Below are 124,947 nucleotides of genomic sequence, written 5' to 3'. Positions count from 1 at the left end.
TGTTGTCACTTAACAGTGCATCGCTACACGGCCCTCTCTCTGTGTAGGCTGTTCTTCTGAGACAGCTTTTGATGTTTACACTGTCCTTCTAGGTGGGACCGTGGTTGGACTCTCGCTGTGATTTCTCCTGTGGGGCAGACTTAATGGGGTAGACCCTGTGGGGCAGGCTCTGGACAGATGTCGCCTGACTGTCCCTCCAGGAGGGCCACATCAACCCCACGCCCACCTGCTGGCTGTGGGAGAAGAGAAGCCTGAGCTTGGCAAGGCCAGGGCTGATTTCGTATTTCAAAGGCTTCAAAGGTAGGTTGTCACTTTAATTTGCGTTTGATTGCGTCACTGATTTTTTTTTTTTCTCCCCCAGGAATTTTCAGTTGTTCGTGTTGCTTCTTCTGTTACTTGCTGCCTTGTCTCTAGTCTGGCTTATTTTTTATTTAGGGTCTTTCTCCTGGCCTGGGATGGAGCCAGCCAGAGCCAGCCAGGCATGGCGGTTTTGCGCCTGGTGTAGTTTGGGGGTGTTGAAGGCCATGGGCTCACCTTTTACTCCCTGCAGTTTCTCTTGTGGCAGTGTCCTCTTTCACAATGGCCCTAGGGTTGCTCTGCGGAGTGGAGGTGGCCCATATTTGGATGTGAAGGGGACAAGTGGCTGGGGGCGGGAGAGATACGAGTTGGCTGTCCTCCCCTATCACCTGCTCAGGAAACCTCACCCAGGCCAGAGAGCCACCTTCCCACTCCTCTTTCAGGCTAGAAACATTGTCTGATTCTAAATGTTTTTTCTCTTTGGCTCCAAGCAAAATTCTGCTTCCTTTGACCTTCAGGAAAATTTCCCTGCAAACTATATTTAAGTCTCCAAAGAAGAAAAACAAAATCCCCTCCACACAGTAACCCACAGGAAGCAGGCAGAGACTTTCCCAGCCGGTGCTGCCCGGAGAGAGGCCCTGGTAGGGTGAGAGGGGCTGAGCCTGGGAGGCTGGGGTCCGATGACCTGCTGGGGGGGACCCACCAGGGCTGGTGGTATGACAAGGGGGTAAGGTGAGGTCCTCCACATCCGACCCCAGGGCACTCACTGTGGGGTCACTCTCTGCACCCCAACATGCCTTCCCATCTCTACCCTGTCCCAGATGTGGGGCCTTGTCCCAAAAAGTTGTGCCTATGGCCACAGGGACGCTAGGCCCAGGAGTCCTGGTGAGGGCTGGGGTGGGCTGAGGGGGGCAGGCGAGGGCACAATGGGCCGGCTGAACCCTCTCACGGGGGCCAGTTGGTTACGGCTGAAAAAGCAGAGACCTCTCCTGCGGGGAGGCATCGGGCACACAATGCCCCTGTCGTCTCATGTTTTCTGCTGTCCCTTCCTGCTGTCTGCTGTCCCTAGGGCCACTGTGGAAATCGGGTGCTGAGGGCCCTTCCAGGCTGGCTGTCTTTGTCGCTATTCTGTGCGTCCCTTTGCGGAGACAATAGGGGATACCTTCCTTTCGACCATCTGGACAAGGAGGGTGACAGCTCTCGGCTGATGGTGGTCATGGTCAGACCCTCGTCCACCTGGGCACATGAGGGCTCTCTGGGGAAGAATGGGGGCCGCTCCCTGTCCCTGCACTGGCTCTTTGGAGACCAGCATCCTTCTGCCCAGTGGCATCCTGCACTGTGACTGCTGTCCACTTCTGTGTGGGGGAACCGGGTCCCCCTCAATGCCAGGTGACTGTGGACATGCAGGAATCAAGCAGCTATCAAGGGGCTCAGGGGCGAGAGGTACACAGCCACCCAGCATCTGGGTGACCATTGGAAGAGGAACTCTGGGCCCATAGCTCAGTTCAGGGCCATCCCCTCAGAGCTGTGTGGTGCAAAACTATGGAAGCAACAGCATTCCGCCGAGCCGAGGATGGCGTGGGAAGGAAAAAAGGGCAGACACAACTTTTGTGACTATTGCAGAGAAAGACTCACTGACAGCCAGGGGATACAGTCTATGTTTTTAATACATACGAAGCCTGCTGTTCCCGTCAGCCAGTTCTGGAAATTCCCAGGGTTTTTTCATTTTTTAAGCAGAGCCACAGTGGGCATTAAGAGCGTGGTGGGCTCTCCCTCCCGAGACCTCTTGGGAGGCCTGGAGTGTGGTGACCACAGGTAACCAGCATTTCAGCTTTTCAGCTTCTCGTGCTGGCCTGGGCTTTGCTGCTAGAAACCTGTAATGGTCTCACCTGGAGCCCAGACCCATGAATAAAACACGAGGCCCGAGCTTGCACTTCCTCTCTCACCTCCAATGCGTCATTGGTGCCAAGTCAAGGGCGGCACCCGGCGACCCTCAGTGGTTTTCGTGCCGTCTGCTCTTTGCCTCTCCAGTCGGTTTTGCCTCTCATGCATCTAACCTGATGGGGCTGACATATGCATTAGGGACCCAGGGCTCCGAGCCCCACTGAGTGCCAGGTGGTCCCCTTCCTCAGGGCTGGCATCCAGGATCCTGTCCCATACCCCTGAAGTTTGTTTTTAATCCTGGGGAAATTCATGTAACAAATGTAATCATTTAGAAGTGAACAATTCAGTGGCATTTAGTATATCTACAGGGTTGTGCAACTCCTACCTCTACCTAGTTTAAGAACATTCCATCACCCCGAAAAGAAGCCTGTCCCCATTAGCAGTAACTCCCACCCCACTCCCAGTCCCCAACACCCATGAACCCACTTCCGGTCTCTGTGGTTGTGCCTGCTCTGGACATTTCACTGAATGGAACCACAGACCATGGGGTTGTGACCAGTTAGTTGCTCAGCATAAGCAGGGCCCACATACTTCATGGCACATACTTATCCTGCAAGTTGTTTGTGGTTTATCTGATATTCATGTCCCACTGGCCATCCTGGACAGGACTGGTGGCCTACACGCTCACAGGGTCAGGCCTGTGCTCACCTTGGGTCCCCTCCTGGGAGGTGTCTGTGTCTTTTTTTTTTGACCCGCCCTCCCACCCCCCGGTTTTTAAGCCGTTGTTTCTCAGTCTAATTGGAGGGTGCAGCTCCCTGGCCCATGCTGGTATTATGAGCCTTGCGCTCCCCCCGGCTGAGCCACCGGGCCACACCCATGTCTGTGTCTTCAGTGACTCTGGATCATGAACCTGCACCTGGGTTGTTTCGGCTGCAGGAGACTGTCCTGTTAGCGGCATGGGTCACTCTCGCTGTCCTGGACTGTCCATGGGTGTCATGAGCGGGACATAGCTATCAAAGGAGCAGTCCCACACACGTTTGTGTCTTTCCACAAGATCAGACTTTATCAGAATAAAGCCATGGATCCAGTCCTACTGACTCGGTTTGCCACAGGCATTAACCAAGGCTCCAGCCAGAGGGTAGTCTCCAATAGTGGCGGTAGAGCGGTTTCACATAAGAGGGTCGTACAGGTGTGCAAGCAATAGAGTTAGGCAAGGCAAACAGAAACAGTCTTACACAAGAAGGATGAGAGAGTCTGGTGTTCAGCGAGAGTCCCTAGGGTGCTGGAGTGCACAGCCTGGGGCTACTACCCCCACTGTCACTGCAGGGGTTATGGAGGGCAGCAAGGGGCGCTTCTGATTCTAGGAGACCAGATGCACAGAGCAGCCCCGGGCTCAGTGCACGTCCCATCAGAAAGTGACCACTCGGCTGCCCTTGGGACAACGGGCTGGCTGCTTCACAGGCCAAGGAGAGCTGTGCCTTAGAGCATCTTCTGGATCTTTTATTATTATTACTATTATTAATAGACGTTATTTTGTAGAACAGCCTTAGAGTAACAGAAAAGTTGCAAAGAGCCCAGAGTCACCATGTGCCCCACACCCATTTCCTGTTAACACCTCGCACAGCGAGCTACATGCGTCAATATACTGATAAACCAGTATTGATATGTATTGTTAACTAAAATCCATGCTTTATTCAGGTTTCCTCAGTTCCCCTGATGTGCTTCTCTGGCCCAGGTCCCATGTGACGTTCAGGCGCATATTTCCTTAGGCTCTTGGGCTGTGACGGTTTCTTAGACTTGCCTTGTTTTTCATAATCTGGACAGTTTTGAGGAGGACAGGTCAGGAATTTTGTAGAAAGACCTTTACCAGGGTTTGTCTGGTGTTTTTCTCACAACTAGTTTGATGTGATGGGTTTGGAGACGAAGATAAATACATCAGTCCTGTCCAGAGTCCATACAGCATTTTTCATTTATTTTTAATAACTTTTTAATTTTTTTAATTACAGGTGACATACAATATTATATAAGTTTTGGGTGTAATATAAAGCGTTTTTTAAATTACAAAATTTTTAAGTGGTACACATTTTTGAGAGACTGAAACTCAGGAAAGAGCAGAAAATACCCACTAAACTAATGATACACATATGGACAAGTGTATACAATATATGTACATATACATTTGTATGTATTTCTAAAATAAAATATATAATTTAAAAAAACTGAGATCATATCATAAAGCCATTTTAATGGTTTTATTGAGATATAATTCACATACCACACAATTCACCTATTTGAAGTACACAATTCAGTGGGTTTTAGAATATTACATTATTAATATTTGGAATATTACATTTTTAAAAAACTGGTAAAACATATGACATACAATGTGCCATTTTAACCACTTTCTTTTTTTTTCTTCCCCCTTTCTTCCGCCCCCCGCCCCCCCCCCCCCCCCCACACACACACACTCTGGTTTAAGCTGTTGTTTCTCAGTCTAGTTGTGTAGGACACAGCTCCCTGGCCCAGGCTGGTATTATGAGCCTTGCGCTCCCCCCGGCTGAGGCAGTCGGCTGCTGGTCGTCGGTCGGCCGCTCACAGCAGCTCACAGCAGCTCTCAGCAGCTACTGGTCACTCATGCAGGCTGCCGGCCACCCATGGGGGCACACAGTAGCCCGCAGTAGCACATGGCAGCTTAAGCCAAGCTCCTGCTGCTCAGGGCAGCCCAGCTCCAGGGAGAGCTGTTGTTCACAATCTTAGCTGTAGAGGGCGCAGCTCACTGGCCCATGTGGGACTTGAACCAGCTGCCTTGAGTGTTAGGAGCACGGAGCTCCAACCACCTGAGCCACCTGGTCGGCCCTTAACCACTTTCAAGTGTACAATTCCATGGCACTAATGACAGTGACGATGTCACACCATCACAAATCCTGTCTTATGGCCCATTTCTCACTTACACATATCATGGGCACTTGCCAAGAAAGAATTGGCAGCAACTCTGTATCAAAAAGAAAATTTTGACAATTCGGGGTTAGTCCCATTTTAAAATTGGCCACAGAGGGTAGGCGTCTTTCTCCTGAGTTTGTTAGCCATTTGTGATTCTGTCCTTACCTGACTCCTGCTAAATTCTATGAAACATTCCCTTTTCCTTGGTGATCTGATGGAATTCTCTGGAATAGGGTTGCAAAGCCTTTCCCAGCAAAAAAATGCAAATACATGTTCCAGTCGGTCAGCACAGCCAACCCCCCGTCACCATCCAGCAGTCTGGCTCCTGGGCCTGGGAGGTGGGTGAGGGTTTAGTTCACAGGCTACTAGCTCAAAGGACTCTGCAAGCTTATGGGAGGATGGTTAAAAAACAACGTGGAAATGGTTAAACAAACAAGCATCAGTTTCCTATCAGGTGAAAAGTGTTAAGTCAGGGGGACCAAAAGAGTTCACCCTCCCCAGCCTTTGTGTGCTGGCCTCTGGGCAGCGGGGCCAGCAGCCACGGTTCTGTTACCCATCTCACACCCCTGTTCTTTTTCTCCTTGGACCGCTTCTTGGCACCTCTGTGTGTCTCCCTGGTTCCCCCACTCAGGCCAAACACACGAAGCCTTATGAGCAGGTTTTGGTTTTCAGTGTTTAGAACAGGCTGTCATTGAAGCATTCAGTTCTGTGGCCAAGAACGTATATTGTGACTCCTGCGGCCACTTTTCTCTGGGCTCCTCCCATAGGATCCCTTGGCAGAGTTGCTGTGTCTCTCTCCTGCAGCTGCTGCAACAAGTCACCATAATTTTGGTGGCTTAAAACAATGCAAATGTATTCTCTGACAGTCCTAGGGTCAGGAGTCCAACATGAGCCTTTTGGGGCTAAACCCAGGTGAGGGCAGGGCTGGTCCTTCCGGAGGCTCCAGGGAGAACCGTTTCCAGCCCTTTCCAGCTTCTAGAGGCACCGCGTCCCTGGCTCGTGGCCCCTCCTCCATCGTCACAGCCAGCAGCGCAGCCTCTTCCATCTCCCTGACTCTGAGCCTCCTGCCTCCCCTTGTAAGGCCCCTGTGATGACACTGCCTCCCCTGGGGAATTCAAAGTCGTCCCCATCTCAGGGGCCTTGACTTAATCAAGGTCCCTCTTCCACAAGAGGTGACATGTCCACAGATCCCAGGACTGGGATGGGGACATGTGTGGGGCTGTGTTCCGACCTATCTGCTCAGTGAAATGTGAACATCCTTTATCTGGGGCTCTCCCAGCTCCCATGTCTAGGGCCCCAAAACAAACTACATGAGCAGGTTTAGATGAGCCGGGTGCCAGAAGGGCCTGGGCCCAGCCAGGGGCTGACACAGAGAAGCCCTCAGCTTCCAGCGACCCCCAGGGGCCAGGACAGAGTGGAGGATGCTGCCTTGTGTCAGGACCCACAGGACGGGGCTATGGTGGGACCAAATGGGGCAGCAGCACCCCTCCTAGGCCCAGGCCCACGCAGGCCATGAGCCCCAGAAACCCTGCTCACAGAAAGGTGACATCTGTGTATAAGTGGGGGGACAAGGGTGCTGCAGAGGCACTGAGTGGCATTCAAAGCGAAAGGCGTGTGTGCTGGGACACAGGGTGGGTGACGGGACACCTGAGTGGGGGGAGTCGTGGACCAATCACCCAGACCTGGGAGGCAAGAGCAGCGCTGGGTGCCCGTGTCCAGTCAGCAGAAAGGAGGGGTGGGGCACCCAGCAAACAACTGGGGATGCCCATGTCCCGTGGGTGAGAAGTCATGTGACCATGTGGAACTGCAAGGAAGATGGAGCCCAGGAAGAGAGGAGAGAACGCTCTGGGGCACTGGCAGCCTGCTGGGTACGGATTTGCATCCTTAGAGTTTCGATTTTGTTCTGGGTTGAATTGTGTCCCCCAAATTCACATGTGATGTCTGAGCCCCAGACCTTAGAATGGGACATTATTTGGAAATAGGGTCATTGCAGACGATTGAGTTAAAATGAGGTCACTTGTTAGGGTGGCTCTAATTCACTGTGATTTGTGGACATTTGGACACAGACACACGGAAGAGGCCATGTGATGACGGATACAGAGATGGGGTGATGCTTCTACAAGTCCAGGATGCCAACACCACCAGAAGCCAGGGCAGAGTGTGGAACAGATTCTCCCCCAGAAGGAACAGCCCCACTGACACCCTGATCTCGGACTTGGGGCTCCAGAGCTGGGCGAGACTACATTCCTGTTGTTCAAGCTGCCCAGTTAGTGGAACTTTGTCACAGCCACCCTAGGAAATGAACATAGGTATTTATTTTCTTAGTGTTGTAGAAGGAAGACATGCTTATTGGGCACAAACGGACATCATATGCCATTGCAAAGGCTGCCACCCCTTGTAAATGCGAACGAAGAACTGTCTGAGACACCAGCCTGTCCTGGGGGTGCTCTGAGGTCAAGCCTCCTGCTGCCCTCGCAGGGGTCACCGAGGGTGGCTGGACACTCAGCGCCCGCACGACCCTGAGCCTTCGGGGTCATTTCCACCGAGTCTCCCTGTTGACCTCCTGTCTTCACAACTCTAAGACCGTTTTTCAAAGCCAAATGCACTTTTCTTGTTGCTTGTTAATGCATTTTACATTTACAGTAAAATTATGATGCTAACATAGAGTTCCCATCCACCCTACCCAGCGCCCCCAATTACTGACCTCTGGCATTAGTACATTGTCACAATTAATGAACCGATTTCAATATACCATTATTAACTAATATCCGTACTTTGTTCTGATTCCTCAGTTTCCTGTGTCCTTCTCTGTCCTGAGTTCCACATGACAGTCACATCTCTTTGCGCCCTTCCAGGCTGTGACAAGCTGTCATGCCGGGGACAGGTCAGGAGTTTAGTAGGTCACGTCCCTCAGTTGGGGTTCATCTGGTGTGTTTCTCATGGTCGGACTGGGGCACGGGTGTGAGGAGGAGTTTCTGGTCCATGCTGTTCCCGTGGGTTCTTCCGTGAACTGGTGGAGTCACACATTCTACCCTCCAGGACTTAGGTCCTGGAGGGGAATCTCAGGCCCACCAGCACCTCTTGTATAGTTCCCATCGCTGATAACCAGGCTCTTCATTTTCTAAAAGTATTTGGCTTTAGAGTGTTGTATGGTTTACTCATATTTTATAACCTTTAAAGATGAAAGGATACCACGTGCTCTACAATCCTACGTGAAATAGGTACTTTGTCTTGCTTTTAATCTTGAAGTAAAGGGAGTCATACTCTGAAAAAAACAAATTGAAGGAAAACCTCAGCTCCCAGAATCTGAAAACAAAAAATAACATTTTTGTGTTAAAAAAAAAAATCAAAAATAGATATAGATATAGATATAGATATATGTGTGTGTGTGTATATATATATATATATATATATATATATATATATATATATATATATGTATGTATATATATATACATACATATATATATATGCAAGTGTTTTGGTCATTCATATTTTAAGAAAATATGCACTTTCTTGGATTCTGAAGGACATGAGTCTTTCAATAGCTGGTGGCTTCTTTCTAGGACCATTTTAAAATAAATTGTATGTTCTTTTTACCTGAAAAAGGCAACACATCAGCTGGAACAACTTGAATAGATATTTACACACAGCAGGGATCGCTACCAGGCTGCTTCTGTCCCCAGGGCACACTGGGAGATGTCTGGGGACTTCTATGGTTCCCACGACTGGGGGTGCCCTTAGCATCAAGTGGGTGGGGACCAGGGATTCTGCTCAGCACCCCACAGTGCCCAGGATGGCTCCCCATGGAGAGTGCCCCTGTCTGCAGTGTCCCCAGTATCTGGGGTGGGGACCCTGCTCTGCACTGAGCACTCCCTTCTGTGTGTGTCTGATTTTCCTTTTTTGATAAGGACACCATCATATCGGGTTAGGGGCCACCCTGCTCCAGTGTCACCTCATCTGAACGAACAACACTATTTCTAATTCAGATCACGTTCTGAGGTCCTGGAGGCTAGGACTCCAACATGTGAATTGGGGGTCACAATTCAAGCCCTGAACCCGCCTTCTCTTTGTGCACTTGAATCCCTGCTGCCAATGCAGCATGTCATTAACTTGTCAAGGTCGTTCAGATTCTAGTCCTGTCCTCCGGTGCATCTTTGTGTGGGGACTATTTGCTCCAGGAGGTGGCACACTGCTTAAAAGCTTCCTTTCAACTTGCCCCCTCCATCTGGGACTGGCACTATTTTAGGACCTGGGAAGGACTTTGAGTTCTGAGGCACCATCCTGCCCCCTGGGCCTAGGGAGCCACAGGTCTTTCATCTCTGTCCCCAGCATCTAGGGAGACCGCGTCACCCAATGGGACAGGCTCCTTCTGGGAGCCACTGCAGTTACCCCTGCTTTGCAATCCCCAGACCCCCAAAACAAGCATGGGGGTGTGACAGCCATGGGACCCAATGGCTCCTGGGATGCTGCGACGCCTCCCTTCAGGCCGGAATTCTGTGAGTTCTGTTGTGTCTGCATTTTCCTGATCCTTCTGGAACCTATGGTTGCCCAGTGGAATATTAACACCGTCCTTTATTCTAACAAAGACACGGGGTGTCTGTCTCCTGCATAGGTGACCGGTTTGCAGAAACACAGTACGCTGTGGGGTTTCTGACTACGCTGCAAGTCCTCTGCCCCTGTCGAGCTGGGGATCCGTTGGTGAACACACGCAATCTGTCCCCCGAGCTTGTCAGTCGTGTGTCTGGGCAGAGGCAGATGTCCTGGGAAAGAGCGACCTGAGGGGGCAGCCAGGGCTGCTCCCCAGCCCCCAAGTCTCTTGGACAGATGAGAATTCATCCTGACTGAATGGGGTGTGTTGGGAGGGACACAAAATCTAGGAACACAGCAGCTCTCCAAGTGGGAAGGACCTGCCTGAGTCCCCACATCCTCACCCCACTCCCCGACGCCCTAGGAGCTCGATGGTCATCCTTCTACTCAATGTGTGATCACATGGGTGTCAATCACCTCTGTCCGCAGTGTAGCCCTGCTGGCTTGGGAAAACAACAGGTTTCTAGAGAACTTCCTTTTTTAAAATGTACTTTTAAAACTATTAATTTTGAAATTAGAGCCACTGAAAGGTGCAAAAAAACTGTACACAGAGATCTGGTGCACCCTTCATCCAGCCTCCTCTAATGATAGCATAACTAGAGTACCTGGACACGAGAATACCTAGATATGAGAATACATGGGTACTACAGAGCCTAGATACTAGAGGACCTGGATACTACAGGGCCTAGATAGCAGAGTATCTAGATACTAGAATAATTGAATACTAGAGTACCTAGATTCTAAAGTACCTGGATATTAGCACACCTTGCTATCAGAGTACTTAGAGTGCCTAGACACCAGAGTACTTGGTTACTAGAGTGCCTGTATATCGAGTGCTTAGCTATCAGAGTATCTATTAGGCTGGTGCAAAAGTAATTGTGGTTTAAAGGGTTAAAAATAATTGCAAAAACCGCAATTACTTTTGCACCAACCTAGTAGATTCCAGAGTACCTAGATATTAGAGGGCCTAGATATCAGATTACCTAGATACTAGAGTACCTAGATACAAGTGTACAAGGATGCTAGAGTGTCTAATACCAGAGTACTTGGATACTGGAGTGCCTGGATACTGAGTACCTAGATATCAGAGTACCTAGATTCCAGAGTACCTGGATACTAGAGTACCCCGACACCAGAGTGCCTAATACTAGAGTGCCTGGATACCAGAGCGCCTAGATACTGGAGTATCAAGGCCAGGATACTGACATGGTACAATTCACAGAGGCTATTCAGATCTTGCCAGTTTTACATGCACGCATTTGTTTGGGTTTCTGTGCAATTTGATGTCACAACTTGAGTCACTGCTCCTGAGGTCTAGTTACAGAAGGACGCCCTCCACCACCAGGAAACCCACCCTCAGCCAGCCCTCCCTTCCTCCTGAGAGACTCAAGAGCCATCTGTGCCATGAGTGCTCCTGGGACAACACAAATCATTGAGCTAGTGAACAGTGTGGGCACATCTGAGATTTGGGAATATAGAAAGTATATGTTGCGTCCAAAAAATGTTTATTTTTATTATTTTTCCTTCCATTTCTATTCTGATGTATGGCACTATTGAAAGCAGGTGTCAGAATCTAGGATTCACATACAAGTGAGAAAAAAAGGGAGTGTTTACAGATATGTTTACAGCCATATTGTACCCAAAAAAGGATGTGCGCAGATAAGTGGTGACATGCTGGTGGCTCCCGCTGCCAGACAGAGTGCAGCGACACTTGATGTGCTAAACTCTGACTAGAACCAGGGGCCCTAATGCTGGATGGGATGTTCAACCGACACCCCATTTGCATAGGGTGCTCAAACACCGGGAAGCGACATTTCTCTTCCTGACGTAATCATCATGGAAACTTGGCTGTGTCTCCAGCTTTTATCACACTGACATGGACTTGCGGGTTTTAGACATTTTTTTATCCATCAGTTTCACATTTGGAAAATGAAATCCTGGAAGGTAGGGACACTGACACTTCCTGATGTCGTGTTCCACTTCGTTTTCATGAGATTATAGAGTGCATCCATCTGGTCCTCATGAAAAGAATCAGAAAGCATGAGACACTGTGGTACATCTCATGAGCTAAGCCAGCAACCGCAGAGAATATAAAATACGAGTCAACTAAAATAAACACCTGCAGTTTTAATTTTTTAACCAGCTCTGTGATGGGACAGTTCCGTCCAGATGACAGATGTAGAAGAACATGGAGAATATAACCCAGCTTTCAAAAGTGCCTGTGTCTGGGGGAGGGGAAGGAAGGCGAGGAGTGTTTAATGGGGACAGAGGGTCAGTTTGGGAAGATGAGCAAGTCCCAGGGATGGTGGGGATGGTCACACAACAGTGTGAATGTGCTCAATGCCACCAAGCTGTGCACTTAAAAATGGTTAAGATGGTCAATTTCACAATATGTGTATTTTACCACAGATTTTAAAAACCACACCTCTGTGAGAATGAGACATAGAAATAAACAAGGGTCCTTGGAATCCATTTCAAATTCAAAGTGCTGAAGTGAGGCACACGTGCCTAGTGGGATGAAGGCGACAGTCAGTATGATTCAGGTCCCGGTGGTTTGAGTCCTAGCCAAGCTCCAGCCTGCAGGGGAAAGACCGATGGCCTGCACAAACCCTCCGTGATGGCGTGGGTGCCCAGGTTCTCGGGGATCACAAAGGCACACAGTGTGTCTTGGGTGGAACTGAAATAGGATTGGGATGACAGGTGGGGCGCTGGCTTGGATGCTGGGGGGACTGGGAGAGGTGTCAGCTGTGTCCATGTGTAAGATTTTCAGACAAAGAGGAAAGCTCTGCCTGGGAACAATGTGAGATGGTATGATAGAGGACCTTGAGGAAAACAAATAAGAGATGGTTTGTTGTAGATTACCCAAGTCTAGGAGAAGAACACGAAACAGAAAAGAGCAAGAGAACAAATCCTCCTGTGGGGCTTTTCTGAAATGCAGATGGCACCGTGCAGCCTGCCATGAAATGTCTCATAGTTAAAATGAAAGGCCTTTTTTAAAAAAATCAAAGGCAAACAGGATGGAAATGCAACGGGGCCTAATCCTTGACTCTTTGTTGAAGAGACGCTGCAGTGCCTGCCCTTTCCTTGTCTGGAGGTCATGGAGATAGAACAACTGTGTGTGTGTGTGTGGGGGGGGACACGTTCCTGGCAGGGTGTCTCTCACCCTCTGCTCCCAACAGTGAACACATCAGAAGACATCCTTCCTATACGGTATAAGAAATGCTTGCTTGTAGGAATTTTTTTTTTTTTAATATGGTAAAATATGCATAACATAAAATTTACCAGTTTAACAATTTTCAAGTGCACTGTTTACTGGCTTTAAGTACATTCATTCTCATGCAGCTGTCCCCATCGTCCCTCTCCAGGACTCGCTCATCTTCGCAAACTGACACCCTGTCCCCATTAAACACTCACTCCCCTCCGCTCCCCCAGCCCCTCACCACCACCTACTTCCTGTCTCTATGAATCTGACTCCTCTGGGGACCTCACATAAGGGGAATCACACAGAATTTATCCTCCTGTGTCTGGCTGATGTCACTGAGCATCATGTCCTCTGGGTCCGTCCACGCTGTAGCGTATCAGAATGTCCTTTATTTCCAAGGCCGAGTAATATTCCAGTGTGTGGCCGGCCCACCCTTGTTGATCATGCATCTGTCTCTGTCCGCCTTTTGGCCGCTGTGAGTCGTGCTGCTGCGGACACGGGTTTGCAGGTATCTGTTCGAGTCCCTGCTCTCAGTGCTTCGTGTGTACACACAGCAGAGGGACTGCTGGGTCATATGATGACTCTGTTTAACTCTTTGTGGAAACTCCAGACTATTTTCCACATCAGCCACCCCATTTAAATCTGCACGTGTAGCTCAGCCCCCAGCTGGGTCTAGCAGACTAGGGCTCCAGAATGGGCATGTGTGCCTAGTGTCCCCCAGAGCCCAGGGGCATGTTCTCTGGACACCTGACTGGGAACAAGGATTCTGGGCACAGAGTGACCTGGTGGTGGCAGGGGCAAAAAAACCCCCAAAAATCTGATGTTAGCTACCTAAGGCTGCTGTGTTAGTCTGCTCAGGCCGCCATAACGAAACACCACACACTGGGCGGCTTAAACAACAAACATGTACGGTCTCCCGGTGCTGGAGGCTGGAGTCCGAGGTCAAGGTGTTGGCAGGGCTGGTTCCCTCTGAGGCTTCTCTCCTTGGCGTGTGGACGCCGTCTTTCTCCCTGTGTTCTCACAGGGTAGTCCCTCTTTGCATGTCTGTGTCCCAATCTCCTCTTTTTATAAGGACACCATTCATGTTGGATTAGGGCCCACTCTAGTGACTTCATTTTACCTTAAACACTCCTTTAAAGACACTGTGTCCAAGTATGGTCACATTCTGAGGTCTTGGTGGTTAAGACTCCAACATATCAGTCTTTGAGGGGACATAAGTCACCCTGTAGCAGATGCTGAAACAAATTCCTACAAACTGGGTGGTTAAAACAACATAAACTTATTCTCTCCTGGTTTGGGAGACCAGATGTCCAACATCAAGGTGTTGCAGGACCTCACTCCCTCCACAGGCTCCAGGGGAGGGTCCTTCCTGCCTCTCCTGGCTTCTGGGGGCTCCAGTGTCCCTGGGCTTGGGGCCATCTCATCCCAGTGTCTGCCTCCACCTTCATGTAGCTTCTCTTCTGTGTGTATCTAATCTCTCCTCTTCCCTCTTAGGAGGACACTTGTGATGGCATTTAGGGCCTATCCAGATAATCCAGGATTATCTTTCATCTCAAGATCCTTAACTTAGTCACACCTGCCCACTCCTTTTTTCCAAATAAGAGAACACTCACATCCAGGCATTAGGACGTAGATGTATCTTGGGGCCATTATTTATCCCACCACACCACACACTGGGGTGTCACTCGGCCGTGAAAAGGAGGGAGGCGCTGACACTCGCCACAACGTGGATGGACCTTGAACACACGGTGCTCATGAGAGAAGCTGGACACACAAGGCCACATAGTGAAATCAACGTTATGCTCCCAAATTCCACTTGTATCTCCCCACACAAGTCTTTTTGTAGAAAATGTTCTATACATCCAATTAATAAACAGGGTTGTCGGTTTCATGACATAACGAATTTTTTTTATGATACAATAGTTGAGATGCACTTACACTAAATTATTAATTGTGTCTCTAATGTATCTAAATTGCTTAGAACCGTATCTAATAATTTATAGCAGATTTATGTTCATTATGTATCTAATATGTATCTAATAATTTGTATATAATTGTATCTAATAATTTAGTCTTACATTTTATCCAGGGAAATCTTAATCTATGAGGCTGCTGCTGATGACGTTGGACTAGGGGTTCGTGATAAGGAGCTCAGTAACTCACTGTGATATTGTTATGGGTTGAATGTGTTTCCCAAAATGTTATGCTGAAGTCCTAGCCTGAAACCCGTGAATGTCACTGCATTTGGATGTAAGGTCTTTGTTGATGTAATTAGTTAGCATGAGGTCACATCCTGGATTAGGGTGGCCCTAATGCAATGACTCATGTCCTTATAGAAGACGGAAATTTGGACACAGACACACAGAGAGAAGAGAGCCATGTGAAGACAAAAATCAGAGACTAGAGTGAAGTGGCCACAAGCCAAGGGACGCTGGAGCCACCAGATGTGGGAAGGGGCAAGAAGGACCTTCCTCTGGAGCCTCTGGAGGGAGCACAGCCCTGTGACACCTTGAGTTTCGGCATCTGGCCCTAGAATTGGGAGAGGATAGATTTGTTTGTGGTACTTTGTTCAGCAGCCCCGAGACAATAATGGAGGTGGTCTGTTCCATGTGGAAACTTGGGCCAGGCACCCCAAACTGTTTCCCCATTGGCATCTCTGAGATGTACTCATCCCGTGCCAGGACAGCTCCTGTGGACAGCACCTAATTGTGAGCCCCAGAGGAATGACCTGAGACGTGCCTAATATAAACGGCTGGTCACAGAGTTGTGTGGCTTGTTCTCAGGAAGGAATGTTTTGAGTGAAAAGTTAAATCAAGCCCTGTTTGCCAAAATCAAATTTGGAATGCCAGGATTTGGTGGAGGGAGAAAGACAGTGGGGCTGACAGTGGGAACAGGAAAAGGAGGTCCCTGAGGGCTACCCAGCCCCTGGGCTGTCCCGTTCTCCTGCTGAGGCCAGCCCTGAAGGGGAATCCTGACGAATAGGTTGGGTTCTAGAGCAGGGGTGTCCAAACTTTTTTCAACGTTTTTCACCAAGGGCCATATGCGGCAAAATACCCAAACAGCCGGGCCGCTCACTCGAGGTGAAGTACGTATTGCCTCACCTGGTTTATTTAAGTAAACTAAATATATTTTTGGAATTTGCTGCGGGCCAATTAACAATGGATCACGGGCTGCAGTTGGCCCGCGGGCCGCAGTTTAGACACCCCTGTTCTAGAGGAATCACCTTTCATTTGTTCATACACCTGGTGGATGCAGGATCCCGAGCTCAGTCCGAGGACACCCCAGGAAGCCAGCTGACCCAGTCACACCACATCTAGGCATAATGGCTGGAATGCAATTAGTCTATAGCCATGGGCTTCACTCAGGGCAATGCTGCCTCAATGGGACACTGGACCATGTCTGGGGATATCTGTGGTTGTCACACTGGGGTGCTCTTGGCATTGAGTAGGTCCACAGTGCGCAGGATGGCCCCCAGAGATGACCCAGCCCCAGTGTCCCCAGTGCTGAGGGGAGAGACAATGCTCTGTGGCGTTAAAGCTGTTCAGTGACACAGTGGGGTCAGTGCAGAGACGGGGGTGCATGGCCCATTCACAGCCATCAGTGGGGCCGTCGATGAGCTCTGAAGGTAGCTAGGGGCCGGGACTTCCAGGACAGCTGGTGGGGGCGGCTGCACGGTCATGATGTGTGGTACAGAGCAGATAGTTCGGTGACACTAGATGACCTCTTGGGGCCTGGAGGGAGACAGTGACAGATCAGGGAAGGGTTATGTAGATAGTTTTAAATGTTTTTACTTTTTTGGCATTCAAAAAAGAAACAAGGGCCTGCCCGGTGGCTCAGTCGGTTGGAACGCTGTGCTCTTAACGCCGAAGGTTGCCAGTTCAATTCCCACATGGGCCAGTGAGCTGCGCCCTCTACAGCTAAGATTGTGAACAACAGCTCTCCCTGGAGCTGGGCTGCCCTGAGCAGCAGGAGAGGAGGTTGGCGTGAACTGCTGTGGTCTGCCCTGGGCTACCATGTGCCGCCATGGGTGGCCAGAGGCCAACGTGAGTGGCCGGCAGCCAGCGAGAGCTGCCATGAGCTGCTGTGAGCGGCCTACTGATGAGTGGCAACCGACTGCCTCAGCGGGGGAGGGGGAGAGCGCAAGTCTCAATAACACCAGTATGGGCCAGGGAGCTGTGTCCTACACAACTAGACTGAGAAACAATTAGACTGAGAAATAACGGCTTGAACTGGAGGTGGTGGGGAGGCAGAAGAAAGGGGGGCGGGAGAAACAATACAGAAATAATACAGGTCCAAGGTAATCAAACAAAGCTAAGGAACATGACGGAATCCCACCCACCAACCTCACCCCCCCATATCCCCATCCCGCCTCCAGGACATTCCCATGCCCACTGACCCACCAATGTCAGCACAAGGTCATGGCTGGGCCAAGCCTATGGTCTTGGTTCCAGGTGTGCTGGGCCAGTTAGGGTTTTGTTGTTTTAATTGGTTGCTTGGTTCTCCTTGGGTTTTCTGTGAACTCCAAGCATTTCCCAAGAGTGATGTTGATTTTCATCCCTTTGACAGCACTGTCCACCCAGTGGGTGTGGCCAAGTGCTTGGGCTGTGCACGTTTGTTCTTGGCTTTAGCTGAGTGGGTCTGATTCAAGGAGGATCTGGCCAAGCCTGCCTCATGGCACAGGGGTCCCGAATGGGATGTCAGAGGTCCCTGACTTCTATGTGTCAGCCTTTGTCCCCTGGGCATCTGTCTGTCCCTTGATCTATGTGGCTTCTACCTCCCCCAACCTCTCACCCTCTCCTCCCGCACAGCAGCTATGCTGTCACCCAGAGTTCAGCAGTCTCTTTGTAGGTCCTTTCAGCGCGTATCCTCAGAGTCTCCATACCGTCCCCTTGTACTAATGAAGGTATTTTCCTAAACAAGCCCAGTTGCATCTCTAAAATGAGTTCTGGTGCCAGCTGGTAAAATCAATTTTTTTCATTCTCTACAATACAGTAATGAACGTCACACCATCTCTCATTGGCAGGAGGTCAGTGCCTTGGGGGAGACAAGTGTGTAGACAAATAATGACATTATAGTGTGAATCAGCCCGGCTTTCTAAGGCAAAGCTGCAGTGATAAACACCACGCCAGTCAGCATCACTCAACATGAAGGTTCCTGTATCTTATATACTCACTGGACTGGGTTGAACGGTGCCCCCAAATTCATGTCCAACTGGAACCTCAAAACGGGACTTTATTTGAAAATAGGGTCCTTGCGATGTCATTAGTTAAGACGAGGTCACACTGGAGTAGAACAGTCTTAATTCAATGACTGGCGTCCCTGTAAGAAGAGGAGGGACACAGACACAGAGGGGAAGACAGGCCATGTGCACAGAGAGGGATGTGCCTACAAGCCAAGGATTGCCAGGGCCCCAAGAAGTACCAATCCCCCCACCGACACCTTGACCTTGGACTTCTCCAGAACCATGATTTCATAAGTCTCTGTTGTTTGAGGCAATCAGCTTACCCTGCTCTGTAACAGCCGCCAAAGGGAACTAACTCACAGACCAATGTCCACCGCAGTTGGTGGGCCAGCTCTGTGGTGCCACCCTCCTCACTCTCAGACTGGCTGGTGGAGTAGCATCAGGAGCACAGCGTGTCCCTGAAGGGACAGAAAAGGAACGAGGGGAAATGCATGCTGGCCACCATCTGCCCAAGCAAGTGCCACAGCCACATCTGTGTTGAGTGGGGCCAAAAGTGAAGTCACCACATGGCCCCCAGAGGAGAGAGAATCAGACAGGAACAGTGCCAGTGGCCACCATGATTTAGGTACAGACTGGCTGTGGGCTCGAAGGGAGGGTTTCATGAAAGAGCTGAGACTTGAGCTGGGCCATCGGAGGGTGAGGTGGCAGGCAGAACATGGAAATCACGGAAGGCCAGAGAGGAACTTGTAATCCCATCAAGATGGATGCAGAGACACCCGAGTGTTCGTTTCCTACTGTGGGCTGGGGCTTCTCTAAGGCTCACGGGTGGTTGGCAGAATTCCCTTCCTGGCAGCTGCATGACCTGTGCCATCCTGCTTCTCTGTGGCCCACAGGAGAACCTCTGTTACCTCAGGAGGACCCCAGTCCCTCTTCTAAAGGGCTCCCCTGATTAGGCCAGACCCACCCAGGGTCATTTCCCTTTTGATTGAAGGTAGGGACCTTAATTCTCAGTAGGGACCTTAATTCTATTTGGAAAATTCCTTTGCATTTGCCGTGTAATCAGGGGTGCAACACCCATCACATCACGGGTTCTACCCACACCCAAGGGGAGAGGAGTGAGCCATTGGGGAACACCTTAGGGTTCTGCCTGTCACACCCATCAAAGACACTGAGAGCAGGTGGGAGACCGGAATGGGACTGGCCAGCAGGATCGTAGGATGAGAGAGAGAGTTGTGGTTGGTAGCGCCTGAGGTTTCAGTAGGAGCAATTTAGGACCTGGGGGGTACCCTTCTCTTTGGTGCTCATTCTCGGCCCCCCAGAGTCATAGTGCCAGCCTTCCCTCTGTTCTACATGCTGTGGGTAAGGGTCCTGAGGATCTGAAACTCTACTGTGACCTACACAGGGCTTCCTGGCATGGTCCCCTGGGCAGCCCGATGGGGAGACATCTGTCCACTCACTCATCAACACTTCAGGACCCTGCCCCGACTCCACGCACCACTGACAGAGTAGTCTCCCCAACTGCCAGTGGGGAAACTGAGACACAGACGACGTGCCCAGGGACTAGAGCCAACCTGAATGCTCGGGTCTGCTGTCCACCCCACAGCAACTGAAGTTAGCCCCACTGTGCCCCCCAGAACCCCAGTGGTAGGGTGCCAGGCACTGTGAGAAACACTTAAAGGCAGGGGCCCAGTGAATCTTCTAAGCACCCATGGGGCGAGGTGTGGACGGGTTCTGCTGTGTTAGTATTGGCTGGCTGTCCTCCAATATCCCTTCTTTCTGAGTGGTTGAACTCCATTTATCATTGGGCACATGGTCCAGGGGACACAGATGTCTTTCTAGTCTGCCGGCAGCTAGGTACAGCTGTATGGGTGTTTGGTCCCATGCGATGTGGGGCAGATATGGTGTGTCCAGCATCTAGACCATGCTGTCTACTCTCCCTTGGTCTCTGCAGTGGGCAATTGGGCCCCCAAGATGTCCACACCCTTATGCCTGGAAGTGCTGTATATGCCACATGGCAAAAGGGACTTTGCAGATGGGACTGAGGTTAGAGACCTTAAGGTAGGGAGGTTATCCAGTAGGACTGTAAGCAAGCAAAATTGGTTTTGTTTTGGCTCACTGCTTTTCGGTGATTTGTTGTGCAGTGATAACCCAAATAACAGGCTAATCGTTATGCGGCCCTTTTAGTGTTCTTGCGTTAAGTGAAGTTTATAAAGTGCTGATAGTCGTGCCAGCGCTTTCTGAGAACTACTGTCCTCACCATCCTGTGCCCAGTCCCTGTCATCAAGGTCTCTCTCACATATTTGTTTAAAGAATAAATAGACATCCCAAGTCATTAAGACTCACAGTGGCACGAAAGGGTCTGCTCCTAAAGCAGCCACATGCCTGCCCGAGCTACTGAGGACACTCTCCAACAGGATCCAACCTTCCTGGAAGTCAGTACCAGCTTTCATTTGAAGATTTCCTCTGTGACTGGAAATACATCAGAAACATTTTGGTCTTGTTACTCAAGATGTTTGGAAAAATGGTTTCCATTCTGTTTGAGCTAATCATACCTCTACTATTGGAGGTTCAGGTGACTCCTGACTTTTTCAATGATATAAATCATGGTGCACACACGTCTTAAGAAACATCTGACTGTATCCTATGATAAATCGCTGAAGTGGAAATTGCGGGAAATGTTTTCAAGGCATTTGACAGATAACATCAAGTTGCTTTTCAGAAAGGTACTAATTCACACGTCCCAGCCACCCATGTTATGGCCCATCTAACACCCTGTACTAGGGCCGGCTGCGATTACTTCTTTCATCTTTGTTAATTTGATGAGGGGTGAAAAATGTATTAAGTCTGTTACTGAACCATGAACCAAATCAAAGATTAAAACATACACATCCATGCACACTTAGCGAGCCAGCCTGAACCAGAACTGAATCTATATTTTCTAAAATGATTGAACTGTAACATCAAAATATCCTCTGAACTGAGACTCACCCAGTGTTTTAATTCATTCAAGTCCCTACTTAGGCTATAAGGGGACCACATTGGAAACCTTGACCATACCTTGACCTTCTTGACACTGACTGGTGTGAATGCCAGCCACGGTCCTCCAGGAGCTTCACAGGCGTCCAATGACAGTCCCTCTTAAACCAATCATATTTGACACAGGAAATTCAGAAAACAAGAGGTGGTCATGTGACACTCCAGGAGTCAGGTAGACAAAGGCATTGGGGTTCACGCCCTGGGGGACTGCTCCTTCCCACCTTTCCTGCCATGTACCCCTGTGCCACATCAGGACCTGAGAGGTCCTAAATGCTGACAAGATGTAAACTGAATCTCTACTCCTCAGTTTTCATTTCAAGCTGACAGGACACTTCCACAAGGGGTCCCTTGTTTGAGCAGGATTAAGACATGTCAAGAGGCCATGGAAAATATATACATATATTGAATCGTTACATTGTACATCACACTAATATACAGTAGTCCCCCCTCTGAGATTTCACAGCCTGTGGTTTCAGTTACGTGCAGACAACTGTGGTCTGAAAATATTAAAAGGAAAATTCCAGAATAAACAATTCGTAAGTTTGAAATTGCCCCCTGTTCTGAGTAGCGGAATGAAATTTCTTACTGCCTGCTCCATCCCCACCACCCTGCTCAGGTGAATCATACCTCTGTTCTGTACATGCTCCTGCCATCTTGGTTGTCAGAGCAACTCAGATCACAGTGCTTGTGTTCAAGTCATCCTTATTTTATTAACAGTCCCAAAGCCTCTCAAGTAACTTTTATTCCCGCACATTGTTCTTTTTCCTTTTTAAATTATTTTTTATTGAGGAATATTGGGGAACAGTGTTTCTCCAGGGCCCATCAGCTCCACGTCGTTGTCCTTCAATCTAGTTGTGGAGGGTGCAGCTCACTGGCCCTTGTGAGAATCGAACCAGCAACCCCGCCGCTCAGAGCTTGTGCTCTAACCAACTGAGCCATGCGGCCGCCCCACATTGTTCTTTTTTGTTATTAATTATCATTGCTAGTTTCTGACTGCTTAATTTATAATTTAAACTTCATCGGAAGTTTGTATGTACCATTGACCCTTGATCACAAGTTTGAACTGCGCAGATTCACTTATCTGTGGGTTTTTTCCAATAAATATACTCGGCCCTTCGTATGCACGGGTTTCACATCCCTGTATTCAATCAACTGTGGATCAAAAACAGTATTTCCTCCTTCCCAACTGCAGAGTTTTGATTTTCTCCTGGCTGGCTTGAAAAACTGTGGGGGCTAAAAAAAATTAATGCTTTTCCTCCCACTGTCTAAGTTCTTCTAGCTGGGCTAGTAATCAAATTAACAGACACAGATTAATGGGAAAATCAAAATTTTAATACATGCGCATGGGGAATTCACATAAGCATGAAAATTCCAAAGACAGCAAGGTGACATTGAGCATACATGACATTGTAGACAAAGGAGAAAAACGGGGTTGGGGTTTATGGGCAATTTACAGATAATTTAGGAAGAGAGGAACATGCATTGCAGGTAAATTTTTCCTCCCCTGGTACACCGGGTACCTAGCTAACAGATGCTCTCTCACCCATCATACTCAATGCTTAGGCTGCTAAGGAGACATCCCAAGATTTCCGATTTCCATCCTAAACCAGGTTTTTCCATTGGAATGTCTTGAACAGGAAGGAGGGCTCAAACGCTTTTTCTGAATCTTTTGTTTCTTAATAAGCAACTTCAGATCAATATCTCAAAAAGGCAGCTTCAGGGTGGCAAAGCTTTGGTCCCCTTCAGCCCCAACCGCCCATTGACATGGCAGATCATGACGGATCTGCGGCTGGTTGAATCCACAGTGCAAAGGGCCCATGGTAGTCAAAAGCTACAAGAAAGGGCCGGCCCGGTGGCTCAGGCAGTTAGGGCTCCGTGCTCCTAACTCCGAAGGCTGCCGGTTCGATTCCCACATGGGCCAGTGGGCTCTCAACCACAAGGCTGCCAGTTCAATTCCTCGAGTCCCGCAAAGGATGGTGGACTCTGCCCCCTGCAACTAAGATTGAACACGGCACCTTAAGCTGAGCTCCTCCCGGATGGCTAAGTTGGTTGGAGCGCTCTCAACCACGAGGTTGCCGGTTCGACTCCCGCAAGGGATGGTGGGCTGCCCCCTGCAACTAGAAAATGCCAACTGGACCTGGAGCTGAGCTGCGCCCTCCACAACTAAGACTGAAAGGACAACAACTTGACTTGGAAAAAAGGCCTGGAGGTGCACACTGTTCCCCAATATAAAGTCCTGTTCCCCTTCCCCAATAAAATCTTTAAAAAAAAAAAAAAGTTACAAGAAGATTTTTGGTCCTGCAGGGTTGGCACCCCTCACCCCCACCTGGTTCATGGTCAACCACTTGGGAAACAAACATCTGAAGGCTCAGTACTCCCAGTGGTTTTAGGCCTCACTGGGGGTCGTGGAACACATCCCCGCAGATAAGAGGGACTACAGTCATGTTCCATGCCGATTTTATCTCAATCTTAAAATTCGGCATAATAGTGAATAATATATTTAAAAGAGAGGCAAAGCGCCCCTACGACTGAATAGCCCTAGCCCCGAGTCCACGCGGGGTTCTTGCTTCCCTTGGTAATGGACAAAGTAAGGGGGTTATTTGAAAACGCGCAATCCCCTTTTGTGGGTGTGCGCAAGAGCCCTGAACTCCAATCGCTTCAGCTGAGACGTTCAGTAACTCGAAGGTTCTAGACGGCTCTGGCAGGCTCTGGCAGGCTCTCGAAGATTCACTCAGGGTACCAGCCAAGCCCCACGGGTCTGCTTGGAGGCTGCAGGGGAAGGCGGCGGGCACTCAGGATCGGGTTTACAAGGAGCGTTGGGCCAAAGCCCCTCACAGACTCCAGCGGGGGAGCAGCCGAGAAGATGGAGGTCTCCCCGCCGCCCGCCGGTCAGACTAGCGCTCGTCCCCGGCGGGTTTACTCAGCCCAGTTCCCGTCAGTCAGTTTGTGCCCGCCCACTTGCGCCCGTCACTCAGCCTCGCGCCAGTCAGTCAGGTTGCGCCTGCCCACCCCGTGCCCATCTGTCAGTCAGCCAACCTCGCACCGCAGCCACGCGGAAGGGGCGGAGCCATGGCGCGGTTGCACGCTCCCCATTGGTCAGCGGCGGAGGCGGAGTTCGGCGGCGCCGCGAGCCTGGCCCCGCCCCCGGCCCGAGGGAAACAGCGGAGGCGGCTGAGGAGGTGAGCGTGGACGTGGGCGTGGGCGACGGCGGCGGCTGGGCGGCGCGGGTGCCGGCACAGTTGGGTCGCCGCGGCCTCTCGCCCTCCGCGCCGGGCTCGGGGATCTTGCGCTGGGGAGGCCGGGCGCCTGGTGAGCCCGGTGGGCTGCTCCTCTCGGGTCCGCGGGGCTGGGAGCTAAGGCGGCCGGGCTGGGGGGAAGGGCAAACCCCGAAAAAGGCTCCTTCGGGCGTTGACCCGTGCTACCGCGGGAACTCTCACTCCTTCTGTCTGAGCCCCCTCCTCTGTTCACTGAGCCCCTTTGCAGCCTGACCCCCCCCACCCGAACTCCTCCTCTTCTTCCTGAACCCCGCCTTCTGCCCGAACTCCCTTCTACAAGACCTCATCTTCTGCCCAACCCCCTTCTCTGCTGCCTGAACCCCCCTTCAGCTGCCCGATCCCCGCTTCTGCCCCACTCCCTCCTCCGCCCGACCCTTTTGCTGTCTGAACCCTTCTTCTGCCCAACCCCCCTTCCACCCGTCTCCCTCCTCTGCCCGAATTCCCTCTTCTGCCTGAATCCCACCTTCTGCTGCCCGAACCCCTTCTGCCTGATCCCCCTCTGTTCTGCCTGAACCCCTCTGTTGCTACCTAACCCTTCTCCTCTGTTGCCTGAACCCTCTCTTTTCTGTATGAACTCCTTTACAGCCTGAACCCCCTCTTCTGGTTGAATCCCTTCTTTGCTGCCTTAATCCCCCTTCTCTGTCTGAACCCCACCTCTGCTGAGTGAACCCGTCTTTGCACAAACGACTCCCCACCTCCTGTTTCATTTGTGTCACAGCCCATCCAGCCTTCCCATTGCTGTCACAGGCATTTGCAGCTGTTCTGTCCTTCAGGGACATGACGGCCAAAAGAGCAGTCTTTTCCCTCTGATTTTATTTATTTATTTTTTTGCTCTGTGGTCAACTGAGCTTCCCATACAGGGAGGGCTATGAATTTTGTTTGTTTAAAATGCTTTCCAAGCTGAGGTGGTAGGTGGCCTTCAGCACAGAGATGATTTATTCAAGGAACCTTTTAAAAATAATCTAGACACAACCTTTGGGAGGGAATTCGGCTGTTTTTATTTACGAAAAATATCCAGGCGCCTCCTTGGGTTGGGCCAGTCACCTCTTTTTGGCATCTCTGTGCAGTGTTATAATTGCCCCCCTTACCTTCGCCCTCGAGGGTTTGTTAAAATTGCCAGCAAACGATGTTAGAAACCACCGTGCAAATTTTGTTGCAGGATCCATCGCGCCAGACCTTCAAGCACTTTGTGCCATATCCTTACCACTTCCACGTGAATCCAAATCATGATGGACGCCAAGTATGTCCTCTGCAAATGGAGAGAGCGATTATGGCCTGCAAAGGTGACAGCATTATTGTATAATTTAGGAATTAGAAATGACTTTCGGTGACAAGTGAAATCTTTGTCAGGAGAGACCTAGCAGTTGCTTCAGTGAAATAATTGAGCCTGAATAGTTGGCTCCTGTATCTGTTGGCACTGAATCTCATTCCACATTTAACGGGGTTTTGGTCGAGTACTTACAAGGTTACACTACCGGAAGTGCCTTTTTTTCCACACACACAAAAAAAATTAAGAGCTCTAAAAGGCATGTAAGGGTGTAACCCAAGGAAATATCTGGCAGGGAGCCCTGTGATAATAATGGGAGAGTCGTGGGGAGACTTGCCAGCAAAGTGATGGGAAGAATGCTGGACTGCAGGGCACAAACCCGACTTTGTCCTGTTTGCCACTGACCTTGTGCCTCAGTTTCCCTACCTGCAAAATAAGGATTAGACAATATCTCTGAAGTCCTGTGGTTGTATTCTTTAAGAATTAGATGTTGCCACTGCTTCTTACTCTGTGTCGACTGTTAGTTGTGTCTTAATAGCAAGGATTTTTTCTTTTTCTTTTTTAAACATAGGTTTTAGCCAGAACTGAGATGTCAACAACAACTAAGAGAAAAAAGGAATTTTTTCTGAATGTTCAAATACTCTCCGTAGACAAAAAGTTAAGTGTTGTGTTTTTTTTAATACTGTTTTTTTTCCCTATGAGATTTCTGATACCACCCCCCCTCCCTACACCCCCCACCCAAAAAAGGTGAGATCCATGCCTAAGGGCTTATTCACTGTTTAGTTATTGTAACTGTTAGTGCCCATAATGTCCTTAAGAGGAAAACAACTGGTTTTATCTTACATCAGTTTGGAAATTGAAGATCTACTCAAGGCACTGTGTGTGATGTTCAGTACAAAATGGAATACATGTGAATCACACACCAGGTGAACTCTCGTTGTTGGTGTTCAGAGGGTATTTCCTTCCCACGGATTTATTTGTGTGTGTTTTTTTCAGAAACGAATGACAGGCCTATCAGTTTTGAAACACCTGGTGTTTGAGCCTGTCCTGTAATAAACTGTTATTTAGGACCTACAAGGCACGCCTGTGATGAGCAGTGCACTACTGTTCTCTTGATTATCTGGGAAAGAAGGACATAAGAGCATCTAGAATGAAGGTTAAAGTCCCTAAATCGTGTATGGCTGGTTTCCGTGTGTCTGATGGAAGAATTCCCAATTCCAAATAGAGAAGTTTTGTAAAAGCCCAGTCGGTTCCTCTGTCCCCAGCCCTCTCTTCACAGCTGCCTCCTAAGCTTGCCTTGTCCCCAGCTCACATTTTCCCTGCTCCTGAAAGGTAATTGAATACTCGAATTATAAAGGAAAGCACATCCTTTTGAACACACCTGCTGGGCTGTAAACAGCTTTTAGTGGCATTATCATCTACTCTGAAAATCTAACAAAGGAGTTGAAAGTAGGATTTGCTTCATAAAAGCCACAATTTGAAATCATTTTTACTCTTATGTCCAGCCAACTTTTTCTGTCTTAGAAGAAAAAGAGAAACAAAACCACACTCACCAGGGGCCTTGCTGCCTCTGGCTGCAGGCACATGAATTCCTAGTTGGTTGTGACTTTTGGTTTAAGTAGAAGGTTGAGAAGGAAAAAAACGAATCTAATTCTTTTGTCATCTAAAGAAAAACACGTTTGAGAATGTCTCTGGGCCTTGGCTCCAGCGGGCAACAGTTGTTTCTGTCCCTGCAGAGTGAGGGTGAAGAGCACGAATGCCCAGACCCTAAGGAGGTCCCACATCGAGGACATCGCTTCCTTACTGGGTAAGAGCGGATTTGGGAGGAGCCATGAGGTCCTCACAAAGAAGCCACAGTTTGGGGAAATGTGGAGACTTGGCCTCCAGGTTGAAATTGACCCTGTACACCACTTACTCTCTCTGCACAAGGGAACATGAGCTCCCTGATCCCAGGGAGGGGGAGAAAACGTATGTGTTTTCTCAAACCTTTCTAGAATTTGCCTCCAGAACCTATCCTGTGCTCGACTCCCAGAATGGCCTGTGGAGAGGGTCTGCTTGGCCTCTAGGCTGTACGAGACCTAGAAAGGGTTTGCTTCCTTGAGGAGATGGGGGAAGACTTCCTCGCTTCCTTGAGGAGATGGGGGAAGACTTCCTCGCTTCCTTGAGGAGATGGGGGAAGACTTCCTCTTTTCCTTTGTCCCGTAATAAGACTGTAATAAGACTGCAAAACGGTTCTGTTGCTGGTCTGGTCTCTCTGCCCAGGATTTCAGAAACAGTAGGTTGTGTATTTAAATTAGGAAGCTGAGCAGGGGGAGAAGGCACAGTGTGGCCACCCATTGTCTGCAGGAAATGGCAGTGTTCCTCCCCCCACTTGCATTGCATAGGTGGGAGACTTGGCCTGAGCCCAGCCCCCCCTCCCCCCAACCCCCAGGAAATAGCGACAGGACCCTGGCAGTCCCGCAATCCCAAATACAAAAACATTTTCTCTCTCCTCAAAGTGGCAATGCTTATCCGTTTTGCAAGGTCACTTTCCCGTGGTGTTGGTAAAATAGAGTCTCTTCCTCTGTGTTGGGAAGAACAGCTGTTTATTGTTCAAAGCAGGACCCAGCCCTGCACACCCTCACATGGAAACCAGCCCCTCCCGGTCGCTGCTGTGTTTGCTCTGGTCGGTGGGACCGATTATTGGTGGATGCCTTTACTATAACACGGGAAGTAATGTGTTGGTGGAGGTGTTATGCCCACTGAGCTGCGAGATTGCATCCGTCACCTGGTTCCCAGGAACAGCGCCAGGTCTCTGTGGGGCCGAGTAAATGACCAGGCCCAACGCCGGACCCAGGCACTCTTTCCTGCCGTCGAGGTGCCCTTGCAAAGAAGTGGACCATTGATGGCCACAAGGAGCCCTTTCAATGGGCTCCCCTCCCCCCTAATATATCACCCCTTCTATTTCCTCGGCCTGGGCTCTCCTTGACTGTGATTGAATTGGAAGTTGTCAGGCTGGGAGAGGATTTGCCAAACATCTGAATATGTGTTTTTGTTGGCAGGATTGCTTTGTAATCTGGAGGAATTTATCTTTGTAACCCAGTATGGCTAGGGTCACTCAATTCGGTTTTTAAAAAATGCAGCCCCACAGCCAGCTGTGCTTTTGTAGTCCTGTCCCTTTTGGGAACACAGAGGGAGAGGTGTCAGTCCTCCCATCAGGCAGAAAACGGCAGAGTCAAGCACTGCGATGGCGGTGCCTGGGCATCTGGGCGTCACCAGGCTTTGTCTCCCGCCCTTCAGCCTCACAGAACAAGAGTGCTACCGAACCCGTGGAGGAGCTGACCTACAGACGGTCGCTTCGAGTGGCTCTAGATCTTCTGAACGAGAGATCCTGTTTGCTGCAAGAAAGCTGCTCAAGGGAGGAAGGGACTGCTGGGTCTGCAGGAGAGAAGCACACGGGACCGGCCGCCTCGCTTTGTGACCCCAGCTCTTCATCTTCTGTCCATGAAGGTGTGTTGGGCAGTTCCGGACCTGAGAGGAGGGAACGCATACACCTGAGGCTGGCAGGCTCTCCAACTTGTGAAAAGGACCCCAAGTGCCAAGTGGACCACAAGAAGGGGCTCGGGGAAAGCGAAAGCCCACTTGCCCTGATGGTCTCAGCTGGAGGTGGTTCTCGGGACAGGAGTGGATCAAGGCTACACCTTGAAAATCTTACGACCCCAAATAAAAGGGGAAGAAGCTCAGTACAGGAGCCCGGCAAGTGTCAGAATGGCCCTTCAGTTTCAGAGGGACATCAGGAAAGAGAGAACGAGGAAGAGGCGGGCGGCCGGGCAGCCCTGAGCTCACCTGCCCGAATTAGGGAGCATGGTCTGTGGGCCAAGGGGCACTTCCCGGCTTTGCCATGCCCCACTCTGCGCCCAGTTTGCCCGGATGTGCGAGGCTCGCCTGCCAAGCAGCTGTGCCGGGATGGCGACCAGAGGTCAGGGCCCCAGGACTGCATGACTCTGCGCAGCGCCACCAGGCTCGGCCCGCCTGCCCCCCGCACACCTGCTGACAACATGAGTCTTCAGGCCCTGGAAGGAGGTAAGGCCTGCCTGGCGCTGGGCCAGGGTGGTGCTCTGGTCCTCCCGCCAGACAGCATGTGTTCATTCCCGGATCTTAGTGAGATGGGTACCGGGGGGACTCAGAGCAGCATCCCCAGCTCCTTTTTGTCTGTGTCTCCCTGTGGGCTGCAGCACCTCCTGCTGCTCCACATGTGCAGGGGAGGGAGGGCATTGAGCCCTGTGGGGACACACGCTTCTGCCTGAGGATTAACTCCTAGCCTGCGTGTTACGGCGCAAGAAGGCAGACGCTCAGTGAGGAACTCACTGCGCGGTGTCTCAGAGGAATTTCTGTATACATACGTTTCTGCGCCTGTGGCCATGCACTGAGATTTCGTTCTGTTTTCACTTCATAGCATCCCCCTGACTTTTAAGCCACTAACTGGGAAACCCTGATTTCCGGGTGTCGAGGTCTACTCACCCACCACCTGCCTGCTGCCAAGGGTTCTGTCTCCCTTGATTCTTACACTTTCTGCATGGCTGTGCACTTCCTGCTCGCCGGCTGGTACCTTTGCAGGCGGCCCCCCTGTGTACTGAAGGGAGTAGCCACACGCCTGCCTTGTCCCATTACACCCCTGCCCCTGCACATCCACTGTGCACTTCACACCAGGAAGGAGTGAGCCCCACAACAGGGACCCGCCCAGAACCCTGTTCACTTCTCATGATTTCAATCACTTCCTCTGCCTGCCTGCCAGCTACGGCCTGGAGGGCGTCCCCCTGGCTCTGTCTTGTTTAGTTGTCCTGTAAATGTTGTCTAACGGGAGAGCCCCTCGCTTGAATCAGGCAGTGTGCGAGTCTGTGCCACGGGTCTGCTGTCTTCTTCTTGATGGTCATGTATCACGAAATGTTCTTCTTGGCGTGAGTCGCCAGGCTGATGACCATGAAAGTTAACCTGACATTGTTGGCAGACCGTCCATCTTATGAAGAGTCAGTGGAGCTTGACCCGGTTAATTCCATTCTGGAGGAGGAAGAGGAGGAGGAGCCCCCGAGAATCCTTTTATTTCGCGGTAAGACCCAGGAATGACCGGGATGCTCTCGGTCCACTGGACGCAGCCCTCATACCTTTGTCTGAGCTCTCTTTTCCTTTCTTCTACTGACCTGAGTGAAACCTTGGAAAGTGCTGAGGTTTCCGTCCCCTGCCTTAAACATAGCCACAGGGAGGAGGGACTCCCTGTCTGCACGCAGCTTCCTTCCCTTGTCCTGTGTCCCCTCCTAGGAACGAAGGGGGGATAGCCACATACACAGGTGGGCTCCCCCACCACCTTTGGCATGTGGCCTGGCACCCCTCACAGGCCTCTGGGGAGGCCCGCTTGTGTCTCAGGAGCCTACACCCTCCCCCATGTCTACCTGCAGCAGGCAGACTGCCTTGGACAGCGTCACAGCCAAGAACCCCGATTCACAAGCCCTAGGTCCGCTGTCTTCATCAACTGAGTGATCAGGAACAGTTGCCTTCTTAGACTTGCTACTTATCTCCACAGAATTTAATCCATTGTTTTAAAGCTTTTGCTTTGGAAAGAATCACAGATTGACAGGATGTTGCAGAAATAGCACAGGGAGGGGTAGGGACCTGCCCCCCAGCATCCCAGTGGCAACAGCCTCCCAGACCAGGAAGCTGATGTGGGTGCAGCCCTGGGGCTCCCCCGTGTCTTACCACCTGCACACCCTGGGCACGTGGTTTTTTCCCCCAAAAACACTTTTTGTTCACTGTGTTGCTGACTTAAGTTTGCGTTGTCCTATTTTTTTTTTTTTCTTTTTGGGTTTTTTTTTTCCCCCTTCTTTTTTTTTGACAATAGCTACCAGTCTTTTTTTCTTTTTCTTTTTTTAAAGGAGGGTGCAGCTCACAGTACTCCATGTGGGGATCGAACTGGCAACCTTGATGCTATTAGCACCACACTCTAACCAACTGAGCTAACCGGTTACCCTTACATCATCCTATTTTTCACGTAACAATAAGTCAGACATTTTTCACGTTTTCACTTTTCTCAGTGGCGACTGGATAGCATGTACTAGGCGTGGCAGGGATCCCTTACTAAGCCTCCCCACTGTCGGGGTCTAGACCATCCCGTGGCTGTGGGGCCACAGTGCACATACCATGTGCTTTTGGGAAATAATCCTGTAGCATCAGCTCCCGGAACAGGGCTTCCTGGGCCACAGAGAAGGACACTGTGCCTTTTTCCAAAGGAGCATTTCGGTCCCCACTGCCATCAGCTAGGAGTCAGGTCCCTCAGCCCCCAAAACCTGGATGTTTGCTTTTTCTCTTGCTTTGTGCTTCCGTTTGGTTTGGTTTCCCCATCACCCCCATCTGTCTGGGTATTTACCCGCCGGCCCTGAATTGGCTTTCTGCACCCGTGACCCATTGTCCTCTGAGAAAGGAGGCTCCTCACAGGGCAGCCACCCTTCACGGGCCTGCGGGAGGCCTTCCATTTGCCTCCTTCCTGCCTCGCCCATAGACATTTCCTTGTTGGGTTGTGGGCCAGCCGGCTCCCCTTGTCCCACAGTATGGAAGGCTTTGTGCCAAACACTAGCCTCTCCTCGCTGATATTTTGTTACCTGATGTTTTTAGCATTTAAATTATTTCCTCATTCTGGAGTTTTTTTTGGTGGGAAATAGTTCATTTTGTTCAGAGATAATTTTGTAGCTCTCTGATGATTATTTAAGTAATTCTGTCTCTCTCTCTGTAAAAACCCCCAGTTCCTCAGTCAGACCATCGTTTCAGGAACTGAGTGCCCACGTGGGTCTTTATTGTGTGCCATTGGCTCCTTTCTTATTTTGTTGCACGCTCTTTTTGGAAGATGTTTTATTTTGGAGTAATTTGGGATTTGCAGAGAAGTCGCAAAGGTGGTATAGCGTACCCTCGTGTCAGCTTCCCCTTGTGTCACTGACTGCATGACCACAGCACATTGTCATTCTAGGAAAGCAGCATCGTACAGTTCTCTTAACCACTGAGCGTGGTCACAGTCCTTAGACTCAAGCGACGGGAGTTCTAGACCTGCCTTTCCAGTCCTAGTGACCTTTCCAGTGGGTCGTGTTAGTGTCGGGTTTAAAAGTTATTGCAGTAACTGTGTTTTCTCACACCGTTGCATTTGCTGCTTGACATGGATCTGATGTGTCTGTTCTTTTTGTTTTTTTCTTTTTAATTCTAGAACCACGTTCGTTTGAAGTAGGAATGCTAGTCTGGCTTAAATACCAAAAATACCCCTTCTGGCCAGCCGTGGTAAGAACAGCACTCCATCTCCCTCCCCTCGTCCTCTGTTCTCCACAGTGGGACCTGGGCAAATGTGTTCACTATTTCACTATTACTGAGGAAAATGACAGGCCTATAAGTAGGGTTTCTGGAGACACAACCTAAATAAAGGGGGTTTAGTCACGTGGCACCAGTGAGTGCAAGGTTCACAGGTCAAGTTTTTATCAAGCTTAGAAAAACCTGCCGGAAATAAAGTTCACAATTTGCTTATTTTAAATAGCGTGAGTTTCAGACTTTCTAGGAGCTTTTTAATGTTTTAGATTTGAGGTATGGAGCCGTTGTCCATATAAAAACAGGCATTTGAGATCCTGCCCAGCGCCCCAGTGCGGTGGATGAGATCAAATGTAGCCAAGTTGCTGGCTTTGCTTTCTCTGTACACCCGGACGCTGCAAACGGTCAAGTTTATTTTTCAGGCCAAAGCACTCTCCCAGCTCCTCTCTCCCCTTACCTTCCCCCTTCATCCTCCTCTGGCAGAGACAGAATTCCATGATTTTAGCTGTAGTTCTTTTAGTAGGAGATAACGGCGTTTAACTTGGAAGGGTATTGGCAGTACTCAAGGGCAGCTCGTCGTCTCACTGAGTCTGGCTGCCGTTAGCAGGGCCTCTGCACGGACAGCATGGCTGTGGGAGGGCAGATCAAGAACCCACATTCCTCCTTGTGGGTAGAATGTGTATCTTAAACACATGTCTGGTGAGCAGGCATCTCAGTACGGTCATGGGGGCCCTCTCCTCCGTCTAGCACCCCCTCCCAACAGGTGCCGTGTCCCGCCTGCGTGGGCACCCTTTTCTCAGACCTTACAGCCCTTCCCTTGTTTCTACCAGTTCCCTGGGGGGTCCTGCTTGTTAACGGGTCACCAGTGTGACTGATGCCGGGGCGTGAGCATCTGTAGCCCCCTTGCTAGTAACCCCTCGATGTGCGGCCTGGGAGGTGCTGTGCAAAGGCTCCTTGGCCGCCTTCATAGGCCATGGCCAAGGGCTGGAGCTGGGCCTGCCTCCTGCCTATGTGCGCTTGGCTGATCCAGAACCTGACCTGTTCGGCCATGGGACAGTCAGTAACGACGATTGCATACAGGTGGCTGGCAGGTGGCAGTAGGTGTGGTTCCTTTCATTTTAAAATGTAAGAAAACCCTGCCTGGTCCTGCTCAGTTATGAAACTACTCAGAGCCATGTACGCAGCAAAACTTGGGTAGTTCCTGAGCGTGTTACTGTGTGGGTTATGCCCGGCCCCACAGCTGTCACGTGTGTCAGTCGGTCATCGTCTCACTCAACAAGATTGTGTCAGGAAAGTGTTTAGAACTCACGGTCGCCCCTGGATTCTTGACGCTTTGTTTTCTTGGCTTTGCCCACAGGTCAAGAGTGTCAGGCGGAGAGACAAAAAAGCCAGCGTGCTTTTCATCGAAGGACATATGAACCCCAAAGGGAGAGGGTGAGCCATCGTCCTTGTCTCTTTTCAGATGGTCTGGGGTGTGAGTGGGGAGCAGCGTCCAGGGCCCGCTAGGTGATCCAGCCCCAGAAGGCAGCCACGCAGAGACTATGTTGAGAGCAGCTGGTCATACAGCCCAGTTTTCCAGCCCAGCCCGATGCTCCTTGGACCCCCATTCCCACAAACTAGCAAGGCTGCCTCCCTTCCTGCAGGTCCGTTAGCATGCCCTGCATCAGTCTGAAGTTTGCTCTGTGGGTAGGTGCCCATCCTTCCCCACGCGCTTTGCAGACAGTGTGTCAATTCGTCGCCAAGGTGACCGTGTGGAACTGGTCTTCTCTGACCCTCTGGCCCTTGGTGGCCAGCAGTGTGGAGACCGGGCCCCAGGACCTGCCTGACCTGCACTAGCTTTGTCAGAGGAAAGGACATCGTTCAGGTGAGGTGGTGACGTGTGTCTACTAACCTGTGCCCCCCTACCCCCCTGTAGCATCACGGTGCCGCTCAGACGACTGAAGCACTTCGACTGCAAGGACAAGCAGGGGCTCCTGGTAGGTGGCTTCGTACCTGCTTCTCTGAGTGGCTCACTGGGTGACTGGTCATGGTGGCATCTGCATAGCCCTTGAAAACACGGCTTATGTGACACTCGTGGGGACCAGCATCTGCTGGCCGGCTCTGGCTGCTGCTCTCGGGGTTCCCTTCATGGGAGTCTTACCACCTGTCTTCCCCATTGTCCAGGGGAGGAAATTGAGGCTGTGGCATGGTCTGGGGGGTGAGGTGGTGGCGAGCTCGGGCAGGAGGCCCGCTCCTTCCGGCTCCTTCCCAAGGCTGCCATGAGGGACGGGGCACCGGGGCCCCTTGGAGTGGGGACCCCGTTGCCCCAGAGCCTGAGCACAGTAGGCCTCAGGTGTGTGCAGTATCCCTGAGTGCTGGCATGAGTCAGGGCGAGGGCGCTCCCCAGAGGACTTGCTCTGATTCTAGTGGCCATGTCCCCATGGTTCTAGGATCAATGCTGTGTCACATGTGAGTCTGTAAGCCACGATGCGCAGGCCCGTTCAAAGTGCTATCTGCTCAGCCTGAAACCCTGCTTCTGTTGTCCCAGCTTTCAGAAAAACAAACCAAACTGGGCTTGGCCGGGAGTGTCTGCCCTCCCCGCCCCCGGCAGGTCACGAGGTCCCAGGTCCCAGGTGGGGAGCAATCTGTGTCTGAGCCATGTCCTCCAGGGTGCTGGGATCCAAGGAGTTTGCTGCCCATCTGTGCTGTTCCCTGAGGATGGCTGGCCTCGGGCTCTAGTGCGCTGCACGTTGGGAAGGTCGGCGCCCACAGAGCCTCCAGCCCGTCCTTGTATGTCACCATGAGAGCCTCGCTTCTGTCTTGTTTGTTCAAGTTGGTTCATTGTGACGTCTAACCCGCAACCAGTGCCGGCGCTTGTCCCGTCACAGTGCTCCTCAGTGTGGCCCGGTTCCCGTCCCACAACCTTCCACACTCCCTGCACGTGGGTCCCCGGGCACCTTCCAGCCGGGAGCCGCTGACCCCTCTCAGTGCTGTGTGCTCTCAGGCCTTGACAGCTTTCCCACTGGCTACCCAGAGGACCTTTGAGATCCATGTGCCTTAAACCTTCCAAAGTGGGTTTTATCACAGAAGCCTGGAGGATGTCCACGGCCATCCTCCTGTCACCAGTCCACCTGTGATGTGGGTGTGCAGGGGAGGCGAGGGGCCGTGAGCTGCACCTCCGCAGGGTGACCATGTTGCTTGTTCTGGGCTGTCAATGGATCAGCTCTCACGTGCTCCACTGACCTTTATGTGACGGTCACGGCTCTGTGGCATCTGTAGGGCCCTGTGTGTCTCTTTCCTTGCAGAGCATAATGGCCTGCCATCCCAGGTGTCAGCGAGGCCTATCCCCCCCAGCCCACCCCCCAGCTGCCTCCTCGGTTCGCATCCCCTACCTATCACAAGCGGCAACCGCGGGGTCGGCTAGCTCAGGTGGCAGTAATGTGGGATGTGTCGTGCCTGTGGGTATTTCCCAGGAGCTCTCAGGGAAACTGTCCTTGGTTTGTTGGTGTCTGGTGTCTTTCCTTCCAGGCTGACACTGTTCTTCTAAGCGCTAGACACAGAGATAGCTTTTGGAAGGGTTTATTTTGCATGACTTGAAAGTTTCCCTCCACCTCCAGGGTCACGGAATCTGTACCTCCCCTCCCCTTTGAGTCCGCAGATTCTGAGCAGCCTGGCCCCTGACCAGGGCCTCCATGGGCGTCTGTCAGGGCCCCTGCTGGATGTGGACGGGGAAGGACCCCTGCAGCCTCCTGTGACGCACACTGTCTGTCTCATTGCAGAAGGAGGCTAAGGAGGACTTCAGCCAGGCCATCGGCTGGTGCGTGTCCCTCATCACCGACTATCGGGTCCGGCTTGGTACGTGGGGCCTCCACAGCCTGGGACAAAGGGAGTGGGAGACAACAGTAGCACACGGCCTCCTCTGTATGGCAAGGGCCAAGCTTGGGCTGTCCCCCTGACCATCGAGTCCCCAGTACAGGCTGGCGGTGGTGGGATGCTGGGTGTGGACAGAGGACGGGGTCCCTTGATTCACAGCCAGTCCCTGTGTGCCCCCAGTCGGGCTGTGGGGACCCCGTGCTGCGCCAGCATACCCGCTGGATGGGGTGGGCTCAGGACGTGTCCCTCGCCTGACATGCCTCTCGCCTGACGTGCCCCTCGCCTGACGTGCCCCTGTGTTGTCTGCAGGCTGCGGTTCCTTCTCCGGCTCCTTTCTGGAATACTATGCCGCTGATATAAGTGAGTCCACGGCATTTTCGTCCTTTCTCATCATCAGCTGTCACTGCCCAAGGCCCCGGGGATGTCAGGGCTGTTGCCCTCTCCCTGCTGTGGGGTATGGACAGCGGGTCCACAGCCACCACCACCATATTGGTGCCAGCGCGATGACGCCCGAATGTTAACGTACAAACAGCACTTCCCTCTGCTCTCCTGTCTCAGTGTTTCAGGCAGTAATCGCTACACATTGTCCCATTCCTCCCATCCTCAGAGGGAAGGTGAATGAGCTAGTGCTGCTCCTGGGCTCTGTTTGTTCAGGTTAAACTTGGCTGCAGGGTAAAGCTGGGCCAGATGAGGGGTCCTGCCCACCACAGCCCAGGATGTAGTGAAGGGACCCCACCTGGCTGGCCGACAGTCCCACAGCATGTGTCTCCTTTGCAGGTTACCCCGTCCGCAAGTCCATCCAGCAGGATGTCTTGGGGACCCAGTTCCCTCAGCTCTGCCAGGAGGACCCCGAGGAGCCTGCGGCCAGGAGCCCTTGGGGCAGGAGGCAGTCCTGCAGGAAAGTCCTGCCCGACCGGTCACGGGCTGCCCGGGACCGGGCCAACCAGAAGCTGGTAGAGTACATCGTGAAGGCAAGGGGTGCCGAGAGCCACCTGCGGGCCATCTTGAAGAACAAGAAGCCGTCCCGGTGGCTAAAGACGTTTCTGAACTCTGGCCAGTACGTGACGTGCGTAGAGACGTACCTGGAGGACGAGGAGCAACTGGACCTGGTGGTGAAGTACCTGCAGCGTGTCTACCAAGAGACTGGCAGCCGGGCGCTGACGCGGGCCAATGGTGACAGGGTCCGCTTCATCCTGGATGTGCTCCTGCCTGAAGTGAGTGGTCGGCAGGGCATCCTGCGCATGAGGGGCTGGGGGTCTGGGCATGGGGCCGGAGGCGGTTTGGTGCTGGGATGTCACCCTCCTAAATTTTGCCGGGAGGCCCTGGCAGCATGGAGCCCAGTGCCACCCAACTACCCTGTGGGCAGTGGTACAGGGCAAGCTGTCCCAGCGTTGTCGCCGGCACTGAAGGAATGAGCTGCATGCTTCCTGCGTGTGTGCAGGTAGTAACTGCTCAGGAAAAGGGAGTTTGGCTTTGCTTTGTGCGTGCTCGCTGGGCGTAGGCTGGGCTGTGCAGCAGGTGTGGCTGCTGGGTTATGGTCAAGGTCAGAGGGCCCTGCGGGGCGCAGATGAGACATCAGATATGTACAAAAGTAAAATTGCGTCGTGAGCCCTTATTGCTCGTGAGCAGTGGAATAGTTTCCTCCCTCCATATGCGCCCGCAGTCCTCCTCTCCCCCCACTAGTATTTTGGAGGGAAAAAAACGTTTGTTATTCGTAAATACTTGTGTATGTCTAAAATGGCAATTCTTGCGGGGCGGTCAGTTAGCTCGGTTAGAGCGCAGTGCTCTTAACTACAAGGTTGCCGGTTCGATCCCCACACAGGCCCCTGTGAGCTGCGCCCTCCACAACTAGATTGAGACAACTATATAACTTGGAGCTGATGGGGCCTGGAAGGACACACTTAAATAAATAAAAGTTTAAATAAATAAATAAATAAAACGGCAGTTCTGTCTCCTTGGGACATCTGTGGCTGTCACGCTCACAGTGGGGGTGCTCCTGGCACCAGTGTGTAGGGCCAGAGATGCTACTCCACCACCCCCAGTGCCCAGGATGTCCCACAGAGAACGACCCGGCCCCAGTGTCTTTCGGTGTCACCACAATACTATTAATTCACCTGAAAAAGTAGGCAATAATTCCTTAACATCAGACATCAATTACATATTCAAATCACCATCGTACCATTTTTATTTATAGTAAACTTAACAGTTTTTTAAAATGTATTTGTTGGTTTGGGGGCTGCCTTTCATTCTCTGCCTTTAGTGATGGGAGCACTCATCTGTAGTCAGAAGGGGATGTTACTGATTTAACTCAGAAACCTCATTACAGCAGAGGGCTCGAGTTCGTAGGCATCTTTTGAGCTGGAAATGGGGATGCGTCTGGAAGCTGGCACACTCTTGACTGCCCCGTGCGGGCCACGTAGAGCTCAGCGCCATGCAGGCCTGGCCCTGGCTGACCGTCCCCCTCTTACAGGCCATCATCTGTGCGATCTCGGCGGTGGACGCAGTGGATTATAAGACGGCTGAGGAGAAGTACATCAAAGGACCTTCGCTCAGCTACCGGTAGGCGCTCCGAGCCCTGTTCCCAACCATTTTGCGTCGTGTTTTCCCGAAAATAAGACCTAGCCGGACAGTCAGCTCTAATGCGTCTTTTGGAGCAAAAATTAATATAAGACCCGGTATTATATTATATCCGGTCTTAACAGTAAAATAATACTACATACTATATTATTATATACTATATTACATTATTATTATTATATATTATATTCCTGGTCTTGTAGTAAAATAAGACAGGGTCTTATATTAATTTTTGCTCCAAAAGACACATTAGAGCTGATGGTCCGGCTGGGTGTTATTTTCGGGGAAATGCTATCTCCAAGACTTGTATTTCTGCGCCTGCTGGTAGCTGTGACCGAGACGCCTATTCCCGATGTATTGGTCCAGGTGCTCGCTTGGTAAATGAGTCGCATAAACTTGAGAATATACGTTAGCACTTGGCTGAGGAAGCCACGGTGGATGCTCCTGTTCACTGATGAGTTTGGGCCGTGGGCCCAAGTTCCCAAGCTGGCTGGAGTGGGCAGAGCTGGTCCTGAACCCAGGCCCCAGAGCAGCCTGCACGAGTGGCCAGGCTGATGGCACACATACGCGGCCTCTGCACCTGACGTCCTATTGTGAGGCCGGTGTGTGCCCAGGCCCTCTTGCTCCAGTGCCGTGGCTGTCGGACAAGGACAGGCTGATGAAGCCGCAGCAGTCGGCCCGGTGGGTCCTAGCTGGTCAGAAAGTGCTCTGATCAAGATGTTTCTCACATCAGTGTGGTTGGCTGCCCTTGGATTTCTGGCCCCAGCGCCCCTAATCCCGCTCTGGGCATGCTGCCAGGCCTTGCTGGGAATAGGCGGGGCCGCGTGCCAGTGACAGGCTGAAGACTCAACTAGAGCACCGGCCAGGGACTCTGTCCAGGGCTGACTGGGCATTGTCACTGACACTGCATCCTTCCCGGGCAGAGCCTGGCATGTGCCTGGGTGGCAGGTGTCCTGCACAGCTGTCCTCAGCAGGGTCACGTTGGCTCTGTGCGGCTGGATTGACAGGACAGGAAAGGCCTTGGGAAACAGAAAAACTTGGGTCAGGCTGGGTACGTTCAATGCATGAATCAAGATGGGGGCGACCTCTTGCCTGTGACCTTCTCTGTCACCATATTCTTCCTTCCACTGGCTCGCCAGCACCAAGAGCGATAAGACTTCTTTGTAGCCTCTTCCTGCCACGAATGTGCCCAACGCCCCTGGAAGTGAGGCTCACCAGCTGATGTGCGTCAATTAGGATGAATACGCCGGCCCCCTTTTTATTCCTTTGGGGTTGTGGTCAGGACCCGATTAATGGGTGGTAGCCATTTCTCTCCTTTGGCCCCAGTTAGTTTTCAGCTGTCTGGTTGGTCTGTCACGTGAGCTGTCCACCCTGGTGTCCCTTTCGTCTTGTAAGTTACGTCTCAGAGGCCGTGTGCAGACCCGACTTCTCTGGATCTCTGCACCGCCCAGCTGCCCCGCATTTCTTGTTTGAACTGATGTGCCTGCATCCGCTCACAGAGGGCCCGCCTCTGAATTCATGTTCCTGTTTCCTTCTGTCCAGAGAGTGGTGGCCAGCTAAGTAATTATCAGTCCACTTTTCCTTAACAAGAACTCGCTTAACGAGGACAGTTTGGTATTTCATACTTTAAAAATTTATTTTTATTTAGTTGTGGTAAAATACCATAACATAAACTTACCATCCTGACCATTTTAAGCACACAGCTCAATGGCATTAAGCACAGTCGCTGTCGTGCAGGTGTATCCCCACCATCTACCTCCAGAACTTTCCATCTTCCCAAACTTACACTGCCCCCATCAAACATTCCTCTACTTCATGCTCTTTAAAACACGATTAATTATTAAAATGAAGTTGTCACCTTTTGTTTTCTGAAGGGAAAAAGCAATATTTGATAACCAGCTCTTAGAAGAAAGGAACCAGCGATACTGATGTGGGAATGGCGGTCACATGTAGTGACATCCGCCGACAGATCCTGTTCTGTCGCACTGAAGATAGGACTTGGGACGTGTGTATGTCGGATCTGCCTGTGGTTTCTCTTTTTCCTGGCTTTTTTGGGAAGGTACAGTTTCTGAAAGGTTTTTAAAAGGACAAGAGTGGTTTATTTTACTGCTATCATTACCTGTGACTGTACTGAATAGTTTAATATAAGGTACACATTTGTCTTTTTATGTTAAAAAGTATTGTATCCGATATTAAACAGGAGTTTTGAAAAAGATCTGGTGGGAATGTATTGCTCCGGAAGTATTGGCATATTTTTCTAGTTTTCTTTTCTCCTCTGTGTGATTTCCTCTCCCAATGCTTCCAGAGTCCACTGTGTCTCATCGTGTGTTTCCAAGGAAAACCAGTGTTCGTAAGGCGGGACCGAAGACCACCTGCTCTCTTGTGTTCAGCGTTTGCTGTGTTGCTCGTGTACAACAGCAGATGGATGGAGACCTTTCTGTCCAGTCTCGTGCAGGGAGTGAGTCTCCGCTCCAGCTGAATGCCACGGCGCCCTGTCCTCTATGGATTTCCATGCATCTGTCCCAGGGTTGAGTGTTGTGGTCTCGGTAATCAGCACGGGTAGCTGTGACGATCCATGTGGCCGCCGCTCCCACACAGGACAGCTAAGGTCACTGTGTGCACAGCCTGGGCTCATTGCCCTGGCCCTTGGTCTAGAAGCCACGGAAGCGGGCTTGCATTCCTACCCGAAACATGAGACATGTCCCAGGGCCCCAAAGGCCCCTGGCTAGGGGCCCCAGCTTTGTGTAGGCCCGTGCCTGTTTTCACTGGCCTGTCCTTGAACAGGTGCCTGTCAGAGCCACACACCGAGTGATTTAATCCAAGCTGGTGCGACACTGTATGTGGCAGTAATCGTTGGTGATATTAACTTTGAGGCCATGCCCCATCATCAGCACCCTGGCTGTACTGTCACAGTTGGGCAGGGTCAGCGCCCCCACCATAGTGACTGGATGGGGCCCTCTCCTGATGTCCCCCTCACCCGACCAGAGTCACTGCAGAGGGCAATCAGAAGGAAATTCCCATGGGATGCAGGGTGGTTGGTGCCTAAGCAGTAAGGAGCTGCAGAGAGCATCTCAGGTTGGTTAGCGAGTGGGACATGGCATTGAGATGGCGCTTGACGTCGAGGCACCAGAGCCCAGCCAGCCATCTTCCTCAGTGGATTTTGCTCAACTCTAAGAGCAGGAAATCCAGGTGCATGGCCCAGGCCCTGCTGTGGTCCCTCCCAAGTTGGCCCGTGGGGCATCCGGCAGGGTCCCAGCTCAGGGATGGCCTGGAGGCCCAGAGCTGACATGCGGGGGTGGGGCACCTGCCTATGGTGGAAGGCTCTGGATGCTGCAGAGCCTGGCACTGCCCGGGTCACTCTTCCTGGACAGAGCGAGGTCCTGTCCCCACACAGGATGACCCCACCCATGCTGTCAAAATGGGCCCTGGCTCCCAGAAAAGTCGGACTGCGCCATCTGTCCACAGACCCTTCTCGAGACCAGTTGGCCTGGAACAGTCTCTGACGTGTAAATACACGGCTGCTCTTCGTGGTGACAAACGTCTGCGTGGCTTTGGTGGAAACCCCATGGCCCACGTGGGGCTATCCCATTATTGTGAAGTGTTATAAGTCTCATTTCTTTGTGAATCTTCAATGTTCCAAGGCTGTTCAGATGGGAAGTCAGTGCCCTGAGTCGTCTTTGCTCTCCTGGGTCCTGCTCGCGGTCTCCCTCCAGTGGGTTCTGGGCCCCATGCAGGGAGTCTTCTAAATCGGGGTCCCTGCCCCACATCCAGGTCCTGCACCCCAACACATTCAGTGCTCACTGTGTTTTTGTGGATTCTGAAGGTGCTTGTTTTCAAGCTTTGTCCTGAGGCCACTGGGGCCCTGGCTGATGGTGTAGGTGGGGGTCTATTCTCCCTCCAGTGGTTGGTGGCAGTAGTTAAGGAAGTTACAACCAGCTAAACTGACTAGCTTGCCAAGTGAACTTTCTAGAAGGCCTGAGGTGGCCAGCTGCTTCTGAAGCATAGAGAAGACCAACTCCACCCAGCAGAACGTGGGGGATACAGCTGGGGCACCTTCCTGCACCTCCCATCCTCCGTGGTGACGGCTTCCCTCCAACCCCTCACTGGGCAGCTGAGCCTGTGTCCCTGACAGGGTGCTCTCCCTTTGTCACTGCTGGTACTGGGGCTGGTCATTCTTTGTGGGGGGCTGTCCTGGGCACTGCAGGGTGTTCACCAGCCTCCCCTGGCCCTAGCCACTCAATGCCAGGAGCACACCCCATAAACCCATGGGGTCTTGCGTCTTTCGTCTGTCACCATCTCCATCACCCTGAAGGCAGTGACGCCTGCCTGCCTCCACCCCTTCCCACTGGACTTTGTCCAGCTGGTGTCTCAAAGCCTGCACTCCACTTGTCTTCCCCCCCAGGGCCTCCTGGGGCACTTGCCCCGCCCTTCCGCAGCCAGGCCAGCCTATACTTTCCCTAAGGTAGGTGTTTTCCCCAGCTCTAGCCCTGGGAGGCAGCAGCTGCACGTCTGTACAGAACCACTTCCTGGAGCTGGGCTTCTTATTGCTGGCACCTCTTCAAGTCTATTTATCTGGAAAGTGGATTTTCAAAAGACTACACGCATAGGGTAAGATCTCACTCCACAGAGAAGTCTGTCTGCACAGTGAACATGGATCCCCTCCCACCCTGATTCACAGCCTCTACTGTTGTTTCCTGTGCCTCCAGCCCCCACTGCCCACCTTCCCCTCTGGCCTCTCCCTTCCCTCTTCTTCCTCCTCCACTTCCCCTCCCTCTTCCCCTTCTCCCCCTCCGACCTCCCTCCCTTCTTCTCCCCCTTTCCCAAGAGGCCCTGGGTCCCTGAGACAGGGAAGTGTTATCTATCACTGAGTAACAAATTACACCAGATACCCAGCAGTTGGAATCAACGTTCTCACAGTTTCTGTGAGTCAGAAATTCAGGAGCAGTTTGGCGGGACAGCTCTGGGGTCCTTTGAGGTCTCATCAGATATGTCAGAAAGTCACAGGACAGGGGGCTCAGCTCTTGGGGCCAGGCCATTGGGGGAAACAGGAAACCCAGTAAAGCAGGTTAGTTAAGGGCACATTGGTTCAGGAGTTGTAACAATGTATCACATGATAGAGTGTAACATGATAACCACAGGTGTAGGGTACACGGGAACTCTAATATCTTCATTTCTTCCTAACTTCTGTAAAGCAGAGTATGCTAAGAAACAAAGTTTATTTAAGTTTAAAAACCCAAATGCAGAGCGTGGCCAGTTGTGGGAACTAAAGGGAAAGGGGGGTTGTGCATCCACCAGAATTTCAGAGTCCCATCAGACAGCCCACCCTTTTCCTCTGCTCTTCCCTCCTGTGTGTCCCCCTGTCGTGTGGGGAAGCCTGCGGGGTCTCTGCTCCCGCTCCCCACACAAGAACGCAGGATATGGTGAGGCCAAAAAGGGACACCCACGGAGCCATAGGTAGGGGAGTCATACCACTACGGTCTCACTGGAGGCTGGGTTCACTGGACGTGCGACCTGCTGTCCCTTTTGTCTGCAACCCACCGACGACTCTCTTTCACTCTCCTCCGTAGCCGCAGCAGTTATATTAGTGGCTAATTGGCTAACTGGCTACAGCTGACGGCCAATCAGCCACAGCGGACGGCCATCTACTACCCGAGCCAGCACTCCTCCACGTGAGGCCGAGAGCCTGTAAACTACTTTCTGGGGCTCTGTCCCCACACCCCCCCTTTAGTGGGCAGGCTTGGCCTGGTGACACATCCCATGCCCAACCCGTGCCTACTCATTCCCAAGGGAGCTTGAGCTCCCTAAGAACAGAGACCAGGACTGGCTCAGCACCAGCACAGGGTAGTGAGTGTCCTCGCTAGGAGGCCAGCCCTGCCACTCACCCGCATTGGCCTGTTTGGGCCTTAGTTTCCCTAGATGTGAAATGGGTACAACAGATACCCAGGTGGATTGTCAAAATGAAACGACATACAAGTGGAAAGTGTTTTTGCAAACTTTTTCCAGTTTTGGTGTTCAGTAGTGTTTATTACAATTACCACGGGTTCTAATGCTACCACTTAAAAGATAATGGGAAATTGGGATGGAGAGGACGTTTGGGCTGGAATCATAGTCTTGGTGGTAGGGACAGGAGTTTTGAGTGCCTTACTCTGTCCGTCCCACGTTGGCATGAGTTAGCAACAACCCTGACTTTCATCTGCAGTTCAGTTTCCGCGCACCAGCCGAATGGGGTAATATTCTGGATAAAATATGTCAAAAATGACACATTTCTGGGGACGGGAGAAGCTGGACCGGCTCGGATACTCGCTTAAGGAGCCAAAAAGAGTTGCCGAAACCCGGGATCGAACCAGGGACCTTTAGATCTTCAGTCTAACGCTCTCCCAACTGAGCTATTTCGGCTGGGCGGAAAACTTCGCTCTTTCCCATACTTCCTGCTGTGCAGCCGCACCCACTTTCAAAGGCAGTTCGTCCCACAGTCAACCATGGTGTATGTTTCATAGGGCTGCGGCTGGGAGCAGGCCGCAGTTCCGTCTCTGTGGCGCAATCGGTTAGCGCGTTCGGCTGTTAACCGAAAGGTTGGTGGTTCGAGCCCACCCAGGGACGGATATGTGGTTTTTGCTTCCCCGTATAAGAAGAAGGTGGGCAGCGCACCTGCTTTTTCTGGGGCGCTCTGCACGGAGCCCCTGTTCCTCTACCCTCGTGGCGCGGGCGGCTGTGGATGTCCACGGTGGCGGAACGTTCCGGGCCTGAGTTCAGTTTCCGCGCACCAGCCGAATCGGTTTGGGCGACGGCCCCTAGTACCCGGAGGGCTAAAGCGGACGGACCTCAGAGGTTGTCTGAAGGCCGAGATTAAGATGGCGGCGCTGGCGGGTGAGTGGGTCTGGGCGCCGGGGTCAGGGGCCACTCGGGAAACTAAGGCCCGGGGAGGGCGCCGGGGCGGGAGCCAGAGGGGCCAAGGCTCGGCACGGGGTACTGCCTTGGAAGTTACCGGGAGAGAGGCGGCGCGGGTATCGCAGCCCTGACGAGGGGGAAACAGTCCCAGAGCGGGGCCGGGACTCTCCGGGAAGATTACGTCATTCACAGTGCTGGCGTCCCACCCTGCCCTGCTCCCGGGACCTTTCCCCTCAGATTAGTGATGAAACGCATAGCATGAAATCCACAGTGTTGCGAAGGAAAGCAGTACCCCGAGACAGGTGTCAGGATTTTGTCTCGAAACCGGGTTGGTGAGTTCCCCACCCAGGCACTTCGTTATTAACGCCTGGAGTGGCCAGGTCCAGGGGCAGGTCCAATTGCTATGGTTTTGAAGGCCGGGTGGACATGTTACTTTAAGGAGATGTGTACAGCCCCTGTGACGCCGTTAGGAAACGTCTGTGATTTCTGTTGGTGAAAACCAAGGGTTCTGCTGATACAGGTCCTGTGGTTTGTTGGTGACTCTCAGAATTGAAGAAAGGTCAATTTTCAGTGAGCCGTTGGTGACAACATAGAGGTTATTTTTCTTTCCCGTGCAAATTCCCCTGTCTACTGACTCATGAAGGGCGTTTACTGGGCTGTGAGCTTATGCAAAACCCTAAGTGTTCAGGCGGGGCAACTGAGGTTCAAAGAAGGGCAACCCCAACAGGGGCTGGGCAATTAGGCTGTCTCCCGTGCTGGTGTCTGGGTTCATTTATTCGACATACATCAGGCACAGCTAAGGCTGGGGGACACTGGGGAGCCCCAGGAGGAAGCACCACACAAGTATGCATAGGCGACAACAGAACAGGGTGACAGGATTGAAAGGGCCTGGGGGAGCTGGTGGAGACCCAGGTTTTTGAGTTGAAACCTGCCCATGAGAAGGGCTGGCCACGTGCACATGTGGGGCAGGGTTCTCCCCGTGGATGGAACAGCACGTGTGAAGATGCTGAGGCAGGAGCAACACTAACAAGTGTGAGGAAGGAAAGGTGGCCCAGGTGTGGAGCCTGGACCTTTTCCCAGGAGCCGTGGGGTTTTAAGCAGGGGAGTAGCACTGTCTGGTTCATATTCTGAAAGATCCCTCTTGACCAAACGTTTAAGTGGAATTGAGATACACTGGGGGTAAGAGAGAGGGTGGGCCAGGCGGGGTCCTGATGGGATATCTGGCCCATCTAGGAGCCTGAATTTGTGGCCTCTGGTGCTGTCCGTAACTCACTGCCCCTACCCTGTGGCTCTCTCTGCAGCTCCCAGCCTGCTCCGCTCGATCCTTGCTCTGCGGTGAGTGCCTGTGTCTCTGACTCTGATTGCCCATCATGAGAGCCTGGCAGGGAGGGCTGAGACTGGGAGGGGAGTGGGCGCAGAGTGCAACAGAGCAGCAACAGATGGCCCCGCCGGCAGAAGATCACGCAGCAAATGGGGCAGCACTGGGGCCAGCAGTCTACTCTCCAGCAGGTGGCATGTGGACCCCTCAGTGGCAACAGTATACATAGTGACAGAGCCTGGGTTCAGACCCTTGTGCTCTAGTGCCTTCAGGACTCGTTGCCTGTCACAGGAAGGCAGTCGGTGCATTTGCTAAGATGGCATCCCCATGCAGGCCTTCTCAGGATAGGAAGGCAGGTGTGGCCGCCAGGCTGTCTGTGAGGATACAGCCTGGAAATTGAACCCCCAGCACCATGGACCAGAGACAAGGCACATCTAAGGAGAGGGCCTTCCTAATGGAGGGGAGTCGGGGGTTTTGAGGGGGACATGGATTAGGGCTGACTGTGCTTTGTTTTGATGAGGCCTTTTTCCCAGGAATAAAATACATATTCACTGTAAGACAAATAGAAAATGGAAAAATTGAGAGCAATGTTAATTGAAAACCAGGCGCCAGCAGACTTTTTCTTCTGTGAAGGGCCAGGTGCTAAATGTTTTTGGCTGTGCAGGCCAGATGGTCTGTGTCAAGACTACTCAGCTCTGCCTTTGTAAAAAGAGCTGCCGACAGCATGGAAATAGATGGGTGTCAAAACTTTATTTACAAAAACCGTCAGAGGGCCAGATTTGGCCCCTGGCTGCAGTTTCCCCATCCCTGCTCCGGGATAGCCCATCACATCTCAGGGCGCCCCTGGCTCCTCCTCATGTACAGTCTGTCCCCTTACAGCTCCGGTGTGGGTGCCGCTGTGGGGGTGCGCTGTGTCCATGCCAGTTCGGCTGCTGATGGTCCGAGCAGGTGAGGCCTTCCCGGGAGTCCACACACCCTGAAGCCCCCTCGCTTGGCACAGCAGCGCCTGTGATGATTCGAATGTCTTTCCACCACCTGACAGGGCAATGTGGCAGGGTCCCTACCCTCAGAGCCCTGCCCAGCCCCATCCTGCAGATCCAGGCCAGTGGCTGCTCATCCCCAAACAAGAAAGGCCTTTGCTAAAGGGTGCATCCGCTGAGCTCGTTTTCCAGATGGGGAAACCGAGTCCCCAAAAGCATAGGGGCCTTGGGGTGAGCCGAGGCGTGTCCATGCCATCTTTCATTTCTGTGTTGAGCAGGCATGTCCTGACCCAGGCCTGGCCCCACAGCTCCTCCAAGCACTGACCCCGGGACGAGCTGTGACCATGGCTTTGTTCCAGGCTGGGCCCCAGAGTAGGGGCTGTGGGGGTGGCCAGTGCCCATCCCCTGGGGTCCTGCCTGGCTGACACCTCCCCGTGCCTTGTCCTATGCCCAGCATCCAGCCCGCTGTATCCAAGCCCGGAGCGGTGGTCCCCAAACCCAGCGCCCTTCCCAGCAGCCGGGGCGAGTATGTGGTGGCCAAGCTGGATGACCTCATCAACTGGGCCCGCCGGGTGAGCCCCAGCCCTCCTCCTGCTACGTGCTCACACACTTGCCCGCCTGTGACCCAGGAGCTGGCAGGCTCCCCCAGAGGCTTGTGATTCTGTCAGGACTCCCCACCCCCAGCCCCGCCAGCTCCTTGCCCTCAGTGTCCCTACCCCACCCTCTCCTCCATGCCTCAGCCCCAGTGAAGATGGCCCACCTCCCTTCTGTAGTTCTGTCTTCTGTTCATCCCTCTTTCTTCTCTTTTAATGTAAAAGTAATTTTTTAAACTGGAAATGTAATGCATGTTGAAAACAGTAGCTACTTCCCAGCAAAAACCCTAAAAGCTGGCCCTGCCCCCAGCATCAGCCACGGAACAGTTTTTGTCATGTGTCCCCTCCCTTAAGTTGTGTGCTCAGCCTGTCTTCCACTGGACACATGTCCTGTCTCCCAGGACACAGGCTCCTTTCATTGCCTGAGGGGTGCTGGGCCGGGACAGGCTGCCGTAACAATCCCCCATTGACGGCCGTGTGCTGTCTCTGTCACACACGCCACCTCAGCGAACACCCTCCCAGGGCCTCCAGCTCCAGGACAGAGCTGTCCACTGTGGTCTGGTTTGTGACTGTGAATACCCAGCGACGAGGTCAGGGTTGGCCAGCTCAAGTGCCCATCAGGCAGCCCCGCCATGTTGGGCAGCCCTTGCCTTGTCACCTGCTTTAGCACATCAATGGGGCCACTTCCAGGTCCCAGGTTAGACACAGCAGCAGAGAAAAGTCTGGCAGAGGAGCCCAGACATGGGGAGATCAGGTACCAAACAGATGGACGAAAGAGTTGGAGGGTGGCTGAGCGCTTCCTGGAGGAGTCACTGGACACCAGGAGGTGTTGGGGACAAGACCCTTAGGGTCGGCCTCTGCCACGTGTGGTGCCGGCGCTCAGAGCAGTTGGAAGGATGGGGTTTAGGGGGTATTGTGTTACGGGAATCCTGTTACTAAGTTAATTTCATCTGGGGTTTTATCCTTCAACTTTTTTTTTTCCTTTTTTGGTAACGTGGCTACTGGGAAGTGTTGACCCATGGACCTCGTTCACTTTACCTTCCTGTCACAGCCCTGGGCCAGGGTAGCAAGGTCAGGCTGGTGACAGATGTCCAAGGAGCCTGGAGGTCATGTGGTTGCTATGCAGGGGCATGGCTCATGTGTTATTCTTTGGGAAAGGCTAGAACGCTAGTGTTTCCCACGTGAAATCACCCACTTTTTTGAAACATGGCGTCCGACCGTGTACTCATGGCCGACTCCCCGGCCCCCAGAGCTCGCTGTGGCCCATGACCTTCGGCCTGGCCTGCTGTGCCGTGGAGATGATGCACATGGCAGCGCCCCGCTATGACATGGACCGCTTCGGTGTGGTCTTTCGAGCCAGCCCTCGCCAGTCCGATGTCATGATCGTGGCCGGGACCCTCACCAACAAGATGGCCCCTGCACTCCGCAAGGTAGGCCTGGCCCACTGCCCGCCACCGCCCAGGCCCGAACCGTTCACAGACCCTGCGGTCTCTTCCAGGTCTATGACCAGATGCCTGAGCCACGCTACGTCGTATCCATGGGAAGGTGAGTACCAGGCGGGGCCGGGGCGTGCCCGAGACACTGGCGTGTATCCTCCCAATCTCATATCTGCTTCTGTCCGATCAAGGTCTTGGAGGTGTAACTCACGCTCAGTAACCTCCCACAGCTCCAGGGAGCAGGACGGAGACTGAGGCTTCTGTGTACCCCACCCCCTCCCCAGGACGTCCCCTCACTTAACATCGCTCCGCCCCCAACAGCCCATCTGAATTCCCTTTGTTTCTTTGCTGCATGAACATAAATGACGTCCTCCTCTATAGACAGCTAGCATTGTCCTCACCGTTTTCACTTGTAGTCTTTTCCCTACATCGTTAAAACCTGTTTAGTCACTTAAGTTGTTTGTTGAGATAGAACATTCCATCACCCCAACAAGAAGCCCCGTCCCCATTAGCAGTCACACCCACCCCCTCCCCAGCCCCTGACAACCACTAACCCACGTCCTGTCTGTGGACGCGCCTGTTCTGGACGTTTCCCATAAGTGGAATCGCACTGTGTGGTCTTCTGTGTCTGGCTCCTCTCATGAGCACCGTGTGTTCAAGGTCCATCCATTAGCTTCTGCTCTTCCTGGTCCTACAAAATGTCTCACATGGCTGTTGTCATTCCTGTGACTTCATGTTCTGTCTTGCCCTTTTTGACGGCCCAGGCACCTGCTTGCAGTCGAAGGCGGGTGGATTGGGGGCAGGGTCCCAAAGACGTGTGAGGCCAGGGGTGGCATTCACAGCCCTCCTTCTCCTCCAGCTGCGCCAACGGAGGGGGTTACTACCACTACTCATACTCTGTCGTGAGGGGTTGCGACCGCATCGTGCCCGTGGACATCTACGTTCCAGGTAAGGCCACCACCCACGTCCCTGGGCAGCCGGGCCTTCAGGTCCCCACGAAGGAGCCTATCAAGCCTGTGACCCTGTCATGGGGTCCCCACGTCTCCACAAACGCAGTAGCCTCCTTGTTTTCAAGATAAGCAGATTCAGGTCTAAGAAGAGTGATACCCAGCCTTTCCCTCCGCCATCCCTTTAGGGGCTCCCCAATTTTATCCAGACATTGGACCAGGCCTGTGACGAAGTGGTTAGGTTGAGCTGTATGGAATTGCTGATATTCAGCCATTTTTTAGCTATGGTTTTATATGATTCCACCTAATAGAAACAAAACCAAAGAAATCCAATTAAAAACCAGGAAAAGGTTCCTGAAGGCCAGGAACGGTGTCCAAGAGTTCTTGTCCTCAGGACAGGCGGGTGAGATCCCCTCCGACCCGGGATTGCCAGGGCAGTCAGGTTCAGCAAATAAAAATGCAGGGCACCCAATTAAATTTGAATGTCAGAAAAATAATGCATAATATCTTTTATATGTAATTATGACCCATATGATATTTGGGATATAGTTATACTAAAAAAGGTATCAGTGGTTTGTCTGGTTTGCAGTAACTAGGCGTTCTTATTGTATCCCGCTGCCCTGTGGGACTCCCACACCTCCTCACAGGGCCCATTTGCAGGGTGGGGGTGGCCTCCCGGGCACGTGCTGACACCTCCCAAAGGCAGAGAAACTGGTTTTGACATCGGATTACAGCTAATTAGGAAATGGAGTTCATTTGTTTAGCATTCTGCAAATATTTATTGACTGCTTTTCTAGGCCTGGACCTATCTTGGGCAGCACTAGGCCAAGCCCTGGGGATTCCCCAGGTTGGTGGGAAGGAGCCTGACACAGATGTGGCCAACCCCACCTGTCAGGCAGCTGAGGGTACAGTGGGTGGGGCTTCGAGGGAGGTATGAGTCTACCCTGCGGGCTTGTTAACCTTGACCTGGAGCCAGACCCTTGGTCAGTTACTGCTTGTCTGACGCATAACCTCAGGCAAGTCTCTCCAAGCCTCAGTTTCCCCATCCATCAAATGGACTGTTGTAATTATACTGTCAGTCACTGTGCACTGCAGGGTCAGCTGGGAGTAAATGACTGACAGTGGTTTATCCAACCACCTGTGGTTCTAGTTGCCCTTCCAGGCCTGTCGGGGACAGGGACTATGGGAACGGTTTCTTGGGGGCAGGTTCCCTTCTGTGGGCTGCCCTGCCCACCGTGCTGGCCCATTCCCAATGATGGGCCAGATCCTCAGCCTTTGCAGTGCAGACTCATGTCATGCTGAGGGACTATCTCAGCCCTTCCCACCCTGTTAAGTGGCCTGGACGTGGCTGCCCAGCCCTCAGCCCACCCACGGTCCCCTGGTCACCCTCCCAAGGCCCTGAGCCACCGGTCCCTTCCTGCCCCACGTGGCCTCTGCTTACTGTTCCCAGCGGGCCCGACCTTTGTTCTGGTTCAGGTGCCCATGGCCGGCAGCCAGGGGAAGGACAGTGGCCCCAGCAGGGCCCAGAACCCAGTCACTGGTCACAAGGTCCTGGCTCCCCATGGCAGGGACACTGAGGCCAGTCCCACCCCCAGGCTGTCCACCCACGGCCGAGGCCCTGCTCTATGGCATCCTGCAGCTACAAAAGAAGATCAAGCGGGAGAAGAGGCTCAGGATCTGGTACCGCAGGTAGTGCCACCCACCGCTGTCATCGTCATCGTCCCGAGATGGTCAATAAACCCGAGAAATCCACCTAGACTGCATTGCCTGCGTGGTGTGTGGGCCAGGGGAACGGGTGGGAGATAGAGAGGTGCCCACCAAGCAGAGAGCCTGCTCTGGGCTGCACATGGGCAGGGTCAATCCCCAAAGATACTGAGGCCCTGGAGGCAGATGGCTGGGTCCACACTAGCCCCTCCTGGGGGTCCTGCACTGCCCTACCATGAAAGAGGGGAGCTGGGTGGGGGCTGGGCTGCCCCTGCACTGGGGCTGGAGAGGAGGGCACGAAGTCAAAGGAAATGACACTGGGCGGTGGGCAAGTTGCAGACCTCAGAAAGTGACACTGCACTTCTCATGGGCCAAGGGTCCTGTGAGAGGCCATATGTAAAGGTTTTGCTTTGGGGCTCAGCCTGATTGGGTGGGACCAGAGACCCTCCTCAGTGGCCTAAGGACCTGGGCCTGGGGGCTGCCACCCTCCATGTGGTCCTGACATGGTTCTGCCTGACCCCCCTCTGGACCCCAGCTGCCAACCACAGGGAAGGAGGGGCGGCTGGCCCCGGCAGCCTGGTGGAAAGGGCCATTGGTGATTGATTGGCGATGTCTGCCATAGGCAGGAGTGGACTCGGGCTGGCACATAATGGAGAGCAGTAGCCCACCCAATGACTCGCTGACTATCCATTTAACAGACTTATTTCCCCATTTTTGGAGGGACAGGAGGAAGAGTGAGCATAGTTTTGCATCGTGCTAATTGGCCGGTCCAGTGTTTATTTCATCCCCATGACCCAGGAGGGAAGCTGTGCTGGTTCCCTTGCAGAGGTTAGGGAAGGTGGCTGGGGTCACACAGCTGGTGTAGCCTCAACTCCCGGGGGCTGAGGCCAGAGCCTGTGTTCCCGGCCACAAGGGCACTGAGTAGGAATGTGGGGGCAGCGGGCTCAGTGCTTGGTGACCAGGGGCGTGATCACCCGCGGGAAAGCGTAGTAGCGGCAGTCAGCTGGTGGGACTAGCTCCATCACCTCGACGTGGATGTTGTCTCGCTGGAAGCCGGCCTCCAGCAGTGCCGGCACCTGTGTCTCCTACAAGACGAAGGTGCCAGGTCACCTCCAGGCTCTGGAGCCCCATGACAAACACACACCGGCGCTCACCCTTGCTTGCACAGCCTTTGCTAGTGCCAAGGCCCAGAGGCTGTAGCAGTCCCCACCGCACACCCAGGTGCTGAGACAAGGCAGAAGCCCAGGCCTGGGTGGCAGTCTCCAGGTGTCTAAACTTGGGCAGCACCTTCCTGGCTGTCACAGTGTCACCAGTCTGCGCACCTGCTCATCCTCACAGGCAGAGGGAATAGTGTGACTGAATCAGTAGACACACCAGTGTGGAGGGCACAGCTTGTCAGCCGGGTGGGGACCTTGTCTTATTTCCACACAGTTCAGAATCCACCCAAGAGAGCAGCCCAGAGGCAGGGGCAGGCAAGGGACCCTCCCAGGTCACAAGTGACCACAGCTGCCCTGAGTCGCTGGCTGAGGGTGGGGAGGGGTGGGCCCAGGGAGCACTAACTGCCCCACCTCAAACATGGTGTTGATGTCGTTGTACTTGGACTTCATCAGCTCCCCCCAGGAGGTGAGGTTGCAGTAGGTGAGGATGCCCCCTGGCTTCAACAGTCGAAAAGCCTGGCCCTGGGAGGGGGACAGCAGTATGGAGGGTGGTCAGAAACGAGTGGAGAGGGTGCCCTGTGTATGGACAATGGCAGATGCCCTCACCCAGCCAGATCCCATGCTGGGGGCAGTCTTGGACCCCTTCCAACCCTGATGAAGTTGATGCAGTATGAGCATCAGTCCTACCCTGATGAAGTTGAACTGATGTGTGTGCCAAGTTTCCTCGGAGAGCGGGTATGTGTCATACAGGATCCCTGCACAGGAGGGCAGAGCCATACGGTCAGGGCCAGCGGAAGCCACATCAAGATGACGGCTGCACACGAGGTGGGACTCGAATGCATCCTGGGAACCCCAGCAGCTGTGCCCCAAGTTCACCGTGCCTCCTCTAGGAATTGCATCCGATTCAGGTGTCACCACTCTGTTACTGAGTGAGTGCCAGGCCTGGTGTGTATCCCCTGCCCAGGCTCCGTCGCCCCAGTGACACATCAGCAAGTGAAGAGGGGGCTAATGGTGGGAGTTCAGGCAGAGGATCCCCTCTCCCAGCCCCCAGACACCTCTCACCATCAAAGTGGCCATCTGGCAGGGTGGGTGCCACCTCCTCCCACAGGCCTTTCAAGGGAACCACCTTGAGGCAGGGTAGAAAAAAAGAGAAGGCTGAGGGTCAAAGAGGTCCCCAGGACTTCACTGCGGGGGGTGGGGGGGCAAAGGAACTCCCAAGGGAGGAGACCACCTGCCCCTTCTGCACCCCTCCCCCAGGAGTCAGGCAGAGGCCTGTAGGCCGACCTTGTGCGGCTGCCGCGGGGCCCACTCCCGGAGCCGCTGGAAGACACCCTCATTGCACTCGATGATCCAGTGCTCGTCGATGGCAGCCTCCTGCACCTTGGTGGCTGCAATAGCCATGCCAAAGCCCACTTCCAGGACTCGGCCCCCTGGACACACAAAGAAGGGGGCACAGAGAAGCTTCTGAGCCAAGGATGGGAGGGAACAGCGTGGGCCCTGGCCAGCAGCCGGAGGGAGGGGCAGCTAGGGAGGCAGCAGAGTGGCTTTTGGCACAGACCTGGTGTGGGGGGGTCAGACCATGGACTTTGAACCCGGCTCCCGTTATGTGCACAGGTGGCGCTTACCTCTTGACTTGGTTACTTTTCGCTCCTCCTCCTACCCACCCCCACGATGAGGTTCGCAAGAGAAGGGCTAGGGAGGACCAGGATTCCAGGCCAGGGCCTGGTACAATCTGGGGGGGAGCGGGAGAGATGGTCCCCATTGGACTACGGACAGTGGCCCAAAGACCGCTCACCCAGCCCCGGGGGGACGTGGGCACTCCTCGGGCTCTGACACAGGCGCGCAGGGTCACCCCGGGACACCTGTCTCCCAGCCTCAGGTTTCCCAGAGCTATTCTCAGCCGGAGTGGGCGGGGCCTCCCGATTCTGCTCAGGAACGTTCCCCACGTGCGCCAGGGCAGCGTCCTGTGCTCGCCGCCACTCTGTCCCCGACCTCAGGCGGGGGGCCGGCGGCTGAGTTCCACCCGAGGTCCCACGGCTGAGGACCCATCCCAGGGTCGGGACCTCATTACCCTTGGAGAGGAAGTTCCGGGTACTTAGGGGAGCCTACTATGCTGCGTGCCCACAGCACCCGCTTTTATTTCCCCGGCGCCCCCCGCTAGCAGCCCCATTTTCCACGCGAAGAAAGAGACACGGAGAGGCTCCAATGCGCATCAGCCGGAGAGCAGGCTGGCCCCGGGTCTGGGCGCCTCCGGCCTCGGTTGCCACCGCGCGCCCGGTCGCTCGGCCGGGCGGGGAGCTACCTTTGGAAGCGGCGGCAGTCGCCAGCGCGTGCATGTAGGGGGTCTCCCAGCGTTCCATCACTGGCTTGCCCAGGATCTGCAGGTGTGTGTCCGATGCATCGTAGGCCGCGGGCGCCGCCCGCCACGCGGGGCTGCAGTTCTCGCCCGGCGCGAAGATGGGGGTCGCAGCAGGGGCGTTCATACTGCCGGCTGGACTGCGCGCCGGGGAATCGGCTCCCTGGTCCCTGCAGGGCCTTCTGGGCCGGGGGCGTGGAAAGGGGCTGGCGGGTGCGAGGGGGCGTGATTAGGGGTTGGGCCCTGGACAGGGCGGGACGGAGGCGGGGCGGGGGTCGGGGGGAACCCCCGAGCGGACTAAGCGATGGTTAGAGCGGCCTCTAGCGGCCGCTGAGCAGAAGGCGGCACCACGTGGGTCCGGAATCCCAGCGGAGGATCCTTCCTTGAGCCTCCACCGCCTAGTCTGCGAAACCGGCACAGCAGCAGCGAGGCCTCAGAGTCCGGGGCCTCGCCTTGTCACTCTCCTGCCTCAGTTTCCTCAAATGTCACTGCCACAGAAAGCTCCCTTCCTTGCTTAGAGTAGAGGGATCGGGCAATTTTACAGACGCTGTTACAAGTACCTTAGGTTTTTAAAAATCATTATATCTTTAGAGATGCTGCAGTGGGTTCTTTACTCATTTCACAGATGGGGAAACAGGCTCCAAGAGGCATAGCCGTCAGTCTCATGGCCACGGGGGTGAGGTGTGGGGATCCAGGATTAGAACCCTGACAGCCCCACAGTGACCACATGCTGAGCTGCCTGTCCTCTTTCAGGAGCTCATTTCACTTCCCCATAAGCTGGAGTCAGCTGAGGCCCCAGGAGCCTGATGGGGGGACTCACGGTGCAGAGGCCTCCAGTTCTGGGGACTGACATGTGATCCCAGCACTCTACTGTCCCTCATGCACAGGAAGTCAAGCAGGGCAGCCCCGCAGAGACTCTGGACTCATCCCTGCTGCCTGGTTCCCAGCTCAGGGCAGCACTAGCTCCCCTGCGTCCTCTGCCTTCCTCCCTGGGACCTACCCGCAGGCCGAGCTGCGTTGGCCTCCAGGCTCTGTAGTGTGACTTCCCTTTTTGATCTCGCTGCACATCAGGCCATCATTCATGAACCCTGAACACTCCATTCCTGCCACCCCGTTGAACACGTGTGGAAACTGAGGCCCAGAGAGGCTGTGGTCAGGATTTGAATCCAGGCAGCCTCCTAAACAGCTCTCAAGTTCGGTGCCCTGTGTCCATCTCTCTGACCAACAGGGCTCCAGACTCCCCACACCCGCTATGCATACCCCTACCCCGCCCCTGCCCACTTCCTGTAGAGCTCCTGTGTCCCTCTTGCTTCAGGGTCTCAGCACATGCTCTTTCCTCTACTTGGGCAGCTTCTCCTCTTTCCTGGCCTGGATGCCTTCTCTCTCTGCTTCATGCTTGAGCCCACACCTGCTCTGGAAGGCCACCAGGTGCCCCAAAAGCTGTTTTATCACTGAGCACCTCTCCTTGCCATTTCACTAACTAAAGGTATTTCTTCATGGCTCTAATGTCTGTCTGACGGGTTTGGCACATAGAAAGTGCTTGGTAAATCCTGAGTGATTGGGGTCTAATGCGGTATAGACGTGACAGCGCCAATTTCATGAGACCCTCAGGAGGGGGCAGGATGAGTAGATGTCATTGGCCACCTGGGTTGCACTTACGCTGCTTTTCACCTCAGATGAGCTCATCCCATCTGGTTTCCCCACTGTCAGCCGCTGTCCTGGGCACTGTGCTGGGCACTTTGCAGACCTGTACCCCAGCATCTTGGGGACCCCATCCATGACCCCCCACAGGGGATGCTCCCCTGTGCACTTGCTAAATGTCACCCAACTCAAGGGATACCCTGGAAGGTCTGCCCAAGACAGAAGAAGGCAAGCTGTGCTCATTAGCCCTCGCTGTGTAACAAATCACCCCGAATGTAGCCACTAAAACGAGGCACGTTTATTATCTCAGTTTCTGTGAGTCAGGAATCCAGCGCCTTTTCAGCTGGGTCCTCTGCCTCACAACCTCTCACGGGCTGCATGCAAGGTGCCACCAGTGCTGGCGCCTCCTCTGAAGGCTCAGCCTGGGAAGGGTCTTTTCCAAGCTTACTCACTGGTCATTGGAAGCATTCAGTTCTTTTTGGGCCATGAGTCCCCAGGCCTCAGTTCTTGGCCATGTGGGCCTCCGCAGCGGGACAGTGTGCTTCATCAGAGTCAGCAAGAGAGGGCCTGCTAGCAAAAGGAGTGGGCACCCTTTATGAATTCATGTGCAATGAACTCCAACAGATGTTAGGTGAAAAGGCAGGGAGGGGGGACAGACTGTAGAGCGTGCTACAGACTGTGTGGCAGGTGTGTGTGTGTGCATGCGCACACGCGCACGTGCACATGGATCGGCCCAGTATTGTCCCTCAGAGATTGCCCTGTAAGGACACTCAAGATGCTGGTCAAGATGCTACATACTGTAGGGGGAGATTTCCATCTTGGTACATTTTTTTTTTTTCGTGATAAAACACATGTAGCATAAAATTGACCATCTTAACCATTTTTAAGTGCACAGCTCAGTGGCATTAAGCACATTCACACTTCTGTGCAGCCATCCCCACCATCATCTCCAGAACTTTTCATCTCCCCAAACGGACACTCTGTCCCCCATTAAACACTAACTCCCCTGCCCTCCCCCAGCCCCTGGCCCCCACCGTCTACTTCTTTTCTCTATAGATTGACTCCTCGGGGGACCTCCTATAAGTGTGATCACACAGTATTTGTCCTTCTGTGTCTGGCTTATTTCACTGAGCATCATGTCCTCCAGGATCATCCACGGTGTAGCAGGTGTCAGGATGTCCGTCCTTGTTAAGGCTAACACTCCACTGTATGGATGGACCACATTGTGTTTATGTGCTCATCCATCCATGGACACTAGGGTTGTGTCAACCCTTGGCTGTTGTGAATTGTGCTGCTATGTACTGTTAGGTATAGATAGGTATCTGTTTGAGTCCCCACTTCCAATTCTCTGGGTTTGAAAGGAGTGAAACTGCTGGATCACATGGTGATTCTATACTTAACTTTTTGAGTAACTACCAGACTTTCTGCCCAGGACTACTCCCCCACTTCCAATCCAGTCCAGAAGCTCCTTACCCTATTGGCTAACTCTATACAACCAGGTGATCCTAGTTTGCCCAATCAGGCCTTCCATTACCTGGTCATAACAATTGGTGAACAAGGACACGTGATTAAGGTTGGACCAATCAGAACCTTCTTTGGAACTTTTGCTGCATCTTGAGGAAGAGGTGCTGACCTTCTGCTGGAGCTGTTCAGCTGATGGTGGGGGTTGACCTGTAGCTGTAGCGCCATCTTTGTCCCCACAAGGTGGGGAGACTGTTGAGGAAAAAAGCCAAGAGAGGATGACAGAGCGGAGAGGTGGAAAGATGGATGAATCTTTGTGACATTCTTTGATCGTCCTGGATCCAGCTGAGCCTGAAACCAGCTGGACCAGTGGGTCTCAACCAGGGGCGATCTGTCCCCCAGGGAACACCGGGCCATGTCTGGGGACATCTGTAGTTGTTACAACCGGGGGTGCTCCTGGCATTGAGTGGATGGGGGCTAAGGATGCTGCTCAACACAAAGAACCATCTGGTCCCAAATGTCAGCCATGCTGAGGGGGAGAACCCTGAGTTAGATCTATCCCTGGACCTTTTAGTTTCATCAGCAAAAAATTCCCATTTAGAAAAAAAAAAAAAAAGCCAGTTTCAGTTTCTCTGAGTTGCAACCAAAAGATTCTAATCAATTTGGGAGGTAAGACATAGGCAGGGGTTTTTGGAGGTGGAAGCTGCTGATGGCCGGCCTTGGGGCTCCACCCCCATGGAGCAGAGCACCTGTGCAGGATCAGTGACAGGCTAGGAGGGAATGGGTCCGGCCTTATACTTTATTTTTTAAAACAGGCTTAGTTTTAGATCTATAGAAAAGTTGCAAAGACAGTATGGAGCAGTACCTGGCAGCCACTTTCCTCTGTTGTCAGCATCTCACATTAGCATGGGACATCTGTCATTGATACATTATTATTACCTAAAGTCCTCTGTTTTTTCAAACTTCTTTACTTTTCCCTGAATGTCTTTTTTCCGCACCAGGACTCCATCCAGGACCCACATGAAATTTAGTCACCATATCTCCTTGGGCCCCTCTGGTCTGTGATGGCTTCTCAGACTTTCCTTGTTTTTGACGATCTGGACAGTCTTGAGGGGGACTGGTTGGGTAGTTTGCAGATGTCCCTCCATTGGGGTTTGCCTGGTATTTTTCTCAGGGTTAGACCAGGGTGATGGGTTTTTGGAGGATGACCCCAGAGGTGAGGTGCCCTTCTCATCCCATCAGATTCAGGGTCCTTGCTGTCTACACGGCTGATCACAATTAACAGCCACAGAATCTCTTGAGTGTGGGGCCCACTGCTCAGAGCCGAACCCCTGACCTGAACACCAGCAGGTCGGCCACCTTAGTGTTGGATGTCAGGAGGCACAGTTTGACATCTACCACTTCTTTGATGACCAGGGTTGATTATCTTTCTTTTTTCATTTTGGTGAAATTCTCATACAATTCAGCATTTTAAAGTGTACAGTTCAGTGGCATTGAGTGCATTCAAAATGTTGTGCAGCTGCCACCTCTCTCTAGTTCCAGAACATTCCATCACCACAAAAGGGCACCCCATCCCCCTTAGCAGTCACCCCCACGCCCCTGCCCAGCCCCTATCAAGCACTAACCCACTTCCTGTCCCTGTGGATGTACCTGTTCTGGACGTTTCGCATAAATGGAATCACACACTGTGTGGCCTTGTGTGTCCGGCTTCTCTCATGAGCACCGTGTGTTCAAGGCCCATCCATATTGCAGCGAGTGTCAGCACCTCCCTCCTTTTCATGGCCCAGTAACACTCCCGTGTGTGGATGGGCCACGCTGTGTTTGTCCATCACACGCTGATGGACACTTGGGTTGTGTCCACTTCTTGGCTGTTGTGAATCCTGCTGCTGTGAATGCGTTTTTTAAAAATATTTTACCATAAAGCCCTCACTATATCCCAAGCCCTACTTCAAACACTTAACACATACCGGTCCTCACCAAATTCTCACAAAAGTCCGCCAAGGGAGGTGCTATGATTGTCTCCATTTTATCGATGGGCAAACTGAGGCATAGAGACTTTAAGTAACTTGCCTGGGATCGCACAGCTAGTGGGTGACAGAGCTGGGATTTGAACCCCACAAGTCTTAACCCTGTTGCTCTGCTGCTAAAGCTCCATTCTGCCAGTCAGCCTTGCAGCCCTGGGACAAGAGATGACCAACGCAGGAGGAAGAACACCCCAGACCAGTTCCAGTACCCACCCCCAATTCCTCACCTGTTGGAACCCAAATCCCCACCCTTGCTCTGCAGATTGTGCTGGAAATGCCCCACCTCGGGTTGGGGAGTCTGGCTTCTTCCACAGCCACTGGGACCTGGACATGAGTCAGCCCAGCCAGGCTGCCCTGGAATTTCCCTGGGGGGCTGGGCAGATCCAAGGTGAAGGTTCAGGAAGTCCCAGCACAGGTGACATCAGCACTGGGGCAGACAGCCCCAGAGAGGGGAGGGGCTCCGTCCACCTCCTTGGAACCTCACCTGGCACTCACATTGCAGGGACCAGCCCAGGAAAGGCCCACATGTTAGTGCCGTGTCCTGCAGGGCTGTCCCACTCCCTTGTGGCCAGGGAGCATTGTGGGGTAGACTCTATTCTCCATTGTGTGCCTGGGGCCTGGCCCCGGAAGCACCAGTAATAGCTTCTTGGATGGACGTGTGCCCCCTCCCACCTTGCGGCTGATATCTTCCCCCTTCTGCATTCACCTGCACTACCCCCCCTACACCCACCCTAACAGCATCTCCCCTGATGCACTAAACCCCTCATAGCTCCCCACTGACCCGGGGACAAAGCCAACGGAGTCCCCCTCCTCCGGTGTGGGGTTGGGGGTACAGGGGCATCCTGAACATCCTCACCCCTCCCCCACCCCAACTGTCCAGCTCCAGCCTGTCTCTTGACAGAAATTCAAAGTTTGGCTCCTACTCTTGGCTTTCGGCAGCAGCTCAGCCTCCATGGCTTTACCTTGCCACCAAATCAGTTTCAGCAGTGTAGCCCCTGGGCCTCACCCCGTCCAGCCCATGTAGGCAGAGCCAGTGACCTCCAGCCCTAACCTGACTACACTACTCCATTGCTCCATACCCTTCCATGGCTTCCATGCCCCCAGGATAAAGGCTTCCCCCTAGCTTTCTGAGGGCCCCATGATCCCAGGCACCCTGCCTAGCCTAACTGCCCTGATGCATGTGCCTGAGTCCTTCCCCTCTGGGCTTGACTGGTGGACAGCTGATCTTCCTTCACGTTCCCACAGGGCACCCCAATCTCAGGGCCCAGCCTTGACTCAGCCTGGGGGTGCTCCGTCAGGTGTCACATTTATCCCTGGCAGCCAGTGCCCCAGCCTCAGCACAGAGGAAGGAAGGCTTGTGTGGGGCGTATCTCAGACCCGTCCAACGGGTTCCCTGTTCCCTGAAGCTGTCCTTGCTCAGAGGAAGTCTTGGCCTTGGCAGGGCCTGGAGGGTCCTGCTCTGGGCTAAGGCCAGGCCAGGACGGCGCCAAGTGAGCTGCAACCCGCGAGCCAGTGCTGCCCAAGGACACCTCCCGGCAAGTGGCAGGTAGGCCGGCGTACAAGGAGGGCGTGGCGGCTGGACCAGGAGGAGGTGGCTTGGCTAGGGGAGGGGGAGGGCGCTCGATAGAGACGGAAATAGAGGTTTGGACAGATTGACCGATGGAGAAAGGGAGAGATAGAGAGACGGAAATGTGGGCGGGGGGGGGGCAAAGGGAGAAGGGAAGGGACCCGCAGAGAGAAGCCAGGGAGCACAGGCATGGCTTGTGTGACCTGGGCAGGCCCTGCCTCTCCTGCCTCAGTTTCTCTTCTGCACCATGGGAAGGGCTTGATTGGGGATAGAGGAGAGAAAAGAGGGGCACGTGAGAGGGGACGGGAAAGAGGGGAGGAGCTGCTGGAAGGGGGCGGGAACTGAGCCGCCGGCCAGGGTTGGGGGGCGGCGAGGGGAAGTGGGTGCGGAAAGGAGAAGTGGTGAGGGACCCAGGCCCGGGAGCGCGCGGGTGGGAGGAGGTGTTCCCGCTGCTGGGAACGCCGGGGCTTTCCAGTATGTGGAGAAACAGGAAGTGGCTGCGTCCCCGCCCCCGCTCGGGCGGGGCCCACCTGCCCCGCCTCACCTGCCCAGGTCTGAGAGTCCCCTCCTTCCTGGGCGCGCCCTCCGCCTACCTCGGTCTCCAGGACTGCAAGATGGGCGTAGCCGCCGATTCCTTCCCAGCAGGGAAACGGAGGCTGGTGATCTAATCAGTGGCACCCCCCAAATGGTAGCCCAAGAATCTTCTCGTGGGCTCACAGGGAAGCCCCCAGGGGAGTCGACCTTGGAGTCTGTGAAGTTTTCTGCTGTTTGAAGTAATGAAAACAGCTGACCTGCCCTGGGAAGCTCACTGCACATCCTCTCCTGTCTGTGTGTTGGGTCCTCTTACCACGTGCCTTTAGCAGATGGGGCACTGAGGCTCAGAGAGAGGCCGCCGTTTCCCAGGCCTCCCCTGGCCAGGCTCTGGGACCCCATTTCTGCCTGCAGTCTCCCCATGTAGGGCTGCCCAATTTCACCAAAAATACAGGACTCCTGGGTAGATGTGAATTTCAGATATGGGAAGCTACTTCTTTAGTGTAAATACACCCCAAGTATTGCTTGGGAAGTACTCACACTAAAAAAATTACCCTTCGTGTATCTGTAATTAAAATGTAACTGGGTACCTGGGTTTTATCTAGTGACCCTAATTCTACGAGCCTGGTCACAGACCCTGGGGGGACATTTAAGGGGTCCCTGCATGGAACAGGGGCAGTGGGAAGGTTGGGGGATGAGGGTCTTTGACCTCAAACAGCCTCACCAAACAGACCTCCGGCCTTTCATGAGCGCTGTCCCCACTGCAGAGGGGCTTTGGGCACATGCGACCATTGAATGTTCACTTACGTGACCCTGAGATTCAGAAACGTTACCTACAGACATGCTAATGGCTAAATACGAGGCACTGCTCACTTAGCTTTCTGAACATCCTAGGAGGCAGCTACTATTATCACCACCATCCCCATTTTACAGGTGGGGAACAGAGGCACGGAAAAGTTAAGTAATTTTCCGGGGTCACACAGCACACAAGCACAGCTGCACCAGGGCCGGGCCTGGAGTTCCAGAACCGTGTCCCTCCTGCTCTCCCAGGCTGCCTCTTGCGATTCCCTGGAAATCCCCGAATCTGACTAATTCCCTAGACATCCTCAGACTTGGCAGATTCCTCCATGCTGAGATGGCTGGACCCACCCCAGCATGGGCAAACTGCCCCTACTTTAGGCGAAATTACCAGTAAAGACCTCGTGGTTTCCTGAGGTGGATGTGGCAGAGGTCGAGTCCACACCTCCCAGGCCGCTTGCAGTGACCTCAGGCCAGCTACTGACCAGTTCTGCACCTCCGTTTCCCCACTGGCGAAATGCAGGTAACACCAGCCCCTGCCTCCTCCAAGGGCCATGGTGGGAGCAGGGCCGGCCTCTCGGGTGTATGACTCGGACTTTGTCCAGGCCCCGCACTCAGGGCTCAGGGGACCCCTGCTCGGTTTAATTTCTGCTGTCACTGTCTTGAAATTCTGAACCCATTCTGAACAAGGGGCCCTGCGTTGTCATTTTTCATTGGTCCCTTTGTGGCTGGTGGTGTGTGGGAGGAACTGGGAAAATGCAACCAGATGCCCTCCATCCCTCAAATCAGCTTGTTCGCCCTTTTGAATCTCCAGTGTCTGTTGCTCAGTTTGATTTCTTTTCATAAGCTCTGAGAAATAGTTTCAAAATCACGGTTATAACCCAAATTGTCAAAAACTATGCATACCAAAGTGAAGCCCACTCTGGCTAAATCACATCTCCTCTCTGGGTCTCAGTTTCCTCATCTTCTCCCTTGTGCTTGTGGATTTGGGAACAGGAGGTCCTTGGCCTAAATTTTGTAGGGGAAACAGGTTTTAAACATACTCTTCTCCCTTACCAGACCAGGCCTTTGAACAGCTTTTACACTTTGCCTGGACTGCCTTTCCTACTCGTCTGTCTGGTGAACTCCTACTTGAACTTCAAAGCCCCAGTGTCAACATCTCCTCCTCCTTGCAACCTTCCATGATGCCCTAGGGAGAGACTTCACCCCTCCCTGAGCCCCATGCCTGATTTTGCAGATGGGAGTGTTTGGGCCTGGTTCTGTCTCCCCTAGACTGGGGTTTTCCTGAGGGTAGGGCTGAGAACTCAGTCTTCTCTGGGGCCCTGGCTTTGCTTAGCTCAAGGCCAGGCACAGAGCAATATCCACAAGAGCACGTGGAGAGGTGGCCTCTAACTTCAGGGGGTTGGAATGGGTGTAGGAGGCCTCTGGCTGGTGGTGAGGTGGGTCTAGGGAGAGGGTAGCAGCCTTCAACGCTGTTAACCCTGCTGGGGATGGGGTGGTGCCTCCTGCACTGGATCTGCCTGGACTGGCCCAGCCCCCCTCAATGGTGGGTCCAGTGGGCTCCAGTCACAGGAAGACTGCTGTCTGTGCCAGGGCCCGTCCCACCCTCTTCCTGGTAGTGCAGTAAATCCTGGCATCATCTGCACCAGGCCGTTGGAAGCCCTAATGGGGACAGAGCCAGCAGGGAGACACCCAGGTCCCCATGGCCCTGCCCAAGAAGTTCCTGCGATTTCTCGGGGTGGCCGCTGGGATCTATCAGACCCTCTGATGTGCCAGGCTCTGTGTTGGGAGGTCCAGGGTCCAAGAACTCCCGTTTGGGTGAGTAGACAGATTAAAGAGCCGAATACTATTGGTGCGGAGGCAATAAAGGGAGGGAGGATGACTAGAGGGCCAGGGGCAATTTCAGATAATTGGGAGGAAGTCTCTGAGAAAGAGGCTTTAGAGGCAAGATCTGGTTTATAGAAGAACTCCAAATGGTTTAAAGGTCACGGGTAAGAGTGTACCAGGGGAGGGCACAGCCAGTGCAAAGTCCTGGAGGTCGGACTGGTTGGTTCTATACTCATGCTGCATTGGAGAAAACTGAGGCTCGCAAGGGTAAACCACGAGCTAGGACATGAACGTTAGTTGGTGGGGTCGGGATTCGAACCTAGGGCCTTTGAGTCCCAGCCCCCTCAAGGGGCTCAGGGGCCAAGGTCCGCCTGGGATGGTCCCGCCCCGGACCACGCCCCACCCCAGAGGCCCCGCCCCGCGGCATGACCGGAAGTGCGCGGGTCCCCCCAAGATGGCGCCCGAAACCCGGAAGTGAGCGAGGCCGCGGCGAAGCTCAGTGAGACGGAGGCGCCGCGGGCTCCGAGGCGGCCGGACCCGGGTCCGAGGTGAGGCGCGTCCGGCCTGACCCCAACCTAACTCCGTCGTCCCCGCCCAGCCCGAGCCGGTTTCCCCGGTCCGCGCACCCCTCGGCCGCCCGCGCCCGGGGCCGAGAGTTCCGGGGTTCCGGGGCTGCGGGCGCGGGGAGAGCGGCGGCGTGTCCCCGCCCTCCTCGGAGAACCCCCTACACCGCTCTCCGCCGTGAACCTTGACCCCTCCCTCTGCCGCGACCCTTTTACCCAGTTCTCCGCCGTTAATCCTCCCTCGACCTCTCCCTCCTCGGTGACTCCCGACCCCGCCGTCTGCCGCGACCCCCGCCTCTGCGCTGCTGTATGAACCCTGTGTTCACGCGTGTCCGCGGTGACTCCCCAGCCTTTCCTTTCCTCTTTCCTTGGTGACCCCCCCAACCCTGCTCATCGGTGATTTCCTGACCACTTCTTGGTGACCCCCGAACTTTACTTTGGTGACTCTCGATCCCGCACTTTTCAGCGACTCTCCAGCACTTTGTGACCCTCACCTCCTAACCTTTCCTTCGCGATTCCTTGACCCCTTCCTTCTTGTGACCCCAGCTTCTCCCTTTCTGGGGGTCCCCTGATCTCTTCCATCTTGGTGACCCCTGACCCCAGGCTCCTTGGTGATCCTGCCCCTTTCTCCTCAGTGTTCCTCTTCCCAGGACCCCTTCTTTCCTGGCTTTGGTTCCCCTACCCCAGGAGGGGCAGACACTCTGGGCTTTGGACTGGGGGCCTTGCTGGTGTCAGCTGACCTGGCTGAGCATGTTGGAGTGGGAGTGTCACCCGGATCTGGCATTGGAACCTGGCTGCCAAGGATGGGCGGGAGTGGGTGGGATGAGGGTGTGCAGAGATGGCCCCCACCCCAGAGGTGGGTGGACAGGGAAGGCGAAGCTGCCAGTCTGGTCCGGCCCACCAGTTCTGCTTCCCAGCACCCCAGAGCAGGAGGCTGGTGAGGCCTGGAGGGACTGGGCGTGGACTGCCAGGCAGGAGCCCGGGGAGGCAATGGGGTGTCTCCTGAAATGACATTATTAAGGTTCTGAAGAAGGAAGAAGACTGAGTTTGTACAATGTGTGTCTGGGACAATCCTGGCTTCTGCTTCCCGGAACGCGCCCTGGACCCGTCTGCCCCACCGTCCTTCCTTTGTGCCCACTGCCCCGCCATGCCAGGTTTGGTCATCTGTTTGCACCTAGTATAGGAGGGTACCCAGTCAGAAGCCAGTCTGTGATGAAGCCTTCTGGCAATTTGGGGGGTGGTGAGTGTTTCACGGCGCTGCCGAGGGGGCTGGTGTTGGACTGAATCTTGCTGGGAGCCTGCCTGCCTACTGCTAAGGGTCTGTCCCTGTGGTGCTTCAGAAAGCTTCAAGGAAAATGGGGCTAGGGCTCGGGGACCACAGACCCCAGAGGGAAGAAAGGCTGCCTGTCACAGGCACTGAAACCCCAGAGATGGTCGGAGGCCAGCTGGTCTTTATATGTGAGGCCCGGCCCTTCCTCCAGGCCAGGCATCCTAGGGCTGGACCTGGTCCTGCAGTGGCTTTTCCCTGCCTCGGTCCCTGCGTGCCTGGCTGTGGGGGGCGCTGTGCTGCTGAGGACCCTGTCAGCGGAGGAGGGATCCAGTGCCCTGGCTTTGAGGCTTAGCCCTGGGGTCCCATCAGCCAGTGCATCCTTTCTTCCAGGCTCCCTGGAATTTCCCAGAGGAGGCCCTGGAGGTGGGTAATGGCTGCTCTGGGCTCTGCTTGGAACCACTGTCCCCACAGCACAGTCCTCCAGTCCTTGTGAGAACACTGAATGTGAAATCTGGGTGGGCGGGCCGGCGGGGGGCAGGCCAGGCAGGTGGGGGAGGTGTAGGCAGGCACCTGTCAGACCCCATGGGAGCCTGGTGAGCGCTAGCCATTGTCCCCAGGGACAAGCTCATGCTGGGATGAAGTGGTGGGGATAGAGAAGGTGCGCTGGGATTTTGGAAGGCGTGAGGGTGCTTTTGTTTAACTCTTGAGTGTCTGAGCAGATGTCTGCTCACACCTGCCTGGAGCTAGGATGGCTCTGAGTGTGTGTTGCGGGGAGACGTTTGTGCTGTGGCAGAGGGTTGGGGAAAGCCCCTGGGCCCAGACTAGGGGCTGGGTTTCCAGAGGAGGCATTTGGCTTTGAAGTTGGGATGGGCAGGGTAGGCTGCAGGTGGCAGGTGGGCAGCCCAGAGCCAGTGCTCTCCAGCTGTGTGACCTTGGGCCAGTCATCACTGCCACCTGGGGGGAAACTGAGGCTGGACCCCCACAGCCCACAGCCCTGTCCCCCACCAGGGCGTGACCAACTTGGTCACACTTGGTTCAGCTTGGATGTAGCAAAGTCTCAAATGCCCCTCCAGCAGGGGCCAAGCCCGAAATGCTGACCCGGCGCAGGGCTCTGACCGCAAGCTCTGGCCGCGTGAGCAGGCTTGGTGGGTGAATAAAGAGGCAACTGTGTCTAGTCCCCTGAGGCCACCTCCCCCTAGGACGGCCTCCTCCTGATGAAGCCTTTATGGCCCTGGGCAGGGGTAATGTGATCTCAAAGTGTAAACACAGTGCCAGGCTGACACAGCAGGGTGGGGTGGCAGCCCCCCCGTGGCACTACAGTCCCAGGTTTGTGTGTGTGTCTGTGTGTGTAGATGTTTGTGGCATGTGCACACATGGGTGTGAGAACATATGTGCATGTCATCTGAGAGCATTGTGTGTTTTGTGCTCATGAGTGCACACGTGTTTGTGTCCATGTTTGTGTGTGTACATGTGAGTGTGCTCTTACATGTGTGGGCATGCATGTGAACACGTGTGTCATGTGTGAGTCTGCACGTGCATGCATGTTGTCGTGGGCAGGCTTGGCACGTCTCCAGCCACTGTTTCTCCAGCCAGGGGCGGTGTGGTCAGACTGTAGGCAGGCTGGGCACGTCCGGCTGCTGATGTGGCTGGAGAGTGCGGTCACCAGACTCGGACCAGGCCCAGCCTGCCCCCTGCTCAGGCTCAGCTTCCTGCTCTGCCCAGGCCCATGCTTGTCTTGGAGTCTTGGTGTCCACGGGGCACCCGGCAAGTTCAGGTCCCCTCTCCCCTGAGTGGAACCCCTAGATCCTGTTCTTTGGAAGTGCCCTCCCCCTCTCTTGCCGCTGGCAGGTCTGTCCCACATGACAAGCCATGGCTGGGGCAGAAAGCAGACTTCCTTCAGCATCCTTCCGATGGTGACAGCCACCCCTCGGTCGCCAGCTTCCATCACTGGGAGGTCTGGCCACACTGCTGGCAGGCGGGTGACTCAGGTGAGGGCCCAGACTGTGGTTTCTGTTGCTGGGGCTCCGTCACCTGCTGCCCTGGTCCCTGGGGAGGCAAAGACAAGACCTACCATTTGTTTATGTTCTATAATGTGGGTGGACCTCAAAAATGATGCTCAGTGAGAGACGCCAGACACAGAGGACCACGATGTGTGATTCCATGCATGTGAAACATCCAGAACAGGCACATCCACAGACAAGACGTGGGTTAGTGGTTGTTGGGGGGTAGGAGTGACTGCTGATGGGGATGGAGCTTCTTTTCGGGGGATGGAATGTTCTGGAACTAAATAGAGGTGCTGGTTGTACGACTCTGTGAATGTACTAACGCCACTGAGGTGTGTGTGTACTGAATGGGTAAGTGTGTGTAAGTGTAAGCCTTGTCTCCATAAAACAAAGTGTTACAAAAGGCAGAGAAAGGAGAGCCTGTGCTGGCCCCACCAGTGCCCATGTGTTATGGCCTGAGCATGGCTTCCACTAGCAGCTCACATGCAGGCACTTTTCATGGCCCCGTGGGGAGGGCAGAGACGGTGCCATTTCCCATTTTTGGGGGGAGAATGAGGCTCCTTGTGTGCTCCTCACCAAGCCCCTGGTTTGCCCCAAACCGCTGCTGGGGCATGTGTCCTGCAGGAGGTGGCCCAGGTCCAGGGTCACCGTGGGTGGGATGTGGGCGGCTGGGGGGGGGGGGCAAGGGGGCGGGCCCAGGAGGCAGCTCCTCCCTGAAGTCAGATCCAGAAGGAGGTGATGGGCTAGGGGCTGGCACTGCCCTGGGGTCCCGTAGGTACCCCTTATGATACCAGGTGACAGAGGGATGGGAGTGACTCCAGGAAGTTGATGCTGAGTACCTCCTGGGTCAGCTGTGGGGGTTGCTGTTCCTCTGTGCTAGCCAAGGGGCAGAAAGAGTATCCTTAGTGTGGCCACTAAGGACATGGCCCAGGGAGGCCGAGTCCCCTAGGGGGAGGCGGACCCTGAGGGAAGGTGTGTGTATTTGGCCGTTCGTTGTGTGCTGGGTGGTCTGCCCAGCGCCTCTGAGGGCCCAGGGTCTCTGATGTTTGTCAGATGTCCCCTGCGAGCCCAGAACCCAGCTGCTCTCCATATACAGGGTTCCCGTGCCTCCCAGAACGTACTTGCCACTAACCTGCAGCCACGCTGCACCCTTCCCTGTGGCTGGGTGGGCATGTAGAGTCGGCCCCCAGTTTCCCATCTGATTGGCTTCTGTCCCTATAGGAGCAAATCCCAAGTGAAATCAAAACAGGCCTCGCTCCCCTTGTTCCAAGGTCTGGGGAGTGATGCCTCCGTGCTGGAAGGAGGTCACCACACATCTGGGGCGTCTACTCCCGGTCAGAGGTTGTTTGTTGACACAGGAAGCTGGGATGGCCAGAAGGCGCTGGGGTCAGCTGGGGTCCCAGCGGGCAGTAAACTTATGGCCCTGAGTTATCAGTCGCTGCAGCAGAGGTGGCTCAGAGGCACTGGGACTCACTGTGTCCCTCCTGGCTGAGTCTGGCCAGAGCATAAGAGGTTAACTGCCAGGGAAGGCTGGTCCCTGGGGGCTGGGACAGCGCAGGTGTCAGGTGGGGAAGTCAGGGTCTGTTCAGCGGGGCTGCTCCAGTGTCAGGGTGCCCTGCTTGGCGGTTTGGAGGTGCACCTCTGCCCTGGAAGCTGTGGAGTTGGGGGTGCAGGACTCCTTCCTGCCCCTGCCTGGCTTGTGGTGGGTCTGAGCTTGGTTCTAGCGGCACAGCCTCTCCTGGTGTCACGATTGAGTATGTGAGCTGGCCTGTCGAGCAGCATTTTTTGGGGTTTCCATTAGATTCTGGCCCACCAGGACCTCGGCCCACTGTTTTGGGGAGGCTCAGAGTGAGTGAGCCCCCGGGTGGAGTCAGGGACAGCCTTGGGGGTTCCTGGGTGGTAACAGGAGGGCTGGGTGGCTCTGTGGGAACCTGGAGGAAGGCGCCCCAGAGGGCGGGCTGGGTGTGAGGCCTGGACTGCCAGCTTTGAGAAATCAGGGGCTGCCACCCCCAAATCCAGACCTGCCACTTCTCTTGAAAAACCAGCCCTTCTGGAAGCCTGGGCCACATTCCTGCACCAGCCGGCCCCCCCACTGCCTGGCCCCTCTGCTGGCCCTGGGGAGGCTCCCAGGAGAGGGGCCACCTGGGCTCCACTGCTCCAGGCACCTGCAGGGGCAGAGCCCACGTCCCCAGAGCCTGGTACTGTGCAGGGCCTTGCTGCCCGCTGGTCCACTCCCTAGCGAGCTGTGTGCTTTTTCAGTAACAGCCCCAGACCCCTCGCTGTCCCAATCCTGGGACCTGTGGACATGTCACCTCACGGGAGGGGTGATGATGGATTCCCAGGGAGCCCAGGGTCCTCATAAGCAGAAAACTTTCTGCTATGGAGGCTGGAGGGGAGCGGGAGACTTGAGGAGGCTGCTGCTGGCTGGCTGTGAAGATGGGGTCAGCATGTTGACTGGGATATGAGCAGGTGGCCTCCAGAAGCTGAGACCCAGCCCCTGCCAAGCGCTGTGCGCTGACTGTCCCCGGCCCTGTGACAGCTGCCTGCACTGGATTCTCCCCAGAGGGCGCAGCACAGATCCCAGCATGGGAGCCTGAAGCCGAGGCTGCGGGCTGGCCTGGATTTCCCGCCACAGGCTGAGTGATGGAGGACCCACGTGTGCCGTTTGAAGCTGCCAAGTTGTGGTCACTCATCACAGCAGAAGGAGAAACAGGACCAGTCTCTGTTGGCAGCTCCTGGGGTTCCTGCTACTGCAATTTAGGGGCCTCTGCCTTCTTTCCAGAGAGGGGCACAGGGTTTAGCCCAGCGCAGGTGTCTCTCGAGCAAGGTCACCATCCCCGAGCCCAGCCTGAAGCCAGGAGGGGCCTGCTCCTCCTTTGGGACACCAGCGCCCTTCAGGCTGGGGCAAAGGTCCATTGTAATGATCTTGGCACCAAGCTGGATCGAAGGAGGCCAAGGGGGGAGCTGACTGATCAGGCCACTCATCTGGGATTAGTGTGACCTGGCTATGGACAGCACCAGCTGCTGTCCCCCTCAGGGCACTCCGAGCGGCTGGGGGAAGGGACCTGGCATGCCGGATGGCTTGAGGCACACCTGACATCAGAGGGATGGCAGCAAGTGCCAGGAGGGACAGTCCACCCTCTGCATGGAGCCTGACACTGTACACATCAGTGTCGAAGGACCAGGAAGCCGGGGCCCATGGGATTTGTCTTAACGTGTGCCCTCCGGGGAAGAAGATCTGGGGGTTAGAGGGGACCACAAGCTCGGTGTGCCTAGACCCATTTAAAGACCACAAGGAAGCCGAGGACCTGAGCAGACACTTCCCGGGAGAGGAAGCCTCATGGAAGACGCCTTCTGCTGGAGGCTGCAGGACTTGCCATGTCCTTGGGAACTCAGACCCTGACCCTGCTGCCTGAGCTGCTGTGTGGGCACCCGCCTCACCAGTGGCTGTCGGAGCGTCGCCATTTAGCCTCACCCCGCGTGGGGCCATCATGAGGGCCACTGCCTGGCCAGCTGATCTGTTCTGGATAAGTAGATGGGTCTGTGAACCTGTGGTCAGCAGATGGAGTGGCCAGAGACAGCCAGCCACAGGCGACTCAGAAACGGTGCCCCTGGAGCCCAGCCTGAGGCCTCCTTTTCAGCATAGGTGTTTGTTTCCCCGAATATCACTCCTTAAATATGGGCTCAGTTCTGCCTTCCCAGGTGCAGTTTCTCCTGCCGGCTGGCTGGCTGTTGGGGTGTATGTGTGGCTGGGAGTGGGGGCACAGCGCCAACATCGCTGCATGCTTTGCCCGCTGGGTCTGTCCTCAAGCACGTGTTTATCCCCGAGCTGGGCGCCCAGGCCAGCAGCAATGTTCTGGGGTGGCATAAGGGGTCACTGTGCGTGTGCTGTGTGCCGGCCCCCACGTGGTCAAGCTCTGCTGCTTTTGGTCTTGGGGGTTAGCCTGGGGTGACAGGCTGTGCAGCCACCCCCCCCCCCCACCAGGGCCTTCTCCGTTCACTGTCTGCTTACTGGTCCTCCATTCAGCCAGGTGTTGATGGTGCCAGGGTGTCAGCTGAGCCACCCCCTGGCTCGGCTCTTCAGAGAAGCTGTGGGATTCCCCCCCATCTTGCTGGGTAGGGTGGCCACCTGGTGCCTCAGCCTGGAGCGTGGGGCTCCATATCCAGTAGTACAGAGTGTGTCAGTTCAGATACCCCCTCTGCGTGAAGCGCCTGAGCTCGGCCCGGTGGGGAACCTGTGGGCGCCATGGGGTCCTATAGGCCACCTTTCACGACCTTGAGAGCACAGCTGGAGGTTCGACCCTGGCCTGCACTCTCTGGGGGGGGGGGCCTTTCGAGCGGCCCACCTTGTGCTCCTTGTTCCAGATGGATGGGCTCACCCCCATCCCCCCCGGCCCACGTGTGCGTGGGGCCAGGCTCCTGCTGTCTTTGGTATGCCAGAGCTGCCGCAGTCCAGACGTCTCCTGGGGACTCTGTAGAAATCCGATGTTACATGCTTGCTGCCATTCTGGCCCCGTCAACCTTGCTCCCAGCCCCCAGCATCACTGGGATTCGGGCCGAGGGTCAGAGTGGCTCCAGCTGGGTTTTGCAGTCGCCTCCTGTCCTAGTGTCCTGGGGCGGCCATGCAACTGACCATAGGCAGCTTAAACCACAGAGATTTGTGCGCTCCAGAGGCCACATGTCTGAGATGAAGGTGTTACAGGGCTGTGCTCACTCTGAAGGCGCCAGGGAGTGTCCTTCCTGCCTCTTCCAACTTCTGGGAACTCCTGTGTCCCTGGGCTTGTGGCCGCAGCACGACATCTCTGTCTCTGTCTTCATGTGGCTTCTCTCTCACCACGTGACTGTGTCCTTCTCCCCCTCTTACAAAGACACCAGGCTGTGCATTAGGCCCACTGTGTCCCAGCATGACCCCATTTTAACCAATTTCATCTGCAAAGACCCTATTTCCTAATAAGGATCTGTCCACAGGTTCCCAGTGGGATGAGTATGGGAGCCTGGTTGCCCCATTACACCTCATGTATCTCACTGCTTCCCCCTGCACCCTGGGGCTTTCTACAAATCTGCAACCCTGCCGTCATTCACCAGCTGTCATCCAGTCCCCTGCTGGCTCTTGGGTGCTGGGGTCTCACCCTGGCCCCATGTTCCCCTTTTCCTGCCTTCTTCCTGTGCGTCCTACCCGAGTATATCCTGGCCTCAGTTCAGCATTCAGTAGGTGGGGAATGGGCGCCTGAGACTTTGGGCAGGAACGAGCCACCATGTCCCGCAGACCGCCCTCACTTCCTTTTGTCCTTGGGCTAGTGCACTCACGGAGGTGGCTTTCCAGGGGCACATGCCCCTTTGGGGGGTCCCGGGAGAGCTGAGCTGTGCTGTGCGAGCTGTGCCCAGGAGCCCAGGCAGGACTTCATTGTGGGGCTGGTGCCCTCAGGACCAGCCGAGGGTCTCACCTCACGCTGAGTGCTGCTAGCTGGGCCCCTCTGCCCATGCCTGCCCGTGTCTGCCCCCAACTTCACGTCCAGTTGCAGCTGGGCAGCTCCATCTAGGAGCAGAGCAGCCTGTCCCTTGTTGGGTCCCTCACTGGGGACTGATCCCAGGTTGCCCCTGACCCATGAGGCGAGGAGGAAGCTGCCCACCCGCAGCTCTGCAGACTCCATGATGGCCCTCCTCCCAGACAGTCCCAGGACCATGTCAGGCCCGGCCAGGCCTCCGGAACCACCAGGGCCTCTGCCCTAATAGCTGAGCCCTGTGGAGCCTCGGCCAGTCCCTGCTCCGCCCCCATCTGGATCCCAGCGTCGTCACTCAGAGCTTGAGGGAAGGGTAGCTGGAGGGGCTGCCGTTCTGCATCCGGTGGGAGGTCAGCAAGTCCCTGCTGCCTGGAGTGGTGGTTCTGTGGGGACAGCCTTATCCTGGCTTGGCAGGACACAGATGAGGTGACAAGAGGCCAGCGGGCTCCAGGCACCACCAGGTGGAGGATCTGGGCAGCCATCTCACAGTGTTTGAGGGTTGAATTGGTAGCTCAGTGCGTGGTGAGACCCTCGGCCTGTTCTGGGGACACCAGCCCTGTGGTGAGGTCCAGCTGGGGTGACAGGGCCATGCGGGCTCAGCATGGAGGCCAGGTCACCCTACGGGGTCAGACTTTCCTAGATTTCGGCCTCTCCCCACCTTCCACCCGTAATGGTCCTGTCCGGGCCACTGCTTCTTGATCTTTGTCTTCTACAATGATTCATTTGAAAACCTGATCTCAGAAGGAAATCCTGGGAGCATAAACCACGGTGGTGACTGCAGGCCCCTCCCTGCGGGGAGCACCCACACTTCACCTATCATGAGCTGCCGGTCTATAAATACCAGGCCTACTGCTCGGCACTCTGACCTTTGGCCCCAAGAACCTGCCGGGTGCCTTCTGGGGTCATCCTGGGGTAGCTGGGAATTCCCAGGGATGAGGCACATTCACGCTTTGGAGCTCGGGGATGGGGGCAGGGTCCAGAGCTTAGGGCTGCAGGGTGTGTCAGCAGAGACCAGAAAGTAAGGGGATGGGACAGGCTGTGTTTGTGGGGCGTAGGGGGAGCAGGAAGCTTGCGGAGTAGAGTTTCCAGGGCAGCGACAGTTGATACTTGACCTGGTTATCAGAGGAAGGGGGCACTGTAGGGGTGGCCTCTGGGATGAGGATGGTGGTGGGTACAGTGTCCACCCCTCCTTTGCAGCCCCCTACCCAGCCCCTAACCCACGTCCTGTCTGTGGATGCGCCTGTTCTGGATATTTCCCGTAAGTGGAATCACACACTGTGTGTCCGGCTTCTCTCATAAGCACCGTGTGTTCAGGGTCCATCCACGTTGTGGCGAGTGTCAGCGTCTCCTTTTCATGACTGAGAGACACTCCCGTGTGTGGACGGGCCACTCTGTGTGCATCTGTTCGTGTAGGTATGGCCACTTGGTTGTTTCTACCTTTTGGCTGTTGTGAATTGTGCTGCTGTGGCCTTTTGGGTGCAGGTTTTATGTGGACACAAGTCTTCATTTCTCCTAGGTGGACACTTAGGAGCAGAATTGCTGGCTCTGTGTTTAGTCCCTTGAGGAACTGCTGCCTTCCAAGCACCCACCCCACTTTACACACCCGCCCACCACGTGTTTTGTCTGCCCTAAACCCGGTGGCGGCCTTGCCACATGGCCACATCGCTCCCCTCCCCTCCCCATACTCCCAGGTCGAGATCTGAATGCTCTGTTTGATCACAGAAGCCTGGCATCTCCAAGGCACAGTCCCCCTCCCGCCCCTCATGTCTTGACCCCCCCAGGTCTTAGCCCCCAGCCAGGTCTGGAGCTCTCCCCACAGGTGACAGACCTCTTTCTCTGAAGGAGAGTGATGGCTGGACAAAAGGTGAGGACACAGTGCCCAAGCCTCATAGGGCTGCCACTGAGAACGGGTTCCATGGGGTGTTTGTGGACACAGCTGACCCGGATCCTGGGATGGGCCTCCAGGGCTCTGGAGAGGGTGGGGGTGGCCATGCAGACCAGAGGGGGATGCACAAGGGGCAAGTGCAGGGCTGGGCCCGCTGCTGGTGGGGTCTCTCGGGCACAGCACACCCTGAGGACGGTCCAGGGGGCCCTGGGAGCCACCTGGTGCCCCTCGTGGTCGTCAGGCCGTGGGCTCTGGATGGTGCTTTTCAACAGAGCAGCTGGCCTCCACGGTCACAGCCAAGAAGTACCCGGTATGAGATGGGGTTGTCCAAAGAGGGGAGCCGTGGCAGGGAGAGGTGCAGATGGGGCTTATGGGGTGGAGGGGTCTCAGGCAGGGACATGTCCCAAGCGCTCACTGTAGAGAAGGGATGAGAGCGAGCCGGCCAGCACCCCTGGTCAGCTCCAGGAGCTTTCTCTGTTGAGTAGAGGTGGTTCCTGCCTGCCTCCTGTCCCAGGTGTTGGGGGCAGAACTCCCTCGAGGGGTGTTCCCGAATCAAGGTGCTTCCTGGGGCCTTGAGGAAGGCAGCTCTCAGTTAAGTGACCACTGAGTTGCAGAGGCCCCAGGCTCTGTGGAGGGCCCGACCAACCCATTCTCTAGATGAGCAAGTGGAGGCCCAAGGAGCTACAGTGCTCTGAGCTGCCCAGTTATCCAGCTGTTAGAATCTCTGACCCTGTTTGCCTGATCCCAGGATCTTTATAAGGACTGGCCAAGACCCCAATCACAGAATAGTCATGCTCTCCTCACAGGTGACCCCAGGGCCTCCCACTTTCATCCCCTAAGCCTGTGTCTCCTGGTCCTGGCCTTTGGGAGCCTGGAGGGCACAGGCAGGAGGTGGCTGGCACTTCCGACGGTCCAGGCCTCTGGGGGCTGTGGGAAGTGGCGTCCCGCCAGCAGGCACCAGCCCAAAAGCTGCAGCGGAGGCTGCAGTGGAGTAGGGCTGAGGGACGAGGGGTGAAGGCGCTCCCTCCACCTCTCGGGATTGCACAAGCTGCCCCATGCGACTGTGATTACTGGAAGTCCAGAGGATTTCTTCATTCAGGGTTTGGCTGGGAGTGGCGGCCGCCTCCCCTTCCTGCCTCCCTGGGTGATTAATGTCCCTGGATGAACATGCTGGCCAGCCAGCTGTCCCTACTCACAGTCGTGAGAGATGGGGTCCAGGGTCGGGCGGCTTGACCAGAGGCCACAGGGCAGATGGAAGTCGTGAGGGGTTGTTGTCGGTGGGCCCTGTGGCTACAGGCGCTTTTCCGAGCGGGGTCTGCTGTGTGTTCTTTCCCTGAACCAGGTCAGGGGGTTCTTCCTGGCTTAGTTTGGGCTTGACCCCTTCAGAGAGACTCTGGCAAGCCTCTCCTGGCTGCACAGGGGCAGGACTGGCCCATGACCCCAGTGGGCACCCCCAGCTTGGAGGTGCTGGCCAGTTGGACTCTGTCTCCCAACCAGATGCGCTGGTCACAAAGCCAGGTGTCCGGGGGTCACCCCTCAGCCCTGCTACTCACACCAGGGGTTCCAGAGCTCATTGCTCTCTTTGTGTGTGTCAGGAGCGCCCCCCCAGGGGGGGCCCACGTTATTCTTTATTTTGTGGGTGAGGCCGCCTGAGATGCTGCTATGACCAACAGGAAGGAAATGAGGTGGGGGTGGCTGACCACACTGAAGGGGCTGCCCTCATCTCAGAGGTCCAGGCCCAGTGTCCCCTGGAGGGTGTGGTTCGGCAATGAAGGGGCCTTGTACAGGCTTGGACCGTGGAGGCAGAGGGAGGGTCTTGGCCTGGAGGCTGAGTGGTCCCCCTTCCTCAACACAGCCCTGGGAAGAGGCTAGGAACTGAGAGGTCCCCAGACAGCACTGTGGTGTGTGGGGGCCTCAGCTCTCACCCGCATTGAAGTGGGGCAGTCAGGGTTGGAGTGGGTGTGGGGTGTGGCCCCTGGGGTCCTCCCAGCTAAGGCAGAGCCTGGGGGGAGCGCCCTGACTTTACTCCCTCTGTGCAAGCCCTGCCGCTGCCCTTCGCCCACTGTCTCTTGTCCCCAAGGAGGGGTTCTTAGCTCGTTGGGGTCAGTGTGACTTTAGGAACTTCCTTGTCTCTCCCCAGGTCATGATGCCCCCACCTCGGAGCAAGAAGCCCAGATAGACGCCCCCACAGCCCGGCTCAAGGAGCCCCCAATGCTGGCAGTGGGGCCTGCCATGGACGGGGAGTTCCCACAGCATGAGGCCCCGCCGGCCGGCAGTGTCCTGTACAGCCCACCGCCTCTGCAGACCCGCCCGCTGTGTGGGTCCAGCGTCCAGGTGAGTCCAGCCCACAACCTTGGCCTTAAGGTGGGATGCTGCCCACAGTGGGCTTGTGCCACCGAGTTCCTCAAATGGGAGCCACTAGGTTTCTTTTACAAAGGCCATGACTGGCCCTGGGAGAGCTGCCTTGGCCTGGTTGCCACCTTCACCTGTGGGACTTTGAGGGCTGGGACCCCTGTGACGGGTCATGGTCATTTATTTTCCTTCATTGTTTTTTTCTTTGTAATTTAATAGATTTTATTTCTTAAGTAGTTTTGGATTTGTAGGAAAACGACATAGTGAGTTCTCATATGCCCCACCCCCACTTTCCCATTACCAACATCTTGTGTTACTGAGTGAGCTACATTGTTACAGTAGATGGACCAAGGTGGATATGTCGTTATTAACTAAAGTCCACAGTGGACAGCAGGCCTCTGTCTTGGTGTTGGATGGTCTGTGGGTTTGGACAAAGGTACAGTGACACGGATCCCCCATCACAGAGCCATCAGAGTAGTGTCACTGCCCTAAAACCCTCTGCTCCCCATGTACTCCTCCCCTAGCCCCGACACCCATGGCTCCTTTTCTTATGTCCGCAGTTTTGCCTTTTCCAGAATGTCCTGTGGTTGGAACCATACAGTGAGTAGCCTTTCAGACTGGCTCCCTTCACAGTAATAAGCACTCATGGCTCCTCCATGTCTCCTCATGGCTCGATCGCCCGTTCTCTTTAGTGCTGAGTAACCTTCCATCATCCGATGGAGCACAGTGTGTTTGTACACCACCCTGGAGGGCGTCTTGGTGGCGCCCATGTTCTGACAACTGTAATAAGTCACATGTAACAAAACCACCACAAGTGCCAGCTGGCCCCTCATGTCACAGGCACAAGAGGCCCTACGAAGAGAACGGTCCAGATGCTCCAGTGAGTCAGGCCTGGTGCCTCCTTTCCTGGACAAAAGTGAGCTCTTCTACTGTGGAAAGAAAAACTGTGTTTCTTGGTGGGGAGACTGGAACTGCAGGGGTACGGGGGACGGGGGAGAGCAGGTGGGGTACTGGGTGCCAGGGAGCAGCCTGGGAGCATCAGGGACGGGGGGAAGGCGGGTTGGGCTGAGGGAATGAGCATCAAGCTCGGTGCCGAGGAGCCAGGAAAGGCGCCGCCGAGTCAGGGTCGAGTGCCCGGAACCACTGGGAGGCCCCTGGCCCATAACCAGCATGTCAGAACGGGCTGGGAGGGCACGGACCCTGATTTCCTCTGTGCCTAATGTGATGGCACAAAATCCCAGCTTCCAGGGTCCTCCTCAAACGGGGGGGGGGGGACAACAGAGAATCAGGACTGTGATACCACCTGTGACTCAAGACTGGCTGACGTCCAGCGCCTCCAGCCAGGCTCCAGGCACTGCCGTGAGCCAGTCCAGCCTCCTCTCCACTTCCTGGTGAAGCTGTGTCCACATGTGCCCTGCTGCTTTCTAAGCCTCTGCTTACGGCTGTCACCCTCCCGTCCCCTTGTGGTCCTCACCACCATCCCTGCGTGGCAGCGTGTTTTTTTCCTGGGGTCCCATTGCAACTGTTTCACAGGCTCAAAGCGCACTTGCTGTTCTGTAATGAACAGGACTCCTCCTCAGCATCCCATAATTTGCCTAATTATTTCCCTAGTGTTGGGCTCTTGGGGTGGCTCCAGTGTTCCGCTGCTATAAATAGCACGCTGTTCTTTCCTCACTGGGCTTTCCTCCCTCTCATGGACTCATCATCCCTGGGCTGTTTCTGGAATATAATTCCTGGGTCAGAACCCACCGGGCGGGTGGCAGCGGATGGAGCCATTCCGCAGGAAATGTGCTTCTGCCACGTTCCCTTTATGGTGACCTAGGAAGCCGGCCAAGGGCCAGGATGTGAGCTCTGCCTGGATAGCCTGTGGGGACCCCAGGGGCTCTGAAACTGGAATCACACAGGGATATTGGGCCATAATAGGGACCCTGGTGCAAGGGAGCTGCTGGTGAAGCCCTGGCTTTGGCTCTAGGCAGTCGGAGCCTGGCAGAGCGGGCTCCATGGTGCTGACTGAGGCTGGGCTGCCCCTCCCCAGGCCATGTACCCAGCTTGTTCTTGAGCGACCAGTTGTGGAGGTTGCCCCTCAGGCCACACCAGGTCTGGCCCAGGAGCAACCGGCAGACTCTAGACCTTTCAGGCTGCGGGGTACTTGTGGGTTGGTGTGGGCGGCACACTCCTTACCTCTCCTGTATCCTGGTGGGTGGAACTGAGCTCTGGAGGAGGCGCCAGGGAGTGGGCAGGAGTGCAGCTGGCCTCAGGACTTTTGGTGTCACTAAAGTGGCCAGATTTAGCAAATAAAAACACAGCCGTCCAGTGAAATTTAAGTTTCACATATACACAAACAATTTTTTAGTATGTGTATCTCTTGCAATACTTACAGTAAAAATTATTTGTTGTTTATCAGAAATTCCAATTTCACTAGATGCCTTGTATTTTATTTGCTGCCCTAGCAGGAGTGTCATCTTCCTACATCAGCTTACAGGTAGCCTTGGCAGCTTCCGGCTAATGAGCCAGGGCCTGCCCTTCTCCAGGAGATGGCCAGCCTTTCTCCAGGTGGAGAATCCCCAGGCAGGCTCTGATTGGCTGGCCAGTCATGTGTCCATCTCGGGCCAGTCACATCCCAGGGGCCTGCCCTCTGGAGGCAGAGCCACACCCTCTGGCTTCAAGTAGAAAATCTCCAGGAAGCCTCTGATTGAGGTGTGGTGCTGCAGTACCTCTGTGGGTGGGACTGGGGTGTCCTTTACTGGCCGCCTCACAGTCCTTGATTAGAGCCACGTGCTGGGGGAGGATGTTGGAGTGCTGGGTAGACAAAGCCACAAGTGACCCCCACCATCCTGCCTCTCCAACTGAGTCCTTGAGGACCTGGGGATCCCTTGGCCTGGGAGCTCCATGAAGGTTCCCAGGCCTGATCTAGGTACAGGTGGAGAATGTCAGGTGACTGAAGGACCTCCTCACCCCAGAGCCCCCTCTTGTGGGCCCACAGTGCAAGTACCCACCCTCTGGACCCCCCTGGCCTGAGGTGCTATCACATGCCCCCAAGACCATTTATACTAATTCACCCAACGAAGCCGAGCACAGTCTGGAGTCAGAATGTTCTGGAAGTGCCCGTGGCCTTGGGAAGTTCACATCCTTCTCTGGAGCTGGATTTCTCTTCTCAAATGGGGCTGGAATGGAGAAGTAATCCTGGACCAGGGCCCTGGGGAGACCCCATCCTTCTCCCCAGGCCACAGGGGCACAGCTTCCTTCCAGAGGCTTCCACAGCAGATTCCTTGTAATAGTATTCATGCTGCCGCTTTTATGCTGGGGAGAGGCCCCGTGCTTGTTTTTCCCTCCAACTATTTTGATTTTTTATATTTTGCAGCCTGTGCAAAAACTGACGACAGGCATGGCCCCCCAGGGTCTCCACCAGTCGATAACATCTGGACATGTTTCTCTCTCCCCTTCTTGTGCACTGGTTCTCTGGAGCTGGATATCTGGAGGCTGGCAGGCCCTGTGAGGGGCAGGGGTGGGGCGCAGTGATGAGCAGTCTCCGCTGGCTCCTCCCCTCGGCACAGAGGAGTCGCAGGAGCAGGACCAGTGAAGCTCCAGCTGGTGTAGGCTGGAGCATGTGTAGGCTGGTTCCTGGCAAGCTCTGGGTTAGGGTCTCAGAGAGGGAGGATGCAGCAGCCTGGGGAGTCGCACCCAGTGGCCTGACTGAGGGCAGGACCTGCATGGGCTGGGTGGTGCGGGGTGGGGGGCTGCCAGCCTCTGGGCTCCCTTCCCAGACTCCCTGTCCAGCTGGGACAAGTGAGGACAGTGATTGTAGCCAGTAGGCCTCTCCCCAGGGATAGCTGGAGACCTCCCTGATGGGGTCCCGCTGGTGGGGCTGTGGCCTGTTTTAGGGGTGGGGACCCCTGCTGAGTGGGCCTGGTGTCAGGGTGGGACATGCCACCCCCATTCTACAGAGGGGCTTGAGTGTCCACGTTCTCACATCCCCAAGCTGGTGCTTGTCAGATTCCAGTGCAGGCCCCTCATGCCCCCACTGACTTCAGGCTCACCCTTTCGTCTAACCACTGGCATTCCCCAAAGTAGGTTCCCTGGAACCGTTGCCCGTGCTGTGCACTCAGGCCAGACAGGGTTGGCTGATGCCAGGAGGCCCCTCGGCCCATGGGAGCTGTAGGAAGTGTGGCCTCCAGACCTGCCTGGGAGGGGTTGTGCCCTGAGGGACTGGCTAATGCAGGGACCAATCCATGGAGCCCCTCGCCTTGGTCTTCACCTCTGAGAAATCCCCTTTTCCTGGGCAGGTTGCACGTGTCCCTACAGGGACTCACACTGTCTTGATTTGCATTTGGTCCCATCCTTCACTTTGTAGAATGGGGGGTGGGAGGCCTCCAAGTAGGGTCCTTGGGAAATGCAGGTTCCTGGGCCCCAGGCCTGGGAGTTAGAACCTCTGGTGGCTGGCAGTCTGGGCTCCCCAGGCCTCTGAGATCACACCCACCTATCCTTTCCCATCCATCCCGTCCCATACCTTCATCTTCACTGCAACCCCCTCGGTGGGTTCTCCCGTATATGCAGGGAAACTGAGGCACAGAGCCGTTGAATGACTCCCAGGTGACTCCCAGCTGGGAGCCAGAGGTGGGGCTCATACCTGGACAGTGGAGCCCCTGGCTCTGGACCGCTGGAACCCTCCCCTCCCCCCTCCTTTCTCCCCCTCCTCTCCCTGCCCACACATCCCCTCCCCCCTCTGACCGCTTGCTCCATTGCAGAGTTCCGTGCTGCACTACCCGTGGTGGAGTACCTTCCCGCCCACGCCCTATCCAACCTTCTCCAGCGAAAGCCAGTAAGTGCCTCATTCTGGGCTCGGAGCCAACCCCACTACGTCCTGTGGCCACATCACCCTTGGGGACTTCACTTCCGGTTCTGCAGTCATGGGCTCAACAAAACTAGAGCTCGCAGCTGGGGGGGCTTTAGCATCCTGCTGAGGGGGCTATGGGCTCAGCCCTAGCCGCTCAGAGGCAGCTGAGACTGACCAGCTATGATCTGTCTTAGTGAGAAGCTAGCAGGGTAAAGGACGGGTAGTGAGTACAGGGGCCAAGGAGGGCTCTATTGCAGGGCTGACACTTGGTGAGGGGACCCAGAAACTGAGGGGAGAGGAGGGGTGGAGAGGCGAAAGGAGCCAGGAAGGTACCTTCCTACAGAGGGCAACAGGGAGCTGGATTTTGTAGGGTAAATGGGAGTTTGCAGGGAGCAGGCTTGGAACCAGGCAAAGGAACGGACTATGCACGGGGCCTAGAGACACGTGTAGCTGCAGCCTCTTTTTTCCACGGCACCATGTCCTGAGATCCGGGCCTGTGGTCCCCTCCTCCAAGCTGAGTTTCTGAGAGGTCAGAGTTCCTCCTGTGGGTGGTGACCTGCATGTGGGTAGGAGAGCAGTGCCCCTGCCACACCCAACAGCTCACCTTCTTCCCTGTGTCCCTCTAGCCAGTTTATGAACTCCACCTCCTTCCTCCTGGACCAGCCCTGTGCGGACACCAGCTATGGCCACGCGGCTGCCACCCCCAGCTTCCTGCCAAAGAGCGACTTTCCTCAGGTAGGAGACTCAAGCTCCCAGGGCCCAGTGCCTGCCCACACGCAGGACCCCGCTGTGTCCCAGGGTGGCACTGAGGACCTCGGCTGGCCCATAGATCATGTGGAGACATGGCTTGTTCTGGGGAACCGTGGTTCCCTTCAGCCCGCCGGTCAGAATCTTGGCCCTGCCCATCCAGTTTGTGGGAGGCCACTTCACTGCAGTGGAGAGTTGGATTGGAGGTCACATAAGGAAGGATGGGGGCCGTCCCCATGTCCCCGTCTTTCCGTCTCACACCGGTGTGTGGTTGGTGGGGTCGCTTCTCAGAGCACCTGTTTCACTTTCCTCGCTCTCAGCATCTCCTTCCCGGCAGAGGCCCAAGCTTGCTCGGTCTAGAATCTTAGTGTCCCTGGGAGTGTCCCTAGTGTCCATGCCCTCATGCCAGAGCGATGCCCATCAGTGAGGGTCTGTGTCCCCAAACCCAGGGGCCATTTGAAAACGTGACCCACACCAGTTGAAGGAAGAGATAACGTATGATCCATTCTCGGGAGACGTGGAGCGGCTCAGCCCACTGGGATCAGGCGGAGCCCACCCTCGTGGCCTTGCCCTCGGGGTTCTGGCATTGTGCCCGGGTTTCCTCATGGCATTCCTTGAAAACTGAATGCTGGCACCTTCACTTTAATGCAGTTGCTGGGGGTCCCAGAGCCTCAGTGCTATGTTTCCCTCGGAAATTCCAAATACTCGGGCCAGGTGGGTTCTCTGCAGTGGGGTGCCTCAGTGCACAGTTTGGGAACTATCCAGGTGGGACAGCTCCGAGCCCCATCAGGGGGTAAGGGGGTAGCAGGCTCTGAGCTCCCCTGCTGTGGTGTTCCCCTATGAAGTGGGGGCAGTGGGGCCCAGCCGGTAAAAGGCTGTGGAAGGACGTGGCCCAGAGCAGCCAGTTTAAACCCACTGAACTGGCTCGGACCCAGAAAGGCCATTCAGCCGGCTCACACCCGCTGGAGCCCAGCCATCCTCCACACCGGGGGCCATAGCGGGACCGGCAAAGTGCTAGACCAAGGGCTGTGTTCTGGGGTCACCAATGTCCCTCCAAATCCACACCCACCTGGGTCCTCAGAATGGGGCCTCTTTGGAACTAGGCTCTTTGCCAGAGAGGCTAAACATGGAGGTGAGAAGGCCCCGGTTATCCCAACCAGCCCTAAACTCAGCGAGTCCCTAGAGAGACAGAAGAGGAGACACAGACATAGGACAAGGCATGTCACCACAGTGGTAGAGACTGGGCCTGTTGCTACAGCCAAGGACACCAAGAACTGGGAGAGGCGGGAAGGACCCTCCCCTGGAGCCTTGGGGAGTGAGGGGGGTAACACTGTGTCCGGGGGCGTCTACCTCCCAGAGCCATGGGAGCACGTGTCTGCTGTTTAAGCCACCCCTCAGTGACCCTTTGTGGCCACCCAGGAAACAGTGGGGCTGGGTCTCGCAGAGATGGGAACGCCAGGCTCAGCTGCCGCTTGAGAGCCCCATAGATGCTGTCTGGGCCCCCGAGTTTACCAGGGTGAGGGTGGCAGTGTGACAGAAATAAGAGGCCCCCATGGATGTGGCCCACCAGCCTTTCCAGACACATTTGCAGTTGTTTCCTCCAGCTTACAAGGACACCCTGGGACTCGGGTTTGGCAACTGTCATCACCCAGCCCAGGGAGGCACAGGTGTCCAGAGAAGAAGGCCCCGTGGTAGTCAGCCTCCCAGGGCACCCTGGCCGTGGACCTGAGACCCTCCCCTGTTTGCCTCATCTCTGGTTGTTGGTTCATCACGCAGGGCTAGTGGCCCCACGCCTGGCTCAGCTCTTTGGAACTCTGATTAAGTTCCTTCTGTGTGTCCCAGACACAACTCCACATCCGACTTGTTATCTCCTGACACTGTTTCCCCAACTGGGGCATCACACACCGTCTGGATGGGGAAACTGAGGCACGGGGCCTGCAGAGTCCAGGGCCCAAAGAAGCCTCTGGACCTCTGCAGCCACCCTCCAGGGGTCACTCTGTCTCTCTCACTGATGCATATGTCTCCCTCCACCTCCCCAGCTCTGCTAAGAATCACGTGGTTTCTCAGCCAAGAGCCTCTTGCAGCACCCGGAGTCCACGTGTCCACTCACAGTTGTTTGAGTGCCTGCTGAACGCACAGCAGCCCACCCCCCACCCTCTGGCCCCTTGCTTTGGCACCTTCGACCCAGATATCCCCTTTAAAGTAGTAGAACCTTCCATTGAAATCTTACCCTGGTGCTGAGTATGGGATTTGACATACGTGACACGAGTTCACTCCAGGGTGGATGTCCTGAGGCCCTGTCAGTCAGGCTCCTATACTGCCCCTGTGACCCCTGGGCCTGTGGGCTGAGCCAGGAAGGAGTCCAAACCAAGTGTGGCACCCAAGGCCCTTCACATCCCAGCCCCGGCTTGCCGAGCTGACCACAGGCACCCTCGGCTCCCACCATGGTGCCCTTCTCAGGGGCAGCCCCAAAGATGTCCCCATGCTGGTCCCAGGACCTGCAGACATTATCTCCTCACATGACAGAGGGCCTTTGCAGATGGGATTAAATCAAGGCCCCTGAGAGGGGGATCACTCTGGATTCCCTGGGGGGCCCAGGAGCATCCCCTCTGAGGCACCCTTTCCTCTGTCATGGCCCCTGGAGGAGGCATAGGGCTGAGGGCTTCTCTGTGTCAGCTCCTGGTTGGGCCAAGTGCTCCCCAGACCCTTCTGGCACCTGACTCATAAAAACCAGTTCATATAGTTTGTTTCAGGGCCCTGGACGTGGGATCTGGAAAAGCTCCACAGAAAGGATGTTCACGTTTCACTGCGTGGGTGGGTCAGAGCACAGCCCCAAAGATGTCCCGGGATCTATGGACATGTCACGTCTCATGGCCGAGGGACTCTGTAGGTGGGGTTAAGTCAGGGCCCCCGAGATGGGGATGACCCTGGATTCCAGGGGGCCCAGTGTCATCACCGGGTCCTCATAAGAGGGAGGCAGGGGGCTCAGAGTCAGAGACATGGAAGAGGCTGCACTACTGGCTGTGGCGATGGAGGAGGGGCCACGAGCCAGGGATGCGGTGCCTCTAGAAGCTGGAACAGGCCGGAAACGGTTCTCCTGGGGCCTCGGGAAGGACCAGCCCTGCCCGCACCTGGGTTTTAGCCCCGAGAGGCCCGTATGGGTCTCCTGACCTCCAGAATCATAAGGTAATAAATGTGTGTTATTTTAAGCCAGGAAGTTTGCAGTAATTTATTGCAGCAGTGAGAAGAACACTCTAGAAGTGTCCCCTACTGTTGTATGAATTAGGAGGAATTGTAGTGGAGAATGCAGAGCTGGCCTGGGGACAAGTGAATATAAATCCATAGGCCTCAACATAACCTTCTCGTAACTGAACTTGAGCCCCGAGTTTCCTGGCAACCAAAGCAAAAAGAGAAAGGAGATGAGCTGTGTGACTCCTGTTGCCTGCAAGGAGGAAGCTTCTCCTGATTTCCCTTTGGGGCACAGAGCAGTTCCTGGGGTCAGCATCCTGCCCCCACCTCCCAGGCACTGTGTGGGGACCTGTGGTTCTCCGGCCTGTGATTGTTGGTGTTGGCCCCGGCTTTGCTGTCTGAGATCTTTGCTCCTTCTCTTGTCTCTTGGGCTGAACCCTGGAACTCCAGGGGTACTGGGTCCCTCCTCCCTTGAGTCTGCACATGAGCTGTCCCAGGCCCAAGAACATTGGAGGCATTGGCCACGCCTGTGTGTGGGGCCCCCAGTTGATGTTTCTTGGGGTCCCTCTAGCCGGCACGGACTCTGCTCTGCCGAGGCAGCTGTGCTAGGGGTGGCCCCCATCACCCTGCCCGTCCCTGAGCCTGGGACCTGGGTTCCGGGGGGGGGGGGGTGACACGTGTACCCAGGGTTATCTGAAAATTTAAACTCTGACATGCGTGTCTGTATGTTTGAAGATTTTCACGATGAAATGAATTTTAAAATGTTGTAGATTGACAGAAAAGTTGCAAAAATAATACCGAGAATTCCCAGCCACCCTCACTTTTTTGCCCAGCTTCCCGCATGTCATTGTCCTGTGTGACCTCAGCCCGTGTGTCACAGGGCAGAAATGAGCCTTGTGTAACGCTGGTGACAGACTAAGTTCCAGGTGGGCACGGACACCTCTGAAGGACACTAGTCACCTGTGGAAGGGCCCTCAGTGCCGGTTTGCCGGGGCCTCACAGAGGCAGGCTGTGCACTCGCAGCAGGAGTCCCACACACAAGACGCCGTGTCCTCCTGTTGGCGTCTCATTGCCAAGGATGTTGATCTTGACCCTTGGTTGGGGTGGCATCCGCCAGGTCCCTCCACTTCCCATTGTCAAGCTGCCACTTGTCCCTCTCCTCCTGGGAGAGAGAGGCCTTGTAGGTGTCCTGGCCCCTCATGGTGGGGGCGGGGATGGCCATTTCATCCACTGGTGGGTGTCGGCTGCCACAATGGTGACTGTGGCGTCTGGCAGAGATTATTGTCCTCACTGGTCTACTGATCAGGTGGTGTTCTACAGGGAGAGCTGTCCCCACCCCTGACCTATCCGATCATTTTCTGTATCAGCATGGGCTCCTGGGCTATGAGCAGGTGCTGTGGTGTTGGCCACTGGGAGTGTCTGCTCGGGATTTCCTGTGTCTCTCTGTGTCACCATTTGGAGCACTTTCTCCCTTGGAACCACTTGGGCTGGCCCAGGCTCACTCCCTGTCTTCCTTACCGTGGCGCTCGGGTAACCCAGCCCTGATGGCCAGCCTCTTTGTCCTTCAGACTCCACTTGGCACTGGTTCATTCAAGCTCCATGTCCTAGGTAGGCGACCTGGGCGACCTGAACAGCTCAAGAAACATCATGGAGGGTCTCCCACACGCGGTGTGCCAAACATTGGGGGGGTATGGACATGCGGCTTTTTTTCTGTCCTTTATTTTTAAATTGAGATAGAATTTGCGTATCGTATGATTCAGTGGCTTTTTTTTAAAGTTATGTAGCAATGGTATTTTGTCATCTTTTTTTTATGTATAATTTTTAAAAAAATTTTATTGGAGAATATTGGGGAACAGTGTGTTTCTCCAGGGCCCATCAACTCCAAGTCATTGTCCTTCAATCTAGTTGTGGAGGGCACAGCTCAGCTCCAAGTCCAGTCACCGTTTTCAATCTTTAGTTGCAGGGGGTGCAGCCCACCATCCCATGCGGGAATTGAACCGGTAACCTTGTTGTTTGAGAGCTCACGCTATCACCCACTGAGCCATCCGGCCGCCCCTCCAGCAGCTCAGTGGCAGCTTGTTGTCTTCAATCTAGTTGTGGAGGGCGCAGCTCCCTGGCCCATGTGGGAATTGAACCGGCAACCCTGTTGTTCAGAGCTCACGCTCTAACCAACTGAGCCATCCGGCTGCCCACGATTCAGTGGCTTTTAGTAAATTCAAAGTTGTGTCATCATCACCTCTATCTTCTAACAGTATGTTCACCACCCCAAAAGAAGCCCCATCCCCATCAGCAGTCACCCCCACCCCCTCCCCAGCCCCTGACAACCACTGACTCACGTCCTGTCTGGATGTGCCTTTTCTGGACGTTTCACATAAACGGAATCGCACTGTGTGGCATTGTGTGTCTGGCTTCTTTCACTGAGCACCTTGTGTTCAAGGTCCATCTATGTTGTAGTGAGTGTCAGCGCCTCCCTCCTTTTCACGGCCGAGTGACTTCATTGTGTGGACGGGACACATTGTTTGTCTGTTTATCCGTGGGTGGTTGTGTCCACCTTTTGGGCATTGTGAATTGTGCTGTGGACATTGTGTGTAGTCCTTTGTGTGGACGTATGCTCCAAACATGGGTGAATCTGATTTGGGGGGATATTTGGGGACATGCAGGGTCAGGGTGGGGATGAGGGACTCAGCATTCTAGACCCCCTGACGCCTCCTCCCAAGGCCACCTGGACCCCTAAAATCTTGGCCAGGCTCCAGGGAGGACTCTTTCCCACGTGCTGACCCGCTCACACAGTCAGCGTGGCGGCATCCACCCTGAGGGTCCCTCCGAGCATCTCAGGTGGGTCCCACATCCACCCAGTGAGGATGCTCTGTCTGCCAGCCCAGGGCTTCTGGGAAACGAGGATGAGGTCGCAGCTCAGAAAAGTGCTTTGCAAACTCTTGGCAGCTCCCTGCTCGTGAGGGACAGGCAGTATCGACCGCACGTGCGGCAAATGGATTTCACTGGGTCAGAGGGCTGAGCCTGCCTGCCAGCGGGTTCCCAGCAGTTACCGGCATCAGCCAGAAGGGAACAGAAGCGCGGGGTTTCTTCTCGCAGGAGTCCGTTGGTGCACACTGTACCAGGGCCAGGAACCCCTTTCTATGGTCTGCGCCGAGGGCCGTGGCCCTGTTCCCAGGGGGTCACCTTGTGGAAGTTGGGGGACTGGGCCCCAGAGGACAAGGAAGTGAGCGGCAGGCTGGGGACTGCCCCACAAACAGATTCTTAGAGGGGACCCTGCAGAAGCCCCGGGTCCGATTGTCCTCTCCTGACTGCAGCGCTGGAAAGCAGTTGCGGCGGTGTGCTGCTGAAGCAGCCAGCCCCCAGGCACGGCCTGATGGGGCAGAGCTTTCTGGGAAGCTGTCTGAGCGTCCTGGGACCACCCCACCAAAGCACCACAGACCAGGTGGTTTAAAACCAGAGATGTATACTCTCATGGTTCTGGGGCCAAAAGTCCAAGATTAAGGTATCGGAAGGCCCCGCTCCTGCCCGAGGCCCCAGGAGAGGGTCCTTCCTGCTTCTTCCAGACTCGGGGGGCGGCCGTGTCCCTGAGCTTAGGGCCGTAGCACCCCAGTCTCTGCCTCCATGGTTACTTGGCCTCTCCCTGTGTGTCTGCGTCCAAATATCCCCTTAAAAGAACACTAGTCATTGTATTAGGGCCACCCCACTCCAATGTGACCCCTTCGTAGCTAATTTCATCTGCAAAGACCCTATTTCCAAATAAGGCCCCGTTCATAGGTTAGGACTCGAACCTGTCATTTTGGGGGATGCAACTCAGCCCTCAACAGGAATGTTTTAGCAGCGAGGTTTGCCTGAGGGGGGACCTGCAGTACCCTCCTCCCCATCTGCCCAGTGAGCTCTGCCCACCCCCCACCCTCAGTTTCCTTGGCTGTAACTTGGGGATGGACAGGCCACCTGCAGCATAGGCCAGTGACGCCTGAGACCTCAAATGTATATGGAGAAACTGGCGGGGAAGTTAGGGAGGGCAAAGGGGTGATGACCCAAGAACTTAATGGGGGGAGGGGTTCTTGGGAAACCTGAGACACCTGGGCCACACCCGCCTCTCTGCCCGGCCACATAAGAGAGGGTCAGCCTGAAGGCCAGAGAGGGTCCCACCAGCTGGGTAGCACCATAGCTCAGACAGCCAGACAGGGACCCATTGCGCATGTGGGGCAGGGTCCACTATCACCCATGTCCTCGGGTGTGGCCCTGCCCACACTCACACCCCAGTCACCTGTTTCATTCCACCGGGGCCTCTACCCGGACCCTGACTCAGGCCCTCCATCCCCCGTCCAGTCCAGTCGCAGACCCACAGCCTGTAGCCACCAGGGTGGCAGGGCCATTGGCAGGACAGGCTGGAGTGGCCAAGGAGCCTAGTGGGTGACAGCCTCCCCAGGCAGGGACCCCTCCTTGTCCTCGGACCCTCAGCTGTACCCTGGTCTTCCCCATATACTCAGGGTCACTTCTGCCCATTAGCCAACCATCTGGTGACGAGATACTGGGGACAGAGTCAGAGTTTAGAAACTATGCTGGCAACTTGACAAATTTCATGTCAGTTAAACCTAGTAATAATAAGTGTGTGTTTGTACTTGGGATGTTCTCTTTTCACTTCAGTTTTCTATATACTTTGAGACAGAGTTTACAAACTTTAAACTCACTTTTTAAAAATATATTCACAGGGTTTTGCACCCATCACCTCTATTTAATAACAGAACATTCCATTACCCCAAAAAGAAACCCTGTCCCCATCAGCAGTCACCCCAAGCCCTCGACAACCACGAACCCACGTCCTGTCTGTGGACGTGCCTGTTCTGCACATTTCCCGTAAGTGGAATCACACTGTGTGGCCTGTGTGTCCGGCTTCTCTCATGAGCACCGTGTGTTCAAGGTCCATCACGTTGTGGGGAGTGTCAGCGCCTCCCTCCTTTTCATGGCCGAGTGACACCCCATGTGTGTGGGTGGGCCACGCTTGTCCACGGGTGGACACACAGGTTGTGTCCGCCTTGTGGCCATTGTGAAGTGAGCTGCAGTGGATGTGCGTGTGCAGGTGTGTGTGTGGACGTGTTTTCATTTCTCTCGGTGGACACCTAGCAGGGGCACTGCAGGGTCGTGTGGGGAGGGTGACCTCGGGGGAGGAACTGCTCACTGTTAGGCAGAGGCGCCTGCTGCATGTTCCCGTGTGTGCTGGAGGTTCCGATTTCTCTGCGTTCTTGCCAGCACTTGTCACTGTCGTCTGAGTGTAGCCGTCCCGTGGGTGTGCAGTGTGTGTCACTGGTTGTGACCTGCAGTTCCCTGTTGCCTGGTGGTGTCAAGCGTCATTTCATGGGTTTCTTGCCGTATGTACACTTCCCTTCCTGCTCACGGTGGCTATGGCCTGGTGGGGTGTCCCACAGAGCTCATTTCATTGTTGGGATTTATGTTGCCCCTGGGCTGTGGGGGAAAGACAGGGCAGGAGCTATGAAGGTAGGCTTATAGACTGCTCACCCACCTCGAGCCAGTGGGCTGCCTGGGCCCTCCTTGGCCAGCTCCCTCCTCTGGGCCTATATGGGGGGTTCTAAAACACAGTGGTTCCCCACTGGTCCTGCCAGCTTTGTGAGCCCCTGCTCACCAGCCCTGTCTGGTGCCTCCTCCATGCTATGTTGAGGGGGGCAGGGGCAGGTGGGAGGCAGGAAAGGGGCTTTAGTGCAGGCAGACCCCTTGGCAAGCCTGGAGGAGGAGGAGCAGGGAGGGCCCCTGTGGCCAGGAAGTGCTCCGGGGGCCCAGCCCCAGGGCCTTTGCCCATGCTAGGGCCCACCTGCAGTGCGCGGGAAGTGTTGAAGCCGGCTCCAGCACAGCTGGTGAAGGCCCGTGGGCCTGTGTGCAGGCTAAGGAGCTGGGGGCTAGGGGTTGGGCCTGCGAGGGCGTGGGGAGGGTTGTGCAGAGACGTGGGTTGGGCCTCAGTTTCCTTCCTGTGTCGTGGGGGCCTGTGCCCCTTAGAGTACTGCTGTGGGAACCTCAGGTGCAGCAGTGGGTCCCTACTAGGCCTACCAGTGAGGTGGGGGGCAGGTAGAACAGAACCTAGTGCACCAGTGGTCTGGGGAAACCGAGGCCAGGGCTGGGAGGGGCTATCTGGGTGTCCCAGCCTGTGCCCCCCCCACCCCCCCGCGACCCCCCCCCATCCTATCTGAACCCTGCCGGGCCATGGCTGACGGGTTCCTGGGGATAGGGTGCTCAGGGAAGGGGCGCCAGGAGCCCGCAGGGCAGGCGCGTTGTTGACAGCCTTCTGTGGCTGGATTCCGCCCCATACAGTAATTGTCCGCGCTGCCAGTAATCGCCCTGACTTACCAGGCAGACATCATTTCCTGAAAGTCAGCGGCCTTAGGGGAAGTGGGCGCCGGTGGTGACTAAACCAACATGCAAATGCAGCTGGGCTGGGAGAAGGGCTGGGAGAAGGCCCGTCCGCGCCCAGCACCCGCGGTCATGAGGGAGCGCTCCAGCGCCTTCCAGGGGACCTGCCTGTGGCCACACCATGTCCCAGCTGCGGTTCTGGCTGCAGTTTGCAGCGCTCAACAAGGTAACCTACTTGGCCCTGGGTGGGGGTGGGGGTGGGCCCGACCCCCTCCCACCTTGCAGGCAGATTGGGCCACCGGCGAACCGGGAGGGCCCTGAGGACCCCCGGCCCTTCCCCTCCTCCTCTCGGCCTCCCGGCAGCACAGCTTTGCTGGCAGCGGCAGCGGCTCTGCGGGAGTTTCCTGAGCGAAAGTGGTGGGGACAGGGTACGTGGGGCTCAATCCGGGAGGCGCCTCAAAATGAAAGTGCTTGTGGGAGGTGGGAGGGGCTGTCTGCTGGCCTCCAGTCCCTGGCTGTCCTGGGACGGCCATCAGTCATCAGGGTTCCGCTGGCTCTTTGGGCTGGGCTGGGATTGGACAGGTAGGAGTGGGTCCCGGCCCTCCTCGGACCCCTGTGGACCCACGCGGCTCTCCCGCCTGGTCCCATCTGAAGGGCATTTCTGGGGTTGGCTTCAGCCGGGAGGGGGTGCTGAGCCCTCCCAGGCCCCCGGGGGAGGCCCTGAGCCAGGTCCTATCCCAGTGGACTCGGAGTGGTATTCTGTGTGGGCAGCTCTACCAGATCCTGCCAGGTCCTCACCTGGTCCAGGGATCCCTGAAATGCTGCCGATACGGTGACCATGCACCCTTCTGGTCCCCCAGAACTGTTGGGGTGACCAGCCAGCTCCCTCCCCACTTGGGGGCTACAATGGAAGGAGCAGTGTTGGGGCCTGGGGTCCTGGGAACAGATGCTCCCGGTGGGGGCCCAGGAGGGCAGTTCTGGGTTCAGATGGTCTTGGATATCTGCTGGTGGTTGCTGGGAGTCAGGTTTCCACAGAGGCAGGCAGGTGGGTGGTCCACCAGGGAGGGGTCCTGTCTCACCCTCATCCAGCTGGCCACTCTGCACAGGGGATGGAGCTGGGGGGACTCCTGGGGGCCCCAACCCCCTGACCCCTGGTGACACACATGAGGCCCCTCCTCCCTTTGCCTGAGAATTGAGGGTCCCCCACTGGAGGCAGCTTCCATGGAGCTCCCACTTTTTAAATAACTTTATTTTAGGACAGTTTTAGATACACAGAATTACTGCGATGGTGCAGACCCCGTGTCCCCCACCCCATCCCCCTGTTCACACTTTCGTCAGTGCGGTACCTTTGTCACAACTGACGAGCCAGGACGAGACACCATTAATAACCAAAGTCCATATTTACTCGGATTTCCTCAGTTTCCCCTGACAGCTTCTCTCTGTCCCAGGTCCCCATCAGAATCCCACATGGCACTCTGTCGTTACGTCCCCTTTGGCCCCTCCTGTGTGGATGCTCTGAGCCGTCGTCTCCTGCAGGACATCCCCACTCTGGGGTTTTAGGTGTTTCCCCATGACTGCACTGAGGAACGTGCCCTGCTCATCCGTGACGTCAGGGTCCCTGCTGTCCCATGGGTCCTCACGGCTGACGTTGACCCTCGTTTCCTGGCCGGGGTGCTGGTCAGGCGTCCCCACTGAGAGTCCCTTCATCATCCACACTGTCCTCTTGGGAAGTGTAGCAGTGTGCTGCCCACAGGGATGGGGTCCCCCTGTGCACCCGATTTTTACCAGGGCTGTTCCTCCTCCTCTGCCCCTACATCCTGTCCACTACTCGGGGACTGGATGGCCCTCAGGAAGCAAGGCCACCTCTCAGGGCCCCAGGAGCTGGTGTCACTCTGACCAGGCTCGGGCAGTGCCCACCAGGAAGAGGATGCTCAGATGTGGCCTCAGGAGCTTCAGCAAAGACACGTGGCCGCCTCTATCTGCACCCAGGCCCCATCCTGGCCAGCCTACCAGGGTCTCTGCCCCTGTCACAGGGACCGGGGGGGCCAGCTTTTGCAGCCTGTCATCCGCCAGGCTCAAGCTGGACCACCTCTGACCCCAGCTGCCAGGGGAGGGCAGGGCCCAGCAGAGGTCCCAGTGGGCGAAGGGCAGGTCTCAGGTCTGCAGGACCAGACCTGCCCACGGCCACCTCAGTTTTCCCCAAGGCAGCTGCTCTGGCCTATTGAGTTGCTGGGGTCTTGCATAAGGGGGCTAAGTGCTCCAGAAGCGTCAAGGTGTGCCCCCTCTCACTCCTGTTTCTGTCCTGGGGCTCCAGGCCTTTATACACTTATCCAGGCGGCCTGAGCTGGTCCCGCCTCCTCCCCTGGACCTGCCCAGGCCGCAGGGTCCTAGGCTAGAGGCAGTGGGGGAGGCTGGGTCTGCCCGCCGAGGGTCCAGGCTGCTCTTAGCTAGGGGGCAAGGGTAAGAGCAGGCCTGGTGGTCTGAGCTCCCTCCTTGCTCACCTTGAGTGCAAGCGACCAACCCCTGTGGCTCCCTGTGTACACCCATGGCCAGGGCTCCTCCGGGCAGGGGAGAGGCCCAACAAGGCCCTGGCCTCATATCAGCCGACTTGGCCGAGGGTTGTGTTTCTTGCCTGTTCCCTGACCCCCGCTGGCACCTGGACCGGTCGTGTCCAGCAGATGGGCAGACTGAGGCTCTCGCGACCAGCTGTCCCCAAGGAGGCCGCTGGGTAGACTCCAGCCCTATCTCTGCCCCACCCCTTCCCTTGGGGCCCTGCTATCCTTTTGGTGCAGTGGGGGAGCCTGTCTCGTCCTGGCCGCCCAGGAATAGGGATCTGATTCCAGCACCGATCACTGGGGCATGTGGCCGGCCTGGGCTTGTTCCCAGCTGTGACCTCATGGGCACAACAGGTGGACTCCAGGCACAGGTGTCCCCTTCCTCCCTGGAGTCCACTAACTGAGCCCCCGGGACCCAAGACCCCCACTGGTCAGCTCATCTTCTTAGTCTTCCCCGCTGATTGGCGGGTCCCAACTTGCCTGGCCTTGGCCCTCCAGTGCCCCCAACTGGCTGGGACCGTGTAAGTGGTGCACTGGGTCTGGGGCTCCAGGGGGGTAGCTCCCCTGGCCCCTTGGGTCAAACCCACAGGGCCTACCTGCTCTGGGCAAAAAGCTCCCTGACTTGACTCTCCAAAAGGATGAGGGCCAGACATCGGCATGACTGGTCCCCTGCAGCCACAGCTGGGTGGGCTGGGGCCCCTCCCAGTGGAGGCAGCCAAGGGGTGCTCCCTCACCCCTGATCTGGGTCTGCACTCCCCCCAGCTCCCAGATCTCTCTCTGTAAAACGGTCACTGACTGCCCTCTCCAGGTGGCAGGCACAGCAGGGGGCTGTGGTAAGGGGCTCATTCCCGCTGACCCGGGAGCCGGAGGGGCTGGTCCCCACATGTCTCCGTGTCCAGAGCAGGCCAGACACACGCAGGCACGTGGTGCCTCTGATTAGGGGAGGGGGAGGGCCGCACAGACACCTCTGGTACTATGCCTGAGTTTCTTTAAATTCAGTTTTATAAATTGTGTGTAACCTTTGTGCAGCAGGCTTCCCCCGAAGATGTGGGGTCTCTCGAGTCCTGACAACCCTGCACTGGCGTCACCTCCTCCACAGTGACGGGCCAGGGAGGGCACAGGGCTGCTATCACCCTCTCCCAGTGTCATCTCAGTGGGGTCCAGTGCACAGCCATGGGGCCTGGCTTCTCTCATGAGCGTTGTGTTTTGAGGGTCTGGCCACGTTGTAGTGAGTGTCTGAGCCTCATTCCTCTCATGGTGGAGCAGCGTCCACTGCGTGGCTGGCTCTTGCGCACCTGCTGTGTGGCTGCCCTGCTGCGCCCTCACCCACCTGTCTTCTAGGACTCCTCGTACCTTGACGACCTCTCCAACGCCTCCATCTTCTCCTCGTCCGTGGACTCCCTCTCGGACATTGCCGACACACCCGACTTCCTGCCAGCCGACAGCCTCAGCCAGGTACCCACCATCTGGGATGTGAGCACTGGCCCCTCTGCCCACGACAAGGTCAGTGGCCCATTCACGGGCTGATCAGACACTGGTGAGGTTTTCGGTCTAGGGCCTTCATGGTTCCTACGTGGCTCAGAAAATGCAGGGTTTGCAGGGGAAGTTCCTGCTCTGGCCTCCTTGCCCCCTCTCAGCATAAGTCTTGTCATGGCCGGGTATCCCCGTACACCCGCCTCCAATGTCTCGGTCTCCACGCCCTGCTCTGTGCTGGGCCTGCTAGTGAGACAGGGCTCCCCAGGAGATGAGCTAAATGTCATTTGTGATACTAGTTCTCACCTAGGGTAGTCCTGCCCCCAGAGAACATTGTCTGAAGACATCTGTGATAGTCACGACTGCGGGTGTCCCTGCTATTGAGGGGATGAGGGCAGGGGTGCTGCTCAACACCCCACAGCGCCCAGGATGGCCCATCACAGAGAGTAACCAGGCCCTAATGTCAGCTATACCAAGGGGGAGACCCTGGGCTAGAGAAACAGTCACGTGATGGGCTAGAGACGGTTGGCAAGGAACAGTCCCTCTGGAGAGACCATGCGTCTCTGAGGACTGAGTGGTTCTGAGGGGAGCGGCCCCTTCCATCTGGTAGCTGGATGGAGACCTCAGAGCCTGCCGGTGGCCACACACTAGTAGACATGGATGGCATATACCCACCTGGCCACCTTGAAGGTCCTCAGTCCCCACAGGCCCATAGGAAGGGTCTGTGACTGGACAGCAGAACAGACGGATGTGCAGGGCCCAGCTTGGGGCCCAGAGGTAGACAGGAAGTGTCCAGGCAGCCCGGCAAGGTTCCCTGCCCTTGGCAGACTTGGTGGATGGCCTAGGCCTGTCCCTATGTCTGGTGCAGAGGCCCAGTGGGACAGTGGCATTGCCACGCCTCCCTGGGCCTTCTGCCTCTGCGGCTCCTAGCTCCTGGGAGGAGGGCGTGAGGGCAGCTGAAACCTGACGCCCACTGGGAACCCTGACTCAGCCTTCCAGGAACCTGGCTGAGGCTGTTTGTTTTTGTTAATTCAAAAAATAAGGAGACGGACTTGAGTATGGGATTCTGACTTCCTTGTACTTCGCTTCCATTTTATTTTATTTTTTTAAAGAACATTTTTTTTCTTTTTTAAATTAAACACTTCACGAGTTTGTGAGTCATCCTTGCTCAGGATGCTAAGTGGCTATGCTAATATTCTCTGTATCGTTCCAATGTTAGTGCAGCCGAAGGGAGCACTGGCCGTGTTCTGAACCTTTGAGAACAGCAAGAGTCATGAAAAGCAAGTCGGTTATCACGTGACTGAATCCCTTGGTGACCCTTGTCCCCCTGAGACCGTAAATGACACTGTGCTCTGGGGCACCCAGCACTCAGGGCCATCAGTCTCATGATCGTGGGGATGGGCAGGTTGAAAGCCAGGGTGTGACTCGGCCCTAATGGGTTTGGGTCTCCGGTGCCAGCCCATCTGTCTGCCCAGTCCTTAGGCCAGCCCGAGATGAGACTGGGGCCATCAGTCTCCCCAGGGTGGGACTGTGGTCTGGGACATCCACATGAGGGCATTCCAGCCAGTTCACCCTGCAGAGGCCCCCACCCCCACGGGCCACCTGTACACCAAGTGCTGGGGGCCAGCTAGGGAGAGATGAGGCATGGCCACCACCATGCCAGGGTCACAGGGGTGAGTGGCCCAGTCCACAGGGCCCCAGGCCCCTCTACTGGGCCCCTAGGATGGTCCTGCTGGCTCTTGTCCCATCCCCCATATATCCTACCACATTCCCTGAGTGCTCGTGCCTGGCACACAGTAGGTCTTGGCCACCAGACCCCAGGAAGGCCTGTCCTCAGCCTGGACCTCAAGGGGAGGGCTCTGTCCTTCACCAGAACCAGCTGGCAAGCAGTAGGAAGGAGGCAAGCAGCTGGGCAGAAGGAGGGGCACGAGGATGGCGTGGAAAGCCCCCGGTGGCCAAGCCGGTGGGCCCATTGAGTTGCTTCCTGTACACAGCTGGCCTGCAGGCTCATGTCCACTCTCCCCTCCAGTTGTTCCTGCCCAGCGGGCCGTTTACAGGCCTCGAGGAGCCCGTTTCCTCTCTCCCCAGCACCCCACTTCTTGTCAGCTACCAGGTGAGCTGGGTCTCTTCCCCAGCCCTGCCCACTGCCCTTCCTAGGACTAAGGAGGGCCATTCACACTCACACACCTGCCGTGTGTCAGACCCTGGGCTGGCTTAGAAGCTGGGTCTGCCCATTTTACAGATGGGAAACTGAAGTCCCAGGAGGCTCCATGTTGTGGGGATTGGGAGGCAAGGCAGGCCCTCTACCCTACTGCCCCCATCATTGGCTTGGCTGGTGGACCAGGTCCCTGCTCCTTGGGGGGAGGCTGGCTATGCTAGGTGGATGGACAGTCCCCACCCTGAGGACACTGGCCTTTAGTCTCAGACTCAGCCAGAGGAGGAGGACGACGCGGAGGAGGATGAAGCTGAGGACCTGGGCCACACAGAGATCTACGCTGACTATGTGCCATCCAAGTGTGAGTGCATGGCCGCCCCTTCCCCTCGCATGCCCAGGACACCCCCAGCAGACCTCGGGGCTCCTGCTCCATGGTCCCTGAAGCAGTGAAGGCGGCCCGGTAGGGGTGAAGGGGAGGGGCAGTGGTATCCAAACCTGGCACAAAACGATGTAGCACAGAGGGTTCAGTGGAAAATAAGCCCACTTCCTACTGGCCTAGCGAGCATTTCATGGGTCTGCCCCCCATCCTACCTGCAAAGCAGTGATAGGCCCCCTCTCTCCATCCTGGTCTGCCCCTCACCCTTCTGGGAGCATCCCCACCCCCATCCTGGTCGCCAGCTGCTGACCCTGACACCCTGATCACTCCCCTCCAGCCAAGATTGGGATGCAGCACCCAGACCGTGTGGTGGAGACCAGCACATTGTCCAGCGTCCCGCCCCCGGACATCACCTACACCCTCGCCCTGCCTGCCTCGGACAGCGGGGTCCTGTCCGCCCTGCAGCTGGAGGCTATCACCTACGCCTGCCAGGTGACCCCAGGGTCTCCCAACTGACCCCCTCCCGCATGGGGGTGTCTCAGTGCCCACCTGATCCCGTCCCGAGTGGGGGATCCTGACTGCTTCCCCCACACAGCAACACGAGGTCCTGCTCCCCAGCGGGCAGCGCGCAGGCTTCCTCATCGGTGATGGTGCGGGCGTGGGCAAGGGGCGCACGGTGGCCGGCATAATCCTGGAGAACTACTTGCGGGGCCGCAAGAAGTCCCTGTGGTGAGCGTCCTCTTGTATGCAGGGCCGTGGTGGGGGGCGGGGGGAGCGGGGCCTTGACACCCGCCGGCCTTCACCACCCCAGGTTCAGCGTCTCCAACGATCTCAAGTACGATGCGGAGCGGGACCTGCGGGACATCGACGCCCCCAGCATCGCAGTGCACGCGTTGAACAAGGTGGGTGCATCTCCCTGCCCATCGCCCAGTTTGGGGGTTCCCCTGTGCTCCGGCGCTCACACAGGCCTACGCCTCTCCCCAGATCAAGTACGGCGACAACACTACCTCAGAGGGCGTCCTGTTCGCCACCTACTCCGCCCTGATCGGGGAAAGCCAGGCCGGTGGGCAGCACCGCACACGAATCCGGCAGATCCTCGAGTGGTGTGGGGTGGCCTTCGATGGCGTGGTATCCTGGCAGGGCGAGGGGCGGGGCCGAGGGGAGGGAGGTGGGGCTGGAAGAGGGGGCCAAGAGGAGGGGCTGATAGGCCTTGAGTTGGGGGTCTTGGGGACCGAGCAGGACGCTGGAGGGATGCAGGGAGCCGGGGCTGCCTGGGATGGCACCAGTGCAGGAGGAGTTCCGGTCAGAGGACTGCTCCCAGGGCTCTCCCCCAGTGACCGCTGCCATCATCCCTCGCGGTGTGGCTTCACTTCTGGCTCCATCCTACTGGACTATGATGGGACCGGCACCGCAGACTCCGAGTGGTGTTTGGTGGCAGGAAGGTGCCACCCAGGGGGAGGTGTGGGGCGCCTAGCACCTTCTCCTGCCCACCCCGCAGGATTGGGGGGTTTTTCTCTCCCTCCTCTCTCAAAACTTGGACAACTTTTCTGCTCTGCAGCGTGCGGCCCTGGGCTCGCCTGGTGCTCTGATGGCCTTGGGGGAATCCTGTGGGCTGCCTGCCCTCCTGTACGCCGCCTCCCCAGGTTGTCCCCCATGTGCCATCTCACATCACTGTTCTCCCCGCCTGAGCCCCAGGCGGGTTTGCTGGCCACTGCACTTCATGTTGCTCTGTCCTGTCCTTATTTGATCATTCCCCATCACGGGGACTTTCTGGGTGTTTCTAAGCCTCTGCATTAGCACAGCCTGGTGCGCATCCTGTCACCCTTTCTCATTGTGTCCTCGGGGCCATCCCCAGAAGTGGAGTAACTGACGCTCCTGGCCCGAGTCAGAGAAAGGAAGGGAGACGTGGACCTCGTGTGTACTTTCTGGTCACGTGGAAAAGTATGGATTTACTGGTTAGACACCTGCTTTAGCACAGAACACCTCCCAGGTTCAGAAAGAAGAAACGAGGTGACTGGTGCATCCTGGGCACCTGTGTGACAACTTGCACAGCCTGGGGGAAACGATAGTGTAAAAAAAACACACAGAATTATTAACATTCGTCCCCAGGGTCTGCTTGATCAGCACCAGATTCCCATTTTCTCTGGGATTTCGTAAATCTTCTGTCAGTCCTTTGATACATATCATGTGTACATATGTATAGACACCCACTTCGTTTTTAAAATAGGCTCATTATAGGTATACTTGCCTATAATTTTTTTCTCTTAAAATGTTAAGAACTTTGTACATCTTCCAATTTGTTTCTTCAGGGTCACTTTTTTAACCGATCAGTGTAGATTTGTGCAGAGTCATACAGAGAGACCCCAGCTCCCCATGCAATCAGTCATGGCCCACCCCTCTTATTCAGGGGCCTTCTTCATGCTCATTTGTACACATCTGTGTCAGCGTTGTCTGTAAGGTCTTTTCGAGACCATCACACGCCACATTTCCTTCAGTCACCTAGGGTCCTAGAGGCTATTTCCCACTCACCCTGGTGGCCTCACACACCCCAAGGCTCTCACCTGTGGTCAGAAACTGCCCCCCAGGTGCCTTGCTGAGCTCCCCCAGCTAGGAAGTGGCAGACTGGGGCAGCCACATCCCAGAACAGTCCTTAACCCATGCCTGCCCCAGATCGTGTTTGATGAGTGCCACAAAGCCAAGAACGCCAGCTCCACCAAGATGGGCAAGGCCGTGCTGGACCTACAGAACAAGCTTCCCCTGGCCAGGGTGGTCTACGCCAGCGCTACCGGTGAGGGGCAGCTGCCAGGGGCAGGGAGGGAGCCTGATCGCACGTGCTGTCATCAATTAGCGATGTCTGTCCTGGTGCAGCCATGGAGGGCATCCCATGTGCCATCTGTTGGCCTTGCTGGCCTGCACCTCTGGCCCTAGGAGGCACCCTGCAACCTGGCCCAAAGGCAGAGCTCTTCCCTCCAGGCCAGTGGTACCTTCCACAGCTCAGGTGTCAACCACTATCAGAGCCTCCTCTCTGCCAACTTTCCAGCACCCTAGCACCCCTGGCTGTAGGTGCTTTCCTGGGACCCTCAGGTCCCCGTACCTTGTCCTTGGGTCATTTCTGGGGCCATGTACATGGCCCCCCAACCTTGCTGGGCCAGAGGAGCTGACAGTGACTCCTACCCCCACCATCCCCAGGTGCCTCTGAGCCCCGAAACATGATCTACATGAGCCGCCTGGGCATCTGGGGTGAGGGCACGCCCTTCCGAACCTTTGAGGAGTTTCTGCATGCCATTGAGAAGAGGTGAGTGCCACTCTGCCCATGACGGAGGCAGCGGGGGTGCCCACTGAGGACCCTGGTTGTGACACACCGAGGCCTGGTGTCTGTGTGCCCGTGCTGCGTCCCTGCCCATACTCCTACAGCAACGAGAGGGATCTTAAAATACAAATCACACCCTTTCTCTTCCCAGCGCTTCCCAGCACTCTAGAGGACAGAGGCCCTCCATGCTTTTCCCTCATCTCCCCTCTCCTCAGTCCAGGAAGATCAGGCTGATGGGAGCACAGTGCCTTTGCACATGCTCTCTGCACTCCTTCTGTGCACCTGGCCCTTCCTCACCCTCCAGGGCTCAGCTCCCGGTATCAGCCCCTCCCTGGAGGGGCCTCATTACTCGGTGAGACCCAGCATATCCTCAGGCAGCCCTGTCTTCTTCCACAGAGGCGTGGGTGCCATGGAGATCGTGGCCATGGACATGAAGGTCAGTGGCATGTACATCGCACGCCAGCTCAGCTTCAATGGCGTCACCTTCCGCATTGAGGAGATCCCACTGGACCCGGCTTTTGAGTGTGTCTACAACCGTGCAGCACTGCTGGTGAGCCAGCTGTCTGGGGTCTCTGACTTCATGGACACAACTGCATTTCCCCTAGACTTACAGCCCTGTCACCTTTAGCATCTGTCCTTAAAGATGCCACAGGGGTTCATCAGGTCACAGAAAGGAGGAATCAGCCAGCCCGCCTGCTGTGGTCTTTGGCTGGAGTCCAGCGACTCTGTTCTTTTCAAGGCAGGGATTCTTAAGTGACTGTAGTGATATGGGCACACAGCCGGGCCCCGCCACCGCACCATGTCACGAGTACTTGCCCCCAGGCTCTTTGCCGTGTTCACGTCTCTGTGCGCTATAGCTTGGACCTCATCCTCACCATCCCCTCCATGTGCAGATGGGTTCCTATGTCCTCACTATCACACCCACATGGGACGAGCTTTGAGCATGGGCCCTGCCCATGCTGCATATTTAGCTCAAACCAAGATGGGGTCTGCCCCTCGCACACTGGGGCTGGGTCATCTCTTGGGGGGTCATCTCTGTTCTTTTCATCCTGCACACTGTGGGTGCTGAGCAGCATCCCTGCCCCACCCACTCGATGCCAGGAGCACCCCCAGTCGCGACCACCACAGACGTCCCCAGACATCGTGCCCAGTGTGCCCTGGGAGCAGAATCGACCCCCTGGTCTAAAATGTTAGGAGTGGAGTGACTGCTGGTAGGAGTCACAGCAGATGTCCCCATGGCTTCCTGAAATTTTAGCCCACCCACCCTGTGCCAATCTCACTGTGGCCTTATAGGCACCACAAGTCTTGGTTTTTTTAACATTTCTGACTGCCCAGGTATCTACAGAGCCCCTACTCCGGCCCCCCATTCTAGTAGGGTGGGAGCTGGGGGCAGCAGAGCAGTGGCGAGCTCAGGCAGCATGTGGCTGTCATTGCAGTGGGCCGAGGCCCTGGGCGTGTTCCAGCAGGCAGCCGACTGGATCGGCCTGGAGTCCCGCAAGTCGCTATGGGGTCAGTTCTGGTCGGCTCACCAGCGCTTCTTTAAGTACCTGTGTGTGGCTGCCAAGGTGCGCCGGCTGGTGGAGCTGGCACGGCAGGAGCTGGCCCAGGACAAGGTGAGCAGGTGGCAATGATGGCTGGGCCCTCGGGGCCGGGCAGGGACTGAGACCACATAGCTGTTCCCGGGACCCTGCCTCCATGCCTGAGGGCTGAGCAGGCAGAACTGGCACATATCTGTCTCACGGTCACAAGCCCCAGAGAGCATGGCTGGGCTGAGCCCAGGAGGACGGGTGGGATTGGGGAGCTGACGTCCAAAAGATCCCAGTCCTACCCCACTTGAGCCCCCTGCAGCAGGTGCATGTGTGGCCTTGCCCCTGGTTCTTGTCCAAGCTGGGCTGGCATGGCCCCAGAAAGAACGGGCTGGGGAGTAGTGAGGGAGCCCAGGAGGGCGGAGGCTGGCTGCTGTGTGGGGTTCCCAGGTGGGACTGGGCGTGTCGAGGGCCTGGCAGCCAGTGGGACACAAAGGATGGAAGGAGGGAGAAACTCAGGCAGACTGGGTTTCTGGCTGTGGGGGCTTCCCTGTGGGCCCCTCTGGGGCCATGCTCCAGGGCTGGGATGGGGGTCCCAGCACCTGCTCACCCCCATCCCATCCCCCTCAGTGCGTGGTCATCGGGCTGCAGTCCACTGGCGAGGCACGGACTCGGGAGGTACTGGACGAGAAGGACGGGCAGCTTGACTGCTTCGTCTCAGCTGCGGAGTGAGTCACGCCTGTGGAGGGAGGGGTTGCCACCCCTAGGACCCGTCACCTGTGGCTCACTGGGTCTCCCTGGTGGTGACCTGGCCCTGCCCTGTGATCCCACATGTGGGAGACTGGGGGTGAGATGCTGAGCCCTGTCCTTGGAGACCTCAGGCCCAACTTAGTTGTAAAGCCACAAGGATTAATCATGGCCACTCACAGAGCAAGGGTGTGAGGGTGTCAGGGGTGGTCCCAAGATTTCAGACCAAGGCTTCCAGGAGCCCATCCTCCAACTTGGGGATGGTACTGTTTTAAGGAGGACTCCTTGGAATTTAGGGGCTGGGCTTCAGTATCCCCAAAACCCCCAGCCTCTCTTCCCAGCCCATAGTGAGCAAAAGTCCCAGCGTGAGGCCACTCTCATCCCAGCTCCTCTTCCATGCCCAGCGTTGCCTCCCTACTCCAGGAAGCCCCCTGCCCCTCACACCTACCCCACCTGCCCCAATCCTAGGAGCCACTGCATGTGGCCGCCTCCTTGCCCCTTGGAAGAGGTCAGCCCCCCAGCCCCACACAGTCCATCGCAGCAAAACTGCTCACTGTAGCCATGGGTTCATTGAATGTGGGTTGAGTGAGACCCTGCGCCAAGGTCCTCGGAACATGCACAGGTAGAGGCCCTTCCGGTCTCCTGGCGGACAGCACACCGTCCTCATAGTGAGAATAAACTGCTTCTCACTCTCAGGGGCGTCTTTCTGTCACTAATTCAGAAGCATTTTCCTTCAACCAAAAGAAAGCGAGACAGAGGAGTGGGCAGTAAAAGAAAACGTAAGTGCCCCACCTCACCCGCCTGCTTCAGCTTGTACTGCTCCTGGGCCTCCCGCCCATCCTCCTTCCCGCTGACTCCCTGCAGCCCCTCCTTTCTGAGCATGTCCCAAGCCAGCCAGTTACTCCCACTGGTCCCTCTACTGCAGGCCTGACCACCACCCCACCTCATTCCTCAGGCAGCCCTAGGGTGGGGGCTCCCCTTTCCCAGCATCCACTTGCAAAGGAAGGCTAGGGAAGGGGGAAAGCACAGACCTCTTGCAAGATGGCACCGGGAGGCTGTCCGTAGGTTCCCAAGAGAAACCCGTAAGGGCAGCCCCCAGCTGCACTGCCCGTGTGCATTGCCATGAGCTGGACCCTAGGCCTTGCCCAGGTGACCCTGGCTTGTCTCTGCAGGGCGGCCCCGGGGCCGAGGGGCCAAGGCATCCAGGCAGGTGGCCGAGGCGGTGGGTGTGATCCGCATCAGCGATGACAGCAGCACGGAGTCGGATGCTGGCCTGGACAGTGACTTCCACTCCTCCCCCGAGTCCCTGGCAGATGACGACGTGGTCATCGTGGACACCGTGGGGCTCCCGGCTGACGACCGGGGTGAGGCCCATGGCCCAGAGCTTCCCCACCTTGCAGATGGGGGACACGGGTTCAGCTCAGAGGGTCAGTCAGTGGCAGTGCTGGGCTCACAGGGATAGTCTGGGGTGAGGGTGAATGTGTGCACCCCTGTACCTCTCTGCACCTGTATCTGGAACTGGCAGGGCCCTCCTCATCCTGCAGGGCCCAGGGCTCAGTTCCACTGGGAGTGGGGCTATGGGCGGCCCAAATGGCTGGTAGCCCCTGACCCTCTGCCCCGCAGGTCCCCTGTGCCCCCCACAGCGAGACCAGCATGGCCCCGGCATCCTGGAGCGGGTGGAGCGGCTGAAACAGGACCTGCTGGCCAAGGTTCGGGCGCTGGGTCGGGAGCTGCCCGTCAACACCCTGGATGAGCTCATCGACCAGCTTGGAGGCCCTGAGCATGTGGCAGAGGTGAGCTCAGGAGCTACCCCCACCCGTCTCAGGCTGTGGCACCCCCTGGTGGCCATGCCAAGTCCCTGCCAGCACCGGAGGTCAGGGGGCAACTGCAGGGTCCAGTGTCCAGTGGGGGAGCATGCCCACATCACCTGACACCCCCATGTGCCCCTGGACCTCTGGGTATGGGTGTGGTCTCAGGCCCCAGGCTGGAACCCCCACCAGTCTTCCCTGGCCATCTTCCCTTTCCACCTGCACTGTACTCTTTTCTGGGATGTCCCTGTGGTGCCACCTCAAATCCATTGTGGCTCCAGACTTCTGGTTTACTATAAAAGACTGAGGTAGTGACAGTCCCTGTCATGCGCCCCATGAGCAGCCTGAACCCCGAGTCCACAGCCCCCCCCCACACATACACACCCAGAGGTGGGGGCAGGGCACAGGAGGGAGACAGGAAAACAGTTATGTGGGAACCAGCTCCTGGGCAGCCACAGAGGCTGACAACCTGTCCCTTGCCCTTGGCCCTGCCACAGATGACCGGCAGGAAGGGCCGTGTGGTGTCCAGGCCCGACAGGACGGTGGCCTTCGAGTCACGGGGGGAGCAGGGCCTCTCCATCGAGCACGTGAACCTCAGAGAGAAGGAACGCTTCATGAGCGGGGAGAAGGTGCGGGCCGCCAGGCAAGGACAGGCCATGGGGGCGGAGCCTGTGTGGCCCCGCTGCTGGGGGAGGCACAGGGGTCCTGAGTCCTGAGGGGCTGGCTAAGGGACCACCCACCACCCCAGTCTGTGTGTGCGTGTGCATGTGCGTGCATATGTGTGCGTGTGTGCGCATGCGCGCACATCTGCATTCCATGTGTGGGCACCCACAGACTTCTCTGGCTACCCCACCTTCAGTTCCCCTGGAAGCCGCCTGTGGAAACTCAGTCGGATGGCTACTCCCTCCATGAGCAACGTGGGGATGGTGTACACTCCATTCTAAGACCACATGCCCCTCCCCCCACAGACACTTGCCTCAACTTGCTGTGTGGGTCACCCACACACATCAGGGTGACCCAGGGTGTGTGGGGTGCTCTGGTGAGGAGCAGGTGGCTGTCCACCCTACCGACTCATCCCATCCTCATCCTCCCAGCTCGTGGCCATCATCTCAGAGGCCTCCAGCTCTGGTGTTTCCCTCCAAGCCGACCGCCGTGTCCAGAACCAGCGGCGCCGGGTCCACATGACACTTGAGCTGCCCTGGAGTGCTGACCGCGCCATCCAGCAGTTTGGTGAGCCGCAGCCCCGCCCCAGGCCAACCCTGCCCAGCCCCCCCCCCCACTTGCCTTGGTCCTACCCTGCTCTGCCGGGCCAGCTGGTCCCTGAGAAGCCCCTCTGTCTCCAGGCCGGACCCACCGGTCCAACCAGGTCTCAGCGCCGGAATACATCTTCCTCATATCCGAGCTGGCCGGGGAGCGCAGGTTTGCCTCCATCGTCGCCAAGCGGCTGGAGAGCCTGGTGAGTGGGGGTGGGGAGTGCTGGTCAGGGCAGAGGCTAGTGGGGGGAATTTCCCGAGGAGGGGAGCAGGGAGGAACATGGGCAGTGTGTGACAGCACTTCATCCTGGTCAGGGGGCTCTGACTCATGGGGACCGCCGTGCCACCGAGTCCCGCGACCTGAGCAAGTACAACTTTGAGAACAAGGTACTCTGGGAGAGAAGGGGCCGGGAGAAGAGGGGTCCATAGTGCCCGAGTCCAGCCTCTGACCTAGTCCCTCCACTCAGTATGGCGCCCGGGCCCTCAGCTGCGTTCTCACCACCATCCTGAGCCAGATGGAGAGCAAGGTGCCCCTGCCCCAGGGCTACCCTGGAGGGGACACCGCCTTCTTCCGGGGTGAGCTGTGTGCATGGCGCTTGGGAGTCTCCCTGGGGGAGCAGTTTGGGACACCGGATTGGTAGACTGGATTTGTGTCCAAAGATATCTCCAACACACACTCACCAAGGGGACACCGGTGGCAAGGGAACCCCCAGGCAGGCTGGGGCAAGAGGCATGTGTGAAAGCCCTCCCTTCCTGCAGACATGAAGCAAGGTCTGCTGTCAGTCGGCATCGGTGCGCGGGAGTCCAGGTCTGGCTGCCTGGATGTGGAGAAAGGTGAGTTCCCCCACACCCCCCAGGTGGCCTGGGTGGAGATGTGCTGGACGTGACAAAGCCTGAGGCCCCTCCCGCCTCCGCAGACTGCTCTATCACCAAGTTCCTCAACCGCATCCTGGGGCTGGAGGTACACAAGCAAAACGCGCTCTTCCAGTACTTCTCTGACACGTTCGACCACCTCATCGAGATGGATAAGAAGGAGGGCAAATACGACATGGGCATCCTGGGTGAGTGCCACCAAGGGAAGGGGTGGGCCTAATGGAACTGACAGCTGGTACCCCACAGTCCAGGCCCTCACCAAGAACACCAAGGGACAGGGGCCTCCTGCCAGTAAAACTTTATTCATAAAATCAAGAGAGGTCAGTCTGCTGACCCCTACTTAATTGTCCCCAGGACTGCTGTGCAGAGAGGGGCACCGAGGGGCACATTGTGTGTGGTCACACCTGGCGTAAGTGGCCAGCAGGGAGCTTTTGGCATCCCAGGTCGTCACACTGCAGGGGCCACTCGCCATCCAGGGTGCTGGACAAGGTTGGGGGACGGGCTGGCTCTGCTGGAGGACCCCCCCTTCTTAGCACCTCCAAGATCCTGTGATTGACGTCCCCCAAAGCCCAGAACCTGGAGCCTGCTGAGCCACACCAGGCCCAGGGCATGCTGAGACCCACGGAGCAAGGAACTGCACAGCCCCCAAACGGGACCCCACTCACCCCTGTGTCCTCTCCCCAGACCTCGCTCCAGGCATCGACGAGATCTACGAGGAGAGCCAGCAGGTATTCCTGGCCCCTGGACACCCGCAGGACGGGCAGGTGGTTTTCTACAAGGTTAGTGGACATTGGCCCTCCCCTGCCCTCCCACCCCTACCCCAGCTGCTGCCCTGCCTAATGTCTATGTGCGGTGGCAGATCAGCGTGGACCGCGGCCTGAAGTGGGAGGAGGCATACGCCAGGTCACTGGAGCTGACAGGTCCCCATGACGGCTTCTATCTCTCCTATAAGGTGGGCACCTGCCTCCAACATGTCCCTGGGGGTAGGATCCCAGATATGGGAATGGGGAGGGCGCTGGGAGACGGGGACAGCACAGAGGGCTGTGGTCTGGTGTCCAGTCACCCACCCTCCTGGCATGGACGCTGTGGGGACCCCCCACTGGGGAAGTACAGTGGCCTGCGCAGGCCTCACACACCCTCCTGCCCAGGTTCGAGGCAACAAGCCAAGCTGCCTCCTGGCAGAGCAGAACCACAGCAAGCTCTTCACCCTGTACAAGCCCAACATCGGCCGGCAGAGTCAGCTGGAGACCTTCGACAGCCTGTGTCGGAAGTTCCACCGGGTAGGGGCAGGGGCAGGGGAGGAGGCAGGCAGGGAGGCCCCAGGATGTGCATGTCACTGGGCATATGTACCCCTATTACTTTAGCTGCCCCTGCTGCAGTCTCCAAGCCAGCTCTCCATGCGTAGCCCAGCTGGCCACCAGGAGGTAGCTGCCAGGTGCAGGACGAGCCAGTCTGAGGCACTGCAGGCCTCAGTTTCCCCGCTGGAAGCACTGGAAGCGTGGATGGGCTGCTCGTCCAGGATCTCACTTGGCCGTGTGTCCCTAGGTGACGGCAGAGGAGGCCAGGGAGCCCTGGGAGAACAGCTACACCTTGTCGCTGAGGCACTGCAGCCACACCACTTGGTGAGGGCCGGCGGTGGAGGGAGGAGAGGCGCATTGGACATCCCTACCCCATCGTCTCTGGGCAGCTTTACGAGGAATGGTCCCTATACACCACATAGGCGAGGGGGCCCATTGGGCATGTGGGACATTCCAGGACCCCTGAGGAGGTGGCACCACAGCCCAGATTTAAGATACCAGCCAAACTAGGAGGGGGGAGGAGCCCGCAGGTGTCGTGCAGAACCTGGGAGGGTGATGGAGGGAAGGATTGGAGCAGGACCTGCAGGAGCGGTGTGTGGATGGAGCCTGCGGGGTGTGTGGGGTGGACGCTTGGGGCTCCGGGTGTCTGAATCGCCCTTCCTGCCCCGCCCCCCTTCCCGCACAGGAGCCGGCCCTGCCGGCTGGTGCAGGAGGGCAAGGACTGCGTGCAGGGCCTCCGCCTGCGGCACCACTACATGCTATGCGGGGCTCTGCTGCGCGTGTGGGGCCGCATCGCCGCTGTTATCGCCGACGTCACCAGCAGCAGCTACCTGCAGATCGTGCGCCTCAAGACCAAGGACAAGAAGAAGCAAGTTGGTGAGCAGGCGGGTTGGCCGGCTGGCAGGGCTTGGGGTGCATGTGTGGAGGTGGGGCCGCACCCGAGCTCCTGACCTGCAATCCCCGCACGCTCCACAGGCATCAAGATCCCCGAGGCCTGTGTGCACCGTGTGCTGCAGGAGCTGCAGCTCATGGACGCGGATGTGAAGCGCAAGAACACCCAGGGCCAGGTCTTCCCAGCGCCGCTGCCACCCCTGCGCCCGCTCTCGCTGCCCTGCGGCCCTGGCGAGGTCCTGGACCTCACATACAGCCCGCCGGCCCAGACCTTCCCAGCGCCCTCGCCCTTCACCTTCCCGCTGCCGGCAGAGCCCGCCCCCGGCCCCACCGCCAGCCTGCTGCTGGGCGCCCCCTCCGCGCCCGACCCCGCAGCCCTCGTGCACCGCCAGGGCTGCGACATCAACTTCAAGGAGGTGCTGGAGGATATGCTGCGCTCCCTCAACGCTGTGCCAGCCCCGGAGCCGCTGGGGCCGCTGGGCGGCGGTGCAGGGCCCGCGGGCGCTCCGGGAGCCGGTGGGGGCCCCGAGCGACAGAGTGTCATCCAGTTCAGCCCTCCCTTCCCCAACTCCTAGGCCTGGGCCGCGGATGTGCTTCCTGGATGCAATTTATCTGTAGTAAGCCACTTTTACATGGACACAGGCAAGGTCTTGTACCCAAGCGGGTGGTGAGCAGGGCTCAGGTCCCTCTGCCGACTACTGAGAGGAAGGGGGGCAGGGTGCCCCTCCTCCAGCCCATCGAGGCCTCCACTGCAGTGCCTTCCCCCTGCCAGTGCCTGGGCAGACCCTTCAAGATGCTGCCATCCTGTGGGGCCTTCTGAGGCCCTGCCTGGTGGGGCAGCGGATCTGCACGTCCCACTCAGGACCACTCCAGGCCAGGGGCTCTGGCAGAGCCTGAGGGTGGGGCCCAGGGGCCACCCTCTGTGCCTCTCTCCTCTCCTGCCCTCCAGGCCTGGGCCGGACTCCCCTCCCCACCCACCCCTCCAGGCCTGGAAAGGCTGGAACCCCTGAAATACACAAAACTGGGTGGCCCCAAGAGCTGGAAACTCAGGAAACCCCCGGTGCTCAGGGCCCCACCTTCTCTGGGGGGCTTTGTGGGGCAGACCCCCGTTAATATATGCAATCCCCCTTCCCTGCTATCTGCTCCCTAAATTATTGCCCAGCTGCCACTCCCAGGGCTCAGAATCTGCCTGTGGAGCTGGCGGGGTGGGTGACCCCTGGTTTCTATGTGTATTTATAATTCAAGTGTATATATGTAAAGAGATCTTTTTTAAATATATGTGCCTTTTCACTACTTCCCAGGCTGTCTGCTCCTCAGGCCTACAGGGACAGTGAGGAGGGAAGGTAGGGGAGCTCTGCATGTCTCCTCCAGGAGGGGCATTTAGGAGGAAGAGGTGCCTGGCCCCCCCTTGGAGAATGAGGTCATGGGGTGGCTGCTGCCTGCGGAGGGTGGGAGTCTGGGGTGTGTGTGTGTGTGTAACAAGCCCACACCCCATGAGGCCATTGCTTTCAGTCACAAGGGCTCCTCTCACTCAGTGGCAGTGTGGATGATGGGCCAGGTGGGGGAGACATCCCTACCCGGCAGGGCCACAGCCCACCGTCCTGTACCAGCTGAGCCAGGCTTATGGTGTCTTGGACCATATTGTCTGCCTCCTGCCCACTAGACATGAAACCCACCTGGGACCCTCACAGTGGTGCCAAGAGCAGTTCCTCAAATCCCCTGCTGTGTTCCTCCCAGAGATTCTGCAGGGGGTGTTGGTTCCCACAGGGATGGCAGAGGAGGGGCCAAGAGATGGGTCCGGTTGGGAGGACAGGAGTAGATGCCAGGCCTCTCCTGGGAGCCATGGGGAACACACCAGGCCTCTGGTCAGAGGGGGCTGCCTCTAGCCAGGGGACAGATAAGTGGGTGGGAGCTACTTCCCTCTGCAGGTCCCCATCTCCTGCTGCTGTCCTTCCCTGGGAATACTGGAAGTGGGGTGGCTTAGCCATGCCACCCCAACCCCCCACACACACACACACACGCACAGCATCACTCCCCAAGCTACAGGCCAGCTATGCCCACAGCCTCCCAGACCCTCCAGAACATCAACTGGTACTGGAGCCTCTTGGCTCAGGCCGTTCCCCACCCTCCTAGGGGCCATGGACGAAAGCCCATGAGCATGAGCAGGCTTGGCTGCCCTGGCTCAGAGTCCCCAGCACAAAGTCAGCCCTGCCTGGCGAGGCTATGCCCAGAGCAGCTTGGCTGACGCTGGGCCCCAGGGGCTCACTGGGTAAAACCAAGGCCCTGTGCAGGCCCTGAACAACTGTGCTGTCAGGTTAAGGCTCTGAGCTGGGAACAGCGCCAGTTACGAGGAATTAGCACCTTCAGGATCAGCATACCTCTAGTATTAATCAGCCTGTGCCCCAAAGGGCAGGGCTGCCTAGATTAGGGGCAGGGCTACAGGGCGGTGCTGCCCTCTGAACCCCAGGACTTCCCAGGGAGGCAGGAGCACCCAGAGGCCAATTTGTATGTTTTATTCCCACAAGGCAGCCAGGGGTGGGGGTACTGAGCCGCAAGCCAGGCCGGGCCGAGGGGCCTTCCTCCGGCGGGAGTGCACGCCAGGTTCTCGGGTCTGCCCCACCAGCGGGCTGGTTTCCAGGCAGACTGTCATGGGTGCCGGATGGAAGGCTCCAAGGGGCACGGGTGGTGGGCTCAGGTAGGGGGGCACACTTGTGGGGTTACAGGTAGCAGGGCAGGTCCTTCTCGATAACCTGTGGGGAAGGAGTGGGTCAGGGACGCCTCTTTCCATGGCCCTACTCAGAGCGGGCTTTCTGGTGAGGCACCTACCAGGGGCTCTTCCATGGGACCGTACCGCTTCACCACGCAGCCATTCTTGTCAATGAGGAACTGCCAGAACACATGGTGTCAGGCAGCACAGGCCACCTTGAGGGGGTGCCCAGCAGGGGGGCTGGGTACAAGCAAGCAGCCCCCACCTGCTGCCCCATTTGGGCCAGGCCTGGAGCTTTAGGGCGGGACACTGAGATGGCCCTGGAAAGTCCTGGCCTGCCACCCCCAAAGCTCCCCCTTACCTTGGTGAAGTTCCATTTGATGGCACTACAAAATAAGGTAAGTCATGAGTAACCCCACAGCAACTGTGCTGCCCCCCCCCTTGGGGAGCCATCCTGCCCTCCCCTCTCCCACTCACTTTCCCAGGGTGCCCCTCCCCTTGGGCTGGACTTTCATCCACTTCCACAGCGGGTGGGCGTCATCCCCGTTCACACAGATCTTGCTGTACATATCGAATTTGACGTTATAGCCTGCAGCGAACTCTTTGATCTCGGCATTAGTCCCTGGCTCCTGTGATAAGCAGGGTGCTGGGGTGAGTAGGGAGGGGCCTGTACCCCCTTTTGGTCCAAACTTCCACAGATCTAGGCCCTCTCCCCATGCCCGCATACAGGGACACCAAGGGACACAGGCTGGCCACACACCTGCCTCCCGAACTGGTTGCAAGGGAAGGCCAGGATCCGTAAACCGCACTCAGCATATCGGGCGTGCAGGTCGACGAGCTGAGTGTAGTTTACGTCTGTTTTGCCTCATTGGGAGGCCACGTTGGTGACGATGCACACGAATCCCCTGGAAGTGGGATGGGCCAGTAAGGCTAGGTCAGGGCAACTGACCTTCCCCCATCTGCCCCCCCAGGGAGGCAGGTACCCACCGGTACTTGTCCAGGTTAACCATGTGCTCGTCGATGTCTTTGGCTGAGAATTCGTGCATGGACCGAGCACAGCGCCAGTCGTCTCGGGACGCACACTGCAAGGCAAAGGTGCGCTGAGTGGCTGGCGGGGCACGGAACCCCGGACCACTCGTCCAGCCTGTGGTCCCCAGGAAGGAGGGGATCCCAGGCAGATCCCTGCCGAGAATGACAGGGACCTGGGGCAAGGAAAAAGTCAGGGCTCCTCCTCCTCCTAAGGTGCACGCACCCTGTGCAGCGGGGAACATTTAACTCGAGACACCGAGGCCCGGGGAGGGTTGGGGACCCCGTTAGGTGCCCCAGCAAGTGGGGTTGCCGCCGCCAGGTGCCCAGTGGGCCGAGGACGCCGCCGGTGGGTGTAGGGGCCCCACGTGCACCGGTTCCTGGTACACAACACAGCAGCCACTGTCCGAGGCCCCACACTGTACCTGCCCCAGGCTCTTGGGACAGGGCTCCTTCCGCCGGGGGCGCGCCCTCCTGCGCCTGTATGTTGAAGCCTTCCGCCGCCCCAGGGCTGGCCGGCGCTGCCGCCGCCTGCCCGGCAACCCGCATCGCTGCCTGCAGCGACCCGAGGAGCCTGCGGCTGCGCGGCCCATGCCCACCCTTCTCCGGACGCGCCTGTGCCCACCGAGCGCCTCTACCCGGGGACAAAAGGCCGGTAGCCAAGGCTGCCGGTCGCCCATCTGTGACGCCACCGCGCAAGGGCACCAGGGCGCACAGGGCGGGGGAGAGGTGGTGACGCCCCGCGGCGCGTGACCCCGGATTTCCAGCCCAAGGGGCGCCTGCGCTTTCCAGGGTCCCAGCCACTGCGCCAGTGGCCGAGGGCACCCCCAGCTGCGGGTACGCAGCAGCCTCTGCACAGCCAGGGGGTGGCCCCGAACATCCCGACCGCCCAGTCCTGTCCCCGGACCTACGGACCCCTGGACCCCTCTCCCCGCCCCCAGCCATAACCGGCCGCCCGCTAGACACGGCTCCGACAGCCGCCCAGCGTGTGCCCCAGGCGGGGCCCCCTGCCCAAAGTCAACGCAGCCCCGCGCGCCGCGAGGAAGGCCGCGCGCCCGCCCCAACGTCCCACCAGCCCGGCCGCCGGCGCAACGCTCACCATGGTGCTAGCCAGGCCGGGCGCGGCCAGAGCACCGCACAACAGCGCTGGCTTTAGCAAGCGGCACAGGCGGCTGAGGCTCATCGCGGCGGTGGGGATTACAGGGAAGCAGCGGCTCCTCCCCTCACCGAGCGGACCAATGGACGCGTGCCGGTGCTCCTCTCCTCTCTTCTCCTCCCCGCCCTCGGCCACGCCCTCAAGCACCCTCATTGGTCGGCCGCGCGGGTCCTGTGACGCATGGTCACGCCAGCCAATGGAAGGCCGGGGTGAGGAGCGGGCGGGGTCGGGAGGGCTGTGGCTTTCTTGTTGTCTGTGACTGCGCATGCTCACCTTGGGCGAGTGGCTACGTTAACGTGGGCGGCGTGTTTGGTGGCTCCGAGATCGTTGTGCGGGTGGTAGACCTTGACGCCGCAAGATGCACGACAGTTTGAGAAATTACTGGAAATTCGTGGGGACGAGGGTCGAACTCGCAGAGAAATCGAGCCAACTCTGAAAACTGGGGGGTGTTGATGTAAATAAAACCAAACTGGGGGCTAGACTCCCGCCCACTCGAGGCTGCGGTGTCGTTGGGGGTCGCCTCAGCCCCATCTGCGGCACCTGGCGAGAGCCTGGGGGTCACCCAGTGGCGGGTGCCCGGGCAGAGTCCGCCGTAGCGCGCCGTGGCCGGGGCATCGCCGTCCTTGGGAACCGTTGCTTTAGCCCCTTGTATAATATGTGAGCCCAGGTGTGTGTTGAGGGCGGCCATTAAAAGTTCTCCCTAGGATTCCGCTCCTCGGAAGAACACGTGGGGACACCCAGGTGTGTACTTACATGGAAAAACAAGCCCAGAGTGATGTCTCCACTTCTAACGTTACAGGAGGTACGCAAACGGCACAGGAGGGACTCCAAGTCTGAGCTCACAACCCCTGAATGTCGCTCAGGCAAGGCTCAGGCACTTGGCTACTGGGGGCAGAAAAATGACCTGAACTGAGTTGGAATTCCACAGCAAGCCTGGCTGCTCCCCGCCGCCACCCCCTACCCCAGCCATGACAGGACGCTGACCTTTGGACAGTGGGGTGGTTTCAGCTTTTTGTGCCCCAGCTGCATCTTCTCTCTTTCTCGGACCCTTCCATGAATATTAAGGCAGGACTCTGGGGGCTGCGGTCATTTGAGGGAGCCGTTGAACCCTCCCTGCCTGTCAGAGGGAGGAGAAGGGTCTTAGATGGCTAGGTTGGGTGGTAAAGGCAATGGAGGGAGAATCCCTGGGGCCGGTTGCTACATTGCCCTTCTTGCACAACCGTCTTCATGTGGCTTCTTCATTCCAGCCTGGTCACCAAAGGCCAGAGATCAAGTTCTGTATCACCACTTGGCAGGGAGCCCCTATTGTCTCAGCTGGGCCTCTTCACTTCTCAGGAAACGACCCCACACTTCCAACCCCTAGCAGCACTGGGTATCTTGCCACACTGGCCAGTCTGTCTAGCCCTTGGGAAGACTCCAGTTTTGTTTCTGTTGTGATCTGTTATTTGCTCTTACTCATTTCAGTATTGCCGGAAAAACAGCACAGGGCAATGGCACAAAGGGCGAGAGACTCAGCAACGGGCTCCACCTCATTCCTGATTTGTGCCAGTACAAAGGAGGTAAGAGCAGAGGTGGGGAGACCTAGCCTGGAGGAGGGGCAACTGCCCTTCGGGGCAAGTGGCCCCAGGCTCTGGGATGGGTTTGCCTTTGGAGTTTCACAGCTATTCACAGGGACCACATTTTACAGATGGGGTAGTGGAGTTTTGGGGAGGTCTCAAGGCTCCATGGAGCCCCCCCACCATGGCTGAAGTAGCAGTGTTCCCCCCAATAAGGTGACTTGCCCACTGGCCAGAGACATTTCCAGAGTGGCCACCAGTTCCAGGAAGGACTGGATAGGGCCTGTCCTGTGGCCTGATTTCTTCTTTTTTAAAAATGGAGATAAAAATCACATACATAAAATTCACCATTTTAATCACTTTGCACTGTACAATTAAAGGGGTTTTTAGTATATTTACAATGTTGTCTGACCTTCACTATAGGTAAGTCCTTGCGATTATAATGCCCCTAGTATTTTGGGCAGCTAGAATTAAATAATTTCATTCTTAATGAGGATATAGTTATAGGATTAACTAAATGTTTCAGTTGCTTTGATTGTCACGTAGTTTATGGTCAAAGAAAAGCAAATCCCAGGAAAAACGTTTAAAAGTACACTTTGAGATAATAGAAAAATGTAGCTATTAAGCACAAAATGACTCTAGCTTAAACAATGGCAATCATCACAGATGTCTAGTTTCTGCTTTTTGCCTTAAAGATATACTGGTATTTGCAGAATCTTGGTTCTTCAACCCAGCTCCCCTTGTTCGCACAGTATAATTCTGGGTTGCTGATGTGCTGTCTCTTTGTCAAGCAGGATGCGATAACTCCAGGGCCATGAGAATTTCTGAGATTGTTTTTCAGGAGGACGGAATGTCTTCAAGTTAGCTGCTACCAACTGCTGGCGCCCAGTAGTCTGATGCCTTTCTCCCATCAAAACCCACCCAACCTTCTCCCTCTCCAGCTTTGTCCCCTGTACTCCCCTTTACAACTAGTCTACATCTCCAATTCCTTTCCTCCTGCAAACCCACCCCGGCCCTTCCTTGCATCTGCCCTCCTCATGGTCACGAACAAGGTCTGCTTGGCTAAACCCCTGCCCAATCCTCAGGCCTGCTCAGACTCACTGCTTGGTGGCTTTGACAGTTACTCTCTCCTCCTCCTCCTTCAGACACCTTCTTCACCTGGTCCCAGGACACCTGGCAACCTCCTACTACCCTTTATTTTATGTAAGAGCACTTATGTAACATCAGTGTCAGGCGCTGCAGTCATTAGCCGAGTCACCTAGGAAGTGGGTGCTGTTCTTGGCAAGGGGAGGGAGGCACAGAGGCGCAGAGAGGTTAAGTAAAGTACCTCAGATCACACAGCCAAGACTGGAGCCCAGGCTGGTTGTCCAGTGTCTGTGCATACCTCTGCACCTCCTGCTGCTCCCTGCCCTCCTCCCGGCCTCTGGTCTGGATCTGCTCAGTGACCTCATCCATGCTCCCAGCTCCAATGTCTACCATGTGTTCAAGGCGCCCACTCGTCTGTCTTCACTCGAAATTCACCCTGAATTCCAGACTCCTATCCTCCCAGCTCAGCAGTGTCTCCCCTTGGGGTTCCATCAGAGCCCCCCCAAGCTCACCACATCCAAGACCACCTCCCCATCTGCCCTCTGGGTCTTCCCACCCCAGTCAGGCCATATCCGTTCCCCTGTCCTCTCATCTCCACATCCCACCACCCCACCTTCAGAACACCCAGAACCAGCCCACTGCCATTCCCCACATCTCCAGGTAGGATGTCTTCCCCAGCCCCTTCCCTGGTCTCCCTAAAAATGTCTGAAAATGCAAACTTTGCAACCCCACCAACAAGGCCTCCCACATCTGGCCCACCTCACCCTCTGACCTCCCCTCCTACCCTTCGCCACACAGGCCTCATGCTGCAAATACCAGGGATTTTGCACAGGCTGTACCTTCTGCCTGAAACAGACCCACCCCTTCCTCCCTCTCCTCTCCCGCTTTGGGCCTTTGCTGGAACAACTCCCTGCCTTTCCTGACCTCCCTCCCATTTGACACCACAGACATCCCATTAGCGGCCCTAGCTCTCCTTCCACAGCAGTGTCATCTTCTCACATCATTGTCTTGTTGACAAAAACATCCAGCCTAAGAGGGGGAAGCCTAACAGGAGGAAAGCTTATAAGGAAGAAAGCAAATAAGAGTTTATTTGAACCAAACTGACAATTGCTGGGAAGTAAAATCTCAACGGATTGAGAAAATTCCCTGAGAAATGGTTTGCAGCTTATTTTATACAGAGGATCAAAGGGGGTGGGAGAAAGCAAAGCAGGAAATCTATCTCTGGGAGTGGATAAAAGTAAGTTGGACAGACAGGTACTTCTTTCACATAGGTGGGTACAGGATAGTTAATAGTTCACACAGAGATGTTAACCAAAGGGACAAGAATAATAATGAGGGATCAAGTACTTTCGTGCTCTGGTCTGGAAAAAGCGATTACTGACATTCCAAGGATGTCATCTTAGGTGCAAAAAACAATAGACAGGCCCTCTTAAAGGCACAGATTAACTTTATGAAGGAAGCGTTTGGCTAAAGATATGACTTCCTGCCATGGCCCACTTAGTTATGAGTTTTTTTTTTATGCTCACGCCATCTCATTTGGTTATTTTCAATCTCCTGCTTGTCAGGTTTAATATGTGGTCCCTTTTTCGTCCACTGTTTCCTATTTTGGTCATAAATCAATCCGAAGGATGCACTGATGACCAACCTTTTGGTTGGATACTGTGGTCCCACGGTGCTAGAAAGGCTCATTCTTAGGAAGTCTTAGTGTCAGCATTTGTCTTGCTGAATGTTGGACCGTTGGGGGTGGAGCAAGCCATCTAAGGTTATGGCAGTCAAAGCCGAACTATTTATTTTATTGGGGAATATTGGGGGACAGTGTGTTTCTGCAGGACCCATCAGCTCCAAGTCGTTGTCCTTCAATCCAGTGGTGGAGGGTACAGCTCATCTCCAAGTCCAGTTGCCGTTTTCAATCTTAGTTGCACGGGATGCAGCCCACCATCCCATGTGGGAATCGAACCAACAACCCTGTTGTTCAGTGCTCGCGCTCTAACCAACTGAGCCATCTGGCCGCCCCTTATTATTTTAAATAACTTCCCTACCATTAAGGCTGTTGCTCTCCTGCAAGGGACTGTCTCAACCCAGTGAGACAACATACAAATCATGACTAATACATATTGTATCCTTGAGATGGTGGCCCTTGGATAAAATCCAATTACCATACCTCAAATGGACCTAAAGGAAATGGGAAATGTCCATGGGACCCATGGAGTGATTTTCCAGGGCTATATTTTGGACAGATAGGACATCTGCTATACACTTTATGAGCTACAGTAGGAGGTTTCTAATATTCTTTTCTCCATGAAACTTATCTTTCCAAGACCCCAATGCATTAGCTTACGTACATGCTAAGCTATATCTGTTTGGGTCCAAGTTCCACTTTTGTTGCCATATTTTCTTTTCTTCTGCAGCTGCCCATTTGAACTGTAAAAGTCTTTTATTGATTTAATAGGGAGAAGAAACATTCTCAAGTCTGGATAATTTGGCTGTTTATTGCTGCCGGTCTAGCTGCAGTTATCAGCTAAATTATTTTCCTTTCCTTCTATGATGGCAGCCTTAGCATGTCCTGGAATTTTGATAATTGCCAATTGTTTTGGTCGCTGTATGACATCTAAATTAAATTCTGCCGCCTGTTTTTCCCCACCCCCTTCTTCCGCCTCCCCCTGCAGCCCCGTTTGCCATTCTTATGGGCTGCCCTGAGGAAGTTAAGAAGCCTCACTGCTTCCACAACAAGTTGTGAGCTACACCAAACGTATAGAAACTATTAGAGTAAATATTGGCTATTTGATCTTTGGCTCATTTACAAGCTCCTGTTAGATCAATTAATTCAGCTTGTTGGGCTGATGTTATTCAAGTAAAAAACTCAAATTTATGTTTACCATGGAAGCTATTGCATATAGCATAAGAATAAATCATCCATATATTGGATTAGAGTAGAATTTCTGGGAAATTCAACATTATTCAAATCAGCTTTTAGTATCTGACAGAAATAGGTGTACACCCCTGGGATATTGCTGTCCAAGTAAACTCTGATCTTCCCAGATGGAAAAGCAGAGATATTTCCCGTCTTTTCTTTTCTTTTTCTTTTTTTTACATGAATGCTGAAAAAGGCACTACATAAATCTATCACTGAAAATATTGGCAGTATACACAGGAATAGCTAATAGGGTATGTGGATTTGGAACCATAGGATATCTATTTATAGCTCTGAGATCCTGTGCAAATCTCCATCCTTTCCCATTGGGTTTCTTTACTGGAAGAATAGGAGAATTACAGGTGCTCATACCTGGAATTATAAGTCCCTTTTAAAGGTAATCTTGTATAATGAGCTAATTCCAGCTGGTGTATCAGGTCTCAAAGGATATTGGCAAATAATTAGGTAGAGGCAAAGAACTGTCAATAGTTACTTTAATGGGAGTGACTAACCTAATATTGCCAATCAATATCTGTACTGGAAAAAGCCTAAAATTGTATTGGAACATCCTGTACCAAACACTCCGTCAGTATCAAAACTAGTTTCCTCTCATATTGTTTCTTTTGAAATCATTATTTTCCCAATCTGATTCATTTAGTCCTAAATACATTTCATCCTTCTGGGAGGATATGTGAGTATCATTGGTGAGAAAGTGTCACACTATCAGGTGAATTGGGGAAGATTTGAGTAGTAAAAATAGATGTTGCCACTTAACGTTTCCTAACTAGAGAGGAATAGGTTCTGATTTAAACAGACATTGGTTGATTAGATGTCCCTACCATTTGTACAGAAGCTTTACTCCAAGGGAGAGGGCAACTTAGCCTGGTGGTGT

The 124,947-nt window shown here is 55.7% G+C and overlaps 5 protein-coding genes and 3 non-coding genes across 19 annotated transcripts; 4 read left to right on the top strand and 4 right to left on the bottom strand.

Moving 5' to 3' along the window:
- Nucleotides 1–24,179: 24,179 nt before the first annotated feature.
- On the top strand, nucleotides 24,180–41,631 carry PWWP3A (PWWP domain containing 3A, DNA repair factor). 2 transcript variants are annotated; one of them, XM_019744258.3, is made up of 14 exons: nucleotides 24,180–24,310; nucleotides 25,566–25,689; nucleotides 26,245–26,330; nucleotides 27,410–27,480; nucleotides 28,953–29,735; nucleotides 30,661–30,759; nucleotides 32,896–32,966; nucleotides 34,345–34,421; nucleotides 34,903–34,963; nucleotides 36,746–36,821; nucleotides 37,149–37,199; nucleotides 37,617–38,053; nucleotides 39,310–39,398; nucleotides 41,291–41,631. In XM_019744258.3, exons 2-14 carry the CDS (start codon nucleotides 25,633–25,635, stop codon nucleotides 41,343–41,345), a joined length of 2,013 nt encoding a protein of 670 aa, XP_019599817.2. In that variant the 5' UTR covers nucleotides 24,180–24,310; nucleotides 25,566–25,632; the 3' UTR covers nucleotides 41,346–41,631. The 2 variants fall into 2 exon arrangements, with proteins under 2 accessions (XP_019599817.2, XP_019599818.2); XM_019744259.2 differs by having other exon boundaries at nucleotides 24,301–24,440.
- Nucleotides 41,632–45,739: 4,108 nt separating this feature from the next.
- On the bottom strand, nucleotides 45,740–45,812 carry TRNAF-GAA (transfer RNA phenylalanine (anticodon GAA)). The gene has a single exon. It is a non-coding gene; the product is annotated as a tRNA-Phe (tRNA).
- Nucleotides 45,813–45,907: 95 nt separating this feature from the next.
- NDUFS7 (NADH:ubiquinone oxidoreductase core subunit S7) lies at nucleotides 45,908–53,336 on the top strand. 5 transcript variants are annotated; one of them, XM_019744253.3, is made up of 8 exons: nucleotides 45,908–46,283; nucleotides 47,606–47,639; nucleotides 48,502–48,570; nucleotides 49,057–49,174; nucleotides 50,446–50,625; nucleotides 50,694–50,740; nucleotides 51,491–51,579; nucleotides 53,174–53,336. In XM_019744253.3, exons 1-8 carry the CDS (start codon nucleotides 46,268–46,270, stop codon nucleotides 53,269–53,271), a joined length of 651 nt encoding a protein of 216 aa, XP_019599812.1. In that variant the 5' UTR covers nucleotides 45,908–46,267; the 3' UTR covers nucleotides 53,272–53,336. The 5 variants fall into 5 exon arrangements, with proteins under 5 accessions (XP_019599812.1, XP_074193499.1, XP_019599811.1 ...); XM_074337398.1 differs by lacking the exon at nucleotides 45,908–46,283 and adding an exon at nucleotides 46,548–46,632 and having other exon boundaries at nucleotides 53,147–53,336; XM_019744252.2 differs by lacking the exon at nucleotides 45,908–46,283 and adding an exon at nucleotides 46,548–46,636 and having other exon boundaries at nucleotides 47,538–47,639.
- TRNAN-GUU (transfer RNA asparagine (anticodon GUU)) lies at nucleotides 45,943–46,016 on the top strand. Its single transcript has one exon. It is a non-coding gene; the product is annotated as a tRNA-Asn (tRNA).
- A 697-nt stretch (nucleotides 53,337–54,033) lies between the features above and the next one.
- On the bottom strand, nucleotides 54,034–56,995 carry GAMT (guanidinoacetate N-methyltransferase). Its single transcript, XM_019744254.3, has 6 exons — nucleotides 56,742–56,995; nucleotides 55,724–55,869; nucleotides 55,502–55,565; nucleotides 55,127–55,194; nucleotides 54,851–54,961; nucleotides 54,034–54,367 (listed from the first exon to the last, which is right to left on the bottom strand). The coding sequence occupies exons 1-6, from the start codon at nucleotides 56,920–56,922 to the stop codon at nucleotides 54,227–54,229; spliced, it is 711 nt and encodes a 236-aa protein (XP_019599813.2). The 5' UTR covers nucleotides 56,923–56,995; the 3' UTR covers nucleotides 54,034–54,226.
- A 6,453-nt stretch (nucleotides 56,996–63,448) lies between these two features.
- On the top strand, nucleotides 63,449–114,906 carry SBNO2 (strawberry notch homolog 2). 7 transcript variants are annotated; one of them, XM_074337394.2, is made up of 32 exons: nucleotides 63,449–63,467; nucleotides 80,007–80,200; nucleotides 84,964–85,037; nucleotides 85,679–85,787; nucleotides 99,245–99,406; nucleotides 101,406–101,489; nucleotides 101,796–101,892; nucleotides 102,245–102,399; nucleotides 102,503–102,636; nucleotides 102,719–102,809; nucleotides 102,892–103,035; nucleotides 104,578–104,695; nucleotides 105,097–105,202; nucleotides 105,614–105,767; nucleotides 106,654–106,830; nucleotides 107,374–107,471; nucleotides 108,187–108,269; nucleotides 108,663–108,854; nucleotides 109,114–109,283; nucleotides 109,796–109,927; nucleotides 110,393–110,528; nucleotides 110,642–110,754; nucleotides 110,867–110,938; nucleotides 111,019–111,127; nucleotides 111,311–111,385; nucleotides 111,469–111,612; nucleotides 112,109–112,203; nucleotides 112,284–112,376; nucleotides 112,573–112,704; nucleotides 112,970–113,046; nucleotides 113,408–113,598; nucleotides 113,698–114,906. In XM_074337394.2, the coding sequence occupies exons 2-32, from the start codon at nucleotides 80,078–80,080 to the stop codon at nucleotides 114,186–114,188; spliced, it is 4,131 nt and encodes a 1,376-aa protein (XP_074193495.1). In that variant the 5' UTR covers nucleotides 63,449–63,467; nucleotides 80,007–80,077; the 3' UTR covers nucleotides 114,189–114,906. The 7 variants fall into 7 exon arrangements, with proteins under 7 accessions (XP_074193495.1, XP_019599624.1, XP_074193492.2 ...); XM_019744065.3 differs by lacking the exon at nucleotides 63,449–63,467 and adding an exon at nucleotides 67,047–67,192; XM_074337391.2 differs by lacking the exon at nucleotides 63,449–63,467 and adding an exon at nucleotides 68,136–68,361 and having other exon boundaries at nucleotides 106,684–106,830.
- On the bottom strand, nucleotides 100,504–100,613 carry LOC141572957 (U6 spliceosomal RNA). Its single transcript, XR_012498546.2, has one exon. It is a non-coding gene; the product is annotated as a U6 spliceosomal RNA (small nuclear RNA).
- A 1,205-nt stretch (nucleotides 114,907–116,111) lies between the features above and the next one.
- On the bottom strand, nucleotides 116,112–118,605 carry GPX4 (glutathione peroxidase 4). Its single transcript, XM_019744067.2, has 7 exons — nucleotides 118,446–118,605; nucleotides 117,308–117,402; nucleotides 117,081–117,225; nucleotides 116,798–116,949; nucleotides 116,682–116,706; nucleotides 116,440–116,499; nucleotides 116,112–116,363 (listed from the first exon to the last, which is right to left on the bottom strand). Exons 1-7 carry the CDS (start codon nucleotides 118,527–118,529, stop codon nucleotides 116,331–116,333), a joined length of 594 nt encoding a protein of 197 aa, XP_019599626.1. The 5' UTR covers nucleotides 118,530–118,605; the 3' UTR covers nucleotides 116,112–116,330.
- Between the last annotated feature and the right edge of the window lie 6,342 nt (nucleotides 118,606–124,947).

The sequence above is a fragment of the Rhinolophus sinicus genome, chromosome 15 (genome assembly GCF_057876585.1).
Source record: "Rhinolophus sinicus isolate RSI-liver-muscle chromosome 15, RSI-T2T, whole genome shotgun sequence".
Classification (NCBI taxonomy): domain Eukaryota; kingdom Metazoa; phylum Chordata; class Mammalia; order Chiroptera; family Rhinolophidae; genus Rhinolophus; species Rhinolophus sinicus.
The sequence above is the reverse complement of the archived record's forward strand: the minus strand, read 5'-3'. Positions and strand labels throughout refer to the sequence as shown.

What these genes read in the sequence shown, in the direction of transcription:
- PWWP3A (XM_019744258.3), top strand. Translation starts at nt 25,633, where the DNA reads ATGATGGACGCCAAGTATGTCCTCTGCAAATGGAGAGAGCGATTATGG. An exon ending in TGGATGTGCTCCTGCCTGAA is followed by an intron (nt 38,054 to 39,309) that starts GTGAGTGGTCGG and finishes CCCCTCTTACAG; the next exon opens with GCCATCATCTGTGCGATCTC. An exon ending in GGACCTTCGCTCAGCTACCG is followed by an intron (nt 39,399 to 41,290) that starts GTAGGCGCTCCG and finishes TGTTTTCTGAAG; the next exon opens with GGAAAAAGCAATATTTGATA.
- NDUFS7 (XM_074337397.1), top strand. Translation starts at nt 46,563, where the DNA reads ATGAAATCCACAGTGTTGCGAAGGAAAGCAGTACCCCGAGACAGGTGT. An exon ending in TCATCAACTGGGCCCGCCGG is followed by an intron (nt 49,175 to 50,445) that starts GTGAGCCCCAGC and finishes CCCGGCCCCCAG; the next exon opens with AGCTCGCTGTGGCCCATGAC. An exon ending in TGGCCCCTGCACTCCGCAAG is followed by an intron (nt 50,626 to 50,693) that starts GTAGGCCTGGCC and finishes GGTCTCTTCCAG; the next exon opens with GTCTATGACCAGATGCCTGA.
- GAMT (XM_019744254.3), bottom strand. Translation starts at nt 56,922, where the DNA reads ATGAACGCCCCTGCTGCGACCCCCATCTTCGCGCCGGGCGAGAACTGC. An exon ending in CCCCGCGGCAGCCGCACAAG is followed by an intron (nt 55,566 to 55,723) that starts GTCGGCCTACAG and finishes CCCTGCCTCAAG; the next exon opens with GTGGTTCCCTTGAAAGGCCT. An exon ending in ACATCAACACCATGTTTGAG is followed by an intron (nt 54,368 to 54,850) that starts GTGGGGCAGTTA and finishes TTCGTCTTGTAG; the next exon opens with GAGACACAGGTGCCGGCACT.
- SBNO2 (XM_074337392.2), top strand. Translation starts at nt 68,262, where the DNA reads ATGTGTGTCTGGGACAATCCTGGCTTCTGCTTCCCGGAACGCGCCCTG. An exon ending in GGCCGCAAGAAGTCCCTGTG is followed by an intron (nt 102,637 to 102,718) that starts GTGAGCGTCCTC and finishes TCACCACCCCAG; the next exon opens with GTTCAGCGTCTCCAACGATC. An exon ending in GCTTCTATCTCTCCTATAAG is followed by an intron (nt 112,377 to 112,572) that starts GTGGGCACCTGC and finishes CCTCCTGCCCAG; the next exon opens with GTTCGAGGCAACAAGCCAAG.